At 38.3% G+C, this 144,179-nt stretch overlaps 2 protein-coding genes and 1 non-coding gene across 53 annotated transcripts; all 3 read right to left on the reverse strand.

The window, feature by feature from the left end:
• Positions 1-18,767: 18,767 nt before the first annotated feature.
• Positions 18,768-22,918, reverse strand: LOC126978071 (uncharacterized). The gene is made up of 2 exons (XM_050826782.1): positions 22,488-22,918; positions 18,768-20,430 (listed from the first exon to the last, which is right to left on the reverse strand). Exons 1-2 carry the CDS (start codon positions 22,663-22,665, stop codon positions 19,835-19,837), a joined length of 774 nt encoding a protein of 257 aa, XP_050682739.1. The 5' UTR covers positions 22,666-22,918; the 3' UTR covers positions 18,768-19,834.
• Positions 22,919-24,458: 1,540 nt separating this feature from the next.
• Positions 24,459-78,262, reverse strand: LOC126978072 (uncharacterized). Of its 50 annotated transcripts, XR_007732474.1 has the most exons (17): positions 78,060-78,262; positions 77,777-77,878; positions 68,936-69,009; positions 62,522-62,617; positions 58,948-59,021; positions 52,212-52,313; positions 48,646-48,719; positions 47,059-47,154; positions 43,487-43,560; positions 41,900-41,995; positions 38,327-38,400; positions 36,734-36,835; positions 33,168-33,241; positions 31,584-31,679; positions 28,023-28,096; positions 27,197-27,278; positions 24,459-24,872 (listed from the first exon to the last, which is right to left on the reverse strand). It is a non-coding gene; the product is annotated as an uncharacterized LOC126978072 (transcript). The 50 variants fall into 50 exon arrangements; XR_007732469.1 differs by lacking the exons at positions 68,936-69,009; positions 77,777-77,878; positions 78,060-78,262 and adding an exon at positions 74,150-74,664 and having other exon boundaries at positions 36,740-36,835; XR_007732479.1 differs by lacking the exons at positions 38,327-38,400; positions 41,900-41,995; positions 68,936-69,009; positions 77,777-77,878; positions 78,060-78,262 and adding an exon at positions 74,150-74,664 and having other exon boundaries at positions 36,740-36,835.
• Positions 78,263-125,941: 47,679 nt separating this feature from the next.
• Positions 125,942-130,578, reverse strand: LOC126978231 (uncharacterized). 2 transcript variants are annotated; one of them, XM_050826997.1, is made up of 3 exons: positions 130,065-130,578; positions 129,119-129,825; positions 125,942-126,067 (listed from the first exon to the last, which is right to left on the reverse strand). In XM_050826997.1, exons 1-2 carry the CDS (start codon positions 130,155-130,157, stop codon positions 129,391-129,393), a joined length of 528 nt encoding a protein of 175 aa, XP_050682954.1. In that variant the 5' UTR covers positions 130,158-130,578; the 3' UTR covers positions 125,942-126,067; positions 129,119-129,390. The 2 variants fall into 2 exon arrangements, with proteins under 2 accessions (XP_050682954.1, XP_050682953.1); XM_050826996.1 differs by lacking the exon at positions 130,065-130,578 and having other exon boundaries at positions 129,119-129,847.
• Between the last annotated feature and the right edge of the window lie 13,601 nt (positions 130,579-144,179).

The raw sequence follows: 144,179 nt of genomic DNA on the forward strand, positions 1-144,179 counted from the left end.
ACATTTTCCATCCCTTTTTTTCTGTTCGATTTGATCCTGAACTTACTAGAAATTTCCTTTAACTTTACAAAATACATACACTGGTAGGTGTATCGAACCCGGGTCTACAGCGTCTAAAGTAAACACTTTTCTGCTGAGCTACGAGTATTGCTGAAGGAGCTGTTGAAATTAACAATGTCTCTCGCCATATACTTCGAAGGGTTGCTACGCAACAATATAACCCAGCATGCTATGGTTGTGGGGAGCGAGGACACATTAGAAGCACTTGCCCCAGGCGTGAGAGCATAACGCAAGGTAGGAAGGATGCGACGGTCTCAACATCTTCGGTGGAGCAGCAGGAAAGGGCCGGGACAGTGGGGTGGGCGCTAGCCGGTAGAAGCAAAGCCCCAAGGATCTTCGTTAAGCAGACATGTGACGGAAACACTTTAGTTATAGAAGGAATGATAAATGGAAAATCTTGCCGTTTCACTTTGGATATAGGAGCCTCACGTACAGTTGTTAGCCAAAGAAGACTAGAGAGCATCGGAAAACGACACATGCGAGAAAATGTAAACTTAACACTCACAACAGTTACCGGCCAGCGCATACCAGTCCAGGGAGAGAAGATCGTGGCCATGAAAATCGGGGATACGTTGTACTGGCAAAAAGTGGTAATCGCGGATATCACAGATGACTGCATCATTGGGTTGGATTTTCTTCGAAATCATCAGTGTACCATTGACATGACACATGGTGTATTGAAGCATGGAGGTAAAGAAATTCCAATAAAAGGCGGAACTGTTGGGAAAGTGTTGTGTTTAAGAGACACTACTTTAAATCCGAGATCGCAGACCCTAGTCCCGGTAGTCCTGCCAAGGGATGACAGAGGAAGACCTTGTGAATGCGCTATAATAGAAACACTTTTCTGCTGAGCTACGAGTATTGCTGAAGGAGCTGTTGAAATTAACAATGTCTTGAAGTTTGACAACTCTCGTCATATACTTCGAAGGGTTGCTACGCAACACTGCCCCCTCCAAGACATGATCGTCCCGATCATCGTTGCTTTCGTAGTACTTAGCCAACCAGCTTCGTCGCAACGGTAACTGCTTCTTGATTCGGTAGAGCAAATGCTTTCGGCCACTTCGTGAAATAATCCATGACCACCATTATGTAACGGCTTCCAGCTTTGGTGACTGGAAACGGTCCGGCTATATCCAGAGCTACTCTCTCCCACGGAGCCCCAACATTATACAACTTCATAGCTCCTCTGCTCCGGGTTTGAGGTCATTTGACAGCTGCACAACTCTTGCATTTACGGCACCAGTCTTCCACATCATCACGGCAATGCAACCAGTAAAATCGTTCTTTAATTTTTATGAGAGTTCTTCTTATTCCCAAATGTCCACCTGAAGAACCATCGTGATAAGCTCTCAGGATCTCGTTCACCTTCTCCCTGGGAACGACCAGTTGCAGATGGCAATCCTTTCCTTGCGGGGTTTCCCATTTCCGGCAGAGCAACCCATCATGCATCACCAAACTGTTCCATTGTGCCCAGAGACTCTTGGTAGCCGTACTGTGTCTCGCCACTTCAGACCATTTTGGTTTAAGTGATCCACTTGCTAGCCAATGTAAAAGTGGTTGAAGATCCTTATCATTTTCCTGAGCTCTCCTCATTGCATCGTTGCTCCAGTTCCCATCGATCGAATTTGTTTTGATCAGTCGGATTATTGGATTTTCTTTCTCCTCTCCTGACGAATGCAATGTTTGCATTCCGTCGGACAAGGTCTTCTAGATAAAGCATCTGCGTTTCCATGAGTTTTTCCTCCTCGATGTTCGATTTCAAAGTCATACTCTTGAAGTTGCTCAATCCATCTGGCCACTTGTCCTTCCGGATTCTTGAATTCTAGTAACCACTTCAAGGCGGCATGATCAGTCCTTACGAGGAATTTGCGACCCAACAAGTACTTTTTAAAATGTTGTAATGTCTTCACCACGGCAAGTAACTCCCTACGAGTTACACAGTAGTTTCTCTCCGGCTTCGATAAAGATTTGCTAAAGTATGCAATTACAACTTCTTGATCTCCCCTCTTCTGAGATAACACTCCACCAATTCCAGAATTGCTAGCATCAGTATCTACTATGATTCTTCCCTCCGTGTCAGGATATCCGAGGATAGGTGATTCACATAGTCGTTTCTTCAACTCTAAGAAAGCTTGTTCGCAGTCTTCATCCCAGGAAAAGGCTCTTTTCTCCTCCGTCAGTCGATGTAAGGGCTTAGCAACATCGGAAAACCCTTTCACAAAGCGTCGATAATAAGAGCATAGTCCAAGGAATGCTCTCACATGTGTCTTTTCTGTCGGCGACGGCCAGTCCTTGACAGCACTTATCTTGGCAGGATCCGTCGCACCGCCTTGCTCCGAGATAACGTGCCCCAAGTAATTCACCTGACGTTGAAAGAAGGAACATTTCTTTGGACTCAACTTCAAGTTGGCACCCTGAAGTTTTGCGAAGACTTTTTCGAGCTTCTTAAGATGATCTTCAAAACTTCGTCCCATAATGATTATGTCATCCAAGTAGACAAGGCAGGTTTCTCCCAACATACCTGCCAGCACATACTCCATCAACCTTTCGAAAGTAGCTGGGGAGTTGCATAATCCGAAGGGCATTGTTTTGAACTGCCATAATCCTTTTCCGGTTGAAAAAGCCGTCTTCTCCTTGTCTTTAGGGTCCAGATCAACTTGCCAGTAGCCACTTTTCAAATCCAGAGTAGAGAACCACGTCATGCCACAAAGTGAATCTAAGGTGTCATCGATTCTTGGCAATGGATAACTGTCCTTCTTAGTAACATCATTCAGACGCCGATAGTCCACACAAAATCTAGTTGATCCATCCTTCTTCTTCACCAGAACCACTGGAGAACACCATGGACTCGACGACGGTTCTATCACACCATTTTCTTTCATATCCCGAATCATGTCTTCCACTTCTTGTTCGCGTGCAAACGGAATACATCTTGGTCTTTGCCGTATCGGAACAGTGTCTCCTGTGTCGATCTTGTGTTTCACCAAACCAGTTCTTCCGATGTCCCCGTCGTTCTTTGAGAAAATCCCGGAGTAGCGTAGCAGGAAATTTCTCGCTTTTATTAACTGTAGCTTGGTAAGATTGTCCTTACAGCCATCCAGAAGTTTCTGTATGTTCACATCCTGGTTTGCAGCTTCGGTATTCCTCCCTTCTTCACACTTTCTTAACCAAGCTATCTCCTCACAAGCTCCGATCACTGTTCCCTTCCTAATGATTTGCTTGTCCTCATGAGGATTAAACACGGGAACCATTGCAATCTGGGAGTTACCCACAACAGTCCTGGCTGGGATCCATGTCGTGTCCGATGTCTCTCTTTCTATTATAGCGCATTTACAAGGTCTTCCTCTGTCATCCCTTGGCAGGACTACCGGGACTAGGGTCTGCGATCTCGGATTTAAAGTAGTGTCTCTTAAGCACAACACTTACCAACAGTTCCGCCTTTTATTGGAATTTCTTCACTTCCATACTTCAATACACCATGTTTCATGTCAATGGTACACTGATGATTTCGAAGAAAATCCAACCCAATGATGCAGTCATCTGTGATATCCGCGATTACCACTTTTTGCCAGTACAACGTATCCCCGATTTTCATGGCCACGATCTTCTCTCCCTGGACTGGTATGCGCTGGCCGGTAACTGTTGTGAGTGTTAAGTTTACATTTTCTCGCATGTGTCGTTTTCCGATGCTCTCTAGTCTTCTTTGGCTAACAACTGTACGTGAGGCTCCCGTATCCAAAGTGAAACGGCAAGATTTTCCATTTATCATTCCTTCTGTAACTAAAGTGTTTCCGTCACATGTCTGCTTAACGAAGATCCTTGGGGCTTTGCTTCTACCGGCTAGCGCCCACCCCACTGCCCTGGCCCTTTCCTGCTGCTCCACCGGTGATGTTTAGACCGTCGCATCCTTCCTACCTTGCGTTATGCTCTCACAACTGGGGCAAGTGCTCCTAATGTGTCCTCGCTCCCCACAACCATAGCATACTGGGTTATATGCTTGCCTTCGGCTGGAATCTGCTGGTACAATTTTGCGGAGTCTCAACGCCCGAGAATCTTGGCGAACCGCTTCCACTTCCAACGCATGTGCCACCGCTTTCTTCAAGCTGGTATGATGACTCAATCGTACGGCTGCTCTAACTTCGGCGTCCCGTATTCCATCGAGAAAACTTGGAGCAACATTTCTTCTATTGCAGCTGGCGACGACTGATATGCTTTACGCACTAGTTTCTCGGCTTCCACGGACCACTGCTGTAGAGTTTCGCTGGCCCTTTGACTGCGGTCCTTAAGTTGCGCCCGGTACACATGTTCGAGGTGTTTATCACCATAGCGTGCCTCCAACGCGTCAATAAGGTCTGTGTAGGTCACTTCCTCCTTCCCAGCGCCGAGTGCTTCCAATACGGAGAGTGCTTCGTCACGGAGCGCTAGTGTGAGGGCAGAGTGCGCTTCTTGGTCACTCCAACCGCAGGCTCTTCTGGCCGTCTCCAATTGTAGCTTAAAGGCAGCCCAGGAAGACTTGCCGTCGTAGGGAGGTACTTTTAAATTTCTGCTCGATGTGGTTCCGCAGGAAACTCCTGTGTTGGCTGAAGGACACACGACCCTCCCACTGAGCTGATTAATGGTAACTTCCATCTCTCTCATCTTCCGTTGAAAGTTCTCTTCAACTTTGTCCATCTTCTTTTCCACACTATCAATCCGGGCGATCTCTTTTTCCACAGCGTCAATACAAGTCGAGTTTTTCTGCACAACGGATAAAATGTCTTTGGAGAGGCCTTCATGCAGGCCTCGCAGCTTGCAGTCCTGTTGGCGTGCTTGTTCCTCCTATTGGCGCGCTTGCTCCTCTTTCAAGCCCCGCAACTGCTCCTCTTGTCGGCGCGCTTGCTCCTCCTGTCGGCGCGCTTGTTCCTCTTGCAAGCCCCGCAGCTGCTCCTCCTGTCGGCGCGCTTGCTCTTGCATCATGGCGGCCATCTGCTGCATGAGCGCGCTGATGTCAACGGCAGGAGCCTGCGGTGCTGACACGGTCGCACTGAGTCCAGAGCCGGATGTTTCTGACTCGTCCTCTGCCGCTGCAGCTGCTCCCGCTCGCGTGGTCACTCCTTTCTCGTTCCTGGGCACAAATGGCATCTTTCCAATCCCAATTCTGACACCAATTGACACGGGAGTGGGCCAGGGATTGGAAATAATACTCCGCTTATAGGAACGAGTCTTTATTTGCGTTCTCTTTTTCTGAACTTGCACTTCGCCGGTCTGCCGCTGTTCCTCTTGTGGGCGGCGGTACCTTCAACGCGTCACACTGCACCGAACACTTCTTCTCTTCTGTCTTCTTCTTCTTAGAACACTTCCACTTTTCACTACTTCTTCTTTTCTTCTTCTTCTTCTTTACACTTTCGAGTCAGAACTAGAACTGCCGTAGGCCACGCTTAGTACGGCTTATATACCCCCGGATCCGTTCTATTTTCAAAATGATTCTCCCATTCCATCTTTAAATTTAAATTGTACTAGAAAATTCTTTTAACTATTTTTATCCTGCTTACACATTTTCCATCCCTTTTTTTCTGTTCGATTTGATCCTGAACTTACTAGAAATTTCCATTAACTTTACAAAACCCAAATAATCCATACACTGGTAGGTGTATCGAACCCGGGTCTACAGCGTCTAAAGTAAACACTTTTCCGCTGAGCTACGAGTATTGCTGACGGAGCTGTTGAAATTAACAATGTCTCTCGTCATATACTTCGAAGGGTTGCTACGCAACAATATAACCCAGCATGCTATGGTTGTGGGGAGCGAGGACACATTAGAAGCACTTGCCCCAGTCGTGAGAGCATAACGCAAGGTAGGAAGGATGCGACGGTCTAAACATCACCGGTGGAGCAGCAGGAAAGGGCCAGGGCAGTGGGGTGGGCGCTAGCCGGTAGAAGCAAAGCCCCAAGGATCTTCGTTAAGCAGACATGTGACGGAAACACTTTAGTTATAGAAGGAATGATAAATGGAAAATCTTGCCGTTTCACTTTGGATACGGGAGCCTCACGTACAGTCGTTAGCCAAAGAAGACTAGAGAGCATCGGAAGACGACACATGCGAGAAAATGTAAACTTAACACTCACAACAGTTACCGGCCAGCGCATACCAGTCCAGGGAGAGAAGATCGTGGCCATGAAAATCGGGGATACGTTGTACTGGCAAAAAGTGGTAATCGCGGATATCACAGATGACTGCATCATTGGGTTGGATTTTCTTCGAAATCATCAGTGTACCATTGACATGAAACATGGTGTATTGACGCATGGAGGTGAAGAAATTCCAATAAAAGGCGGAACTGTTGGGAAAGTGCTGTGTTTAAGAGACACTACTTTAAATCCGAGATCGCAGACCCTAGTCCCGGTAGTCCTGCCAAGGGATGACAGAGGAAGACCTTGTAAATGCGCTATAATAGAAAGGGAGACATCGGACACGACATGGATCCCAGCCAGGACTGTTGTGGGTAACTCCCAGATTGCGATGGTTCCCGTGTTTAATCCTCATGAGGACAAGCAAATCATTAGGAAGGGAACAGTGATCGGAGCTTGTGAGGAGATAGCTTGGTTAAGAAAGTGTGAAGAAGGGAGGAAGACCGTAGCTGCAAACCAGGATGTGAACATACAGAAACTTCTGGATAGCTGTAAGGACAATCTTACCAAGCTACAGTTAATAAAAGCGAGAAATTTCCTGCTACGCTACTCCGGGATTTTCTCAAAGAACGACGGGGACATCGGAAGAACTGGTTTGGTGAAACACAAGATCGACACAGGAGACACTGTTCCGATACGGCAAAGACCAAGACGTATTCCGTTTGCACGCGAACAAGAAGTGGAAGACATGATTCGGGATATGAAATAAAATGGTGTGATAGAACCGTCGTCGAGTCCATGGTGTTCTCCAGTGGTTCTGGTGAAGAAGAAGGATGGATCAACTAGATTTTGTGTGGACTATCGGCATCTGAATGATGTTACTAAGAAGGACAGTTATCCATTGCCAAGAATCGATGACATCTTAGATTCACTTTGTGGCATGACGTGGTTCTCTACTCTGGATTTGAAAAGTGGCTACTGGCAAGTTGATCTGGACCCTAAAGACAAGGAGAAGACGGCTTTTTCAACCGGAAAAGGATTATGGCAGTTCAATACAATGCCCTTCGGATTATGCAACGCCCCAGCTACTTTCGAATACCTGCCTTGTCTACTTGGATGACATAATCATTATGGGACGAAGTTTTGAAGATCATCTCAAGAAGCTCGAAAAAGTCTTCGCGAAACTGCAGGGTGCCAACTTGAAGTTGAGTCCAAAGAAATGTTCCTTCTTTCAACGTCAGGTGAATTACTTGGGGCACGTTATCTCGGAGCAAGGCGTTGCGACGGATTCTGCCAAGATAAGTGCTGTCAAGGACTGGCCGACGCCGACAGAAAAGACACATGTGAGAGCATTCCTTGGACTATGCTCTTATTATCGACGCTTTGTGAAAGGGTTTTCCGATGTTGCTAAGCCCTTACATCGACTGACGGAGGAGAAAAGAGCCTTTTCCTGGGATGAAGACTGCGAACAAGCTATCTTAGAGTTGAAGAAACGACTATGTGAATCACCTATCCTCGGATATCCTGACACGGAGGGAAGAATCATAGTAGATACTGATGCTAGCAATTCTGGAATTGGTGGAGTGTTATCTCAGAAGAGGGGAGATCAAGAAGTTGTAATTGCATACTTTAGCAAATCTTTATCGAAGCCGGAGAGAAACTACTGTGTAACTCGTAGGGAGTTACTTGCCGTGGTGAAGACATTACAACATTTTAAAAAGTACTTGTTGGGTCGCAAATTCCTCATAAGGACTGATCATGCCGCCTTGAAGTGGTTACTAGAATTCAAGAATCCGGAAGGACAAGTGGCCAGATGGATTGAGCAACTTCAAGAGTATGACTTTGAAATCGAACATCGAGGAGGAAAAACTCATGGAAACGCAGATGCTTTATCTAGAAGACCTTGTCCGACGGAATGCAAACATTGCATTCGTCAGGAGGAGAAAGAAAATCCAATAATCCGACTGATCAGAACAGATTCGATCGATGGGAACTGGAGCAACGATGCAATGAGGAGAGCTCAGGAAAATGATAAGGATCTTCAACCACTTTTACATTGGCTAGCAAGTGGATCACTTAAACCAAAATGGTCTGAAGTGGCTAGACACAGTACGGCTACCAAGAGTCTCTGGGCACAAAGGAACAGTTTGGTGATGCATGATGGGTTGCTCTGCCGTAAATGGAAGATATATGGAAGATATGATTTATTAAAAAAAAAAAAATCAAATTCAAAATCTATATTTGGTATTAAAATATATATACAAAATTACTTAAATCTACTTATTAAAGCAATTTACAATTAAGCCTTATATATGTAGGTATCAGAAAACTTATTTCTACAACCCTATCTACGTATTAAGGGATAAAACTTTATTATGCTTAAGAAACTAATACATGAGGATTGTGGGGGGGGGGGGGGGGAATCCAGGAGACTGGGAAAACCTGGCTATTTGCTATTGATATAACGTAATATTAATCGTAATCTATCACTTAACCTAACTTAAGACTAATGACTAGAACTTAAAACTAACTTAAAAACTAAGGTAAATAAATACATAGATATGTATACATACATATATAATCACACGGGAGTGGGTCAGGGATTGGAAATAATACTCCGCTTATAGGAACGAGTCTTTATTTGCGTTCACTTTTTCTGAACTTGCACTTCGCCGGTCTGCCGCTGTTCCTCTTGTGGGCGGCGGTACCTTCAACGCGTCACACTGCACCGAACACTACTTCTCTTCTGTCTTCTTCTTCTTAGAACACTTCCACTTTTCACTACTTCTTATTTTCTTCTTCTTCTTCTTTACACTTTCGAGTCAGAACTAGAACTGCCGTAGTCCACGCAAAAAAATCCATACACTGGTAGGTGTATCGAACCCGGGTCTACAGCGTCTTAAGTAAACACTTTTCTGCTGAGCTACGAGTATTGCTGAAGGAGCTGTTGAAATTAACAATGTCTTGAAGTTTGACAACTCTCGTCATATACTTCGAAGGGTTGCTACGCAACACTGCCCCCTCCCAAGACATGATCGTCCCGATCATCGTTGTTTCCGTAGTACTTAGCCACCCGATCGACATGTACGATTTTCGGGGGACTTCGAGGGGTACGCTGGATCCTGAGAGTCACATCATTTATCCTTCTGATTACTTTGTATGGTCCCTCCCAACTTGGTTGGAGCTTCGGAGACTTCCCCTTTCGCCTTACAGGATTGTGTAACCAAATCAGGGTTCCCTCTTCAAAACTAGGAATATTAGCTCTTCGATCGTAGCGGGTCTTCATCCGTTCACTTGCCTTAAGCCCAGTTGTTCTAATTTCCTCGTAGATGTCAACCATCTTTTTGCGTAACTCATCCACATATTCTGTTATACTTTTCGGAGTATCCGGTGGACAGCCTGAGAGTAAATCAGCTGGCAATTAAAATTCCCTTCCAAAATTGGCGTACGCAGGAGTCACCGTTGTCGTCTCGTGTATTGCGCTTCTATACGACATAAGAAACAGTGGAATGTCCTCATCCCAGTTATCCTGATGACTGTCCACTACTTTTGCCAGATGTCGCTCCAATGTTTGGTTAAACCTCTCCACCATCCCGTCCGACTGTGGATGATATGGCGTAGTTCTGGTCTTATGGATTCCCAAAATCTTGCAAGCTTCTTGAAATACTTGTGACTCGAAGTTCCGCCCTTGGTCACTGTGCAACTCCAAAGGCACACCAAATCTGCAGAAAACTTCATTCACCAGCATCGTCGCAACAGTAACTGCTTCTAGATTCGGTAGGGCAAATGCTTCCGGCCACTTCGTGAAATAATCCATCACCACCATTATGTAACGGCTTCCAGCTTTGGTGACTGGAAACGGTCCGGCTATATCCAGAGCTACTCTTTCCCACGGAGCCCCAACATTGTACAACTTCATAACTCCTCTGCTCCGGGTCTGAGGTCCTTTGACAGCAGCACAACTCTTGCATTTCCGGCACCAGTCTTCAACATCATCACGGCAATGCAACCAGTAAAATCGTTCTTAAATTTTTGTGAGAGTTCTTCTTATTCCCAAATGTCCACCTGAAGAACCATCGTGATAAGCTCTCAGGATCTCGTTCACCTTCTCCCTGGGAACGACCAGTTGCAGATGGCAATCCTTTCCTTGCGGGAGTAATCCTTCACCCACGGTATGGGTGTTTCATACAGTTTAATAACGTCGGTCGGTTGTTTTTTAGCGCGGATGCTATTCGCGTTACCGAAGAGTACCGCTGCACTCTTGGTGGGGTTCACTTCAATCCGCCATTTTCTGAACCAGTTGCCTAGTTCATCGACGGCGGCTTGAAGCACTTTAATGTTAGTGTAATGAGCCAAAGTAGAGTGCCGTGTCGTCAGCGTACTGAGCGAGCTGGACACTCGGAAACTTGGGAATGTCGCTCGTGAAGAGCGAGAAAAGAGTGGGAGAGAGGACCGAACCCTGTGGCACGCCAGACCTGATGGGTCTGGGTGAGGATAGGGTGCCCTCTACTCGATATCGGAAGGAGCGATCAGTAAGGTAGGCTCGAATGATGCGCACGAACCTGTCTGGCACTCCCAGTTGATGAAGCTCGAATACTAAGCCGTTGTGCCATACCTTGTCGAAGGCCTTCGCGACATCGAAAAACACGGCTGCCATGGTAGCGTGAAATTGACGCCGTATGAGAATGTACTCGGTGAGTCGGTGAGCCTGCTGGGGACATGAGTGAGCGGTTCTGAATCCGAACTGTATGTCGGGTATCAGGTTAAGCTCCGCGATGTAATGATTAAGACGCGCGAGAATTAATCTTTCGTAAAGTTTCGCTGAGCGGCGGGCGCAAGCTAACCACGGACCTACAAACCGGCTGCAGTCCGCAGATCGCTCGCGACACTACGCGGGCTTGATCGCACTGTAGCAAGATACCACCGCACATGACACCACGGACCAACCGGTCCCACCCAGTGCCCCGTCTGTAGTTGCAGGCGGCGTTTATACTACTGAAAGGGGCCATCGCCCCGAACAGTTACCCCGAGGCCCGTAAGGACCTACGCGGAAGACCCACCAGCCAGTATAAATCATATCTTCCACATATTCCTCACAGTCAAGCAGTTGTTTTATTTAATCGCCAAACGCTCAGTCTCTAAACTGCTCTCTCTCTCTTGTGCATTTGCTATCTCGCTGTAGTCGATCGTGGGTGATGAGGTTATTGTTTCTATTCGACTTAATGCGTCGGCAATAATATTGTTTTTTCCACTGATGTGTCGAATATCGGTTGTGAATTCACTGATGAATAATAATTGGCGCGTTCGGCGAGGCGTTTCGTTTGCAGTATGTGTTTTATTCATAGCGAATGTGAGGGGTTTGTGGTCTGTGAATATAATTAATTCACGTCCTTCAAACATCTTACGGAAATGTTTCACTGACTTATAGACGGCTGAGAGTTCTCTGTCATACGCTGAGTATTTCTTCTCCGCCTCTGAAAATTTCTTTGAGAAGTAACCGAGTGGTTGCCAATTATTTTCGATGTATTGTTGTAGGACTGCACCTACTGCGTTGTCAGACGCATCGCAGAATATTGCGATAGGGGCATCATGTGATGGGTGAGCGAGTAAGGTAGCTTTGGATATACTATTCTTGCACTCTTCGAATGATTGTGATGCTTCGTCGGTCCATTCAATTATTGTTTTATCACGTTTCATGACATGGTGTAGGTAAGCGTTTAGCGGAGCTTGTATTGATGCAGCATTCGGTATGTGGTCACGATAGAAATTTAACATGCCTAGAAATCGTCTTAAACCTTCTATAGTTTTCGATTATGAAAATTCGGTAATGGCTTTAATCTTCTCTTCTGTCGGCTGTATACCGTTTTTCGATACGATGTATCCAAGAAATTTGACTTCCGTTTGGCCTAAGTTACACTTCGCGGGGTTGATAGTGATACAGTTTTCTTCCAATCTTCTAAGAACTGTTCTTAGGTGATCGCGATGCTCAGTCAAACGAGACTGAGGCTATGAGCAAATCGTCGATGAATGGGAAAACGTAGTCTAATCCACGGAGCACTTCGTGAATAAATCTCTGAAATGTTTGTCCCGCATTCTTCAGACCAGGACACATGCGAGGAAATTCGAATAAACTCATTGGTGTGATGATAACTGTTTTCTCTATGTCCTGTTCCCTGGTCTTCAATTGTTGGTAAACGCGGTTGAGGTCGATTGTGGAGAATATTGTTTTGCCAGACAGATGATGGGTGAAGTCCTTGACTCTCGGCACTGGATAACGATCGGGTTTGGTTATGCTGTTCAATCGTCTATAATCACCACATACCCGTATATCTCCATTCTTCTTAGGTACTATATGGATTCCGCACCTACGCTATTGCTCATTGATTAAAATTGCATGAATAGCGATCGACCCCCGACGCTTCGAAGTTCGATTCAGGCAGGCAACGCGAGCACACGTGCCGCGTTATCTGTCCTCCTTCGAATATTTTTATTACCTGCGTTATCGCACTATCTGCTCAGGCCACCTGGGCTAGCTATTGTTATCGCGCGCTATTGTTCGGGACTCTTTGAGTCTCGCACCTGTTACGTTCCTTCGCGGAACGTAGCTTAGTTATTATAAGTGTTAATTACCCGGTTTTACGATCGTGTTAGTTAGCACCTGTTCTGTGTTTCGCGATTCTGCACGCTAATCGTGTGTGTTGTGAGTGTTGCAGATCGTGCCGTGTGTGTCTTCTCCGTGGGGGCCTGCACAGCGTACATCGGGGTTCCGGCCCAGCCAGTCTACATCCAGCAAAGCTAAGTCTTAGGCTTAATTATTATTATTAATTTCTTTTAATTTTGCATACTTTATTATTATTAATAGTATTTTATTAATGTGCAAGTGTACAACTAAACTATAGTTGTCCACTTTATTATTATATTCCCCCTCTGCCTGACTCGGGCAGCGGGGGTTGCCACCCGCTTAACCTAATTAATAACAACCATGGCTTCACCAATGGTTGCCGACAAGGGCCTTCTACGTGCCCTGCTAGATGAGTAATTTACGGAGAAGATCGCTCCGTTAATTAAGGAGTCTATAGATGAGACAGTGGATGCCGCTATTAAAGCGAAATCCAAAAAATATAGATCGTCATCTGACGTTTCGAGTTCCGACAGGGAATCCGAAATGGAGATAGGTAATGCATCCGACGCAAGTTCCGTGGCCTCGGTCAAACCGAGGAAAGTGATCACCCGATCAGCCCGTCCGCCTGTCCTTCAGGCGTACTTTGACGCGCAGGCGACCCCTAAGGTCGCCGCGGTCAGTCCTGACCGCAGGGAAGCCCCTCAGGCTTCCAGTGCTTCACCGGCCCAGCCGGAAACCGCTCTACCGTCGAGAGCGGAGAGTGTCGCGTCGGATGCTGACGGCTTCATCACCGTCAGTCGCAAGAAGAAGCGCGGTCGCGAATCGCCTTCTCTTGAAGGCACACCCGCGAAGAAAGCCGCGGCCACGACTGGCTCCGCTCCCGCGTCCGCGCCCGCTAAAGCCCGCGTACCGCCTCCGACCAAGCGCCCGCCTCCTATTTTTATAGAGGACCGAGGCCGATGGTTAGTCATCAAAAATAGGATCCCGAAGACGCTCTCCTTCCAGGCGAGGGCGTACCAATTTCTCATCAAATTAGAGACCAGAGAGGTAGCGGACCACCGCGCCCTGACATCTCTTCTTAGAGAGCTGAGTGTGGGTTTCCACACGTACGCCCTGCCTGAGGAGAAGCGTCTGAGGGTCGTTCTTAGGAACGTCCCCAAAGAGTTAGACGAGGCCGACATTCTGTCGGACCTCAAAGAGCAGGGTTACCCTGCACACGAGGTGCACCGTATGCGCGGAACCAACAACAAACAACCATTTAACATGGTTCTCGTAGTCCTCGACCTCACGCAAGAGGGAAAGGAAATTTTCAACATTAAATCGGTTTGTTCCCTTCAGGGCATCCGTACCGAAGCTCCTCGCAACCGCGGGGGGCCCGGTCAGTGTCACAGATGCCAATTATACGGGCACTCTGCACGCAATTGCGAACACACCCCGAGGTGTGTGAAGTGCCTCGGGAAACACGGCACTCCAGAGTGCCCTCGACCAGCGCAATGCGCGGAGCCCCCGGCCTGCGTCTTGTGCGGGGAGAAGGGGCACCCCGCGAGCTATCGCGGGTGTCCCAAGGCACCCAAACACAAGCGTCACCCAGGGCGCCGCCAGCCGCAAGGCAGAGCAGAGAAGGTGGAGTTCACTCCAACCTTCAAACCTGCGCCGCCTCCGAAGGTAAACGCCTGGGCGAGGTCTCCTCCGGCTGCCAACGCTGCCACAGAGGCCACTCTCGCGGCCCCCGCGCCCCTCCGGCCTCCGCTAGCGTCCCGCCCGGCGGCGTCGGTCCCGCGACCGAGGCCACCGGCGCCCGCGTCCGCGGCAACAAGTAACAAAGGCGGCAGCACCTTTGCGTTCATGTTCGAACTGTCAGAGATGTTCGACATTGATGAAATAACAGCCCTGGCCAGCAGGCTCGATGCTGTCTGGGAAGACCCGCCGTCGCTCCTGCAAGTTATGGCAGACAACGGCAAAATATTCCGTGCCCTCACCGATATAGGGCTAAAGTATAAAAACAACATTCGCGATGCCTAATTACGTAAGCGGACGACACAAACCACATACGCTCCGTATAGCGTATTTTAACGCCCAAGGCCTTAAGCCTCACAACTAGACTTGGTGAAGGAGTTCGCTCACGAACATCAATTAGACCTATTCTTAGTGCAAGAGACATTTCTAAAACCACGCATACGCAATCCGCGTATCGCTAATTATAACTTAGTTAGGAATGATCGCACCACCCGTATGGGCGGCACCCTCATTTATTTTAAAAGGTCTCTACACTGTATACCTATAGATCCTCCGGTCCTCACTTACATCGAGGCCTCTGCCATCCGGGTCAGTATGGCGAATCACCAGCCGATCACTGTTATTTCAGCTTATCTTCCGCCGAACAAACAAATATTAGACACAGATATAGAAGCATTACTCGGCCACGGGGCCGCAGTCATAGTGGGCGGCGATCTTAACGCCAAACACTCCACCTGGAACAGTAGAGCCACAAATAGAAACGGAATTTTATTAGACTCTCTCACAGACACGCGGAACTTTTCAGTAATAGCACCCGACGAACCAACACGTTATCCGGATAACGTCGCGCACCGACCCGACATTCTAGACGTTGCGTTACTTAAAAACGTAACGCTCAATGTAAATTCAATCGAGGTTTTTCACGAATTAGAGTCAGACCACCGGCCCGTCGTCCTAAATCTAGGCCCACCGGTTAACTTTCAACCACCGACGAAAACAGTGATCGACTGGCAACGGCTGGAAAAGGATCTCGAGTCTATCAAGTCCGACGACCTTGACCGTATACCGGACGTCATCGACTCGGTCGACACGGCTCACAGTGCTATCTCTCATGTGACGTCACATATACAGAGTAGGATCAAGGCCTGCTCCAGGCAGGTTCCGACGATGCAACCGCATCGCCTAAACCTGCCTCCAGAGGTCAGGAACTTACTCACACAGAAGCACAGAGCCACTAGACTTTACGACAGGTATCCGTCGGTCGAGAATAGGCGCCACCTCCGCTACCTACAGCGGGTGGTACGGGAACGTATCGCGGAACTCCGCGGCGAACGTTGGGACCGCTTGCTCGGTAACCTTAAGCCATCACATGTGGCTTTCTGGAAGCTGCCTCGCGCGTTCAAACAGGAGCCGCCCACTGTCATGCCTCCTTTGGACAGACCGGGACTGCAGCCGGCGCTCGATGACGATGAGAAGGCTGAATGCCTCGCCGATAGTCTCGAGAGTCAGTGCTCTCCAAATGCAGCAGCCGACCCGACACACGTTGACGAAGTTGATCGTGAAGTTGAACGTCGCTCCGCTCTGAACCCTTCAGGCGATGTAATAAAACCCACCTCTTACGAAGAGGTGAAGCTAATCATTAAGGAGCTTCACTCCAAGAAGGCCCCGGGGCCCGACACTATAAGCAATAGGGTTCTTAAAATCCTACCCTCGACTCTTATTACTTTATTGGTTACCATTTTTAATATTCTATTGTCAAATAGCGCGTTCCCCGAACAATGGAAGGATTCCATTGTTATCGGTATCCCAAAACCCAATAAACCTAAAGCTAATCCGAGTAGCTATAGGCCTATTAGCTTAATTAACTCGATCGGGAAACTTTACGTAAGATTAATTCTCGCGCGTCTTAATCATTACATCGCGGAGCTTAACCTGATACCCGACATACAGTTCGGATTCAGAACCACTCACTCGTGTCCCCAGCAGGCTCACCGACTCACCGAGTACATTCTCATACGGCGTCAATTTCACGCTACCACGGCAGCCGTGTTTTTCGATGTCGCGAAGGCCTTCGACAAGGTATGGCACAACGGCTTAGTATTCAAGCTGTATCAACTGGGAGTGCCAGACAGGCTCGTGCGCATCATTCGAGCATACCTTACCGATCGCTCCTTCCGATATCGAGTAGAGGGCACCCTATCCTCGCACAAACCCATCAGGTCTGGCGTGCCACAGGGTTCGGTCCTCTCTCCCACTCTTTTCTCGCTCTTCACGAGCGACATTCCCAAGTTTCCGAGTGTCCAGCTCGCTCAGTACGCTGACGACACGGCACTCTACTTTGGCTCCAACCGCTCAACCTCGAGCAAGAACATTAAAGTGCTTCAAGCCGCCGTCGGGCGGATTGAAGTGAACCCCGCCAAGAGTGCAGCGGTACTCCTCGGTAACGCGAATAGCATCCGCGCTAAAAAACAACCGACCGACGTTATTAAACTGTATGAAACACCCATACCGTGGGTGAAGGATTACAAATACTTAGGAGTCACGTTCAACAGGAATATGAACTTCAAGAAACATATTGATACGGTATGCAATAGAGCCCGATTTGTCCTCAGTCGCTTTTATCCACTTATGTGTGGGCGAAGCAAACTTCCGCTCAAACACAAAGTGACGCTGTACAAAACCATCGTACGGCCCATACTGTCATACGCAAGCGTCGTTTTCTCGCACACCCGACCGAGCTACTTACGTCGTTTGCAAGTAGTTCAAAATAAAATCACGCGCATGGCAACCGGAGCCCCGTGGTTCATCCGAAACGTTGACCTTCACCGCGACCTAGAGCTTCCGACAATAGCTCAATACTTTAAAGAGATCTCGCGACGCTTCTTTGACAAGGCGCCTAACCATCCCAACATCTTGGTTAGGAAGGCATGCGGGTACACCCCCCTTCACCATAGTCTCAACCCAATAAGACGTCCCAGACATGTAACGGTAGACCCGGATGACGACATCACCATCGCGAACGCGACACCCACACAAACACCGACACAGACACGCACACACCGCCTTCGCAGGCGTAGGCGCGGTCAACCACCGCAAACCACTGGCACTCGTCACTCTGACCATGGCCAGCGGCCCGCACCCTAGACACACCACACATTGTTTTGATACCCGACGAGACGTTAGTCCTCGTCCTGTAATCGCTTCACTACACTCACTCACACACGGACTGACTGACGGACTGACATACACCACTTACACAATCACAAACACACTCCACAAACAGACAGAAACACAAACATACATGCATACAAACATTTACCCTACGTACATACATATAAACACACATACATGCAATCATAAACACATACATACATTACACAAAACATCACCACACTCGCCGGCGAGTGTGCTCTTATCACCTTTTCATCTTTCATCTTCATTTCATCTTCATGTTCATTCTCTCTCCTTCCCACAAGCACACAGCCGGTCTGAGGTTCGAGTCTCCTTAGGAGACGCCCCACGACTGTTGTTGCGTAGTCTTTGCGGCCTCCACGGCCCACGTCCTACTTCGCTGTGAAAGCCAGGGCTGCTAACAGCACAGAGGAGGTTTTAGTCGGTATGGGGTGTCCGCTTACGCGGACACTCGAGTCCGACATATTACGCCCCGTTCCGGGGCGTAAATACGAAACAGTATTTCCTCCTCTCAAAAAAAAAAAAAAAAACCCCGACGCTTCACTCGTCAGTCGAGTCCGCTCGGCCTTGCTGTGCGGTTGTATAAGGGCATAAACTGCGTTAAGCGTGTGCACGCACGTGAGCACGTCGCGGGCCACGCTTCTGGTGCACGCACGTGAGCACGTTCGCGTGCTTATGCGCGGGCATCGGCGCGTGCATCCGCGTACGCAGTTTTCTCAGTACAATTTTGACGTTGGAGGTGTACAGTCGAATAAGTAATAATGGATAAATTAATGTTGTATTATTTATCAAGACGACGGCGACGACGAATTGCCAAAAAAAGACGCCAGCCAGTAAGCCCGTTCGTTGAATCTAGGTTACTGTGCGGGGAATTCGTGGTGAAGTTTGGTATATTAAGAAAAAATGAAAGGTTTTTTTTCAAATATTTTAAAGTTTCATTACAAGTCTATGATGAATTATATTCAAAACTGGAGCCCTATTTGAAGACTAACAATCTACGATTGAAATCTACGTCAATCGTATCACCAATGGAACGATTTGCAATGACATTGCGGTAAGTAAAGACATTTCGATATTAATAATCATCTTTATTCATGTAAAAAAACAGTCATTATTTAACAAAAGTTTAGAACACTCATATTTTTTGCCAATTTATGTAAGTCACATTACTGTTTAGCCACATCAAGCAAGAAAGAAGAAGAAGTTCTTATTGTTTCGGCAGTGACACCTGAATATGGCTTAAAATGTTTTTCTTGATGTGGTTCACGGACCGAAACACATAACCGCACACTTATTAATCATCATATTAATCACAGTTTCTTATATTTATTAATTATATTTTGTTATTTCTAAATTACACAGTTTTATCTTTTTCGTTTTTTTTTATCTATACCTACTTATTCACTTATTTTTTTATATACTTAATCACAACAGTCATCACAGTGTCTTGCATAAACGCTACGTTACAATTAGTCATTGATTATTCATTTGAAATACACTAATAAAATCACAGGTTCAAGTTTAAAATAAAAAAACACAATAACAGTTAAAACAGTACAATAAGTCTAAATGTCTTAATTATAATAATATACCTACCTTACAAAGTATTAATTATAATGACGCATATTGATTGCAAGTTTTTACATATGAATATTTCCCTTATTAATTATTCCCTTCTATTACTAGATCGGGTACTAATATTATTTTAAATTCTTATTTATCATCACAATCATAATCACAGTTTACTACATAAAAGATTAAATTTAAGAAGAGGACATATGAAGGAGCAATGTTATGAGTAGGTTCAAAAAAAAGGTCCATTAAGTAAAAAAGGGGTCTATTGATACACTTTTTTATTTGACCCCAAAATAGGGTTTAAGATAAAAGTGTCCGAATCGACCCCGTTTCTTTCCTTATGAACATGACACCTCAAGGCTTGTAAACTTTTGGCGAATGCCCTTGTATATCATAATAATTGCACATGAGACCAGAAAAATATAAATATAAAATTGCGCTTTTTACTAACTTAAATAGTTCTTCATGTTCTTCTCTTTCTTTTGTTCTTAATAATTAAACAGTCTTAATCAAATCTTCAAAGTCTTTCTTGTTACCTATTTATTCATTGTTCGTATCTGATCTTACATTTAAGGATTCTAAATCATTCGTTACCGTATTTTGCGTTAATGAAAGGTCATCAATGGTAATAATCATTTCTTTTTCAATATCAATTAAAGCTTGTAATACTTTCGTACGAAATAATAATTTTTTAAAGCAACTCAATTTTTTTACAGTTGGTAATAATGACTTAAAAAAATTCAAGTCTTCGTCCATATTATCTGCAGTGTTATTCTTCACGTAATTTAACAACTCTAATTCGAAATCAGTTGGCGATTCGCACTTACGTTTCTTGGAAGATCGTGTTTCTTTGGTAACGCTGGAGCTGGTGCTAGGTACATTAATCAAATCTTCTTCAATAATCGTATTATTTTGTGAAGTTCTCGGTGACGCGTTTTGCTCTACTGACTGATTAAAATTGTCTGCCGATTCTTCTCCTTGAGTATTCGAGTTTGAATCTAAAAATGACAGCATGTTATAGTAAACGTATGTTTTATTTGCCCTGGAACCGGAGCCTGATTTAAGTTTTTTTTTAGTAGACCTCACTCTTATATAAGTGTCTCTTGCAGTTTTCCATCTTTGCTGCAGCTTTTTCACTGAAACAATAACACAGGTATTTTATTTTATTACAGATATTTAGTTAGTGGACATACCTTCGTCGATATTCATCTGGCGTATCAGACAGGACTAACCACGGTCAGAAAAATAGTAACAGAAGTTTGTCAAATTATAATTGAAAGGTTAAAGGAAGAATGTATACCAAAATTTTCCCGTGCGCTATGGGTAGAGACTGAAAAAGGTTTTTTAACGCAAGCCCAGTTTCCTAACTGCATAGGTGCAATAGACGGAAAACATATACGCATTATAAGACCTCCACATAGTGGTTCCCTCTATTACAACTATAAGCATTACTATTCTATTGTACTGCTTGCAATGTGTAACGCCAACTATGAGTTTACCTATATAAACGTGGGAGTGCAGGGTAAAGAATCTGACTCCGCAATTTTCACACAAAGCCGATTGTACGAACAAATCCACAATGACTTAATAGATATTCCTCCTGCCAAAGCATTGCCCGTAATACACAATGATAAACCAACCAACATTGCTGCAACCGCAGCTTTGCCCTATATTATTGTAGGAGATGAAGCATTTGGGTTATCTAGCCATGTCATGCGGCCATATGCTCGAGCTCTCGATTTAAACTACAAAAAAAAAATATTCAATTATAGGTTAACGAGAGCGCGACGTTATATTGAGTGTACATTTGGTATCATGGCTAATAAATTTCGCATACTCCATCGTCCATTGAACGTTGGAAAAGACAAAGCAATTTGTTTTCTTAAAACAATTTGTATTTTGCATAATTTTATAAGATCAAGAAGTCAAATTAATGACTTTCATGATATTGTCATTATACCAGACCATATACGTTCAGTTCGGGGGTTAATTGGAAATACCCACAGAGATTCGTATACATTACGCGATAGCTTCGCAGATTATTTCGTTGCAGACGGACAGCTGTCATGGCAAGATCGCAGTATTTATTGAAGGCTTTTTTATAATTTATGTACATTCAATAATTGAATTTTCACGGTTTTTTACCACACATTTTTTATTAACATAGCAGGCATATTTTGACAGCAGCATAGCAGACATTTTATACCTAATGATTTTATTTGTTAAATTAATCGGATGTAACCAGTTGCGCCGCCATGACAGTCGAAAATTATAAGAAATTCAGTATTCTTACATTAAATAGGTAAAATGTTATGTAATTACGCATAAAATGAAACTTTTTTTCTTTCATTACACATCCAGTGATGTGTAGTTTGTACAGTGTCTAAAAACACAAGTAGGCATCTTTTTTACTAAAATATTATTGGTACTCAAACACATGTAGACGCGACACCGATTGGAGCGTGACTAACTGCATGGTAGGCAATTACCTTCCATTGCTCTTGCCTTTGAAAGCGGGCGTATAACTAATCTAGTTATATAAAATCATAGGATGTAACCAAATAACTTAGATTGTTGTAAACTAAAGTTGAGAGATGTCAAAGAAAAACCTACAAAACTACAAAACGCACGCTTATTTTACAAAGTTACTAGCCCAATTCTAAAACCAATATAATAAATATTTTAGTTGATAATTGTTTTATTTATTTACCTACCGATCCACTGTTTCTGCCCTAAAATGATTTTGAACCCTAAATACACCGATAGTGTGAAGTAGTGTGAAGCTCGCAGTCGTGAACATACTGGTTGTCTCGTGACGCGCAAAATGGCGGCGACCGCGTGGCCGAAAGAAAGAACTTTGGAATTTATCGAGCAATAATTATATAAAACCATACCAATATTATGGGACATTGTTCACACGAATTTCACAATGTTCAGAAATACGCAGTATCTCTGCACTAGTTTTGAATATAAGCATGATTTTATATTTACATAGGTAAATTATTGTAAATATTCCGAGTTTTAATTTTATAGTTGGATTAATTGTTGAAAACATTTAATTGACACAAATACAATTGAAATAACTAATTATATATAACTAATTGCATAGATTATTAAAAATAAAAATTAGGCGCAAAGAATAGTTTACCTAACCTACGTTATTATAAAATAAAAAAAGAGTGTAGGTACTTACCTTGTATGTTTTTTTCTGCTTCACTCCAGTCATCAAAATTTTCAAACAGTACTTTACAAATGTCTAGCCATGCTTTTGATTTAGCGTCCCGGTCTTTAAATATTTCGCTTGATTGGTCCCATATGGCAGGACGACACTGAACTTCAACAATTACCCTTTCTGTATCAAAATTTGTCATTTTTTGTTATGGGCCGGGCACGCGCGTGCGGTCGGTTCGAGATAGCGCTGTCAACTGAACAAGCACGCGCGTGCACCCGCTAGCGGGCTTCGCGCGTGGACCCGTCCAACGTGATGCGTGATCACGTCGCGTGCATGCGTGCCCCATTGCACGGAAGTATCACGCGACGGGCTCACGAGCGTGTGCACGCGCATGGGCACGCGCGGGTCGTTTTTGTATGGACACGCGAGAGGCACGCTTAACGCAGTTTATACCCTAACGCGGAGCATATGACTGATCACGTGAGTATATCTGCGATCGTCGAGAGAAAGTACGATGCTTGAAACTTCACTGCGATGACTACTGGTGATGTGTATGATTCTATGAGTTGATGTACAGCATTATGAAATGGTTCTTATCAGAGCTAATATTACGTTATATAAAATAAAATGTTCTTGTCAGAACGAATCTTTCGGCATACGCTTATTACAGTTATTATGCACGATTACTATTTCTACGATCTATAATGCTACGTTACAAGTTAGGTATTAGACATTTGTATTAATTGATATTATTGGTTGTAGGTACAGCTACAAATATTTTGTAATATATGTGTGTGTGTGACATTGCTTTAAATTTCTGAAGTAAATGACATATGTATTTTTATTACGAAGGTTTGGAACAAATTTTATGCCTTTTGTATCATCAATACTTACATTTTATACTCTCGGGGCATAAGGATAGGTCAGAATGTAAATCATGCAGTTCAATTGGATATTCTAGATCTACTTCCAAAATAAAACCAAATTCAAAATCATCCAGCACCAAAAGAAAGAATTATTTGAATGAAAATGATAAATGAAATTGAAAAATAATTTGAAAGATTATTGGAACTATAAAGATAGTTGGATGTTCTAAATTTTACAAATGATTTAAGTTTTCTTTAGTGTTATTTTGTTGTTCTTTGTTCTAAATTTTCTTAATGAATATTGTTATACTCATTTGTATGCTATTGTAACTGTTGTACTTCATCCTGACTTGCACTAAATAACTAATAAGGTTTTACAGTGAATAAAGATTTTTTTACTTGACTTGATATAGATAGTGAAAATAAGCCAGGATCTCTGGGTTACAATACACATTGATGAGCAGGGTATGGGACAATACTTCGATTCATATGATCGTCCAGCTAAGGGATTCCAGCTGAGGTTTTTACATAGCAATTGCGTAATATATATCTACAATACTTTAAGAGTAGAGAAATTATTTGACGCAGTATATTTAGCGAGTACTGTTTAATGTATCTATACTTTAAATTTAATAAGAGGAGTTTGAATGATTTCATCAAATATTTTGAATATGATACAATCTGCAACGATGATTTATTATATACTTTATTTACATCATCTTTTAACATAAATAAGAAACACAGCACAAAATTGACGTTTTAATCGTAGTAACGAATGTGAGAGGGAACTAATTGCATCTATCACATTCATAGAATTAACATTGAGTCGCCTCCCAATCATTAGGTTAATTATTACCACTGATTAGTAATGAGTATGGATCTGTTTAACTTAAAAAGCTAACTTTGAAACTATAAGAGATATCGAAAAACGGATCAGCGCAATCGCTCGGAAATACATCGAAACCCCCAGTTTGACACCAAATTTTTTTTTTAGTAGGCATCACGAACAAGTGAGCCAGAACCGGCGAATCCCTACTACTGTGAGCCAGAAACGGCGAATCCCTACTACTGTAATGTTGTGTGGTCCGATCTATATAGATATGCTTTAAAAAATAAAACAAACGAGAAAGGACAAACAAAATCATTTTATTATTATTTCCACAAATGGTCTTTCTTTTTCTCAAGCAAGTGGCCTCGCGTGCCAGGTCGCCAGATCCCACGGGTGTGCGAAACCTGATTCGTCGGCTCGCGAAGTCATGGCAACTGTGAGGCGCGTAATAAAGGCGTCTAGGCTCTCAACTCCCAAATTCCTCTCGATCGTGGTGTTCCTCACGTAACATGGGGCGTGTCGCGACACGGCGGAACAGCTTATTTTGTTCGATTTGCAATTTCTTTTTGTAGCAGTCGGTCACGAGCCCATACCATGCTGGTGCTGCGTACGTGAGGCAGGATCTGATGTAGGTCTTGTACACCCCCACCTTGTTCTACAAATGGAGGCTGGAGGAGAGCACCCGACGATGGAGCGCTGCGGTGATGTTGGCTTTGAATGAAGGAAAAGTAAGGTTTATAATTGATATACAGAAACATACTATAGACTATGGAAATATTGGCTACTAATAAGTGGTAAGGATTTTAGATAATATATTTCGTGGAGCACCTCCCTGCTTCAAGAAGAAACATTCAGTGTTAAGAATGTGAGTATGAAATTAGTTATTAAATTATTAAATCTTTCGTAAGTCAATATTAAATTATTTATTAATAGAGCTTTATTCACGTTTCATCGATGTCGGTACCGACTACCGACTAGTTTCAGACCATTCGGAGGTCCTTCATCAGGGTGAGTGTGGTAGGTTCGCGATAACGTCCCACCTCTTAGATGGAGTGGCAATGGGTTCACCCATAGCACCAGTCGTGGCCAACATATTTATAGAACAACAACCAGGTTCCTGGTGGAGATATGTAGACGATGTGCTTGCTATAGTTCCCAGAAAAGAATACTACTGGACCATCTGAACAAAATACATCCGAAGATAGGTTTTACTATAGAGGAAGAAAAAGATGGAACCCTCCCATTTTTGGATGTACTGGTGAAACGCGAATCCAGTGGTAGCCTGGTGCATACGGTTTTTAGAAAACCCATACATACCGATCAGTACCTAAAAGCAGATTTCCATCACCATCCGTCGCACTTGTCGGACCACGCACTCTCATTAATCGCGTCCTTCGTTTGTGCGATTCGCAATTTATTGAGACAGAATTGACACACGTGCGGCAAGTGTTGGAAGGCAATGGCTACAACTGGCGACAGTTTTATCGACTGGCACACACGACCATCAAGCAGCGGCCTCAACATGTGGAGCGGGTCCCGGCATATCTACCATACATGAGAGGGGTAACGGATCAAATTGGACACCTATTTCGCCGTAGATATAGCATTAGGACAATTTTCCGCCCCCTGACGCAGATTTGTAGTCTTCTGCAATGTCCAAAGGATCGGGACCCTCTGGAGAGCCTTGGCGTCTACAAAATTCCATGCTAGTGCGGCAAAAGTTACGTTGGTGGAACGGGACGAAACATAAAAACCAAACTCACCGAGCACATCCGCAGTGTACGTAAGTTAGACAGCAACACCTCGGCAGTGGCAGAGCACGCGGTAAACTGCGACACGTCACATTATTATAGGTTCGATAGGGTGGAAGTATTGGCGCGCAATAAAAACTTTGTGGCTCGCAAGCTGCTGGAAGCCATAGATATTGACCGTCGACCCAATTTTAATAGAGACTAGCTGAGCCGACAGACGTTTTCTTTATATAATAAATAAAGTTTTTATATGAATTCGTCAATAACATATCATAACATCAAAAATTACTACGTAAAATATGCACCCTGCTGTCGTAATGAAATTGTTTCACAGCAGAACTGTCAAACCGTACGTCAATAAATTCTCTCATAGAAATTATATAGGGACACATCAAAGGAAAAACAAATTTGTGGTTTTTATTTAATTTAGCAGCATTTTCCTTTTAAACCTTGCCTGGACTTCACAAATAATTCAACACCAAAATAAGCCAAATCGGTCCAGCCGTTCTCGAGTTTTAGCGAGACAAACGAAATGCAATTCATTTTTATATATAGATAAGGGTTGGGCTCTGTCACAAACTTGGAAACCTGTGTTACAAAACATGTTTCGCAATAAGACCCATAGTGCCGATGATCATGTAGTGGACACTGTCAGTACATTTTGTGCACCCGTGGACACCAAGCGCACCCCTCCGCCTCCTGCCCTGTCCAGCCGCGCACTACGAGCCCAAGTCCGCAGTAAGAGGTGGAACGTTATCGCGAACCTACCACGCTCATCCTGATGAGTCCGAATGGTCCGGAACTAGTCGGTACCGACACCGATGAAACGTGAGTAAAGTTTGATTGATGTGGGGGTTGGTCTGAAGGGCGTCGTAGCTAGTGAAATTACTGGGCAAATGAGGCTTAACATCTTATGTCTCAATGTGACGAGCGCAATTGTAGTGCCGCTCAGAATTTTTGGGTTTTTCAAGAATCCTGAACGGCACTGCATTGTAATGGGCAGGGCGTATCAATTACCATCAGCTAAATGTCCTGCTCGTCTCGTCCCTTATTTTCATAAAAAAATAAAAATGGAAACATTAACCTATAAAATCATTATCTAAAAATATTCTATAGTTAATTAGGAATAAGAAGCTTTAGAACATAAGGATATAGTTAATAAAAACATCATAATATAAGATATTAATTATTTATCTACAATTTATTAAGCATTCTAAGATTATAAAATGAAGATATTTATAACTTATATAGATAAGGTTTATGTTTTTAGGATATAAAATTTACAAATCTATGTTCCTCCTAAAGGACTCTGGCGTTGACAATGACTCCTCTGAAGTGATGTCGGGCACAGCGATGTCTTCTGTTTCTGAAATCATAGTGGTTATAAATATTTTCACTACTAAAAAAAAATTGTATTGTGGTTATAAATTTGAACGCAACAGCTGCCTTTGTTTGCGCTATAACAGTTAGCAGAGCGGTACGTATTATCAGTTTGTGTTGGCACTCTAAAATTTGTTGATCCAATACAACATGTACGTGACTTATTGGCACTGTGTTGGATAATCAATTAATCAGTTCCATAATATTATATAAATACCTATATATCACATTAATGTGCAATATTAATTGTGCAAAATACTAGTAATTCACTTGTTTTAGAACACAATTTAGTAGATAGAACACATAAAACTACTTTGCGATTATTCTTAATTGAAGAGGAAAATTAAGAGGTCAGTGAAGGTTGTCCTTTGTTGATGAATTATCTTATTTCTTTATTATTAATAATTGTATTTTTGTTGATTTTAAGAACATAAGGCAAATATCAATTGCGCTAATATACTCATTCTGATCTGTGCGTCTAGGAACACCAGAATTGAATCAAGTAGGTACATATGTCTAACAACATTTCACAACAACCCTACAATTGCCGATAAATGACTTGTCGAGTTTTCTTAGCCAATAAGTGGGTATTGGGCATTACTATTATGTTTTTTATGCATCTTTTGAAAATTATTTACATTCTTATGAAAATATACTCAATTTACATATATACGTTGGTTAAAATCCGAGACTATTATTAATAAAAAGTAAATAGGTAAGTAAAACTCACTAAAAGACTTGTAACATGGCGGATCCGATGGCGTGCTGGCTGCAGCGGTTGCTGCGCCGGAACTGTGCTGCAAGCTGCGATCAGAACAACACAATTAATTAAAGATTATCACGGGGAGTGCTCAGAGTTGTTCAGGTAAATACAGCAGCCGAAATCAACCACCGGGCATAACATAACACACCCATGCCAAGATGTTTACGTCTGCCATTCTAAAATCGCGCGTTGTGCGAGAAAGTTCTTGTCTCGCAGAGACATTTGTGCAATCAAATTGCGGCTGCAGTTTGCTCGAACCGATACGATTAAGGGACCTTAAAGGCAGGCGACGCATCTCTTGACCTCTGGTGTTACTAATGTCTATAGGCGACCTGCCTCACCACTTCACATCACGAGAGCCTCTTGCCCTTCGCACAAAGCAGTTTTATTAATTTACCTTGCGGACAATTATGGCGGCGCGACTACGATAGAGTAAGAACGAGAAAACTTGAGGACAAATTATCAATTAGGTATATCTACTACCTTCTCTTTTTAATGGGGGATTTCTTATTAGATCTCAATTTAATTTTTGTTAATACTAAATATTCTGTTATGAATCAATCTTCTTGGCTCGTGTTAACCACCGCTGTTCCAACTATTATCAGGATTATAATGTAAGTAGTGTAAGAAAGTGTTGTTGACTTAAAAAGGTACTAGAAATAATAAAGGTAAGCCATGACACAAACACATCAGTCTCCAACTCTACTCTCGCGTAAATAAATAAAAAAACACAAGAGTTATAGCGAACGGTAGATACAAAAAATATACTGTCAAAAAAAAGGTGTGTAGAAATAGAACGTAATATTCGTAGAAACTAAACGTAATATTCGTAGAAATAGAACGTAATATTCGTAGAAACTAAACGTAATATTCGTAGAAATTAAAACGTAAGGAAATAGGAAGACGTCGGCTCGTGATTATTTTTCAGAAGTGTAAAATTGCTTGATCCAAATACGGTGCCAGCCAAGTTGCGCTTTGAAAAATGCACTAACAGGCCCAGTCAACAGTCACAGTCGCCGCGAACGGTGGGGTCCGTCCCAGTACAGTCAGTTGGTCGTTGCTGCCGCGGTGAAGTCTGGGCGGGCAGAAGCGAGTGCAAAACACCACTTTACATGGTGTAATAAAGCAGTGACAGGATTTCAGGCCAAAGATTTTCATCGCAGAGTAATAAGCCGCAGCGAGTCTTCTATCTTCTTTCTTTTCTTCCTTTACTGTAGCCCGACTCGAAACCAAAGCCTACACAGCCGCTTTATCCTACACGTACCAGTCTAAACTAAACACAGTTGCATAATATTACCGATATATTACATTAATGTGCAATAAAACTGTTAGTAGGTACTCGTAATTCATTTCTTTTAGATCACAATATAGTGGGTAGAACACATAAAAATACTTTGCGGTTATTCTTAATTGAAATTATTAAAGTTTGCAAGTCAAGTCATTCTTGTTGATTCTAATATAGTAAAAGGAGAGTTAGTACCTTGAGTGTAGTGCAAACATGCAACATGCAGGCAGCAGGAACCATGCAGCAACTTTTTCAGCCATGGTAGGTGAATGCAGTGTGCCACGATGCAGAATACCCAGGCACTATGTTTGTGAACACGTCGAATGAAGTGTTGCAATTTACCACGTCGGGGTCACCAATTTGGTGACATGAAATGGCTTATTGCGTAAATGAAATTCTTATTACTTTGGACTTGCTGTACATTTCTGATCACATTACTAATGCAAAAATTACATAACAATATCTAACTTCAAATAAATACCTATGTAAAATATTAATTATTATAAGCTATGCTTGCCGGTTCAATGCTAGATTGAAATAGGGCAGAGAACCCTGCTCTTTCTTTTTACCCAGCGACGCTAGTTTTCTGGCCTGGCATTCAATCATATTGTCTTAGAAAATCGCTACAACACCATTCGAAAAAATACTTAAGAATTGATCATGTTTCCGGATCCGGTAAATTAAAGAGGCAATTTTATAGTTGGTATTGGCATTCGAAACGAGTCTTATAATATACTGGTACATCATAATTAATTCTACAGTACATAAATTTTATTTTTCACTTAAAAGAATACACATACCTTACATGTCACAAAACCCCACCGCTCCCCTCAACCATTTTTAAGGAAGGTTTACTCTCATTAAGATTATACATAGTTTTATTAATATAATAAATATTCTATTTTTTTGTGCAGATGATTGCTGAACGGCTGTTACCTAGGTATATCAATAACTATGAAGTAACTTGAAGACCCACCACCAAGACATTTAAAAAAACTTTATATTGAGGAGACCGTAAAATTCTTAAATAAATTTAAATATATCCCATTTACTACTGCTCTTCTAATATTGCACACAATGCTCTGTAACTCCATCTGAAGTGATTTGATAATTCAATAATTATCATCCTCACCTATTCATGCAGCTGTTGACACTGTTCGTGACAGTGCATTCTTTTTTAAGACAACAAGCAGTTTTTATTCCCAAAGTAGAATCTAAGTAAGCAAACTGAACTTCCAGGAAGAATATAAACTAAATTTGTACTGTTGAACTTAGCATATTTACAAGTGCAAATACTTTACTCTAGCCACTCCACAACATTAAGTTATTGACTCTGAACATTAGACAAATAAATGTTTAACATAGTTAAATGTTGACATTTTGTTCTATTATATTTTGATATTTGATTTCACATTCTAACACACTATCAAGCCCCAGTCTAGGCATAGCCACAACTACACATTAGTACTTGAATCACATAGTAACACAAAGTATTATATAAGATACAGGAATATGTTTACATAGGATATTAATATTTTAGTCAACAAGCAAAATTAAATTGCACTGGTGTCTTTGATCAGCGCTTTGTGGTGATCACAAATATATTTCTATAAGTTCATTTTAAATCTGTGTAAACAGCACTGTCTTCAAATTGGTTGCAGAGTAATATTCCAACATTTTGTTATAGCATATCAGAAACTCCCTTTAAATATAGTGTTAAAAAATGGCCATGTTTTTAGTTGCAATAAGCATGTCCGGGATCTTTGAGGCTCATTTTGCTGCACATATTGCCAAACTTTTTACTCAGATAAGACTGTGTTTAATAGTTTATGGACACCACACCAGGCATCCCATATTATGCATTATACCAACATGTATCATATTTAAACAAAGGTTCTGATTAAGAAAAGGTGTCACATGAGCCCTCCACGGTATGTCGTAACAAACCATATGTTGTATCCATAGTTAATTCAACCAGGTGTGCATCGCACTGTTTCTCAGGCAGCAATGTATAATTAATTACTATTATATCAGCCACGAAGACATTGTAATATTCAACATACAAATGTAGGCATCTACCAACACATGGTACAAAATGGGCTTGAATATAAGATGTGTACACCCTTTCAACATTTCTGTGATTCCTCAGGTGTTAACATCATGTGTCCCATTCACTCATTTGACCTCCTATTCCATTCAGAAAAATGTGTAACAATACAAATCTAATAACTTTTCACCTTTACCTTGCAGAAAAGCACTTTTAGCTCAGCTGAGATGATGGTTCATTTCCCAATGCATTCGCTTCACTCATTGCTTACCTCAAGACAAACTAAATGGACCTGTGGACAAATATACAACATAAGAACTTAACACATTGTTCAATTAATGTCAACTCACAAACAATTTATTTTCTGAAAATTTCTTCAATATATATCAATATCAACCGTTTTGGCGTTGTATTTCATGCACTGATAATAGAAAACCAAATTTAATTTTACTTAACCACCCAATAAGACTTACACGGATCATATAAAACTACTAATTCGTGATGTTACACTGTCCGCGACACTTATTATTTATAAATTAGTGTTATTAATTAATCGGTTAGGAACTATCACAATAATAGTTTCGTCACGTCACTACGATCACAGGTTATTAAATTACATTTTGTATTGTGATTCTTTCGCGTTTTACTGAAAACAACAGATGGATAATAAATACATGTACGTACACTACGAGAACTGCACTACCGATACGCTCCAATGAAACGTACACGGCAAGCGTTTCTACTTTCTATGGTCCTATGCTACCTACCGTCTCCCCGTGGACACGGCAAGACCGCTGTCAAAAAACTGTCAACATATAGGTACGTATCCCTAGACAAAAACACCAGATTTTTCTTTTACCCGGTGTATTATTAATTGCTCTTGGTTCTAAGAGCCACAAAACAAAGGCGCAACGCTTTTGAAGACAAAATACATTAGTATTTCTTTGGCCTTAGCTTTCGGCGGCCATTTTTGTTTAGCATACAACGGGAACATTACTTTGTGAAATTATTATTTTAAAATAAACAATTTTTGTTTGAAAGAAATCATAAGATCATATTATAACGTGTCCACTATAGTAAAAATAATACAAAGACTTCAATTTAAATATTTTCATTTAGACGCGTTGAGCCATAATTTTACTGTTGACATAACATTGTTGTAGTTACATAATTTAGTCATAATTTCTCGTACAACTCTGAAAGAGCGCCGATATCACAGCACGAAACTTTCATAAATCACGTTTAATAATCAAGCTTGTTTATCTAGTAACCCGTAACATAAACCGAATAAAAATACCGCGACTATTGTAAGCACAAGTGGATATAGCGTCAGCTGAGCAGGTGGCATCTCATATCTCATACGAGAGGTTAAGTTTAGGGAGAAACTGTCTAAATAACATTGCAAGTGTAAACCATTTTTAAGGAAGTAACCATTTAAGTAATAATAAATTTGTTAACACCGAAAGCACAGTGCACACAACACACCGAACGCCACATTTGAACAATAAGAATTGAGAAAGACCGAATAGTCAACAACTAATAAAAAAATTTCACCACAACATGTGGTGATAGAACATCTACAATAACCCTACATTTGCTGATAAATGACTTGTCGAGTTTTCTTAGCCTATAAGTGGGTATTGGGCATTACTATTATGTTTTTTATGCATCTTTTGAAAATTATTTACATTCTTATGAAAATATACTAAATTTACATATATACGTTGGTTAAAATACGAGACTATTATTAATAAAAAGTAAATAGGTAAGTAAAACTCACTAAAAGACTTGTAACATGGCGGATCCGATGGCGTGATGGCTGCAGCGGTTGCTGCGCCGGAACTGTGCTGCAAGCTGCGATCAGAACAACACAATTAATTAAAGATTATCATGGGGAGTGCTCAGAGTTGTTCAGGTAAATACAGCAGCCGAAATCAACCACCGGGCATAACATCACAATGCGAAATTCCACCCATGCCAAGATTTGTTTACGTCTGCCATTCTAAAATCGCGCGTTGTGCGAGAAAGTTCTTGTCTCGCAGAGACATTTGTGCAATCAAATTGCGGCTGCAGTTTGCTCGAACCGATACGATTAAGGGACCTTAAAGGCAGGCGACGCATCTCTTGACCTCTGGTGTTACTAATGTCTATAGGCGACCTGCCTCACCACTTCACATCACGAGAGCCTCTTGCCCTTCGCACAAAGCAGTTTTATTAATTTACCTTGCGGACAATTATGGCGGCGCGACTACGATAGAGTAAGAACGAGAAAACTTGAGGACAAATTATCAATTAGGTATATCTACTACCTTCTCTTTTTAATGGGGGATTTCTTATTAGATCTCAATTTAATTTTTGTTAACACTTAATATTCTGTTATGAATCAATCTTCTTGGCTCGTGTTAACCACCGCTGTTCCAACTATTATCAGGATTATAATGTAAGTAGTGTAAGAAAGTGTTGTTGACTTAAAAAGGTACTAGAAATAATAAAGGTAAGCCATGACACAAACACAACAGTCTCCAACTCTACTCTTGCGTAAATAAATAAAAAAACACAAAAGTTATAGCGAACGGTAGATACATAAAATATACTGTCAAAAAAAAGGTGTGTAGAAATAGAACGTAATATTCGTAGAAACTAAACGTAATATTCGTAGAAATAGAACGTAATATTCGTAGAAACTAAACGTAATATTCGTAGAAATAGAACGTAATATTCGTAGAAATTAAAACGTAATGAAATAGGAAGACGTCGGCTCGTGATTATTTTTCAGAAGTGTAAAATTGCTTGATCCAAATACGGTGCCAGCCAAGTTGCGCTTTGAAACAGTCACAGTCGCCGCGAACGGTGGGGTCCGTCCCAGTACAGTCAGTTGGTCGTGGCTGCCGCGCTGAAGTGTGGGCGGGCAGAAGCGAGTGCAAAACACCACTTTACAAGGTGTAATAAAGCAGTGACAGGATTTCAGGCCAAAGATTTTCATCGCAGAGTAATAAGCCGCAGCGAGTCTTCTATCTTCTTTCTTTTCTTCCTTTACTGTAGCCCGACTCGAAACCAAAGCCTACACAGCCGCTTTATCCTACACGTACCAGTCTAAACTAAACACAGTTGCATAATATTACCGATATATTACATTTATGTGCAATAAAACTGTTAGTAGGTACTCGTAATTCATTTCTTTTAGATCACAATATAGTGGGTAGAACACATAAAAATACTTTGCGGTTATTCTTAATTGAAATTATTAAAGTTTGCAAGTCAAGTCATTCTTGTTGATTCTAATATAGTAAAAGGAGAGTTAGTACCTTGAGTGTAGTGCAAACATGCAACATGCAGGCAGCAGGAACCATGCAGCAACTTTTTCAGCCATGGTAGGTGAATGCAGTGTGCCACGATGCAGAATACCCAGGCACTATGTTTGTGAACACGTCGAATGAAGTGTTGCAATTTACCACGTCGGGGTCACCAATTTGGTGGCATGAAATGGCTTATTGCGTAAATGAAATTCTTATTACTTTGGACTTGCTGTACATTTCTGATCACATTACTAATGCAAAAATTACATAACAATATCTAACTTCAAATAAATACCTATGTAAAATATTAATTATTATAAGCTATGCTTGCCGGTTCAATGCTAGATTGAAATAGGGCAGAGAACCCTGCTCTTTCTTTTTACCCAGCGACGCTAGTTTTCTGGCCTGGCATTCAATCATATTGTCTTAGAAAATCGCTACAAACCATTCGAAAAAATACTTAAGAATTGATCATGTTTCTGGATCCGGTAAATTAAAGAGGCAATTTTTTAGTTGGTATTGGCATTCGAAACGAGTCTTATAATATACTGGTACATCATAATTAATTCTACAGTACATAAATTTTATTTTTCACTTAAAAGAATACACATACCTTACATGTCACAAAACCCCACCGCTCCCCTCAACCATTTTTAAGGAAGGTTTACTCTCATTAAGATTATACATAGTTTTATTAATATAATAAATATTATATTTTTTTGTGCAGATGATTGCTGAACGGCTGTTACCTAGGTATATCAATAACTATGAAGTAACTTGAAGACCCACCACCAAGACATTTAAAAAAACTTTATATTGAGGAGACCGTAAAATTCTTAAATAAATTTAAATATATCCCATTTACTACTGCTCTTCTAATATTGCACACAATGCTCTGTAACTCCATCTGAAGTGATTTGATAATTCAATAATTATCATCCTCACCTATTCATGCAGCTGTTGACACTGTTCGTGACAGTGCATTCTTTTTTAAGACAACAAGCAGTTTTTATTCCCAAAGTAGAATCTAAGTAAGCAAACTGAACTTCCAGGAAGAATATAAACTAAATTTGTACTGTTGAACTTAGCATATTTACAAGTGCAAATACTTTACTCTAGCCACTCCACAACATTAAGTTATTGACTCTGAACATTAGACAAATAAATGTTTAACATAGTTAAATGTTGACATTTTGTTCTATTATATTTTGATATTTGATTTCACATTCTAACACACTATCAAGCCCCAGTCTAGGCATAGCCACAACTACACATTAGTACTTGAATCACATAGTAACACAAAGTATTATATAAGATACAGGAATATGTTTACATAGGATATTAATATTTTAGTCAACAAGCAAAATTAAATTGCACTGGTGTCTTCGATCAGCGCTTTGTGGTGATCACAAATATATTTCTATAAGTTCATTTTAAATCTGTGTAAACAGCACTGTCTTCAAATTGGTTGCAGAGTAATATTCCAACATTTTGTTATAGCATATCAGAAACTCCCTTTAAATATAGTGTTAAAAAATGGCCATGTTTTTAGTTGCAATAAGCATGTCCGGGATCTTTGAGGCTCATTTTGCTGCACATATTGCCAAACTTTTTACTCAGATAAGACTGTGTTTAATAGTTTATGGACACCACACCAGGCATCCCATATTATGCATTATACCAACATGTATCATATTTAAACAAAGGTTCTGATTAAGAAAAGGTGTCACATGAGCCCTCCACGGTATGTCGTAACAAACCATATGTTGTATCCATAGTTAATTCAACCAGGTGTGCATCGCACTGTTTCTCAGGCAGCAATGTATAATTAATTACTATTATATCAGCCACGAAGACATTGTAATATTCAACATACAAATGTAGGCATCTACCAACACATGGTACAAAATGGGCTTGAATATAAGATGTGTACACCCTTTCAACATTTCTGTGATTCCTCAGGTGTTAACATCATGTGTCCCATTCACTCATTTGACCTCCTATTCCATTCAGAAAAATGTGTAACAATACAAATCTAATAACTTTTCACCTTTACCTTGCAGAAAAGCACTTTTAGCTCAGCTGAGATGATGGTTCATTTCCCAATGCATTCGCTTCACTCATTGCTTACCTCAAGACAAACTAAATGGACCTGTGGACAAATATACAACATAAGAACTTAACACATTGTTCAATTAATGTCAACTCACAAACAATTTATTTTCTGAAAATTTCTTCAATATATATCAATATCAACCGTTTTGGCGTTGTATTTCATGCACTGATAATAGAAAACCAAATTTAATTTTACTTAACCACCCAATAAGACTTACACGGATCTTATAAAACTACTAATTCGTGATGTTACACTGTCCGCGACACTTATTATTTATAAATTAGTGTTATTAATTAATCGGTTAGGAACTATCACAATAATAGTTTCGTCACGTCACTACGATCACAGGTTGTTAAATTACATTTTGTATTGTGATTCTTTCGCGTTTTACTGAAAACAACAGGTGGATAATAAATACATGTACGTACACTACGAGAACTGCACTACCGATACGCTCCAGTGTAAAAACGTACACGGCAAGCGTTTCTACTTTCTATGGTCCTATGCTACCTACCGTCTCCCCGTGGACACGGCAAGACCGCTGTCAAAAAACTGTCAACATATAGGTACGTATCCCTAGACAAAAACACCAGATTTTTCTTTTACCCGGTGTATTATTAATTGCTCTTGGTTCTAAGAGCCACAAAACAAAACGCAACGCTTTTGAAGACAAAATACATTAGTATTTCTTTGGCCTTAGCTTTCGGCGGCCATTTTTGTTTAGCATACAACGGGAACATTACTTTGTGAAATTATTATTTTAAAATAAACAATTTTTGTTTGAAAGAAATCATAAGATCATATTATAACGTGTCCACTATAGTAAAAATAATACAAAGACTTCAATTTAAATATTTTCATTTAGACGCGTTGAGCCATAATTTTACTGTTGACATAACATTGTTGTAGTTACATAATTTAGTCATAATTTCTCGTACAACTCTGAAAGAGCGCCGATATCACAGCACGAAACTTTCATAAATCACGTTTAATAATCAAGCTTGTTTATCTAGTAACCCGTAACATAAACCGAATAATGATACCGCGACTATTGTAAGCACAAGTGGATATAGCGTCAGCTGAGCAGGTGGCCATCTCATATCTCATACGAGAGGTTAAGTTTAGGGAGAAACTGTCTAAATAACATTGCAAGTGTAAACCATTTTTAAGGAAGTAACCATTTAAGTAATAATAAATTAGTTAACACCGAAAGCACAGTGCACACAACACACCGAACGCCACATTTGAACAATAAGAATTGAGAAAGACCGAATAGTCAACAACTAATAAAAAAATTTCACCACAACATGTGGTGATAGAACATCTACAATAACCCTACATTTGCTGATAAATGACTTGTCGAGTTTTCTTAGCCTATAAGTGGGTATTGGGCATTACTATTATGTTTTTTATGCATCTTTTGAAAATTATTTACATTCTTATGAAAATATACTAAATTTACATATATACGTTGGTTAAAATACGAGACTATTATTAATAAAAAGTAAATAGGTAAGTAAAACTCACTAAAAGACTTGTAACATGGCGGATCCGATGGCGTGCTGGCTGCAGCGGTTGCTGCGCCGGAACTGTGCTGCAAGCTGCGATCAGAACAACACAATTAATTAAAGATTATCATGGGGAGTGCTCAGAGTTGTTCAGGTAAATACAGCAGCCGAAATCAACCACCGGGCATAACATCACAATGCGAAATTCCACCCATGCCAAGATTTGTTTACGTTTGCCATTCTAAAATCGCGCGTTGTGCGAGAAAGTTCTTGTCTCGCAGAGACATTTGTGCAATCAAATTGCGGCTGCAGTTTGCTCGAACCGATACGATTAAGGGACCTTAAAGGCAGGCGACGCATCTCTTGACCTCTGGTGTTACTAATGTCTATAGGCGACCTGCCTCACCACTTCACATCACGAGAGCCTCTTGCCCTTCGCACAAAGCAGTTTTATTAATTTACCTTGCGGACAATTATGGCGGCGCGACTACGATAGAGTAAGAACGAGAAAACTTGAGGACAAATTATCAATTAGGTATATCTACTACCTTCTCTTTTTAATGGGGGATTTCTTATAAGATCTCAATTTAATTTTTGTAAACACTTAATATTCTGTTATGAATCAATCTTCTTGGCTCGTGTTAACCACCGCTGTTCCAACTATTATCAGGATTATAATGTAAGTAGTGTAAGAAAGTGTTGTTGACTTAAAAAGGTACTAGAAATAATAAAGGTAAGCCATGACACAAACACAACAGTCTCCAACTCTACTCTTGCGTAAATAAATAAAAAAACACAAAAGTTATAGCGAACGGTAGATACATAAAATATACTGTCAAAAAAAAGGTGTGTAGAAATAGAACGTAATATTCGTAGAAACTAAACGTAATATTCGTAGAAATAGAACGTAATATTCGTAGAAATAGAACGTAATATTCGTAGAAATTAAAACGTAATGAAATAGGAAGACGTCGGCTCGTGATTATTTTTCAGAAGTGTAAAATTGCTTGATCCAAATACGGTGCCAGCCAAGTTGCGCTTTGAAAACTGCACTAACAGGCCCAGTCAACAGTCACAGTCGCCGCGAACGGTGGGGTCTGTCCCAGTACAGTCAGTTGGTCGTGGCTGCCGCGCTGAAGTGTGGGCGGGCAGAAGCGAGTGCAAAACACCACTTTACAAGGTGTAATAAAGCAGTGACAGGATTTCAGGCCAAAGATTTTCATCGCAGAGTAATAAGCCGCAGCGAGTCTTCTATCTTCTTTCTTTTCTTCCTTTACTGTAGCCCGACTCGAAACCAAAGCCTACACAGCCGCTTTATCCTACACGTACCAGTCTAAACTAAACACAGTTGCATAATATTACCGATATCTTACATTAATGTGCAATAAAACTGTTAGTAGGTACTCGTAATTCATTTCTTTTAGATCACAATATAGTGGGTAGAACACATAAAAATACTTTGCGGTTATTCTTAATTGAAATTATTAAAGTTTGCAAGTCAAGTCATTCTTGTTGATTCTAATATAGTAAAAGGAGAGTTAGTACCTTGAGTGTAGTGCAAACATGCAACATGCAGGCAGCAGGAACCATGCAGCAACTTTTTCAGCCATGGTAGGTGAATGCAGTGTGCCACGATGCAGAATACCCAGGCACTATGTTTGTGAACACGTCGAATGAAGTGTTGCAATTTACCACGTCGGGGTCACCAATTTGGTGGCATGAAATGGCTTATTGCGTAAATGAAATTCTTATTACTTTGGACTTGCTGTACATTTCTGATCACATTACTAATGCAAAAATTACATAACAATATCTAACTTCAAATAAATACCTATGTAAAATATTAATTATTATAAGCTATGCTTGCCGGTTCAATGCTAGATTGAAATAGGGCAGAGAACCCTGCTCTTTCTTTTTACCCAGCGACGCTAGTTTTCTGGCCTGGCATTCAATCATATTGTCTTAGAAAATCGCTACAAACCATTCGAAAAAATACTTAAGAATTGATCATGTTTCTGGATCCGGTAAATTAAAGAGGCAATTTTTTAGTTGGTATTGGCATTCGAAACGAGTCTTATAATATACTGGTACATCATAATTAATTCTACAGTACATAAATTTTATTTTTCACTTAAAAGAATACACATACCTTACATGTCACAAAACCCCACCGCTCCCCTCAACCATTTTTAAGGAAGGTTTACTCTCATTAAGATTATACATAGTTTTATTAATATAATAAATATTATATTTTTTTGTGCAGATGATTGCTGAACGGCTGTTACCTAGGTATATCAATAACTATGAAGTAACTTGAAGACCCACCACCAAGACATTTAAAAAAACTTTATATTGAGGAGACCGTAAAATTCTTAAATAAATTTAAATATATCCCATTTACTACTGCTCTTCTAATATTGCACACAATGCTCTGTAACTCCATCTGAAGTGATTTGATAATTCAATAATTATCATCCTCACCTATTCATGCAGCTGTTGACACTGTTCGTGACAGTGCATTCTTTTTTAAGACAACAAGCAGTTTTTATTCCCAAAGTAGAATCTAAGTAAGCAAACTGAACTTCCAGGAAGAATATAAACTAAATTTGTACTGTTGAACTTAGCATATTTACAAGTGCAAATACTTTACTCTAGCCACTCCACAACATTAAGTTATTGACTCTGAACATTAGACAAATAAATGTTTAACATAGTTAAATGTTGACATTTTGTTCTATTATATTTTGATATTTGATTTCACATTCTAACACACTATCAAGCCCCAGTCTAGGCATAGCCACAACTACACATTAGTACTTGAATCACATAGTAACACAAAGTATTATATAAGATACAGGAATATGTTTACATAGGATATTAATATTTTAGTCAACAAGCAAAATTAAATTGCACTGGTGTCTTTGATCAGCGCTTTGTGGTGATCACAAATATATTTCTATAAGTTCATTTTAAATCTGTGTAAACAGCACTGTCTTCAAATTGGTTGCAGAGTAATATTCCAACATTTTGTTATAGCATATCAGAAACTCCCTTTAAATATAGTGTTAAAAAATGGCCATGTTTTTAGTTGCAATAAGCATGTCCGGGATCTTTGAGGCTCATTTTGCTGCACATATTGCCAAACTTTTTACTCAGATAAGACTGTGTTTAATAGTTTATGGACACCACACCAGGCATCCCATATTATGCATTATACCAACATGTATCATATTTAAACAAAGGTTCTGATTAAGAAAAGGTGTCACATGAGCCCTCCACGGTATGTCGTAACAAACCATATGTTGTATCCATAGTTAATTCAACCAGGTGTGCATCGCACTGTTTCTCAGGCAGCAATGTATAATTAATTACTATTATATCAGCCACGAAGACATTGTAATATTCAACATACAAATGTAGGCATCTACCAACACATGGTACAAAATGGGCTTGAATATAAGATGTGTACACCCTTTCAACATTTCTGTGATTCCTCAGGTGTTAACATCATGTGTCCCATTCACTCATTTGACCTCCTATTCCATTCAAAAAAATGTGTAACAATACAAATCTAATAACTTTTCATCTTTACCTTGCAGAAAAGCACTTTTAGCTCAGCTGAGATGATGGTTCATTTCCCAATGCATTCGCTTCACTCATTGCTTACCTCAAGACAAACTAAATGGACCTGTGGACAAATATACAACATAAGAACTTAACACATTGTTCAATTAATGTCAACTCACAAACAATTCATTTTCTGAAAATTTCTTCATTATATATCAATATCAACCGTTTTGGCGTTGTATGTCATGCACTGATAATAGAAAACCAAATTTAATTTTACTTAACCACCCAATAAGACTTACACGGATCATATAAAACTACTAATTCGTGATGTTACACTGTCCGCGACACTTATTATTTATAAATTAGTGTTATTAATTAATCGGTTAGGAACTATCACAATAATAGTTTCGTCACGTCACTACGATCACAGGTTGTTAAATTACATTTTGTATTGTGATTCTTTCGCGTTTTACTGAAAACAACAGGTGGATAATAAATACATGTACGTACACTACGAGAACTGCACTACCGATACGCTCCAGTGTAAAAACGTACACGGCAAGCGTTTCTACTTTCTATGGTCCTATGCTACCTACCGTCTCCCCGTGGATACGGCAAGACCGCTGTCAAAAAACTGTCAACATATAGGTACGTATCCCTAGACAAAAACACCAGATTTTTCTTTTACCCGGTGTATTATTAATTGCTCTTGGTTCTAAGAGCCACAAAACAAAGGCGCAACGCTTTTGAAGACAAAATACATTAGTATTTCTTTGGCCTTAGCTTTCGGCGGCCATTTTTGTTTAGCATACAACGGGAACATTACTTTGTGAAATTATTATTTTAAAATAAACAATTTTTGTTTGAAAGAAATCATAAGATCATATTATAACGTGTCCACTATAGTAAAAATAATACAAAGACTTCAATTTAAATATTTTCATTTAGACGCGTTGAGCCATAATTTTACTGTTGACATAACATTGTTGTAGTTACATAATTTAGTCATAATTTCTCGTACAACTCTGAAAGAGCGCCGATATCACAGCACGAAACTTTCATAAATCACGTTTAATAATCAAGCTTGTTTATCTAGTAACCCGTAACATAAACCGAATAAAAATACCGCGACTATTGTAAGCACAAGTGGATATAGCGTCAGCTGAGCAGGTGGCATCTCATATCTCATACGAGAGGTTAAGTTTAGGGAGAAACTGTCTAAATAACATTGCAAGTGTAAACCATTTTTAAGGAAGTAACCATTTAAGTAATAATAAATTTGTTAACACCGAAAGCACAGTGCACACAACACACCGAACGCCACATTTGAACAATAAGAATTGAGAAAGACCGAATAGTCAACAACTAATAAAAAAATTTCACCACAACATGTGGTGATAGAACATCTACAATAACCCTACATTTGCTGATAAATGACTTGTCGAGTTTTCTTAGCCTATAAGTGGGTATTGGGCATTACTATTATGTTTTTTATGCATCTTTTGAAAATTATTTACATTCTTATGAAAATATACTAAATTTACATATATACGTTGGTTAAAATACGAGACTATTATTAATAAAAAGTAAATAGGTAAGTAAAACTCACTAAAAGACTTGTAACATGGCGGATCCGATGGCGTGATGGCTGCAGCGGTTGCTGCGCCGGAACTGTGCTGCAAGCTGCGATCAGAACAACACAATTAATTAAAGATTATCATGGGGAGTGCTCAGAGTTGTTCAGGTAAATACAGCAGCCGAAATCAACCACCGGGCATAACATCACAATGCGAAATTCCACCCATGCCAAGATTTGTTTACGTCTGCCATTCTAAAATCGCGCGTTGTGCGAGAAAGTTCTTGTCTCGCAGAGACATTTGTGCAATCAAATTGCGGCTGCAGTTTGCTCGAACCGATACGATTAAGGGACCTTAAAGGCAGGCGACGCATCTCTTGACCTCTGGTGTTACTAATGTCTATAGGCGACCTGCCTCACCACTTCACATCACGAGAGCCTCTTGCCCTTCGCACAAAGCAGTTTTATTAATTTACCTTGCGGACAATTATGGCGGCGCGACTACGATAGAGTAAGAACGAGAAAACTTGAGGACAAATTATCAATTAGGTATATCTACTACCTTCTCTTTTTAATGGGGGATTTCTTATTAGATCTCAATTTAATTTTTGTTAACACTTAATATTCTGTTATGAATCAATCTTCTTGGCTCGTGTTAACCACCGCTGTTCCAACTATTATCAGGATTATAATGTAAGTAGTGTAAGAAAGTGTTGTTGACTTAAAAAGGTACTAGAAATAATAAAGGTAAGCCATGACACAAACACAACAGTCTCCAACTCTACTCTTGCGTAAATAAATAAAAAAACACAAAAGTTATAGCGAACGGTAGATACATAAAATATACTGTCAAAAAAAAGGTGTGTAGAAATAGAACGTAATATTCGTAGAAACTAAACGTAATATTCGTAGAAATAGAACGTAATATTCGTAGAAACTAAACGTAATATTCGTAGAAATAGAACGTAATATTCGTAGAAATTAAAACGTAATGAAATAGGAAGACGTCGGCTCGTGATTATTTTTCAGAAGTGTAAAATTGCTTGATCCAAATACGGTGCCAGCCAAGTTGCGCTTTGAAACAGTCACAGTCGCCGCGAACGGTGGGGTCCGTCCCAGTACAGTCAGTTGGTCGTGGCTGCCGCGCTGAAGTGTGGGCGGGCAGAAGCGAGTGCAAAACACCACTTTACAAGGTGTAATAAAGCAGTGACAGGATTTCAGGCCAAAGATTTTCATCGCAGAGTAATAAGCCGCAGCGAGTCTTCTATCTTCTTTCTTTTCTTCCTTTACTGTAGCCCGACTCGAAACCAAAGCCTACACAGCCGCTTTATCCTACACGTACCAGTCTAAACTAAACACAGTTGCATAATATTACCGATATATTACATTTATGTGCAATAAAACTGTTAGTAGGTACTCGTAATTCATTTCTTTTAGATCACAATATAGTGGGTAGAACACATAAAAATACTTTGCGGTTATTCTTAATTGAAATTATTAAAGTTTGCAAGTCAAGTCATTCTTGTTGATTCTAATATAGTAAAAGGAGAGTTAGTACCTTGAGTGTAGTGCAAACATGCAACATGCAGGCAGCAGGAACCATGCAGCAACTTTTTCAGCCATGGTAGGTGAATGCAGTGTGCCACGATGCAGAATACCCAGGCACTATGTTTGTGAACACGTCGAATGAAGTGTTGCAATTTACCACGTCGGGGTCACCAATTTGGTGGCATGAAATGGCTTATTGCGTAAATGAAATTCTTATTACTTTGGACTTGCTGTACATTTCTGATCACATTACTAATGCAAAAATTACATAACAATATCTAACTTCAAATAAATACCTATGTAAAATATTAATTATTATAAGCTATGCTTGCCGGTTCAATGCTAGATTGAAATAGGGCAGAGAACCCTGCTCTTTCTTTTTACCCAGCGACGCTAGTTTTCTGGCCTGGCATTCAATCATATTGTCTTAGAAAATCGCTACAAACCATTCGAAAAAATACTTAAGAATTGATCATGTTTCTGGATCCGGTAAATTAAAGAGGCAATTTTTTAGTTGGTATTGGCATTCGAAACGAGTCTTATAATATACTGGTACATCATAATTAATTCTACAGTACATAAATTTTATTTTTCACTTAAAAGAATACACATACCTTACATGTCACAAAACCCCACCGCTCCCCTCAACCATTTTTAAGGAAGGTTTACTCTCATTAAGATTATACATAGTTTTATTAATATAATAAATATTATATTTTTTTGTGCAGATGATTGCTGAACGGCTGTTACCTAGGTATATCAATAACTATGAAGTAACTTGAAGACCCACCACCAAGACATTTAAAAAAACTTTATATTGAGGAGACCGTAAAATTCTTAAATAAATTTAAATATATCCCATTTACTACTGCTCTTCTAATATTGCACACAATGCTCTGTAACTCCATCTGAAGTGATTTGATAATTCAATAATTATCATCCTCACCTATTCATGCAGCTGTTGACACTGTTCGTGACAGTGCATTCTTTTTTAAGACAACAAGCAGTTTTTATTCCCAAAGTAGAATCTAAGTAAGCAAACTGAACTTCCAGGAAGAATATAAACTAAATTTGTACTGTTGAACTTAGCATATTTACAAGTGCAAATACTTTACTCTAGCCACTCCACAACATTAAGTTATTGACTCTGAACATTAGACAAATAAATGTTTAACATAGTTAAATGTTGACATTTTGTTCTATTATATTTTGATATTTGATTTCACATTCTAACACACTATCAAGCCCCAGTCTAGGCATAGCCACAACTACACATTAGTACTTGAATCACATAGTAACACAAAGTATTATATAAGATACAGGAATATGTTTACATAGGATATTAATATTTTAGTCAACAAGCAAAATTAAATTGCACTGGTGTCTTTGATCAGCGCTTTGTGGTGATCACAAATATATTTCTATAAGTTCATTTTAAATCTGTGTAAACAGCACTGTCTTCAAATTGGTTGCAGAGTAATATTCCAACATTTTGTTATAGCATATCAGAAACTCCCTTTAAATATAGTGTTAAAAAATGGCCATGTTTTTAGTTGCAATAAGCATGTCCGGGATCTTTGAGGCTCATTTTGCTGCACATATTGCCAAACTTTTTACTCAGATAAGACTGTGTTTAATAGTTTATGGACACCACACCAGGCATCCCATATTATGCATTATACCAACATGTATCATATTTAAACAAAGGTTCTGATTAAGAAAAGGTGTCACATGAGCCCTCCACGGTATGTCGTAACAAACCATATGTTGTATCCATAGTTAATTCAACCAGGTGTGCATCGCACTGTTTCTCAGGCAGCAATGTATAATTAATTACTATTATATCAGCCACGAAGACATTGTAATATTCAACATACAAATGTAGGCATCTACCAACACATGGTACAAAATGGGCTTGAATATAAGATGTGTACACCCTTTCAACATTTCTGTGATTCCTCAGGTGTTAACATCATGTGTCCCATTCACTCATTTGACCTCCTATTCCATTCAAAAAAATGTGTAACAATACAAATCTAATAACTTTTCATCTTTACCTTGCAGAAAAGCACTTTTAGCTCAGCTGAGATGATGGTTCATTTCCCAATGCATTCGCTTCACTCATTGCTTACCTCAAGACAAACTAAATGGACCTGTGGACAAATATACAACATAAGAACTTAACACATTGTTCAATTAATGTCAACTCACAAACAATTCATTTTCTGAAAATTTCTTCATTATATATCAATATCAACCGTTTTGGCGTTGTATGTCATGCACTGATAATAGAAAACCAAATTTAATTTTACTTAACCACCCAATAAGACTTACACGGATCATATAAAACTACTAATTCGTGATGTTACACTGTCCGCGACACTTATTATTTATAAATTAGTGTTATTAATTAATCGGTTAGGAACTATCACAATAATAGTTTCGTCACGTCACTACGATCACAGGTTGTTAAATTACATTTTGTATTGTGATTCTTTCGCGTTTTACTGAAAACAACAGGTGGATAATAAATACATGTACGTACACTACGAGAACTGCACTACCGATACGCTCCAGTGTAAAAACGTACACGGCAAGCGTTTCTACTTTCTATGGTCCTATGCTACCTACCGTCTCCCCGTGGATACGGCAAGACCGCTGTCAAAAAACTGTCAACATATAGGTACGTATCCCTAGACAAAAACACCAGATTTTTCTTTTACCCGGTGTATTATTAATTGCTCTTGGTTCTAAGAGCCACAAAACAAAGGCGCAACGCTTTTGAAGACAAAATACATTAGTATTTCTTTGGCCTTAGCTTTCGGCGGCCATTTTTGTTTAGCATACAACGGGAACATTACTTTGTGAAATTATTATTTTAAAATAAACAATTTTTGTTTGAAAGAAATCATAAGATCATATTATAACGTGTCCACTATAGTAAAAATAATACAAAGACTTCAATTTAAATATTTTCATTTAGACGCGTTGAGCCATAATTTTACTGTTGACATAACATTGTTGTAGTTACATAATTTAGTCATAATTTCTCGTACAACTCTGAAAGAGCGCCGATATCACAGCACGAAACTTTCATAAATCACGTTTAATAATCAAGCTTGTTTATCTAGTAACCCGTAACATAAACCGAATAAAAATACCGCGACTATTGTAAGCACAAGTGGATATAGCGTCAGCTGAGCAGGTGGCATCTCATATCTCATACGAGAGGTTAAGTTTAGGGAGAAACTGTCTAAATAACATTGCAAGTGTAAACCATTTTTAAGGAAGTAACCATTTAAGTAATAATAAATTTGTTAACACCGAAAGCACAGTGCACACAACACACCGAACGCCACATTTGAACAATAAGAATTGAGAAAGACCGAATAGTCAACAACTAATAAAAAAATTTCACCACAACATGTGGTGATAGAACATCTACAATAACCCTACATTTGCTGATAAATGACTTGTCGAGTTTTCTTAGCCTATAAGTGGGTATTGGGCATTACTATTATGTTTTTTATGCATCTTTTGAAAATTATTTACATTCTTATGAAAATATACTAAATTTACATATATACGTTGGTTAAAATACGAGACTATTATTAATAAAAAGTAAATAGGTAAGTAAAACTCACTAAAAGACTTGTAACATGGCGGATCCGATGGCGTGATGGCTGCAGCGGTTGCTGCGCCGGAACTGTGCTGCAAGCTGCGATCAGAACAACACAATTAATTAAAGATTATCATGGGGAGTGCTCAGAGTTGTTCAGGTAAATACAGCAGCCGAAATCAACCACCGGGCATAACATCACAATGCGAAATTCCACCCATGCCAAGATTTGTTTACGTCTGCCATTCTAAAATCGCGCGTTGTGCGAGAAAGTTCTTGTCTCGCAGAGACATTTGTGCAATCAAATTGCGGCTGCAGTTTGCTCGAACCGATACGATTAAGGGACCTTAAAGGCAGGCGACGCATCTCTTGACCTCTGGTGTTACTAATGTCTATAGGCGACCTGCCTCACCACTTCACATCACGAGAGCCTCTTGCCCTTCGCACAAAGCAGTTTTATTAATTTACCTTGCGGACAATTATGGCGGCGCGACTACGATAGAGTAAGAACGAGAAAACTTGAGGACAAATTATCAATTAGGTATATCTACTACCTTCTCTTTTTAATGGGGGATTTCTTATTAGATCTCAATTTAATTTTTGTTAACACTTAATATTCTGTTATGAATCAATCTTCTTGGCTCGTGTTAACCACCGCTGTTCCAACTATTATCAGGATTATAATGTAAGTAGTGTAAGAAAGTGTTGTTGACTTAAAAAGGTACTAGAAATAATAAAGGTAAGCCATGACACAAACACAACAGTCTCCAACTCTACTCTTGCGTAAATAAATAAAAAAACACAAAAGTTATAGCGAACGGTAGATACATAAAATATACTGTCAAAAAAAAGGTGTGTAGAAATAGAACGTAATATTCGTAGAAACTAAACGTAATATTCGTAGAAATAGAACGTAATATTCGTAGAAACTAAACGTAATATTCGTAGAAATAGAACGTAATATTCGTAGAAATTAAAACGTAATGAAATAGGAAGACGTCGGCTCGTGATTATTTTTCAGAAGTGTAAAATTGCTTGATCCAAATACGGTGCCAGCCAAGTTGCGCTTTGAAACAGTCACAGTCGCCGCGAACGGTGGGGTCCGTCCCAGTACAGTCAGTTGGTCGTGGCTGCCGCGCTGAAGTGTGGGCGGGCAGAAGCGAGTGCAAAACACCACTTTACAAGGTGTAATAAAGCAGTGACAGGATTTCAGGCCAAAGATTTTCATCGCAGAGTAATAAGCCGCAGCGAGTCTTCTATCTTCTTTCTTTTCTTCCTTTACTGTAGCCCGACTCGAAACCAAAGCCTACACAGCCGCTTTATCCTACACGTACCAGTCTAAACTAAACACAGTTGCATAATATTACCGATATATTACATTTATGTGCAATAAAACTGTTAGTAGGTACTCGTAATTCATTTCTTTTAGATCACAATATAGTGGGTAGAACACATAAAAATACTTTGCGGTTATTCTTAATTGAAATTATTAAAGTTTGCAAGTCAAGTCATTCTTGTTGATTCTAATATAGTAAAAGGAGAGTTAGTACCTTGAGTGTAGTGCAAACATGCAACATGCAGGCAGCAGGAACCATGCAGCAACTTTTTCAGCCATGGTAGGTGAATGCAGTGTGCCACGATGCAGAATACCCAGGCACTATGTTTGTGAACACGTCGAATGAAGTGTTGCAATTTACCACGTCGGGGTCACCAATTTGGTGGCATGAAATGGCTTATTGCGTAAATGAAATTCTTATTACTTTGGACTTGCTGTACATTTCTGATCACATTACTAATGCAAAAATTACATAACAATATCTAACTTCAAATAAATACCTATGTAAAATATTAATTATTATAAGCTATGCTTGCCGGTTCAATGCTAGATTGAAATAGGGCAGAGAACCCTGCTCTTTCTTTTTACCCAGCGACGCTAGTTTTCTGGCCTGGCATTCAATCATATTGTCTTAGAAAATCGCTACAAACCATTCGAAAAAATACTTAAGAATTGATCATGTTTCTGGATCCGGTAAATTAAAGAGGCAATTTTTTAGTTGGTATTGGCATTCGAAACGAGTCTTATAATATACTGGTACATCATAATTAATTCTACAGTACATAAATTTTATTTTTCACTTAAAAGAATACACATACCTTACATGTCACAAAACCCCACCGCTCCCCTCAACCATTTTTAAGGAAGGTTTACTCTCATTAAGATTATACATAGTTTTATTAATATAATAAATATTATATTTTTTTGTGCAGATGATTGCTGAACGGCTGTTACCTAGGTATATCAATAACTATGAAGTAACTTGAAGACCCACCACCAAGACATTTAAAAAAACTTTATATTGAGGAGACCGTAAAATTCTTAAATAAATTTAAATATATCCCATTTACTACTGCTCTTCTAATATTGCACACAATGCTCTGTAACTCCATCTGAAGTGATTTGATAATTCAATAATTATCATCCTCACCTATTCATGCAGCTGTTGACACTGTTCGTGACAGTGCATTCTTTTTTAAGACAACAAGCAGTTTTTATTCCCAAAGTAGAATCTAAGTAAGCAAACTGAACTTCCAGGAAGAATATAAACTAAATTTGTACTGTTGAACTTAGCATATTTACAAGTGCAAATACTTTACTCTAGCCACTCCACAACATTAAGTTATTGACTCTGAACATTAGACAAATAAATGTTTAACATAGTTAAATGTTGACATTTTGTTCTATTATATTTTGATATTTGATTTCACATTCTAACACACTATCAAGCCCCAGTCTAGGCATAGCCACAACTACACATTAGTACTTGAATCACATAGTAACACAAAGTATTATATAAGATACAGGAATATGTTTACATAGGATATTAATATTTTAGTCAACAAGCAAAATTAAATTGCACTGGTGTCTTTGATCAGCGCTTTGTGGTGATCACAAATATATTTCTATAAGTTCATTTTAAATCTGTGTAAACAGCACTGTCTTCAAATTGGTTGCAGAGTAATATTCCAACATTTTGTTATAGCATATCAGAAACTCCCTTTAAATATAGTGTTAAAAAATGGCCATGTTTTTAGTTGCAATAAGCATGTCCGGGATCTTTGAGGCTCATTTTGCTGCACATATTGCCAAACTTTTTACTCAGATAAGACTGTGTTTAATAGTTTATGGACACCACACCAGGCATCCCATATTATGCATTATACCAACATGTATCATATTTAAACAAAGGTTCTGATTAAGAAAAGGTGTCACATGAGCCCTCCACGGTATGTCGTAACAAACCATATGTTGTATCCATAGTTAATTCAACCAGGTGTGCATCGCACTGTTTCTCAGGCAGCAATGTATAATTAATTACTATTATATCAGCCACGAAGACATTGTAATATTCAACATACAAATGTAGGCATCTACCAACACATGGTACAAAATGGGCTTGAATATAAGATGTGTACACCCTTTCAACATTTCTGTGATTCCTCAGGTGTTAACATCATGTGTCCCATTCACTCATTTGACCTCCTATTCCATTCAGAAAAATGTGTAACAATACAAATCTAATAACTTTTCACCTTTACCTTGCAGAAAAGCACTTTTAGCTCAGCTGAGATGATGGTTCATTTCCCAATGCATTCGCTTCACTCATTGCTTACCTCAAGACAAACTAAATGGACCTGTGGACAAATATACAACATAAGAACTTAACACATTGTTCAATTAATGTCAACTCACAAACAATTTATTTTCTGAAAATTTCTTCAATATATATCAATATCAACCGTTTTGGCGTTGTATTTCATGCACTGATAATAGAAAACCAAATTTAATTTTACTTAACCACCCAATAAGACTTACACGGATCATATAAAACTACTAATTCGTGATGTTACACTGTCCGCGACACTTATTATTTATAAATTAGTGTTATTAATTAATCGGTTAGGAACTATCACAATAATAGTTTCGTCACGTCACTACGATCACAGGTTATTAAATTACATTTTGTATTGTGATTCTTTCGCGTTTTACTGAAAACAACAGATGGATAATAAATACATGTACGTACACTACGAGAACTGCACTACCGATACGCTCCAATGAAACGTACACGGCAAGCGTTTCTACTTTCTATGGTCCTATGCTACCTACCGTCTCCCCGTGGACACGGCAAGACCGCTGTCAAAAAACTGTCAACATATAGGTACGTATCCCTAGACAAAAACACCAGATTTTTCTTTTACCCGGTGTATTATTAATTGCTCTTGGTTCTAAGAGCCACAAAACAAAGGCGCAACGCTTTTGAAGACAAAATACATTAGTATTTCTTTGGCCTTAGCTTTCGGCGGCCATTTTTGTTTAGCATACAACGGGAACATTACTTTGTGAAATTATTATTTTAAAATAAACAATTTTTGTTTGAAAGAAATCATAAGATCATATTATAACGTGTCCACTATAGTAAAAATAATACAAAGACTTCAATTTAAATATTTTCATTTAGACGCGTTGAGCCATAATTTTACTGTTGACATAACATTGTTGTAGTTACATAATTTAGTCATAATTTCTCGTACAACTCTGAAAGAGCGCCGATATCACAGCACGAAACTTTCATAAATCACGTTTAATAATCAAGCTTGTTTATCTAGTAACCCGTAACATAAACCGAATAATGATACCGCGACTATTGTAAGCACAAGTGGATATAGCGTCAGCTGAGCAGGTGGCATCTCATATCTCATACGAGAGGTTAAGTTTAGGGAGAAACTGTCTAAATAACATTGCAAGTGTAAACCATTTTTAAGGAAGTAACCATTTAAGTAATAATAAATTAGTTAACACCGAAAGCACAGTGCACACAACACACCGAACGCCACATTTGAACAATAAGAATTGAGAAAGACCGAATAGTCAACAACTAATAAAAACATTTCACCACAACATGTGGTGATAGAAAATCTACAATAACCCTACATTTGCTGATAAATGACTTGTCGAGTTTTCTTAGCCTATAAGTGGGTATTGGGCATTACTATTATGTCTTTTATGCATCTTTTGAAAATTATTTACATTCTTATGAAAATATACTAAATTTACATATATACGTTGGTGAAAATCCGAGACTTTTATTAATAAAAAGTAAATAGGTTAGTAAAACTCACTTAAAGACTTGTAACATGGCGGATCCGATGGCGTGCTGGCTGCAGCGGTTGCTGCGCCGGAACTGTGCTGTAAGCTACGATCAGAACAACACAATTAATTAAAGATTATCACGGGGAGTGCTCAGAGTTGTTCAGGTAAATACAGCAGCCGAAATCAACCACCGGGCATAACATAACACACCCATGCCAAGATGTTTACGTCTGCCATTCTAAAATCGCGCGTTGTGCGAGAAAGTTCTTGTCTCGCAGAGACATTTGTGGAATCAAATTGCGGCTGCAGTTTGCTCGAACCGATACGATTAAGGGACCTTAAAGGCAGGCGACGCATCTCTTGACCTCTGGTGTTACTAATGTCTATAGGCGACCTGCCTCACCACTTCACATCACGAGAGCCTCTTGCCCTTCGCACAAAGCAGTTTTATTAATTTACCTTGCGGACAATTATGGCGGCGCGACTACGATAGAGTAAGAACGAGAAAACTTGAGGACAAATTATCAATTAGGTATATCTACTACCTTCTCTTTTTAATGGGGGATTTCTTATTAGATCTCAATTTAAAATAATTTAATTCCAACGATTATCAGGATTATAATGTAAGTAGTGTAAGAAAGTGTTGTTGACTTAAAAAGGTACTAGAAATAATAAAGGTAAGCCATGACACAAACACATCAGTCTCCAACTCTACTCTCGCGTAAATAAATAAAAAAACACAAGAGTTATAGCGAACGGTAGATACAAAAAATATACTGTCAAAAAAAAGGTGTGTAGAAATAGAACGTAATATTCGTAGAAACTAAACGTAATATTCGTAGAAATAGAACGTAATATTCGTAGAAACTAAACGTAATATTCGTAGAAATAGAACGTAATATTCGTAGAAACTAAACGTAATATTCGTAGAAATTAAAACGTAAGGAAATAGGAAGACGTCGGCTCGTGATTATTTTTCAGAAGTGTAAAATTGCTTGATCCAAATACGGTGCCAGCCAAGTTGCGCTTTGAAAAATGCACTAACAGGCCCAGTCAACAGTCACAGTCGCCGCGAACGGTAGGGTCCGTCCCAGTACAGTCAGTTGGTCGTGGCTGCCGCGCTGAAGTGTGGGCGGGCAGAAGCGAGTGCAAAACACCACTTTACAAGGTGTAATAAAGCAGTGACAGGATTTCAGGCCAAAGATTTTCATCGCAGAGTAATAAGCCGCAGCGAGTCTTCTATCTTCTTTCTTTTCTTCCTTTACTGTAGCCCGACTCGAAACCAAAGCCTACACGGCCGCTTTATCCTACACGTACCAGTCTAAACTAAATACAGTTGCATAATATTATAATATTACCGATATATTACATTAATGTGCAATAAAACTGTTAGTAGGTACTCGTAATTCATTTCTTTTAGATCACAATATAGTGGGTAGAACACATAAAAATACTTTGCGGTTATTCTTAATTGAAATTATTAAAGTTTGCAAGTCAAGTCATTCTTGTTGATTCTAATATAGTAAAAGGAGAGTTAGTACCTTGAGTGTAGTGCAAACATGCAACATGCAGGCAGCAGGAACCATGCAGCAACTTTTTCAGCCATGGTAGGTGAATGCAGTGTGCCACGATGCAGAATACCCAGGCACTATGTTTGTGAACACGTCGAATGAAGTGTTGCAATTTACCACGTCGGGGTCATCAATTTGGTGGCATGAAATGGCTTATTGCGTAAATGAAATTCTTATTACTTTGGACTTGCTGTACATTTGTGATCACATTACCAATGCAAAAATTACATAACAATATCAAACTTCAAATAAATACATATGTAAAATATTAATTATTATAAGCTATGTTTGCCGGTTCAATGCTAGATTTCAAATAGGGCAGAGAACCCTGCTCTTTCTTTTTACCCAGCGACGCTAGTTTTCTGGCCTGGCATTCAATCATATTGTCTTAGAAAATCGCTACAACACCATTCGAAAAAATACTTAAGAATTGATCATGTTTCTGGATCCGGTAAATTAAAGAGGCAATTTTTTAGTTGGTATTGGCATTCGAAACGAGTCTTATAATATACTGGTACATCATAATTAATTCTACAGTACATAAATTTTATTTTTCACTTAAAAGAATACACATACCTTACATGTCACAAAACCCCACCGCTCCCCTCAACCATTTTTAAGGAAGGTTACTCTCATTAAGATTATACATAGTTTTATTAATATAATAAATATTCTATTTTTTTGTGCAGATGATTGCTGAACGGCTGTTACCTAGGTATATCAATAACTATGAAGTAACTTGAAGACCCGCCACCAAGACATTTAAAAAAACTTTATATTGAGGAGACCGTAAAATTCTTAAATAAATTTAAATATATTCCATTTACTACTGCTCTTCTAATATTGCACACAATGCTCTGTAACTCCATCTGAAGTGATTTGATAATTCAATAATTATCATCCTCACCTATTCATGCAGCTGTTGACACTGTTCGTGACAGTGCATTCTTTTTTAAGACAACAAGCAGTTTTTATTCCCAAAGTAGAATCTAAGTAAGCAAACTGAACTTCCAGGAAGAATATAAACTAAATTTGTACTGTTGAACTTAGCATATTTACAAGTGCAAATACTTTACTCTAGCCACTCCACAACATTAAGTTATTGACTCTGAACATTAGACAAATAAATGTTTAACATAGTTAAATGTTGACATTTTGTTCTATTATATTTTGATATTTGATTTCACATTCTAACACACTATCAAGCCCCAGTCTAGGCATAGCTACAACTACACATTAGACTTGAATCACATAGTAACAGAAAGTATTATATAAGATACAGGAATATGTTTACATAGGATATTAATCTTTTAGTCAACAAGCAAAATTAAATTGCACTGGTGTCTTTGATCAGCGCTTTGTGGTGATCACAAATATATTTCTATAAGTTCATTTTAAATCTGTGTAAACAGCACTGTCTTCAAATTGGTTGCAGAGTAATATTCCAACATTTTGTTATAGCATATCAGAAACTCCCTTTAAATATAGTGTTAAAAAATGGCCATGTTTTTAGTTGCAATAAGCATGTCCGGGATCTTTGAGGCTCATTTTGCTGCACATATTGCCAAACTTTTTACTCAGATAAGACTGTGTTTAATAGTTTATGGACACCACACCAGGCATCCCATATTATGCATTATACCAACATGTATCATATTTAAACAAAGGTTCTGATTAAGAAAAGGTGTCACATGAGCCCTCCACGGTATGTCGTAACAAACCATATGTCGTATCCATAGTTAATTCAACCAGGTGTGTATTGCACTGTTTCTCAGGCAGCAATGTATAATTAACTACTATTATATCAGCCACGAAGACATTGTAATATTCAACATACAAATGTAGGCATCTACCAACACATGGTACAAAATGGGCTTGAATATAAGATGTGTACACCCTTTCAACATTTCTGTGATTCCTCAGGTGTTAACATCATGTGTCCCATTCACTCATTTGACCTCCTATTCCATTCAAAAAAATGTGTAACAATACAAATCTAATAACTTTTCATCTTTACCTTGCAGAAAAGCACTTTTAGCTCAGCTGAGATGATGGTTCATTTCCCAATGCATTCGCTTCACTCATTGCTTACCTCAAGACAAACTAAATAGACCTGTGGACAAATATACAACATAAGAACTTAACACATTGTTCAATTAATGTCAACTCACAAACAATTCATTTTCTGAAAATTTCTTCATTATATATCAATATCAACCGTTTTGGCGTTGTATGTCATGCACTGATAATAGAAAACCAAATTTAATTTTACTTAACCACCCAATAAGACTTACACGGATCATATAAAACTACTAATTCGTGATGTTACACTGTCCGCGACACTTATTATTTATAAATTAGTGTTATTAATTAATCGGTTAGGAACTATCACAATAATAGTTTCGTCACGTCACTACGATCACAGGTTGTTAAATTACATTTTGTAATGTGATTCTTTCGCGTTTTACTGAAAACAACAGGTGGATAATAAATACATGTACGTACACTACGAGAACTGCACTACCGATACGCTCCAGTGTAAAAACGTACACGGCAAGCGTTTCTACTTTCTATGGTCCTATGCTACCTACCGTCTCCCCGTGGACACGGCAAGACCGCTGTCAAAAAACTGTCAACATATAGGTACGTATCCCTAGACAAAAACACCAGATTTTTCTTTTACCCGGTGTATTATTAATTGCTCTTGGTTCTAAGAGCCACAAAACAAAGGCGCAACGCTTTTGAAGACAAAATACATTAGTATTTCTTTGGCCTTAGCTTTCGGCGGCCATTTTTGTTTAGCATACAACGGGAACATTACTTTGTGAAATTATTATTTTAAAATAAACAATTTTTGTTTGAAAGAAATCATAAGATCATATTATAACGTGTCCACTATAGTAAAAATAATACAAAGACTTCAATTTAAATATTTTCATTAAGACGCGTTGAGCCATAATTTTACTGTTGACATAACATTGTTGTAGTTACATAATTTAGTCATAATTTCTCGTACAACTCTGAAAGAGCGCCGATATCACAGCACGAAACTTTCATAAATCACGTTTAATAATCAAGCTTGTTTATCTAGTAACCCGTAACATAAACCGAATAAAAATACCGCGACTATTGTAAGCACAAGTGGATATAGCGTCAGCTGAGCAGGTGGCATCTCATATCTCATACGAGAGGTTAAGTTTAGGGAGAAACTGTCTAAATAACATTGCAAGTGTAAACCATTTTTAAGGAAGTAACCATTTAAGTAATAATAAATTTGTTAACACCGAAAGCACAGTGCACACAACACACCGAACGCCACATTTGAACAATAAGAATTGAGAAAGACCGAATAGTCAACAACTAATAAAAAAATTTCACCACAACATGTGGTGATAGAACATCTACAATAACCCTACATTTGCTGATAAATGACTTGTCGAGTTTTCTTAGCCTATAAGTGGGTATTGGGCATTACTATTATGTTTTTTATGCATCTTTTGAAAATTATTTACATTCTTATGAAAATATACTAAATTTACATATATACGTTGGTTAAAATACGAGACTATTATTAATAAAAAGTAAATAGGTAAGTAAAACTCACTAAAAGACTTGTAACATGGCGGATCCGATGGCGTGCTGGCTGCAGCGGTTGCTGCGCCGGAACTGTGCTGCAAGCTGCGATCAGAACAACACAATTAATTAAAGATTATCATGGGGAGTGCTCAGAGTTGTTCAGGTAAATACAGCAGCCGAAATCAACCACCGGGCATAACATCACAATGCGAAATTCCACCCATGCCAAGATTTGTTTACGTCTGCCATTCTAAAATCGCGCGTTGTGCGAGAAAGTTCTTGTCTCGCAGAGACATTTGTGCAATCAAATTGCGGCTGCAGTTTGCTCGAACCGATACGATTAAGGGACCTTAAAGGCAGGCGACGCATCTCTTTACCTCTGGTGTTACTAATGTCTATAGGCGACCTGCCTCACCACTTCACATCACGAGAGCCTCTTGCCCTTCGCACAAAGCAGTTTTATTAATTTACCTTGCGGACAATTATGGCGGCGCGACTACGATAGAGTAAGAACGAGAAAACTTGAGGACAAATTATCAATTAGGTATATCTACTACCTTCTCTTTTTAATGGGGGATTTCTTATAAGATCTCAATTTAATTTTTGTAAACACTTAATATTCTGTTATGAATCAATCTTCTTGGCTCGTGTTAACCACCGCTGTTCCAACTATTATCAGGATTATAATGTAAGTAGTGTAAGAAAGTGTTGTTGACTTAAAAAGGTACTAGAAATAATAAAGGTAAGCCATGACACAAACACAACAGTCTCCAACTCTACTCTTGCGTAAATAAATAAAAAAACACAAAAGTTATAGCGAACGGTAGATACATAAAATATACTGTCAAAAAAAAGGTGTGTAGAAATAGAACGTAATATTCGTAGAAACTAAACGTAATATTCGTAGAAATAGAACGTAATATTCGTAGAAATAGAACGTAATATTCGTAGAAATTAAAACGTAATGAAATAGGAAGACGTCGGCTCGTGATTATTTTTCAGAAGTGTAAAATTGCTTGATCCAAATACGGTGCCAGCCAAGTTGCGCTTTGAAAAATGCACTAACAGGCCCAGTCAACAGTCACAGTCGCCGCGAACGGTGGGGTCTGTCCCAGTACAGTCAGTTGGTCGTGGCTGCCGCGCTGAAGTGTGGGCGGGCAGAAGCGAGTGCAAAACACCACTTTACAAGGTGTAATAAAGCAGTGACAGGATTTCAGGCCAAAGATTTTCATCGCAGAGTAATAAGCCGCAGCGAGTCTTCTATCTTCTTTCTTTTCTTCCTTTACTGTAGCCCGACTCGAAACCAAAGCCTACACAGCCGCTTTATCCTACACGTACCAGTCTAAACTAAACACAGTTGCATAATATTACCGATATCTTACATTAATGTGCAATAAAACTGTTAGTAGGTACTCGTAATTCATTTCTTTTAGATCACAATATAGTGGGTAGAACACATAAAAATACTTTGCGGTTATTCTTAATTGAAATTATTAAAGTTTGCAAGTCAAGTCATTCTTGTTGATTCTAATATAGTAAAAGGAGAGTTAGTACCTTGAGTGTAGTGCAAACATGCAACATGCAGGCAGCAGGAACCATGCAGCAACTTTTTCAGCCATGGTAGGTGAATGCAGTGTGCCAAGATGCAGACTACCCAGGCACTATGTTTGTGAACACGTCGAATGAAGTGTTGCAATTTACCACGTCGGGGTCACCAATTTGGTGGCATGAAATGGCTTATTGCGTAAATGAAATTCTTATTACTTTGGACTTGCTGTACATTTCTGATCACATTACTAATGCAAAAATTACATAACAATATCTAACTTCAAATAAATACCTATGTAAAATATTAATTATTATAAGCTATGCTTGCCGGTTCAATGCTAGATTGAAATAGGGCAGAGAACCCTGCTCTTTCTTTTTACCCAGCGACGCTAGTTTTCTGGCCTGGCATTCAATCATATTGTCTTAGAAAATCGCTACAACACCATTCGAAAAAATACTTAAGAATTGATCATGTTTCTGGATCCGGTAAATTAAAGAGGCAATTTTTTAGTTGGTATTGGCATTCGAAACGAGTCTTATAATATACTGGTACATCATAATTAATTCTACAGTACATAAATTTTATTTTTCACTTAAAAGAATACACATACCTTACATGTCACAAAACCCCACCGCTCCCCTCAACCATTTTTAAGGAAGGTTTACTCTCATTAAGATTATACATAGTTTTATTAATATAATAAATATTATATTTTTTTGTGCAGATGATTGCTGAACGGCTGTTACCTAGGTATATCAATAACTATGAAGTAACTTGAAGACCCACCACCAAGACATTTAAAAAAACTTTATATTGAGGAGACCGTAAAATTCTTAAATAAATTTAAATATATCCCATTTACTACTGCTCTTCTAATATTGCACACAATGCTCTGTAACTCCATCTGAAGTGATTTGATAATTCAATAATTATCATCCTCACCTATTCATGCAGCTGTTGACACTGTTCGTGACAGTGCATTCTTTTTTAAGACAACAAGCAGTTTTTATTCCCAAAGTAGAATCTAAGTAAGCAAACTGAACTTCCAGGAAGAATATAAACTAAATTTGTACTGTTGAACTTAGCATATTTACAAGTGCAAATACTTTACTCTAGCCACTCCACAACATTAAGTTATTGACTCTGAACATTAGACAAATAAATGTTTAACATAGTTAAATGTTGACATTTTGTTCTATTATATTTTGATATTTGATTTCACATTCTAACACACTATCAAGCCCCAGTCTAGGCATAGCCACAACTACACATTAGTACTTGAATCACATAGTAACACAAAGTATTATATAAGATACAGGAATATGTTTACATAGGATATTAATATTTTAGTCAACAAGCAAAATTAAATTGCACTGGTGTCTTTGATCAGCGCTTTGTGGTGATCACAAATATATTTCTATAAGTTCATTTTAAATCTGTGTAAACAGCACTGTCTTCAAATTGGTTGCAGAGTAATATTCCAACATTTTGTTATAGCATATCAGAAACTCCCTTTAAATATAGTGTTAAAAAATGGCCATGTTTTTAGTTGCAATAAGCATGTCCGGGATCTTTGAGGCTCATTTTGCTGCACATATTGCCAAACTTTTTACTCAGATAAGACTGTGTTTAATAGTTTATGGACACCACACCAGGCATCCCATATTATGCATTATACCAACATGTATCATATTTAAACAAAGGTTCTGATTAAGAAAAGGTGTCACATGAGCCCTCCACGGTATGTCGTAACAAACCATATGTTGTATCCATAGTTAATTCAACCAGGTGTGCATCGCACTGTTTCTCAGGCAGCAATGTATAATTAATTACTATTATATCAGCCACGAAGACATTGTAATATTCAACATACAAATGTAGGCATCTACCAACACATGGTACAAAATGGGCTTGAATATAAGATGTGTACACCCTTTCAACATTTCTGTGATTCCTCAGGTGTTAACATCATGTGTCCCATTCACTCATTTGACCTCCTATTCCATTCAGAAAAATGTGTAACAATACAAATCTAATAACTTTTCACCTTTACCTTGCAGAAAAGCACTTTTAGCTCAGCTGAGATGATGGTTCATTTCCCAATGCATTCGCTTCACTCATTGCTTACCTCAAGACAAACTAAATGGACCTGTGGACAAATATACAACATAAGAACTTAACACATTGTTCAATTAATGTCAACTCACAAACAATGTATTTTCTGAAAATTTCTTCAATATATATCAATATCAACCGTTTTGGCGTTGTATTTCATGCACTGATAATAGAAAACCAAATTTAATTTTACTTAACCACCCAATAAGACTTACACGGATCTTATAAAACTACTAATTCGTGATGTTACACTGTCCGCGACACTTATTATTTATAAATTAGTGTTATTAATTAATCGGTTAGGAACTATCACAATATATAATTAAATTACATTTTGTATTGTGATTCTTTCGCGTTTTACTGAAAACAACAGGTGGATAATAAATACATGTACGTACACTACGAGAACTGCACTACCGATACGCTCCAGTGTAAAAACGTACACGGCAAGCGTTTCTACTTTCTATGGTCCTATGCTACCTACCGTCTCCCCGTGGACACGGCAAGACCGCTGTCAAAAAACTATCAACATATAGGTACGTATCCCTAGACAAAAACACCAGATTTTTCTTTTACCCGGTGTATTATTAATTGCTCTTGGTTCTAAGAGCCACAAAACAAAGGCGCAACGCTTTTGAAGACAAAATACATTAGTATTTCTTTGGCCTTAGCTTTCGGCGGCCATTTTTGTTTAGCATACAACGGGAACATTACTTTGTGAAATTATTATTTTAAAATAAACAATTTTTGTTTGAAAGAAATCATAAGATCATATTATAACGTGTCCACTATAGTAAAAATAATACAAAGACTTCAATTTAAATATTTTCATTTAGACGCGTTTAGCCATAATTTTACTGTTGACATAACATTGTTGTAGTTACATAATTTAGTCATAATTTCTCGTACAACTCTGAAAGAGCGCCGATATCACAGCACGAAACTTTCATAAATCACGTTTAATAATCAAGCTTGTTTATCTAGTAACCCGTAACATAAACCGAATAAAAATACCGCGACTATTGTAAGCACAAGTGGATATAGCGTCAGCTGAGCAGGTGGCATCTCATATCTCATACGAGAGGTTAAGTTTAGGGAGAAACTGTCTAAATAACATTGCAAGTGTAAACCATTTTTAAGGAAGTAACCATTTAGTAATAATAAATTAGTTAACACCGAAAGCACAGTGCACACAACACACCGAACGCCACATTTGAACAATAAGAATTGAGAAAGACCGAATAGTCAACAACTAATAAAAAAATTTCACCACAACATGTGGTGATAGAACATCTACAATAACCCTACATTTGCTGATAAATGACTTGTCGAGTTTTCTTAGCCTATAAGTGGGTATTGGGCATTACTATTATGTTTTTTATGCATCTTTTGAAAATTATTTACATTCTTATGAAAATATACTAAATTTACATATATACGTTGGTTAAAATACGAGACTATTATTAATAAAAAGTAAATAGGTAAGTAAAACTCACTAAAAGACTTGTAACATGGCGGATCCGATGGCGTGATGGCTGCAGCGGTTGCTGCGCCGGAACTGTGCTGCAAGCTGCGATCAGAACAACACAATTAATTAAAGATTATCATGGGGAGTGCTCAGAGTTGTTCAGGTAAATACAGCAGCCGAAATCAACCACCGGGCATAACATCACAATGCGAAATTCCACCCATGCCAAGATTTGTTTACGTCTGCCATTCTAAAATCGCGCGTTGTGCGAGAAAGTTCTTGTCTCGCAGAGACATTTGTGCAATCAAATTGCGGCTGCAGTTTGCTCGAACCGATACGATTAAGGGACCTTAAAGGCAGGCGACGCATCTCTTGACCTCTGGTGTTACTAATGTCTATAGGCGACCTGCCTCACCACTTCACATCACGAGAGCCTCTTGCCCTTCGCACAAAGCAGTTTTATTAATTTACCTTGCGGACAATTATGGCGGCGCGACTACGATAGAGTAAGAACGAGAAAACTTGAGGACAAATTATCAATTAGGTATATCTACTACCTTCTCTTTTTAATGGGGGATTTCTTATTAGATCTCAATTTAATTTTTGTTAACACTTAATATTCTGTTATGAATCAATCTTCTTGGCTCGTGTTAACCACCGCTGTTCCAACTATTATCAGGATTATAATGTAAGTAGTGTAAGAAAGTGTTGTTGACTTAAAAAGGTACTAGAAATAATAAAGGTAAGCCATGACACAAACACAACAGTCTCCAACTCTACTCTTGCGTAAATAAATAAAAAAACACAAAAGTTATAGCGAACGGTAGATACATAAAATATACTGTCAAAAAAAAGGTGTGTAGAAATAGAACGTAATATTCGTAGAAACTAAACGTAATATTCGTAGAAATAGAACGTAATATTCGTAGAAACTAAACGTAATATTCGTAGAAATAGAACGTAATATTCGTAGAAATTAAAACGTAATGAAATAGGAAGACGTCGGCTCGTGATTATTTTTCAGAAGTGTAAAATTGCTTGATCCAAATACGGTGCCAGCCAAGTTGCGCTTTGAAACAGTCACAGTCGCCGCGAACGGTGGGGTCCGTCCCAGTACAGTCAGTTGGTAGTGGCTGCCGCGCTGAAGTGTGGGCGGGCAGAAGCGAGTGCAAAACACCACTTTACAAGGTGTAATAAAGCAGTGACAGGATTTCAGGCCAAAGATTTTCATCGCAGAGTAATAAGCCGCAGCGAGTCTTCTATCTTCTTTCTTTTCTTCCTTTACTGTAGCCCGACTCGAAACCAAAGCCTACACAGCCGCTTTATCCTACACGTACCAGTCTAAACTAAACACAGTTGCATAATATTACCGATATATTACATTTATGTGCAATAAAACTGTTAGTAGGTACTCGTAATTCATTTCTTTTAGATCACAATATAGTGGGTAGAACACATAAAAATACTTTGCGGTTATTCTTAATTGAAATTATTAAAGTTTGCAAGTCAAGTCATTCTTGTTGATTCTAATATAGTAAAAGGAGAGTTAGTACCTTGAGTGTAGTGCAAACATGCAACATGCAGGCAGCAGGAACCATGCAGCAACTTTTTCAGCCATGGTAGGTGAATGCAGTGTGCCACGATGCAGACTACCCAGGCACTATGTTTGTGAACACGTCGAATGAAGTGTTGCAATTTACCACGTCGGGGTCACCAATTTGGTGACATGAAATGGCTTATTGCGTATATGAAATTCTTATTACTTTGGACATGCTGTACATTTGTGATCACATTACTAATGCAAAAATTACATAACAATATCTAACTTCAAATAAATACCTATGTAAAATATTAATTATTATAAGCTATGTTTGCCGCCGCTCCCCTCAACCATTTTTAAGGAAGGTTACTCTCATTAAGATTATACATAGTTTTATTAATATAATAAATATTCTATTTTTTTGTGCAGATGATTGCTGAACGGCTGTTACCTAGGTATATCAATAACTATGAAGTAACTTGAAGACCCACCACCAAGACATTTAAAAAAACTTTATATTGAGGAGACCGTAAAATTCTTAAATAAATTTAAATATATTCCATTTACTACTGCTCTTCTAATATTGCACACAATGCTCTGTAACTCCATCTGAAGTGATTTGATAATTCAATAATTATCATCCTCACCTATTCATGCAGCTGTTGACACTGTTCTTGACAGTGCATTCTTTTTTAAGACAACAAGCAGTTTTTATTCCCAAAGTAGAATCTAAGTAAGCAAACTGAACTTCCAGGAAGAATATAACCTAAATTTGTACTGTTGAACTTAGCATATTTACAAGTGCAAATACTTAACTCTAGCCACTCCACAACATTAAGTTATTGACTCTGAACATTAGACAAATAAATGTTTAACATAGTTAAATGTTGACATTTTGTTCTATTATATTTTGATATTTGATTTCACATTCTAACACACTATCAAGCCCCAGTCTAGGCATAGCTACAACTACACATTAGACTTGAATCACATAGTAACAGAAAGTATTATATAAGATACAGGAATATGTTTACATAGGATATTAATATTTTAGTCAACAAGCAAAATTAAATTGCACTGGTGTCTTTGATCAGCGCTTTGTGGTGATCACAAATATATTTCTATAAGTTCATTTTAAATCTGTGTAAACAGCACTGTCTTCAAATTGGTTGCAGAGTAATATTCCAACATTTTGTTATAGCATATCAGAAACTCCCTTTAAATATAGTGTTAAAAAATGGCCATGTTTTTAGTTGCAATAAGCATGTCCGGGATCTTTGAGGCTCATTTTGCTGCACATATTGCCAAACTTTTTACTCAGATAAGACTGTGTTTAATAGTTTATGGACACCACACCAGGCATCCCATATTATGCATTATACCAACATGTATCATATTTAAACAAAGGTTCTGATTAAGAAAAGGTGTCACATGAGCCCTCCACGGTATGTCGTAACAAACCATATGTTGTATCCATAGTTAATTCAACCAGGTGTGCATCGCACTGTTTCTCAGGCAGCAATGTATAATTAATTACTATTATATCAGCCACGAAGACATTGTAATATTCAACATACAAATGTAGGCATCTACCAACACATGGTACAAAATGGGCTTGAATATAAGATGTGTACACCCTTTCAACATTTCTGTGATTCCTCAGGTGTTAACATCATGTGTCCCATTCACTCATTTGACCTCCTATTCCATTCAGAAAAATGTGTAACAATACAAATCTAATAACTTTTCACCTTTACCTTGCAGAAAAGCACTTTTAGCTCAGCTGAGATGATGGTACATTTCCCAATGCATTCGCTTCACTCATTGCTTACCTCAAGACAAACTAAATGGACCTGTGGACAAATATACAACATAAGAACTTAACACATTGTTCAATTAATGTCAACTCACAAACAATTTATTTTCTGAAAATTTCTTCAATATATATCAATATCAACCGTTTTGGCGTTGTATTTCATGCACTGATAATAGAAAACCAAATTTAATTTTACTTAACCACCCAATAAGACTTACACGGATCATATAAAACTACTAATTCGTGATGTTACACTGTCCGCGACACTTATTATTTATAAATTAGTGTTATTAATTAATCGGTTAGGAACTATCACAATAATAGTTTCGTCACGTCACTACGATCACAGGTTGTTAAATTACATTTTGTATTGTGATTCTTTCGCGTTTTACTGAAAACAACAGATGGATAATAAATACATGTACGTACACTACGAGAACTGCACTACCGATACGCTCCAGTGTAAAAACGTACACGGCAAGCGTTTCTACTTTCTATGGTCCTATGCTACCTACCGTCTCCCCGTGGACACGGCAAGACAGCTGTCAAAAAACTGTCAACATATAGGTACGTATCCCTAGACAAAAACACCAGATTTTTCTTTTACCCGGTGTATTATTAATTGCTCTTGGTTCTAAGAGCCACAAAACAAAGGCGCAACGCTTTTGAAGACAAAATACATTAGTATTTCTTTGGCCTTAGCTTTCGGCGGCCATTTTTGTTTAGCATACAACGGGAACATTACTTTGTGAAATTATTATTTTAAAATAAACAATTTTTTTTTGAAAGAAATCATAAGATCATATTATAACGTGTCCACTATAGTAAAAATAATACAAAGACTTCAATTTAAATATTTTCATTTAGACGCGTTGAGCCATAATTTTACTGTTGACATAACATTGTTGTAGTTACATAATTTAGTCATAATTTCTCGTACAACTCTGAAAGAGCGCCGATATCACAGCACGAAACTTTCATAAATCACGTTTAATAATCAAGCTTGTTTATCTAGTAACCCGTAACATAAACCGAATAATGATACCGCGACTATTGTAAGCACAAGTGGATATAGCGTCAGCTGAGCAGGTGGCATCTCATATCTCATACGAGAGGTTAAGTTTAGGGAGAAACTGTCTAAATAACATTGCAAGTGTAAACCATTTTTAAGGAAGTAACCATTTAAGTAATAATAAATTAGTTAACACCGAAAGCACAGTGCACACAACACACCGAACGCCACATTTGAACAATAAGAATTGAGAAAGACCGAATAGTCAACAACTAATAAAAAAATTTCACCACAACATGTGGTGATAGAACATCTACAATAACCCTACATTTGCTGATAAATGACTTGTCGAGTTTTCTTAGCCTATAAGTGGGTATTGGGCATTACTATTATGTTTTTTATGCATCTTTTGAAAATTATTTACATTCTTATGAAAATATACTAAATTTACATATATACGTTGGTTAAAATACGAGACTATTATTAATAAAAAGTAAATAGGTAAGTAAAACTCACTAAAAGACTTGTAACATGGCGGATCCGATGGCGTGCTGGCTGCAGCGGTTGCTGCGCCGGAACTGTGCTGCAAGCTGCGATCAGAACAACACAATTAATTAAAGATTATCATGGGGAGTGCTCAGAGTTGTTCAGGTAAATACAGCAGCCGAAATCAACCACCGGGCATAACATCACAATGCGAAATTCCACCCATGCCAAGATTTGTTTACGTCTGCCATTCTAAAATCGCGCGTTGTGCGAGAAAGTTCTTGTCTCGCAGAGACATTTGTGCAATCAAATTGCGGCTGCAGTTTGCTCGAACCGATACGATTAAGGGACCTTAAAGGCAGGCGACGCATCTCTTGACCTCTGGTGTTACTAATGTCTATAGGCGACCTGCCTCACCACTTCACATCACGAGAGCCTCTTGCCCTTCGCACAAAGCAGTTTTATTAATTTACCTTGCGGACAATTATGGCGGCGCGACTACGATAGAGTAAGAACGAGAAAACTTGAGGACAAATTATCAATTAGGTATATCTACTACCTTCTCTTTTTAATGGGGGATTTCTTATTAGATCTCAATTTAATTTTTGTAAACACTTAATATTCTGTAATGAATCAATCTTCTTGGCTCGTGTTAACCACCGCTGTTCCAACTATTATCAGGATTATAATGTAAGTAGTGTAAGAAAGTGTTGTTGACTTAAAAAGGTACTAGAAATAATAAAGGTAAGCCATGACACAAACACAACAGTCTCCAACTCTACTCTTGCGTAAATAAATAAAAAAACACAAAAGTTATAGCGAACGGTAGATACATAAAATATACTGTCAAAAAAAAGGTGTGTAGAAATAGAACGTAATATTCGTAGAAACTAAACGTAATATTCGTAGAAATAGAACGTAATATTCGTAGAAACTAAACGTAATATTCGTAGAAATAGAACGTAATATTCGTAGAAATTAAAACGTAATGAAATAGGAAGACGTCGGCTCGTGATTATTTTTCAGAAGTGTAAAATTGCTTGATCCAAATACGGTGCCAGCCAAGTTGCGCTTTGAAAAATGCACTAACAGGCCCAGTCAACAGTCACAGTCGCCGCGAACGGTGGGGTCCGTCCCAGTACAGTCAGTTGGTCGTGGCTGCCGCGCTGAAGTGTGGGCGGGCAGAAGCGAGTGCAAAACACCACTTTACAAGGTGTAATAAAGCAGTGACAGGATTTCAGGCCAAAGATTTTCATCGCAGAGTAATAAGCCGCAGCGAGTCTTCTATCTTCTTTCTTTTCTTCCTTTACTGTAGCCCGACTCGAAACCAAAGCCTACACAGCCGCTTTATCCTACACGTACCAGTCTAAACTAAACACAGTTGCATAATATTACCGATATATTACATTAATGTGCAATAAAACTGTTAGTAGGTACTCGTAATTCATTTCTTTTAGATCACAATATAGTGGGTAGAACACATAAAAATACTTTGCGGTTATTCTTAATTGAAATTATTAAAGTTTGCAAGTCAAGTCATTCTTGTTGATTCTAATATAGTAAAAGGAGAGTTAGTACCTTGAGTGTAGTGCAAACATGCAAAATGCAGGCAGCAGGAACCATGCAGCAACTTTTTCAGCCATGGTAGGTGAATGCAGTGTGCCACGATGCAGACTACCCAGGCACTATGTTTGTGAACACGTCGAATGAAGTGTTGCAATTTACCACGTCGGGGTCATCAATTTGGTGGCATGAAATGGCTTATTGCGTAAATGAAATTCTTATTACTTTGGACTTGCTGTACATTTGTGATCACATTACCAATGCAAAAATTACATAACAATATCAAACTTCAAATAAATACATATGTAAAATATTAATTATTATAAGCTATGTTTGCCGGTTCAATGCTAGATTTCAAATAGGGCAGAGAACCCTGCTCTTTCTTTTTACCCAGCGACGCTAGTTTTCTGGCCTGGCATTCAATCATATTGTCTTAGAAAATCGCTACAACACCATTCGAAAAAATACTTAAGAATTGATCATGTTTCTGGATCCGGTAAATTAAAGAGGCAGTTTTTTAGTTGGTATTGGCTTTCGAAACGAGTCTTATAATATACTGGTACATCATAATTAATTCTACAGTACATAAATTTTATTTTTCACTTAAAAGAATACACATACCTTACATGTCACAAAACCCCACCGCTCCCCTCAACCATTTTTAAGGAAGGTTACTCTCATTAAGATTATACATAGTTTTATTAATATAATAAATATTCTATTTTTTTGTGCAGATGATTGCTGAACGGCTGTTACCTAGGTATATCAATAACTATGAAGTAACTTGAAGACCCACCACCAAGACATTTAAAAAAACTTTATATTGAGGAGACCATAAAATTCTTAAATAAATTTAAATATATTCCATTTACTACTGCTCTTCTAATATTGCACACAATGCTCTGTAACTCCATCTGAAGTGATTTGATAATTCAATAATTATCATCCTCACCTATTCATGCAGCTGTTGACACTGTTCTTGACAGTGCATTCTTTTTTAAGACAACAAGCAGTTTTTATTCCCAAAGTAGAATCTAAGTAAGCAAACTGAACTTCCAGGAAGAATATAACCTAAATTTGTACTGTTGAACTTAGCATATTTACAAGTGCAAATACTTAACTCTAGCCACTCCACAACATTAAGTTATTGACTCTGAACATTAGACAAATAAATGTTTAACATAGTTAAATGTTGACATTTTGTTCTATTATATTTTGATATTTGATTTCACATTCTAACACACTATCAAGCCCCAGTCTAGGCATAGCTACAACTACACATTAGACTTGAATCACATAGTAACAGAAAGTATTATATAAGATACAGGAATATGTTTACATAGGATATTAATCTTTTAGTCAACAAGCAAAATTAAATTGCACTGGTGTCTTTGATCAGCGCTTTGTGGTGATCACAAATATATTTCTATAAGTTCATTTTAAATCTGTGTAAACAGCACTGTCTTCAAATTGGTTGCAGAGTAATATTCCAACATTTTGTTATAGCATATCAGAAACTCCCTTTAAATATAGTGTTAAAAAATGGCCATGTTTTTAGTTGCAATAAGCATGTCCGGGATCTTTGAGGCTCATTTTGCTGCACATATTGCCAAACTTTTTACTCAGATAAGACTGTGTTTAATAGTTTATGGACACCACACCAGGCATCCCATATTATGCATTATACCAACATGTATCATATTTAAACAAAGGTTCTGATTAAGAAAAGGTGTCACATGAGCCCTCCACGGTATGTCGTAACAAACCATATGTTGTATCCATAGTTAATTCAACCAGGTGTGCATCGCACTGTTTCTCAGGCAGCAATGTATAATTAATTACTATTATATCAGCCACGAAGACATTGTAATATTCAACATACAAATGTAGGCATCTACCAACACATGGTACAAAATGGGCTTGAATATAAGATGTGTACACCCTTTCAACATTTCTGTGATTCCTCAGGTGTTAACATCATGTGTCCCATTCACTCATTTGACCTCCTATTCCATTCAGAAAAATGTTTAACAATACAAATCTAATAACTTTTCACCTTTATCTTGCAGAAAAGCACTTTTAGCTCAGCTGAGATGATGGTTCATTTCCCAATGCATTCGCTTCACTCATTGCTTACCTCAAGACAAACTAAATGGACCTGTGGACAAATATACAACATAAGAACTTAACACATTGTTCAATTAATGTCAACTCACAAACAATTTATTTTCTGAAAATTTCTTCATTATATATCAATATCAACCGTTTTGGCGTTGTATGTCATGCACTGATAATAGAAAACCAAATTTAATTTTACTTAACCACCCAATAAGACTTACACGGATCATATAAAACTACTAATTCGTGATGTTACACTGTCCGCGACACTTATTATTTATAAATTAGTGTTATTAATTAACCGGTTAGGAACTATCACAATAATAGTTTCGTCACGTCACTACGATCACAGGTTGTTAAATTACATTTTGTATTGTGATTCTTTCGCGTTTTACTGAAAACAACAGATGGATAATAAATACATGTACGTACACTACGAGAACTGCACTACCGATACGCTCCAGTGTAAAAACGTACACGGCAAGCGTTTCTACTTTCTATGGTCCTATGCTACCTACCGTCTCCCCGTGGACACGGCAAGACCGCTGTCAAAAAACTGTCAACATATAGGTACGTATCCCTAGACAAAAACACCAGATTTTTCTTTTACCCGGTGTATTATTAATTGCTCTTGGTTCTAAGAGCCACAAAACAAAGGCGCAACGCTTTTGAAGACAAAATACATTAGTATTTCTTTGGCCTTAGCTTTCGGCGGCCATTTTTGTTTAGCATACAACGGGAACATTACTTTGTGAAATTATTATTTTAAAATAAACAATTTTTTTTTGAAAGAAATCATAAGATCATATTATAACGTGTCCACTATAGTAAAAATAATACAAAGACTTCAATTTAAATATTTTCATTTAGACGCGTTGAGCCATAATTTTACTGTTGACATAACATTGTTGTAGTTACATAATTTAGTCATAATTTCTCGTACAACTCTGAAAGAGCGCCGATATCACAGCACGAAACTTTCATAAATCACGTTTAATAATCAAGCTTGTTTATCTAGTAACCCGTAACATAAACCGAATAATGATACCGCGACTATTGTAATCACAAGTGGATATAGCGTCTCAAGTGGCCGCGCCGGGTTTGGCGCCAAAACAGCTGAGCAGGTGGCATGTCATATCTCATACGAGAGGTTAAGTTTAGGGAGAAACTGTCTAAATAACATTGCAAGTGTAAACCATTTTAAAGGAAGTAACCATTTAAGTAATAATAAATTAGTTAACACCGAAAGCACAGTGCACACAACACACCGAACGTCACATTTGAACAATAAGAATTGAGAAAGACCGAATAGTCAACAACTAATAAAAAAATTTCACCACAACATGTGGTGATAGAACATCTACAATAACCCTACATTTGCTGATAAATAACTTGTCGAGTTTTCTTAGCCTATAAGTGGGTATTGGGCATTACTATTATGTTTTTTATGCATCTTTTGAAAATTATTTACATTCTTATGAAAATATACTAAATTTACATATATACGTTGGTTAAAATCCGAGACTATTATTAATAAAAAGTAAATAGGTAAGTAAAACTCACTAAAAGACTTGTAACATGGCGGATCCGATGGCGTGCTGGCTGCAGCGGTTGCTGCGCCGGAACTGTGCTGCAAGCTGCGATCAGAACAACACAATTAATTAAAGATTATCATGGGGAGTGCTCAGAGTTGTTCAGGTAAATACAGCAGCCGAAATCAACCACCGGGCATAACATCATAATGCGAAATTCCACCCATGCCAAGATTTGTTTACGTCTGCCATTCTAAAATCGCGCGTTGTGCGAGAAAGTTCTTGTCTCGCAGAGACATTTGTGCAATCAAATTGCGGCTGCAGTTTGCTCGAACCGATACGATTAAGGGACCTTAAAGGCAGGCGACGCATCTCTTGACCTCTGGTGTTACTAATGTCTATAGGCGACCTGCCTCACCACTTCACATCACGAGAGCCTCTTGCCCTTCGCACAAAGCAGTTTTATTAATTTACCTTGCGGACAATTATGGCGGCGCGACTACGATAGAGTAAGAACGAGAAAACTTGAGGACAAATTATCAATTAGGTATATCAACTACCTTCTCTTTTTAATGGGGGATTTCTTATTAGATCTCAATTTAATTTTTGTAAACACTTAATATTCTGTTATGAATCAATCTTCTTGGCTCGTGTTAACCACCGCTGTTCCAACTATTATCAGGATTATAATGTAAGTAGTGTAAGAAAGTGTTGTTGACTTAAAAAGGTACTAGAAATAATAAAGGTAAGCCATGACACAAACACAACAGTCTCCAACTCTACTCTTGCGTAAATAAATAAAAAAACACAAAAGTTATAGCGAACGGTAGATACATAAAATATACTGTCAAAAAAAAGGTGTGTAGAAATAGAACGTAATATTCGTAGAAACTAAACGTAATATTCGTAGAAATAGAACGTAATATTCGTAGAAACTAAACGTAATATTCGTAGAAATAGAACGTAATATTCGTAGAAACTAAACGTAATATTCGTAGAAATTAAAACGTAATGAAATAGGAAGACGTCGGCTCGTAATTATTTTTCAGAAGTGTAAAATTGCTTGATCCAAATACGGTGCCAGCCAAGTTGCGCTTTGAAAAATGCACTAACAGGCCCAGTCAACAGTCACAGTCGCCGCGAACGGTGGGGTCCGTCCCAGTACAGTCAGTTGGTCGTGGCTGCCGCGCTGAAGTGTGGGCGGGCAGAAGCGAGTGCAAAACACCACTTTACAAGGTGTAATAAAGCAGTGACAGGATTTCAGGCCAAAGATTTTCATCGCAGAGTAATAAGCCGCAGCGAGTCTTCTATCTTCTTTCTTTTCTTCCTTTACTGTAGCCCGACTCGAAACCAAAGCCTACGCAGCCGCTTTATCCTACACATACCAGTCTAAACTAAACACAGTTGCATAATATTATAATATTACCGATATATTACATTAATGTGCAATAAAACTGTTAGTAGGTACTCGTAATTCATTTCTTTTAGATCACAATATAGTGGGTAGAACACATAAAAATACTTTGCGGTTATTCTTAATTGAAATTATTAAAGTTTGCAAGTCAAGTCATTCTTGTTGATTCTAATATAGTAAAAGGAGAGTTAGTACCTTGAGTGTAGTGCAAACATGCAACATGCAGGCAGCAGGAACCATGCAGCAACTTTTTCAGCCATGGTAGGTGAATGCAGTGTGCCACGATGCAGAATACCCAGGCACTTGGCACACATGTTTGTGAACATGTCGAATGAAGTGTTGCAATTTACCACGTCAGGGTCACCAATTTGGTGACATGAAATGGCTTATTGCGTATATGAAATTCTTATTACTTTGGACATGCTGTACATTTGTGATCACATTACTAATGCAAAAATTACATAACAATATCTAACTTCAAATAAATACCTATGTAAAATATTAATTATTAAAAGCTATGTTTGCTGGTTCAATGCTAGATTGAAATAGGGCAGAGAACCCTGCTCTTTCTTTTTACCCAGCGACGCTAGTTTTCTGGCCTGGCATTCAATCATATTGTCTTAGAAAATCGCTACAACACCATTCGAAAAAATACTTAAGAATTGATCATGTTTCTGGATCCGGTAAATTAAAGAGGCAGTTTTTTAGTTGGTATTGGCTTTCGAAACGAGTCTTATAATATACTGGTACATCATAATTAATTCTACAGTACATAAATTTTATTTTTCACTTAAAAGAATACACATACCTTACATGTCACAAAATCCCACCGCTCCCCTCAACCATTTTTAAGAAAGGTTTACTCTCATTAAGATTATACATAGTTTTATTAATATAATAAATATTATATTTTTTTGTGCAGATGATTGCTGAACGGCTGTTACCTAGGTATATCAATAACTAGGAAGTAACTTGAAGACCCACCACCAAGACATTTAAAAAAACTTTATATTGAGGAGACCGTAAAATTCTTAAATAAATTTAAATATATCCCATTTACTACTGCTCTTCTAATATTGCACACAATGCTCTGTAACTCCATCTGAAGTGATTTGATAATTCAATAATTATCATCCTCACCTATTCATGCAGCTGTTGACACTGTTCGTGACAGTGCATTCTTTTTTAAGACAACAAGCAGTTTTTATTCCCAAAGTAGAATCTAAGTAAGCAAACTGAACTTCCAGGAAGAATATAAACTAAATTTGTACTGTTGAACTTAGCATATTTACAAGTGCAAATACTTTACTCTAGCAACTCCACAACATTAAGTTATTGACTCTGAACATTAGACAAATAAATGTTTAACATAGTTAAATGTTGACATTTTGTTCTATTATATTTTGATATTTGATTTCACATTCTAACACACTATCAAGCCCCAGTCTAGGCATAGCTACAACTACACATTAGACTTGAATCACATAGTAACAGAAAGTATTATATAAGATACAGGAATATGTTTACATAGGATATTAATCTTTTAGTCAACAAGCAAAATTAAATTGCACTGGTGTCTTTGATCAGCGCTTTGTAGTGATCACAAATATATTTCTATAAGTTCATTTTAAATCTGTGTAAACAGCACTGTCTTCAAATTGGTTGCAGAGTAATATTCCAACATTTTGTTATAGCATATCAGAAACTCCCTTTAAATATAGTGTTAAAAAATGGCCATGTTTTTAGTTGCAATAAGCATGTCCGGGATCTTTGAGGCTCATTTTGCTGCACATATTGCCAAACTTTTTACTCAGATAAGACTGTGTTTAATAGTTTATGGACACCACACCAGGCATCCCATATTATGCATTATACCAACATGTATCATATTTAAACAAAGGTTCTGATTAAGAAAAGGTGTCACATGAGCCCTCCACGGTATGTCGTAACAAACCATATGTTGTATCCATAGTTAATTCAACCAGGTGTGCATCACACTGTTTCTCAGGCAGCAATGTATAATTAATTACTATTATATCAGCCACGAAGACATTGTAATATTCAACATACAAATGTAGGCATCTACCAACACATGGTACAAAATGGGCTTGAATATAAGATGTGTACACCCTTTCAACATTTCTGTGATTCCTCAGGTGTTAACATCATGTGTCCCATTCACTCATTTGACCTCCTATTCCATTCAGAAAAATGTGTAACAATACAAATCTAATAACTTTTCACCTTTACCTTGCAGAAAAGCACTTTTAGCTCAGCTGAGATGATGGTTCATTTCCCAATGCATTCGCTTCACTCATTGCTTACCTCAAGACAAACTAAATGGACCTGTGGACAAATATACAACATAAGAACTTAACACATTGTTCAATTAATGTCAACTCACAAACAATTTATTTTCTGAAAATTTCTTCAATATATATCAATATCAACCGTTTTGGCGTTGTATTTCATGCACTGATAATAGAAAACCAAATTTAATTTTACTTAACCACCCAATAAGACTTACACGGATCATATAAAACTACTAATTCGTGATGTTACACTGTCCGCGACACTTATTATTTATAAATTAGTGTTATTAATTAATCGGTTAGGAACTATCACAATAATAGTTTCGTCACGTCACTACGATCACAGGTTGTTAAATTACATTTTGTATTGTGATTCTTTCGCGTTTTACTGAAAACAACAGGTGGATAATAAATACATGTACGTACACTACGAGAACTGCACTACCGATACGCTCCAGTGTAAAAACGTACACGGCAAGCGTTTCTACTTTCTATGGTCCTATGCTACCTACCGTCTCCCCGTGGACACGGCAAGGGTAGTTCGATTCAAGTGTAGTTCGATTCAGGCAGGCGACGCGAGCACACGTGCCGCGTTATCTGTCCTCCTTCGAATATTTTATTTCCTGCGTTATCGCACTATCTGCTCAGGCCACCTGGGCTAGCTATTGTTATCGCGCGCCATTGTTCGGGACTCTTTGAGTCTGGCACCTGTTACGTTCCTTCGCGGAACGTAGCTAAGTTATAATAAGTGTTAATTACCCGGTATTACGATCGTGTTAGTTAGCACCTGTGCTGTGTTTAGCGATTCTGCACGCTAATCGTGTGTGTTGTGAGTGTTGCAGATCGTGCCGTGTGTGTCTTCTCCGTGGGGGCCTGCACAGCGTACATCGGGGTTCCGGCCCAGCCAGTCTACATCCAGCAAAGCTAAGTCTTAGGCTTAATTATTATTATTAATTTCTTTTAATTTTTGTATATTTCATTATTATTAATAGTATTTTATTAATGTGCAAGTGTACAACAAAAGTATAGTTGTCCACTTTATCATTATATTCCCCCTCTGCCTGACTCGGGCAGCGGGGGTTGTCACCCGCTTAACTTATTAACAACAACCATGGCTTCACCAATGGTTGCCGACGAGGGCCTTCTAAGCGCCCTGCTAGACAAGTTATTTACGGAGAAGATCGCTCCGTTAATAAAGGAAACGATAGATATGCAGACAGCGAAATCCAAATCTAAAAACTATAAATCGTCATCTGACGTTTCGAGTTCCGACGGGGAATCCGAAATGGAGATAGGCAATGCGTCCGACGCAAGCTCCGTGGCCTCGGTCAAACCGAGGAAAGTGATCACCCGATGAGCCCGTCCGCCTGTCCTTCAGGCGTACTTTGACGCGCAGGCGACCCCTAAGGTCCCCGCGGTCAGTCCTGACCGCACGGTAGCCCCTCAGGCTTCCAGTGCTTCACCGGCCCGGCCGGAAACCGCTCTACCGTCGAGAGCGGAGAGTGTCGCGTCGGATGCTGACGGCTTCATCACCGTCAGTCGCAAGAAGAAGCGCGGTCGTGAATCGCCTTCTCTGGATAGCACACCCGCGAAGAAAGCCGCGGCCACGACTGGCTCCGCTCCCGCGTCCGCGCCCGCGCCCGCTAAAGCCCGCGTACCGCCTCCGACCAAGCGCCCGCCTCCTATTTTTATAGGGGACCGAGGCCGATGGTTAACCGTCAAAAACAGGATCCCGAAGACGCTCTCCTTCCAGGCGAGGGCGTACCAATCTCTAATCAAACTAGAGACCAGAGAGGTAGCGGACCACCGCGCCCTGACATCTCTTCTTAGAGAGCTGAGTGTGGGTTTCCACACGTACGCCCTGCCTGAGGAGAAGCGTCTGAGGGTCGTTATTAGAAACGTCCCCAAAGAGCTAGACGAGGCCGACATTCTGTCGGACCTCAAAGAACAGGGTTACCCTGCACACGAGGTGCACCGTATGCGCGGAACCAACAATAAACAACCATTTAACATGGTTCTCGTAGTCCTCGACCTCACGCAAGAGGGAAAGGAAATCTTCAATATAAAATCGGTTTGTTCCCTTCAGGGCATCCGTACCGAAGCTCCTCGCAACCGCGGGGGGCCCGGTCAGTGCCACAGATGCCAACTATACGGGCACTCGGCACGAAATTGCGAACACACCCCGACGTGTGTGAAGTGCCTCGGGAAACACGGCACGCCAGAGTGCCCTCGACCAGCGCAATGCGCGGAGCCCCCGGCCTGCGTCTTGTGCGGGGAGAAGGGGCACCCCGCGAGCTATCGCGGGTGTCCCAAGGCACCCAAACACAAGCGTCACCCAGGGCGCCGCCAGCCGCAAGGCAGAGCAGAGAAGGTGGAGTTCACTCCAACCTTCAAACCTGCGCCGCCTCCGAAGGTAAACGCCTGGGCGAGGTCTCCTCCGGCTGCCAACGCTGCCACAGAGGCCGCTCTCGCGGCCTCCGCTAGCGTCCCGCCCGGCGGCGTCGGTCCCGCGACCGAGGCCACCGGCGCCCGCGTCCGCGGCAACAGGTAGCAAAGGCGGCAGCACCTTTGCGTTCATGTTCGAACTGTCAGAGATGTTCGACATTGACGAAATAACAGCCCTGGCCAGCAGGCTCGATGCTGTCCGGGAAGACCCGCCGTCGCTCCTGCAAGTTATGGCAGACAACGGCAAAATATTCCGTGCCCTCACCGATATAGGGCTTAAGTATAAAAACAACATTCGCGATGCCTAATTACGTAAGCGGACGGGTAAAACCACATACGCTCCGTATAGCGTATTTTAACGCCCAAGGCCTTAAGCCTCAACTAGACTTGGTGAAGGAGTTCGCTCACGAACATCAATTAGACCTATTCTTAGTGCAAGAGACATTTTTAAAACCACGTATACGCGATCCGCGTATCGCTAATTATAACTTAGTTAGGAATGATCGCACCACCCGTATGGGCGGCACCCTCATTTATTTTAAAAGGTCTCTACACTGTATACCTATAGATCCTCCGGTCCTCACTAACATCGAGGCCTCTGCCATCCGGGTCAGTATGGCGAATCACCAGCCGATCACTGTTATTTCAGCTTATCTTCCGCCGAACAAACAAATATTAGACACAGATATAGAAGCATTACTCGGCCACGGGGCCGCAGTCATAGTGGGCGGCGATCTTAACGCCAAACACTCTAGCTGGAACAGTAGAGCCACAAATAGAAACGGAATTTTATTAGACTCTCTCACAGACACGCGGAACTTTTCAGTAATAGCACCCGACGAACCAACACGTTATCCGGATAACGTCGCGCACCGACCCGACATTCTAGACGTTGCGTTACTTAAAAACGTAACGCTCAATGTAAATTCAATCGAGGTTCTTCACGAATTAGAGTCAGACCACCGGCCCATCGTCCTAAATCTAGGCCCACCGGTTAATTTTCAACCACCGACGAAAACAGTGATCGACTGGCAACGGCTGGAAAAGGATCTCGAGTCTATCAAGTCCGACGACCTTGACCGTATACCGGACGTCATCGACTCGGTCGACACGGCTCACAGTGCTATCTCTCATGTGACGTCACACATACAGAGTAGGATCAAGGCCTGCTCCAGGCAGGTTCCGACGATGCAACCGCATCGCCTAAACCTGCCTCCAGAGGTCAGGAACTTACTCACACAGAAGCACAGAGCCACTAGACTCTACGACAGGTATCCGTCGGTCGAGAATAGGCGCCACCTCCGCTACCTACAGCGGGTGGTACGGGAACGTATCGCGGAACTCCGCGGCGAACGTTGGGACCGCTTGCTCGGCAACCTTAAGCCATCACATGTGGCTTTCTGGAAGCTGCCTCGCGCGTTCAAACAGGAGCCGCCCACTGTCATGCCTCCTTTGGACAGACCGGGACTGCAGCCGGCGCTCGATGACGATGAGAAGGCTGAATGCCTCGCCGATAGTCTCGAGAGTCAGTGCTCTCCAAATGCAGCAGCCGACCCGACACACGTTGACGAAGTTGATCGTGAAGTTGAACGTCGCTCCGCTCTGAGCCCTTCAGGCGACGTAATAAAACCCACCTCTTACGAAGAGGTGAAACTAATCATTAAGGAGCTTCACTCCAAGAAGGCCCCGGGGCCCGACACTATAAACAATAGGGTTCTTAAAATCATACCCTCGACCCTTATTACTTTATTGGTTACCATTTTTAATATTCTATTGTCTAATAGCGCGTTCCCCGAACAATGGAAGGATTCCATTGTTATCGGTATCCCAAAACCCAATAAACCTAAAGCTAATCCGAGTAGCTATAGGCCTATTAGTTTAATTAACTCGATCGGGAAACTTTACGAAAGATTAATTCTCGCGCGTCTTAATCATTACATCGCGGAGCTTAACCTGATACCCGACATACAGTTCGGATTCAGAACCGCTCACTCGTGTCCCCAGCAGGCTCACCGACTCACCGAGTACATTCTCATACGGCGTCAATTTCACGCTACCACGGCAGCCGTGTTTTTCGATGTCGCGAAGGCCTTCGACAAGGTATGGCACAACGGCTTAGTATTCAAGCTGTATCAACTGGGAGTGCCAGACAGGCTCGTGCGCATCATTCGAGCCTACCTTACCGATCGCTCCTTCCGATATCGAGTAGAGGGCACCCTATCCTCACCCAGACCCATCAGGTCTGGCGTGCCACAGGGTTCGGTCCTCTCTCCCACTCTTTTCTCGCTCTTCACGAGCGACATTCCCAAGTTTCCGAGTGTCCAGCTCGCTCAGTACGCTGACGACACGGCACTCTACTTCGGCTCCAACCGCTCAACCTTGAGCAAGAACATTAAAGTGCTTCAAGCCGCCGTCGATGAACTAGGCAACTGGTTCAGAAAATGGTGGATTGAAGTGAACCCCACCAAGAGTGCAGCGGTACTCTTCGGTAACGCGAATAGCATCCGCGCTAAAAAACAACCGACTGACGTTATTAAACTGTATGAAACACCCATACCGTGGGTGAAGGATTACAAATACTTAGGAGTAACGTTCAACAGCAATATGAACTTCAAGAAACATATTGATACGGTATGCAATAGAGCCAGATTTGTCCTCAGTCGCCTCTATCCACTTGTGTGTGGGCGAAGCAAACTTCCGCTCAAACACAAAGTGACGCTGTACAAAACCATCGTACGGCCCATACTGTCATACGCAAGCGTCGTTTTCGCGCACACCCGACCGAGCTACTTACGTCGTTTACAAGTAGTTCAAAATAAATTCACGCGCATGGCAACTGGAGCCCCGTGGTTCATCCGAAACGTTGACCTTCACCGCGACCTAGAGCTTCCGACAATAGCTCAACACTTTAAAGAGATTTCGCGACGCTTCTTTGACAAGGCGCCTAACCATCCCAACATCTTGGTTAGGAAGGCATGCGGGTACACCCCCCTTCACCATAGTCTCAACCCAATAAGACGTCCCAGACATGTAACGGTAGACCCGGATGACGACATCACCATCGCGAACGCGACACCCACACAAACACCGACACAGACACGTACACACCGCCTTCGCAGGCGTAGGCGCGGTCAACCGCCGCAAACCACTGGCACTCGTCACTCTGACGATGGCCAGCGGCCCGCACCCTAGATACACCACACATTGTTTTGATACCCGACGAGACGTTAGTCCTCGTCCTGTAATCGCTTCACTACACTCACTCACACACGGACTGACTGACGGACTGACATACACCACTTACACAATCACAAACACACTCCACAAACAGACACAAACACAAACATACATGCACACAAACATTTACACTACGTACATACATACAAACACACATACATGCAATCATAAACACATACATACAAACTTACATACATTACACAAAACATCACCACACTCGCCGGCGAGTGTGCTCTTATCACCTTTTCATCTTTCATCTTCATTTCATCTTCATTTTCATTCTCTCTCCTTCCCACAAGCACACAGCCGGTCTGAGGTTCGAGTCTCCTTAGGAGACGCCCCGCGACTGTTGTTGCGTAGTCTTTGCGGCCTCCACGGCCCACGTCCTACTTCGCTGTGAAAGCCAGGGCTGCTAACAGCACAGAGGAGGTTTTAGTCGGTATGGGGTGTCCGCTTACGCGGACACTCGAGTCCGACATATTACGTATGCTGTTACGTATTTCCTCCTCTCAAAAAAAAAAAAACACGGCAAGACCGCTGTCAAAAAACTGTCAACATATAGGTACGTATCCCTACACAAAAACACCAGATTTTTCTTTTACCGGGTGTATTATTAATTGCTCTTGGTTCTAAGAGCCACAATACAAAGCGCAACGCTTTTGAAGACAAAATACATTAGTATTTCTTTGGCCTTAGCTTTCGGCGGCCATTTTGTTTAGCATACAACGGGAACATTACTTTGTGAAATTATTATTTTAAAATAAACAATTTTTGTTTGAAAGAAATCATAGGACCATATTATAACGTGTCCACTATAGTAAAAATAATACAAAGACTTCAATTTAAATATTTTCATTTAGACGCGTTTAGCCATAATTTTACTGTTGACATAACATTGTTGTAGTTACATAATTTAGTCATAATTTCTCGTACAACTCTGAAAGAGGGCCGATATCACAGCACGAAACTTTCATAAATCACGTTTAATAATCAAGCTTGTTTATCTAGTAACCCGTAACATTAACCGAATAATGATACCGCGACTATTGTAAGCACAAGTGGATATAGCGTCTCAAGTGGCCGCGCCGGGTTTGGCGCCAAAACAGCTGAGCAGGTGGCATCTCATATCTCATACGAGAGGTTAAATTTAGGGAGAAACTGTCTAAATAACATTGCAAGTGTAAACCATTTTTAAGGAAGTAACCATATAAGTAATAATAAATTAGTTAACACCGAAAGCACAGTGCACACAATACACCGAACGCCACATTTGAACAATAATAATTGAGAAAGACCGAATAGTCAACAACTAATAAAAACATTTCACCACAACATGTGGTGATAGAACATCTACAATAACCCTACATTTGCTGATAAATGACTTGTCGAGTTTTCTTAGCCTATAAGTGGGTATTGGGCTTTACTGTTATGTCTTTTATGCATCTTTTGAAAATTATTTATATTCTTATGAAAATATACTAAATTTACATATATACGTTGGTTAAAATCCGAGACTTTTATTAATAAAAAGTAAATAGGTAAGTAAAACTCACTAAAAGACTTGTAACATGGCGGATCGGTTGCTGCGCCGGAACTGTGCTGCAAGCTGCGATCAGAACAACACAATTAATTAAAGATTATCATGGGGAGTGCTCAGAGTTGTTCAGGTAAATACAGCAGCCGAAATCAACCACCGGGCATAACATCACAATGCGAAATTCCACCCATGCCAAGATTTGTTTACGTCTGCCATTCTAAAATCGCGCGTTGTGCGAGAAAGTTCTTGTCTCGCAGAGACATTTGTGGAATCAAATTGCGGCTGCAGTTTGCTCGAACCGATACGATTAAGGGACCTTAAAGGCAGGCGACGCATCTCTTGACCTCTGGTGTTACTAATGTCTATAGGCGACCTGCCTCACCACTTCACATCACGAGAGCCTCTTGCCCTTCGCACAAAGCAGTTTTATTAATTTACCTTGCGGACAATTATGGCAGCGCGACTACGATAGAGTAAGAACGAGAAAACTTGAGGACAAATTATCAATTAGGTATATCTACTACCTTCTCTTTTTAATGGGGGATTTCTTATTAGATCTCAATTTAATTTTTGTTAACACTTAATATTCTGTTATGAATCAATCTTCTTGGCTCGTGTTAACCACCGCTGTTCCAACTATTATCAGGATTATAATGTAAGTAGTGTATGTAAGTAATGTAAGTAGTGTCAGTCTCGCGTGAACACTCGCTAAGCTTACATATACCGCCTGTTACCGTCCTTCCAACATACCGGCGGAATAACATATATTTTCAACCTTTGGTTCAAAATTTTGCAACTGCAATATGTCTGAGTGTGCAATTTGCAATGAAAAGTTTAATGATGGGGTACGGTGTTCTCTTTGCCATAACCTACTATGCTTTGGGTGTGCTAACATATCGGAAACCACATGGAGGCGCTATGGATCAGAAAAAAGATCGCAATGGAAATGTGCAACGTGTCGCGGGCTATCATCCACCACGCCGGTGCCCACCGAACCTGCTTCTCTTGAAACTATCATGAAGGAGCTCCGTGATATGAAGCGCCACCTGTCCAGCGTGCTTGCGTTGAGAGAAGATATACGAACCATCAAAAAGGAACTGTCCGATCTTAATGACACGTGTTTGTACACGAGCCAAAAAGTAGACGACCTGAGTGGTCGAATAACGAGCGTTGAATCCAGAGTCAGTAGTGTTGAAAAATTACAGGATACGGTAATATGCCTTCAGAGTGAGTTGTCTAAGACGAAGCTCGCACTATCTATGATGGAACAAAGATCGCGTCTTAATAATGTGGAAATCAAGGGTATCCCTATCAAAAAAGATGAAAATTTATTCACAATCCTAGACAAAGTCAGCACGAAGATCAATCATGTTGTGCCAAGGGCTCAAATCAACTATATATCTAGGGTTCCTATGCACAATTCAAAGGAAAAGCTGATAATCGTCAGCTTTTTAAACAGATATGTTAAAGAAGACTTCATCGCAGCGGCTAGGGCGGAAAAGGTGACGACCACGGATATTGGCTTCACAGGATCAATAAAGAAAATATATATTAATGACCACCTCAGTATGGACCTTAAGAAGCTTTTAGCATCTGCCAAAAACGTTGCTCATGAATTATAGAGAATTATAAATTTGTGTGGGTTAAACATAGTAAAATTCATGTGCGCCGTGATGAGACATCGAGAGTGTTTGTTATACGCTAAGAAAATGATTTAAACAAGATTGTTTAAAATGTGGACATCCCCATTACCTAAGTGTAACCTTTATCATTAATAATTTATCGTTTGTGTATAATATTTCAGTATTGATAAGTTATAAATTGTTTTGCACCCCTGACTTGCTTATAACCGGTCACTTTTACAACTTTGTTACATTGTTCATTTCGATAACTAAAACATACAATATGTTTGTCTCGCTTACCCTTATGAGTTTTGCCTATAATTGTCATCTTGATCGTATGCCTCACTGTTCTTACTTAGACACAGTATTTAGAATCTACCCGCAATTTCTTAAAATTACGTATTTATCTAATAAATGCACGAGTCAAACAACACCGCATACCTTTAAAATTATTATTAAAATGATTCGTATTATGTTTTTAAGTAATAGTATTGATAATGTCTTATAATATCTATAATTTAAGTATTTATTATCAGAACGTCCGTGGTCTAAGAACAAAAAGTAATGAAGTTTATCGTAAAGTCTGTATGAATTCTTATGACGTAATTATATTTACTGAGACGTGGTTAGAAGACAGCATATCTGACTCCGAGTTCCTGGATGATCGGTACCTAGTTTGGTGACGTGACGGTGATTATAGTTTAACGGGTCAAACAAAGGGCGGTGGTGTTTTAATAGCTACACGTAAACATTTGCAAGTTAAATTGCTGCCGCAATTTAACTCAACAGCAGAAGACCTTTGGATAAGTGTACGCATCAAACAAGCAAATACACGTAAGTGGATTGATTTGTATCTCCATGTTATTTATTTGTGCGAGCAGAATAACGGCTTGTCATTTAGTAATCAATTGGCAAACTTCCTCACAAAATTAAATTATGCGACATCAGTCAACCCTTCCGATGCTTTTTTGGTTATTGGTGATTTTAATTTAAGCGGTATTGTTTGGCAACCTACAGATACTAGTAGTTTTAATAGTACTTGCATGAGTTCTTCGCATGAGTACTCGCCAACGGACGAAATGAGCGCATTATGCCTGCATCAGTTTAACTGCATACTTAACAAACAGAACAGACTATTAGATCTAGTTTTTTCGAACCAATTAATCTATGTATCCGAGTGCACCGATTCTACTTACTCTTACACCCATTGATACTTACCTTGCTTTGTTGATAGATGCAAAATCATTTGAAACCACGTTATTAGATCACGCGCCGCGGCTCCGCTATATTTATGATAAAGGTGATTTTCAAAATATTAACAATAGAATCAGAGGTATTGACTGGGAAGGCGAGCTTTTATCTCGCCCTATTGACGAGTGTGTTAGCTTATTAAATGAACCGGTATATGCCCTTCTAAATCAGTATATACCAATAAAACGTGCACGGAACTATTCGTATCCGGTTTGGTATAACTCAGCTCTGATAAAAGCGATTAAGGAGAAAAGTAAATACCATAAAAAATTAAGAACTACGGTAACAAATCGGATTATTTTACATATAATTTATTACGTAATAAAGTTAACCAATTAGAATCTATCTGCTATGAACAGTATATGAAATTAACTGAGGATTCAATTATAAAAAATCCAAAACATTTTTGGAAATTTGTGAAAAGTAGGTCACAATCTCATTGTATGTCTAATGACATACAATAATAACAGCTTAACAAGTGGAGAAACTATCTCTAATGCGTTCTCAACATACTTTCAAACAACATTTCTTAACCCCACGACACATAACAATAGAAGCATATCCTCTTATTCTTCAGATAACGGTGACTTAACTCTTAGTTCTGATTTAAATATTAATTCTGATATTCAAAATATTGATATTAATGTGCATGAAATAAAATTATTACTTGATAGGCTAGATATAACTAAATCTCCAGGCCCTGATAACATTTCATCATTTTTTCTTAGAAAATGCTCTTCCACTATTGTTCTTCCTATCTCCATGCTTTTCAGTAAATCACTTTCTACTGGCTTTGTCCCTAAGTTATGGAAATCGGCATTTATAACACCAGTACATAAGAAAGGGTCTCGATCTGAAATTAGGAATTATAGACCAATTTCAAAACTTTGCATTATTGCTAAAGTCTTTGAGAGGGTCATATATAAGCAATTGTATGCTAACTAAAAATCACCTTTAGTCCCTTCCAACATGGATTTCTGAAAGGTAGATCTACTGTTTCTAATCTTTTACCTCTCAACAATTTTATTACTGACGCTATGGATAATGGTATGCAAGTCGATGTTATCTACACGACTATATTAAGGCGTTTGATAAAATCGACCACAATACATTAATATGTAAGCTATCTCAGTCGGGAATACGGGGTGACTTGTTACGGTGGTTCTCGTCATACATAGATAATCGTTCACAAGCTGTTGTACTAAATAACTACTTTTCTAGTTGGGTTCCAGTTCCTAGTGGTGTTTCCCAGGGATCACTACTTGGTCCACTTCTTTTTATTATCTATGTAGGTGAAATAGATTCCTGTTTTAAGTCTTCCAATTTACTTTCCTTCGCGGATGATATGAACATATTCTCTTCAATAACATCAATCCTTGACATGATTGCCCTTCAAGAGGATCTCAACCGCCTAGAGGAGTATTGTCTTACTAATAAACTAGAACTTAATACATCAAAATGTTCAGTAGTCACATATACCCGTAAGATTAACATCCTACAAACAAATTACACATTAAGAGGTCAGGTGCTCTCTAGATGCAATGGTACGAGGGATCTCGGCGTTTACCATGACTCTAAGTTGCTATTCAATGACCACATTGATAAGATAGTTAACAAGGCTTCAAAGGCATTAGGTTTTATTAAGCGAATTTCAAAGAATTTTAATAATATTAAGACTATTAAGATACTTTATTGTACTTTTGTTAGAAGTAATCTGGAATATGCTTCACAAATTTGGAATTCTACATATAGTACGTATGTTGACCGTCTAGAAAGTGTTCAGAGGCGATTTTTAAGATATCTTTGTTTTAGATATAAGGTACCTACCTTACGATTCTAATAGCTATGTTGATTTGTGTAAAAAGTTTCACTTCTTACCACTGAAAGAACGGCGAAATATAACTGACTTTTTATTTATGTTAAAAATTATAAGCAATCATGTCGATTGCCCAGATCTGCTGCATAAAGTTAATTTTAATGTACCTCAAAAAACTCTTAGATATAGCCCTCCACTTTGTGTTCCTGCTGTTAGTAGTAACTATAGGCAAAACTCATGTATGGTGCGAGCGTGTAAAACAGTGAATGATGTTAGTAGATTATTAGATATTGACATATTTGCTACAAGCATTTCCAAGGAAAAAGCAGTGCATAACCCTCAACTTTTTTAATTAAGTATTGTTTTTTGTTATCTGTTTAAAAGTATCTTTATTGTCATGAATTTGAGCCGAAAAATAGTGTTCACGTACATATTTTATATTACTTCTATTAGTGAAAACCTGTAATCTGTTACTATTCAAGTTTCTAAAGAAATTGTATTAGCTGTTGGTTTTCCTTAAATAAATAAATAAGTGTTGTTGACTTAAAAAGGTACTAGAAATAATAAAGGTAAGCCATGACATAAACACAACAGTCTCCAACTCTACTCTCGCGTAAATAAATAAAAAAACACAAGAGTTATAGCGAACGGTAGATACATAAAATATACAGTCAAAAAAAAGGTGTGTAGAAATAGAACGTAATATTCGTAGAAATTAAAACGTAAGGAAATAGGAAGACGTCGGCTCGTGATTACTTTTTAGAAGTGTAAAATTGCTTGATCCAAATACGGTGCCAGCCAAGTTGCGCTTTGAAAAATGCACTAACAGGCCCAGTCAACAGTCACAGTCGCCGCGAACGGTGGGGTCCGTCCCAGTACAGTCAGTTGGTCGTGGCTGCCGCGCTGAAGTGTGGGCGGGCAGAAGCGAGTGCAAAACACCACTTTACAAGGTGTAATAAAGCAGTGACAGGATTTCAGGCCAAAGATTTTCATCGCAGAGTAATAAGCCGCAGTGAGTCTTCTATCTTCTTTCTTTATTATTTTTTTTTTGTTTTTATTATGAAAAATAGAATTACAATTTATTTATATAACAGGCCAAAAACCACAGAGGTTTGTCCGGCATGTTAGAAGAAATACTATAAATATTAATATTAACTTATAAAATATAACTACACAATTTAATAATATAGGTACAATACAAACAAAAAAATTAATGTAGGTACAACAACAACAACAGTACTTATTGTAGCACGGGTGAGTCGCATGGCCTAATGGCCACCGCAATGTATTGAATTTTTTCTTCCTTTACTGTAGCCCGACTCGAAACCAAAGCCTACACAGCCGCTTTATCCTACACGTACCAGTCTAAACTAAACACAGTTGCATAATATTATAATATTACCGATATATTACATTAATGTGCAATAAAACTGTTAGTAGGTACTCGTAATTCATTTCTTTTAGATCACAATATAGTGGGTAGAACACATAAATAATAAATAAATTTCGTTTATTTCAAAGATTACATATACATTTTTTAGTGGTTGAGACTTCCCAGTAAGTTGTCTTAGGACACTTGTATTGGGAATATCTCGCAACTTCCTTAGCAGATAACTTTTTATTTAGTAAACAATATAGAAATAAACAGAAATGATTAAAAACCAAATTTTACAATTTACAATTAATTGTGTGTGTGTGTATGTGTGTGTGTGCGTGTGTGTGTGTGTGAGTGAGTGTGTGGATGTGAGTTTGAATTGGACCTTTGATTGGGTCCATCTATGCAATGCGTGTGTTTATCATGTCAGTCTGATCAGAAGATTTTCCACTTCATCATAAGCAAGACAAGTTAGCCAATTATTTAAAGCTTTTCTGCATAGATGTAATGTCATAGGATATATATTTAGGACACGATTCATTTTATTATATAAGAACACTGATTGACAGCTAAACTGTCGTTCAGCAAAAGTAGTGCGAACAGTAATGGTATCTGCTACTTTATCATTTCTTCTACTGATCAATTTGGCGTGATCTAGCGGAAGTGACTTGTGGACGGCTGAAATGATGTTAAGAACATAAAGTTTCCTAATTGTCAAAAGATTACAAGTCAAATAGAGTGAATCAGTTGGAAATCTTAAAGGTTTGAAGTACATGACCTTGAGAAGTGATCTTTGAGCTCTTTCCAATTCTAAGAGGCTTATCTTAGTTGCACCGCCCCATACCGGGATGCAGTAGGTGATCACTGATTGAGCCAAAGCGATGTATATTTTATTAAGGACTGTGCTATTCATAACGTGCCGCAGAGTTTTAAAAATCCACATAAGTTTTCTCACCCTGGTTATGACCAGTTCGATTTGGGAATGCCAACTTAACCTTTGGTCAATCAGGATGCCGAGATATTTGGTACAATTCACCTTTTCTATGGAGGGACAGTTACAATTCAAATCGTGTGGGTTGGAGCATGAATGGATTCTGATATAGAAGTCTTGAACGGGCTGGTATCTGTCATGTGGAGAGAAACATATATAGTTTGTTTTTGATATATTGAGTGACAATAGATTTTGGTTTAGCCAATTTGAGACTCTTTCAAGGCCCATCTCAGCCTTCCTCTGTACGGCTTCCCACGAGATACCAGAGAAAACAATGGCTGTGTCGTCAGCATAAGTGAATATACTCGCCCCGTCGATCTGGAGGTTACATAGGTCGTTAATATAGATTAAAAAGAGTGTCGGGCCAAGGACACTGCCTTGCGGTGCGCCAAATTTCACATTTTCCATTGTGCTGTGGTATAGGTCAACCTTAACTTCCTGTATTCGGTCATTTAGGTAGCTGTCTAGGTGAGAGAGGGCTTTGTCACGAATGCCCAGGCCCTCCAATCTGCGCACAAGAATGGGAATAGAAACTGTGTCAAAGGCCTTTTTTAAATCTAGGAAAACTGCGAGACATTTATTGCCCTTGTCCACTTCTCTTACTTTAGTTTTTGTTAATCCTAAAATTGCGTCTTGTGTGGAAACACCTTTTCTAAAGCCATATTGACAATTAGAAATAATATTATATTTATTGAAGTATTTAAGAAATCTTTTGTTAATTGATTTTTCTATTATTTTTGAAATAGCAGACAATACAGAGATAGGTCTATAATTGTTTATATCAGTTTTAGTCCCACTCTTGTACACAGGAGTAACAATGGAACGCTTTAGAGAGGAAGGAAAAATACCTGATTTAAAGCAGAGATTAGCCAATCTTGTTATAAGTGGGATCAAGTAATCTTTAGAGAGCTTTAGAAATTTCGTAGAAATTCCGTCCCAGCCAGGAGCGCTTCTAGAGTCAGGACTCATAAGTATGCTGTTGATCTCTTCAGTATCAGTATCAAGTAGTACAAAAGAAGATGAATGAAAATGATGTATAGAGGGACTTTGGTAGGAGCCAGTTTGCTCAATAATTGTTTTAGCCAGCTTTTGTCCATTTTCAACAAAGATTCTATTAATCAGATTTACTGAGTTTTGTGGGTCAGGAGTAATATTAGGTAGCTCGATGTTTTTAGTTTTAGGAGGCTTATAATGAGTTATTTCATTTATAGTACTCCAGAGAGTTCTAGGGTGTCTTAGGGACTTATTTATTTGATCTTTGTTGTATTTTATTTTAAGCTTCTTTATGAGGTTAGTGCAATAATTTCGGAAACGTTTGTAGGTTAATTTTAGAATAAGACTCTATGGGTTTAATCTCAGTTTAATTTGCATATTGTTTCGAAGTTTGATGCAACGCAAAACTCCAGGCGTTATCCATGGCTTCAATATTCTTTTAGTGTGCGATATCACTGAGAGTTTAGTGTTTACTTGGATAGCAGATTTGATCATTTCTATTAAATAATTAGAAAATAAATTAGGGCCATTAAATATATTTAATTTAGTAACGTCAGTGGATATAAGGGTGCGATATGCTTTGTTAAAATCAGTTGTAGTTTTAATCTTGCGTTTTGACTTTTTTTCATATTTGCTCGATATAGTCAACACCACCATGTTGTGGTCTGTTACTGTAGTATTTAGTACAGCTACATAAGCTTTATTTTCGTTCTTTTCTAGTTTGAGAATAACATGATCGATGCAGCTATTCTCTCTCGTAGATGTAGTATGGCCCGGTAAGAGACCATGAAAAGATAGTACGTTTAAATATTCAAGCCTATTCCTACGTTCATGGGCTTTTTCAGTCTGAGTAGGTATAAGGTCAATATTTATGTCACCTAGAATAAATATATTTTTGTGATGCGTGATAGATTCAAGACATGAATTGAGGGAAGAAATAAAGTTATCAGCTTTGTTGTAGGATGGGGATCGATAAATTCCAAGTAAAGTATAATTAGAGGTCACAATCTGAAGTCCAGTTGCTTCACAAAGAGCTAATTCTAGTATTTGGACCTGCAAGTTACTTTTTACATAAACCACCACTCCATCATTTTGATTAAGTAGTCTAACTGTATGATAGGAAGTATAATTTGTCAAAAGAGGGATTGGATTAGCTAAATTTAGTCTGCATTCAGTTAGGATTACAATATCAACTTCAAAGCTAAGTTGTGATAACGTTATCTGGATATCATCAATGTTCTTGTATATACTTCTAATGTTTTGAGTAATAATATATAAGTTATTGTGGGAACCACTTACATTTTTAGATAGATCTTGAATATCACATTTAATTGAGGTTGCAGTTTGTATCTCATCTAATTCGTGCAGATTATTTAAACTATCCATAGTGAGTTAATTGTGAATGGTAGTCATAAGACACTGATGTTCTATGTGTGGCCATTTTAGTATATAATATAAACATGCATATGAGAGTGCTTTTGTTTTTCTGCACTTGCATGCAAATAGGCTCATTTCAAAAACAATAAACTAATAGTGGCAGTGGGCATTACTGGGCAGTAATAGCCTAAGACACATAAAAATACTTTGCGGTTATTCTTAATTGAAATTATTAAAGTTTGCAAGTCAAGTCATTCTTGTTGATTCTAATATAGTAAAAGGACAGTCAGTACCTTGAGTGTAGTGCAAACATGCAACATGCAGGCAGCAGGAACCATGCAGCAACTTTTTCAGCCATGGTAGGTGAATGCAGTGTGCCACGATGCAGAATACCCAGGCACTATGTTTGTGAACACGTCGAATGAAGTGTTGCAATTTACCACGTCGGGGTCATCAATTTGGTGGCATGAAATGGCTTATTGTGTAAATGAAATTCTTATTACTTTGGACTTGCTGTACATTTGTGATCACATTACCAATGCAAAAATTACATAACAATATCTAACTTCAAATAAATACATATGTAAAATATTAATTATTATAAGCTATGTTTGCCGGTTCAATGCTAGATTTCAAATAGGGCAGAGAACCCTGCTCTTTCTTTTTACCCAGCGACGCTAGTTTTCTGGCCTGGCATTCAATCATATTGTCTTAGAAAATCGCTACAACACCATTCGAAAAAATACTTAAGAATTGATCATGTTTCTGGATCCGATAAATTAAAGAGGCAGTTTTTTAGTTGGTATTGGCTTTCGAAACGAGTCTTATAATATACCGGTCTTATAATATAATGAGTCATGAATTGGAAAGATTCATTAATGTGGACAAAGCTGATAACAAAACGTTAAGGTTAGCATCAGAAAACTGTCTTGCACAAATCGACGGACGAGGTCCAGCAAAACTTTACACCAATAAAATACCAAATCTGAAACTAACTGAAGCCTTGTACGTACCATCGCTGACTACAAATCTAATGTCAGTTGGAAAAATAACAGACAAAGATGGAACTGTTTTATTTAAACAAAAAAATGCTAGTTACCGTGATGCGAAACAATAAAATTCTGTTAAAAGCAGAGAGACATTCGGACAGTTTGTACTACGTTAAAGAAAACATAGAAGAGAAAGCTAATTACTGCGAAGCAAGCAAAATGCAGCAATGGCATAGAAAGTTAGCACATCTAAATGAAGGACAAATGAGAATACCAGTTGATAAGAAAATTATGGAAGGCTTAGATTTCAATAAAAGTGACACTCTTAAAGACTGTGAAGTCTGTGCTAAAGGCAAAGCAACAAAACTACCGTTTAATGCACCTAAAAATGAGCAACGTACAAATGAAAGATTAGAAATTGTGCATACTGATGTATGTGGTCCCATGAGGCAGCCATCGAAAGGGGGTCCCAAATACTTCAACACATTTACACATGATTATTTAAGATATACAAGAGTATATACAATGAAAACTAAGGATGAAACTCTATCAAAATTTAAGGAATTCAAGAATGAGGCTGAAAGATTTACTAAAAAGACAAACAAACTTACAAATTACTTGGTTACAAAGTGACAATGGGACAGAATATATTAACAATAATTTTGACAAATATTTGAAAGAGAATGGCATCAAAAGGAGACTTTCCGCACCATACACGCCAGAACAGAATGGCTTAGCAGAAAGAAAAAATAGGACATTGCTTGATAAAGCTAGATGTATGTTGATAGACGCCAATCAAATCGAACATGGCGAACGGCCGCGGGTGGAACTCAGTTATGACAGGGAACGCCCCGTCACCGTCAGGCCTTCAGCCACAGGGCCTTCAGCCACCCACAACGCGGTCCACTGCCGGACCGCCGCCCCTCACGGGCACCCAGTCCGGAAGACAAATCTTCCCAGGCCTTAGGCCCACTGGCCCTATGCCAGGTGGCTTTAAAAGAGTCGAGACAGACTCAGCCGCCTTTAAAACAACCGAAGAGCCAGACTCGGAGGAAATGTCAACACATGAAATTATAAAATTAATTAAAATCGCAGGTCAGCTGAAGCCTCTGCTCCGCCGTAGCATGAGCTACGAGGAGCAAATCATCACAGTATTCGAGTTCCTGAGCATCCATGGATGAAGAGACGGCGACCCCTCCCCCGACTGGCACTGCTCGTCCTCTACGAGTAGCGTCGCTTAACATAAACGGTATTGTGAGTAGGAAAAGAGAACTCATACATTTCCTAGGTACACAAAACATCGACATTACACTCATACAAGAAACACACCTCGTTCCCGCACGACGTTTTTCAATTCCCGGTTACACCTGCTACAGACGTGACGGACAGACAGACAACCGCGCCCGAGGTGGCGTCGCAATTTTTGTCAAGTCAAATATATCGCATCATTCACTCCCACCGGTGGAGCATGATATATGCGATATAATTGCAATTAGATTAGAGTCTCACCGCGGACAAACACCCATCACAATAGTTAACTTTTATTGCCCTAAGCAAGACAGTAGAATCACGACAGCCATCGCAAAAGCTCTCTCTCTCGGCAACACCGTCATCTGTTCCGGAGATTTTAACGCCCGCCATAGACACTGGGATTGCAATCGAGCAAATTCCAACGGATCGCGTCTTTTTAATCACTTTGCAGGTCACGAATATAATATTTTAATTCCGGACAAAGCGACCCACCTCCCCTCCAACCCTAGGCACTCTGCCGCTAAATTACAACTCACCCTTGCCAAAAATATCACAAACGTTACAGACCCACTGACTTACGACGTTATCTCGGACCATTGTCCCATTATTTTCGAAATTAATAGCCTTATCCCGCGCATCTCGCGACCTATTTTTAAATACGGTAATGCTAAATGGGACACTTATAAAAAACAGATTAACGAAGCCCTCCCCTCCCCCGGCTCCTTAAAATTACACCGACCCGAATTAGTGGACAACGCCATACAAACACTGACTGACGCTATTATCAAAGCCCGTAACGCGAACATCCCGACGTTCACACCGAAACAAACAAACAAACTTCCACACGACATAACAAGACTTATCAAACTAAAAAACCAATACCGACATCACGCACAGAGACTCCATACGCGTCGGTTTAACACGATTATTAATTCACTTCAAAACCAAATATCTTTTAAAATAAAATCTCTCACTTCCAACGAATGAAACAAAAAGCTCGAATCGCTTGACACCCGCGACAATTCCCTCTGGCAGTTCGCGAGACGCCTCAAAAACGTACACACCCCTCTACCCTGCTTCAGCACCCCCTCGGGCCCCGCCCGGTCGGACGCTGAAAAGGCCGAGGCCCTAGTAGCCCAGTCATATTAGGGCTTTCACCTCGGAATGAAAGATAATAAGCTGCAAATTGGTATGAACCTTTGTTTTGTCATTCTAAATGTTGTCTCAAAAGTCACAATCGTTATCGTGTCCGCGTCTCAAGATATTCAAGGTCAAAGGTCACAAAAATCGGTTTTTCGCGAATATCTGGCTTCCTATCGGTTAAATGAGATTTGCATTTATTATAAAAGTTGTAGGCTATAAAATTCCCTACAACTTTTGTTTAAACTTTTTTTTCATACGACCAACCGTTTTGAAGGTAGAGCGCGAAGTGCACATCGTAAAGTCATATACGGCCTAATGCAAGGTCAAGCGTGAGTTATGGTTGTCAGTACGTTATAAAGTCAATTATTTACTTGGAAATTATAATTATTAAACAATGCCTATTATTTATGTACTAACTATTAATTATTTATATTTAATTAAAGTAAGTAACTTGATTATTTATATATAATTATTCATATTTAACTATTTAAGTATAAAATATTATTAATTCTGGATTATATATTTTAGTTTTATTTTAAGTTAAAATGATAGTAAGAGTATATATTTTACACATATTTTTATTTATTATTAAATACGGCATAATATACATTTATCAAAATGTGAGTTCAAATATCAAAAGTATCTTTGTTGATTTTAATTGTAATGAAATTGGAAATGGAAGCTAATTATCTTCTTCTTCTTCGTCTTCTTCTTCTTCTTGTCGCTCAAAAATGTTCGATTCATTGTCATCATCCTCATTATCTGTCATGTTCATCTCCAAACCTTCCAGAATATCGGGATCATATGTATTTTCTTCATCGGGATTACTTGGATACAGTGAAGCGTTGAGGCAAGCTTGTCCGTTGCACTGGCCGCAAGCTAAAGAACATTGTAGCCCTGATTTTCTGCATCCACAGCGGGAACCACAACCATTTTTGCAATTGCAAAATATTACGTTTAGTAGTTCGGCTGGTGCTGGAGGTAATAACGTTCGTATGGGCTCCAGGATTTCATTTTCAAGCATCCAGCCCCATTCTTGAGGTTCTAAGTCCTTCCCTAACCACGTTTGAATCTGGTAGTAGACACGTTTTATGTGTTGATGAGCTGCTACACTTGTTGGTGGAAGTGTTGACAGTTGTACAGGTTTATTTAATTTTGTAAATTTGATGAATTGCGTGTAGCTGTTTTAAAGAAAAGATATATAATGTCGTGTTAACTTAAAATAAAACTAAAATATATAATCCAGAATTAATAATATTTTATACTTAAATAGTTAAATATGAATAATTATTTATAAATAATCAAGTTACTTACTTTAATTAAATATAAATAATTAATAGTTAGTACATAAATAATAGGCATTGTTTAATAATTATAATTTCCAAGTAAATAATTGACTTTATAACGTACTGATAACCATAACTCACGCTTGACCTTGCATTAGGCCGTATATGACTGTACGATGTGCACTTCGCGCTCTACCTTCAAAACGGTTGGTCGTATGAAAAAAAAGTTTAAACAAAAGTTGTAGGGAATTGTATAGCCTACAACTTTTATAATAAATGCAAATCTCATTTAACCGATAGGAAGCCAGATATTCGCGAAAAAACGATTTTTGTGACCTTTGACCTTGAATATCTTGAGACGCGGACACGATAACGATTGTGACTTTTGAGACAACATTTAGAATGACAAAACAAAGGTTCATACCAATTTGCAGCTTATTATCTTTCATTCCGAGGTTGACCCCTTTTTTTACCTAATATGACTGGGCTATAGGTACACACTTCGAGCGACAGCATAGACTCACCGTGGATCTGAGCGACCCCGACACCGAACGCGAGGTGTCGCGGTCTCTAGACCACCTTTACAAAATAAACGGACCGACCGCACCTACGCCAGTTGTACCTCGCGAAGTAAAATTAATTTTAAAAACCTGTAAACCGCGAAAAGCCCCCGGGCACGACGACATACAGAACATACTTCTAAAACACCTCCCTTCAAAAGCAATAGACACCTTAGTTAATATATTTAATGCGTGCCTTCGTCTTACCTATTTTCCCTCGTCCTGGAAAATAGCAGTAATCACCGCGATTCACAAACCGGGAAAAGATCCCACCTCCCCCGCGAACTACAGACCAATTAGTTTACTTTGCACACAAAGTAAAATATTAGAAATTTTAATTAATAATAGAATAAACTCACTTATAGAATCAAACCTACCTGACGAACAATTCGGTTTCCGAAGGTCACACGCGACTACTCACCAACTGGCGCGCGTAGTCGAACATATAACACACCAATTTAACTTGAGACACCAGACTGGTATGGTTCTACTCGACCTTGAGAAAGCCTTCGATACCGTCTGGCATGATGCCTTAGTTCACAAATTATTCGAAGCACAAGTCCCCTTTGAATACTGTAGAATAATAAAATCATTCCTTACGAATAGATTTCTTAGAGTTAGAGTCAAAAATAGTTTATCCTCCCCACATCCAGTAGTAGCAGGTGTTCCACAGGGCTCCATCATCTCACCGAGGGCATTTTTACTCTATATGAGAGACATCCCAAAACCTCCGAACACGTTCCTCGCCCTGTACGCTGATGACACAGCTTATCTGTGCAGCAGTAAGAACATCAAATCTATAGTCTCACACCTTAATACAGCCCTACATTGTGTAAGCAACTACTTCTCTAAGTGGAAGCTTAAAATCAATGACACAAAGACCGAGGCGGTTCTTTTCTCATACAAAACTTCCCGTAAACTCAATATCTCTTTAAAGCCACATATTAATAACCACCCGGTCGAATGGCAGTCACAGGCTAAATACCTAGGACTTATCCTCGACCGGAAACTTTCCTTCACGCCTCATATTAATTACGCCCGCTCTAAGGCACTTACTGCCTTGAGCCTGTTGAGACCCATTTTCTATAGGAATTCCACTCTCTCAACTAGTAACAAGCGTCTACTATACCAGTCGTACATACGCCCGGTCATGACATACGCAAGTCCGGTATGGATTAACACAAATCAAAACAATTATCGTAAACTACAAACTGTGCAAAATAGATCCCTTAAAACCATCTACCGGACCCACCCGCGTACAAATCTTAAACGACTTCATGTAAAGAAAAACATCCCAACACTAGAACAACACATACAAGAGATATCTCATAACTTCTACAGAGGGCTACGCCGACTGAAGGACGGAATAAACCCCGCCCTCCGGTCGACTTGTAGTCGTAAGTCACTCACAGAGTACTGCCTCAGCATAAAACGTTATAAACATGCATTACCACATCACAACTGGTTAGAGCTCACAGAACACTAGCGTATAGACAAACACACACTCACGCACACAGAGTTCTAGCTAGGTCTGAATAAATGTAAAACCAATATATTGTAAATTGGTTTAGTTATAAGAATTAAATAACGGCGAAAACTGGCCTCCTATTCCCTCTCCCTCCTTCCCTTTCCCAAGATCCCCCCCCCCTCCCCCCTCTTATATTTATGTTATATATGTATGTATACATATCTATGTATTTATTTACCTAGTTTTTAAGTTAGTTTTAAGTTCTAGTCATTAGTCTTAAGTTAGGTTAAGTGATAGGTTACGATTAATATTACGTTATATCAATAGCAAATAGCCAGGTTTTCCCAGTTTCCTGGATTCCCCCCCCCACAAACCTCATGTATTAGTTTTTAAGCATAATAAAGTTTTATCCCTCAATACGTAGATAGGGTTGTAGAAATAAGTTTTCTGATACCTACATATATAAGGCTTAATTGTAAATTGCTTTAATAAGTAGATTTAAGTAATTTTGTAAAATGTATTTAATACCAAATATAGAAATCTTGAATTTGAAATTTTTTTTTTTTGATAGACGCCAATATGAAAGAAGTTTTTTGGGCTGAAGCTATTAATACTGCTAACTACTTGGCAAACCGTAGTCCTTGCACAAGTATTGATAACGCGACTCCATTTGCAAAATGGGTAAAGAGAGTTCCGTCTGTAAGACATTTTCACATATTCGGAACTAAGGCTTTGTAGTTAAAAAAGGAAAGAAAAATGGAATATTTGAAGCCAGAGCAACACCTGGAATTTTTGTAGGATATTCGGAAAATCACAAGGCATACCGGATTTTCAACCCAAAAACAGACCAGGTAATGATTAGCAAAGATGTCAAAATACTGGACAAAATGTTTTATGAAAACGAGATCAAAGTAGAACAAAAACAAGATGTAGTTAATAAAAAAGAAATAGAAATTATATTTTCTCCTGAAAAAGAAAATGTAGAAGATAATAAAGATTTGAAAGAACATGAAATTGATGAAACTGAACAGGAATTGAATAATGATGTAATATTTGTTGACGCAAATACAGAAACAGATGAAATAGATCCGACTAGTTCTACTGATAAAAGACAGAGAAAACCACCAGCATGGCATCAAGATTATGAGATGGATGCTGAACAATCATTCCTCTGTGAAATAGACGAGAACATGGAGGAATGGGAAGATGCAATAATAAGAGAGATTGAATCTCATCTTAAAAATAATACTATGAAAATTGTACACAGGAACGAAAGCAAAAATTTTATTGATAGTAAAATGATTTTAAAATATAAATATAATGCAATGGGAGAAATAGATAGACGAGAAGCACGAATGTGGCGCGTGGCTTTAATCAGAAAGAAGGAATTACACTGAAACATTTGCACCTGTTGCAAAAATGAGTACTCTTAGAATACTTATTGCACATGCAATTGAAAATAAATTTAAGTTATCCCAACTAGACGTGTGTACTGCATTCTTAAGCGGCGATATAAATGAACAAATTTATATGAAGAAGCCGAAAAATATGGTTAAATATTTAAAATACATAATTACACATGGAAAAGACAAAGAGTTGATTAAAAAAGCAAAAGAAATGCTTTTAGATATAAATAGATATAAAAATAATGGGATATGTCAACTAAATAAAGCCATATATGGTTAAACAAGCACGAAGACAATGATTCTTAAAGTTACATGAGAAATTGTTGGAAATCGGATTGAAGAATTTCTCAGCGGATCCTTGCTTGTATATATTAGAAAAAGGAGGAGAAATGCTGTTTGCACACATTTATGTGGATGACTTAATACTAGCGTATAAATCAGAAATGTTGTTACGAGAAGTCAAAACAAAACTGCAAAAAGTTTTTGAGTTACGAGATATGGGTTCACTCCATCATTGCCTGGGCATACAATTCACCCATGTAGGGGGAGAAATAACATTGTCACAGGAGAATTATATTGAAAATTTAATAAATAAGTTCAACATGGCTGAATGTAAGCCAGTGTCGACGCCCATGGAGACTGGTCTGAAACTGGAGAAGGGTAATGGACTCACAGAGATGGAGAATATACCATACCAAATGTTAATTGGATCTCTAATGTACCTCGCTGTAGCCACAAGACTAGATATAATGTTTGCTGTTAGTTATTTGAGCCAATATAATACATGTTTTGATAATACACATTGGCAAGCTGCAAAAAGGGTGATTCGTTATTTAAAAGGAACGAAGAATGTAACCATCGGATCAGGAATGGCACTAACAGGCATGGCTGACGCTGACTGGGCGGCATGTACCGTTGACCGTCGTTCATATACCGGTTATATTTTTAAGTATGGTGGTGGCCTTATCAGTTATGCAACAAAGAAACAAAGAACAGTGGCTTTGTCAACTGCAGAAGCCGAATATATGGCGATGACAGAAGCAACGAAGGAAGCTTTACACTTGAAATATCTTTTGGAAGATATTGGAGTTTTTCAACTAACTGTTACGATTTATAATGATAATTTGGCTGCACAGATGTTAGCAAACAATCAAATGACTGGTAAGAGATTGAAACATATCAGTATAAAGGAACATTTTATACGGGATTGTGTCCAGAAGAAACTAGTGACCATCCGTTACAAGGACACAGAACATATGGAGGCAGACCTTTTTACAAAGGCATTACCACAACCAAGATTGTTAAAGCTTCTAAAGATGATAGGCGTCACTCAGACCTGAAGGTCTTCGTGAGGGGGAGTATCATAGAGGTCTTACTCATAGATTAAGCATAGTGACTTTTGGTTACTATGACTACAAAGTAGTTATTAGAGTTATTACGTTGTCATGAGAATAAAAAGTTGTAATTAATTTATAAAATTGTTTTCTTATATTTAATAATGGTGAATGCACTGATTTACTCATAGTCTACTGCTGATACTCTGCTCTATCTCATACAACACTATCACTATAATATTTTCGTCACGTCACTACGATCACAGGTTGTTAAATTACATTTTGTATTGTGATTTTTTCGCGTTTTACTGAAAACAACAGGTGGATAATATATACACGTACGTACACTCAAAGAGAATTTAAACACTACGTTCAAGAGATGGGATTGCCATACAAAACAATGATTTTTTTTTTGAGAGGAGCAAATACAGTTACGTTAGCTTATTGCCAACATTAAAACACTCAATGTTCTAATAACCATTACATCATCCAAACGAGTGTTGTAATGTTGTACTGAATTTCATAACAACACTGCTATTTTTTTTTTCAATCCCTTCATGCTCAAAGAGTTTAAACAGACAGCCACATTCTTATTGCTCGATGCGTGGTATCTGTATGAATTAAAAAAAAAAGAACATTTTCGTTAACGCGCGTTCCACACTACCCGAACGTCGCGCGCCGTAAAAAGAAGTAGGTTATTCAAATCCCCGCCATTTTTCGTCGATATTTTTATTGTTTTGTTTACAAAAATTGAGCGATTTATTTTAAACGCTGCAAAAGAACATAATATTCAAGTGAATTTTAATTATTGCTCTATGCAAAATGTAAATTACTACTTAAATAAATAATTCTTTCATTAATACTTAGTCTATTTGCATATAATCAGTAATGGATGATATTTGGTTACTACTAGGAGTTGCTGTTTTAATGTTAGTAAGCTAACAGTTTCAGAATCTTTTAGAGGATTCAAATTTTGGGTGTAGATAAAGTCTTGTATACAACTGCTGATAATTAGGTATTAAAACACTCATGTGATACTATTATCACACTCGGCTCTACCTCGTGAGATAAATGTGACTAAATGATAAAAAGACCCATTCGTGTTATATTATTAATATATTATGTAACTGTTGTGTAATAAGGGGTCATTGTTTTTTTGTGTCTGTTTGTGGAGTGTGTTTGTGATTGTGTTACTGGTGTATGTCAGTCCGTCAGTCCGTGTGTAAGTAAGTGAAACTATTACAGGGACGACGAGGACTAATACTCACTTACGAGGACTAACGTCTCGTCGGGTATCAAAAGAATGTGTGGTGTATCTAGGTTGTGGGCCGCTGGTCATCGTCAAAGTCACGAGTGCCAGTGGTTTGCGGCGGTTGACCGCGCCTACGCCTGCGAAGGCGGTGTGTGCGTGTCTGTGTTGGTGTTTGTGTGGGTGTCGCGTTCGCGATGGTGATGTCGTCATCAGGGTCTACCGTGACGTGCCTGGGACGTCTTATTGGGTTGAGACTATGGTGAAGCGGGGTGTACCCACATGCCTTCCTAACCAAGATGTTGGGATGGTTAGGCGCCTTGTCAAAGAAGCGTCGCGAGATCTCTTTAAAGTGTTGAGCTATCGTTGGAAACTCTAGATCGCGGTGAAGGTCTACGTTTCGGATGAACCACGGGGCTCCGGTTGCCATGCGTGTGAATTTATTTTGAACTACTTGCAAACGACGTAAGTACCTCGGTCGGGTGTGCGCGAATACGACGCTTGCTTATGACAGTATGGGCCGTACGATGGTTTTGTACAGCGTCACTTTGCGTTTGAACGGAAGTTTGCTTCGCCGTCACACAAGTGGATAAAGGCGACTGAGGACAAATCAGGCCCTATTGCATACCGTATCGATATGTTTTTTTGAAGTTCATATTGCTGTTGAACGTGACTCTGATATTTGTAATCCTTCACCCACGCTATGGGTGTTTCATACAATTTAATAACGTCGGTCGGTTGTTTTTTAGCGCGGATGCTATTCGCGTTACCGAAGAGTACCGCTGCACTCTTGGTGGGGTTCACTTCAATCCGCCATTTTCTGAACCAATTGCCTAGTTCATCGACGGCGGCTTGAAGCACTTTAATGTTCTTGCTCAAGGTTGAGCGGTTGGAGCCAAAGTAGAGTGCCGTATCGTCAGCGTACTGAGCGAGCTGGACACTTGGAAACTTGGGAATGTCGCTCTTGAAGAGCGAGAAAAGAGTGGGAGAGAGGACTGAACCCTGTGGCACGCCAGACCTGATGGGTCTGGATGAAGATAGGGTTCCCTCTACTCGATATCGGAAGGAGCGAACAGTAAGGTAGGCTCGTATGATGCGCACGAGCCTGTCTGGCACTCCTAGTTGATACAGCTTGAATACTAAGCCGTTGTGCCATACACTGTCGAAGGCCTTCGCGTCATCGAAAAACACGGCTGCAGTGGTAGCGTGAAATCGACGCCGTGTGAGAATGTACTCGGTGAGTCGGTGAGCCTGCTGGGGACACGAGTGAGCGGTTCTGAATCCGAACTGTATGTCGGGTATCAGGTTAAGCTCCGCGATGTAATGATTAAGACGCGCGAGAATTAATCTTTCGTAAAGTTTCCCGATTGAATTAATTAAGCTAATAGGCCTATTATTAATTAATTAAGCTAAAGGTGTATTAGCTTTAGGTTTATTGGATTTTGGGATACCGATAACAATGGAATCCTTCCGGAGGACAAACGAGCGTACGGGTCACCTGGTGTTAAGTGATCACCGCCGCCCACATTCTCTTGCAATACCAGAGGAATCACAAGAGCGTTGCCGGCCTTTAAGGAAGGTGTACGCGCTTTTTGTGAAGGTAACCATGTCGTATCGTCCCAGAAACACCGCACAAGGGAGCTCATTCCACAGCTTTACAAGTACGAGGAAGAAAGCTCCTTGAAAACCGCACTGTGGAGGACCGCCATACATCCAGATGGTGGGGATGATATCCTAACTTGTCGCGTGTCGTGCTAAGGTGGAATTCGGCGGCAGGAATCAGGTTAAGCAGCTCTTTGGAACACTCCCCATGATAAATGCGGTAGAAGACACACAATGAAGCAACGTCTCTGCGCAACGCCAAGTGATCCAGCCGTGCGCAGAGCACTGTGTCCCCGAGAATTCGAGCTGCTCTACGTTGCACGCCGTCAAATGGGTCGAGCTGATACTGGGGTGCGCCAGACCAGAGATGACAGCAATACTCCATGTGTGGCCGGACCTGCGCTTTGTAGAGCGCTAGAATGTGGGCCGGCTTGAAGTATTGCCGTGCTCTATTAATGACGGCCAGCTTCTTCGAAGCCATCTTGGCTTTGCCCTCCAGATGGCCAAGGAATTGGCAATCACTCGAGATTTCGAGACCCAGTATTCCGATACTAGGCGAGGCTTTAAGGGAAGTGTTGTCGAAGAGCGGTGATACGGCAAATGGGGTTTTTTTAGTGGTAAACGCGCAAACTTGAGTCTTCGGGGGGTTAAATTGGATAAGGTTTAACTTACCCCATTCCGCGACATTCTCGAGAGAGGACTCGATAGAAGACAAGTTTCTCCCGGCACTGGTCGACGATTTCCCGAAAAAGACCTGCATGGCCTGTGTATACGGCATCACCGGTGCTATCGTCTGCATAGCAATGTATGTTGGAGGTGTCCAACATATCATTGATATGCAGAATAAACAGCGTGGGAGATAGCACACAGCCTTGGGGCACACCAGCGTTCACGGGCTTGGGATTCGAGCAATAACCGTCGACAAAGACCTGTATGCTGCGTACAGTGAGGAAGCTGGAGGTCCACTGGAAGCCCAAATGATGGAAGTTTAGCGAGGAGCGCCTTGTGCCATACACGATCAAAGGCCTTCGCTATATCTAGGCTACCTGCCAGGCCTTCCCCTTGGCCTCTATGTGTTAGGTATACCAGAAGATCGCCAGTCGACCGACCATGGCGAAAGCCATACTGTCGGTCGTTGATCAACTGGTGACCCTCAAGGTATACCAAGAGCTGGCGGTTAATTATGCTCTCCACGATTTTGGAGAGTAGGGAGGTAATAGCAATAGGCCTATAGTTTTCCGGATCCCAACTGTCTCCTTTTTTGGATCGGATGGACAAGGGCTGACTTCCATGAGTCAGGGACTACGCCGCGTTTGGCACTACAAGTCAGCACTTAGGCACTACACTCCTGACCAGGCAATGGTCGGACATTCTGAGAGGGGCGTCGACAGAGACCTGTTAACTATCGGGATGTGTAGTCAGCAGAAGATCTAATAAGGACGGTATGTGGCTATCCACATCCGGGAGCCACGTTGGCGACTCAACCAATTGGAACAGACCATAAGCCAATGCAAAATTATGCACAGATCGCCCTGCGTAGTCTGTAGTATGTGATCCAAGCCATTCAGCATTGTGCCCGTTGAAATCACCCAAGACTACGATTTCAGCGGAGGGGATCTGTGCAAGCACGTCATCAAATGCCGCTTGAATGCAGCCCATGAGGTGATCCGTTGTGATGTGATGGCTACTCTCTTAGAAGTAAACTTGGACAAAGCGACAGGCTTTCAATCCTACACCCCACCACAAGCGTGGCGCTCTTAGAAGTAAACTTGGACAAAGCGACAGGCTTTCAATCCTACACGACACCACAAGCTTGGCGCTCTTAGAAGTAAACTTAGACAAAGCGACAGGCTTTCAATCCTACACGCCACCACAAGCGTGGTGCTCTTAGAAGTAAACTTGGACAAAGCGACAGGATTTCAATCCTACACACCACCACAAGCGTGGCGCTCTTAGAAGTAAACTTGGACAAAGCGACAGGCTTTCAATCCTACACGACACCACAAGCTTGGCGCTCTTAGAAGTAAACTTAGACAAAGCGACAGGCTTTCTATCCTACACGCCACCACAAGCATGGCGCTCTTAGAAGTAAACTTGGACAAAGCGACAGGCTTTCAATTCTTCACCCCACCATAAGCGTGGCGCTCATAGAAGTAAACTGGGACAAAGCGTAGAAGCTTTCAATCCTAATATGACAAAGCGTAGAAGCTTTCAATTGCGATGTTGGAGGTTCGGGTATTGAAATGATTATAGTCTGACTGCGATAATAATCCCCTTTGTTATGGAATACAACTACTTATATATTAGTTGGAGCGATGAGTGTGTGTCTAGGTGTATAAAGGTGATACACACACTACACAATCCTAATATTACAAAGCGTAGAAGATTTCAATCTCCAATGCTACAAAATTATCAATAAAGAAAACCATATTTCCTATTGATGCGAGGATAACTTTGTACTAAAACTAAGTTGCCTTCCGTAAAGGATGAATTAAGGCCTTATCGGCATCGTATCGTACTTTATCTCTTTTTACTAGCTCGTCCATCATATGTTTCGCTTCTCGTCTTATTTCTATTAAATCCTATAGCTCTACCATGAGTTAGCAATCGAATCGTGCGTTCACTTACTGCAGTCGATAACAAGTAAACGTGAATCAAATAGTTTTAGGTGAAATTTAACCTTGTTAGGTACAAACACTTGCTAGCGTGAACTCGTTAACAGGTGCAGTTCTTGTCGTCATGTTGGTATTAATTAATAGCTTCACGACCTTCACGTTTAAAGTAGACGTTTTATTCTAACCTTGAAACCTTCCTTGCTCACGCTTTTCGTCTTCATTTGATTCCACCGTTAACATATTCCAAGCTAAATAACTTCTGCCCGATATTATTTTGAAACAGTATTTCTCGAGAGCATCTTTCAAATATGTTACTCATGGTACCAATTTTCTATAAAAACCGCTGCAGAACATTATTCGCTTGAAATGAGATTTCGATAGGTCTTTTACGTTATGACTCATACTACCAAAATGAAATTCCCCAGGTGACCATAGAGGCACCGTATAATTTTAGATACAATTCTTTACGAAGTTGCTAGTGAGTAGGATCACTGTAAGCTCATGTTGGTTATACAGACTATCGCAAATAGTTTTATCTAGGTGGACTCCCATTACAGCCAATTAGCAACTGGATCGGTCTCTGACCAGTACTTGTAGACATTTTGCAATATAAGGCAAGTTGAACCTCAACTAGAACAGATTATAAGTTAAAACCGGCATTATCCGTTCTGACGGGCAGGTCCGGTACCCCGACAGGCTCCACAAGCTATTTCATGGAATTCAGTGGACCACTCCGTACAAACACCTTGGAACTCTTGACCCGTGAAAGAAGTTCCTTGGTCAGAGATAATGTGCTTGTGTGTATCGAATATGTAAACGAAATTTCGCAATGCTTAGTTAGCGGATCGCGTAGTTAAGTCCTTAACAGCTGTTAAATAGCAGAATTCTGTGAAAGTATCAATTACGTATTTATTAGGAACCCTACCTGGGAAGAGCATACGTCAACTACGGAATGCTTCTCATCTGAGCACGAACTTATCCTGACCGTATAATCAATTATCAACCTTCCTTTATTGTAGTTAGCTAGCACAAATCAGCAGTAAGAGACGGGGCGTTATCGCGAGCCCACTATACTCTCTGATGAAGGACCTGCGAATAGTTCGAAACTAGTCGGTGCCCATACCGATAAAACGTGAGTAAAACCGTGCTGATAAATAAGGTTATCTCTGTCTCACGAAAGTGCTAATAATTTAATTACCTCTTTGAGATTGAAATAACGAATCTTTACTAAGACCAATACTCAAAACAACAGACAGATGCCCTGGCACAATATAGGCATGTCTATTTTTACCTTTTAATTTTTTAAATTTACTAAACTTTACAAGTTCTTACCAAAATTCATGATTCAATGCGGCACTTAAACTTGCGCCTCCCGGGCCCCGCCCGAGCCGCACCCCATCTGAGCCAACCGTCCAAGCGACGCATCGACCGACATTTTAATATGTCTTGTTCAACTTGTTTAATCCCAGAAGAAAGGGATATCATTTAAAAATAACAAACTGTGAACTTAAATTTAAAATCACTTGCCATGGAAATATCAGCTCACGGCGACGCACCACACTTTTCCGTAACTGTTGCACGTAACGCCTGGTAAAGCTAAAAATGCAGGTGCCAGTTAGTGGCACCACTAGCCAGTGACACACAGTTATCCAGGATCTTCAAAATCATGCAGCATGGTTGTAAATGCGATCACGGTCCTGAAATATCCCTGGTATCGGGTAGCAGACGTCCCAGAAAACAAATAGGATGTAAGCGAAGGCGATCCCACCGCTGCTCTCGGAGATTTATTTGAATTTAAAATCGGGCGTCACGGTGTTGGTATCCTCCATGTTGTTTCAAGTCGATCAGTGCGCACAACCGGCGCGGGCGCTAGCTTGAAGACGAATGCGACTTCTCAATGAGCGCTCTACTGATGGACAATAATAACTAACTTCAAACACGTCACCGACAGTGACGTACACAGTGACAACTTCAAACACACTTTGAAAGATGACATTCGCAATCAGTTCAGCCATATTACTTTTATATTCTAATTCTCCGACATATATATATATATATATATATATATATATAAATTAACATAAATAATGTCTAATTTAAAGGTCTAACTAGTTTAAAATAAGGGATACGTTTTAGTTATCTCAAAGAAAAAAACAATGAATATAATTAATATTTTATTAATAGTTTTTTTTTGCGTTGTAGTTACGGTTTAGACAATCTTTGGTATTCGTTTTTCAGATGTTGCAGTAAAGTTACGACTTTATTGCAACATCTGAAAAACGAGGCGAGGGTCCTGAATCTGAAATTATAACAGAATACATATTAGCAGAAATTAGTTAACCCAAAGTTAAGCAAAAATGCTTTAAATATTTAAAAATATTTTTGCACATCATAACCATAATATAATATACTAAAAAGGATTTCAAAGGTATTAAACTTATTAATCAAAAATATAGATACCGTAAAAATGAAATAAATAAAAATAAATTTAATAATAATTTAAAATAAAATATTGCCAATCGATAAAAAAGTGTCAAACACTACAGATATATTATAATATTATAATTTTTATTCTAGATGAATTAAATCAATACTTTATCACTTTTAATCACTTTAAGCATTCTTTATTAGCTTATTATTTGTTCATAAGTGCTTACCTTTCTTTATCCAAAAATAATTTAACCATGAAAATTCTCTTACTTCTCTTACTACTTTATTCTCCCATCTGACCAGCCAGATTTTAAACCACATATTTTACATTTTTTTTTACATGGTCTTAGAAAGTCTTACGCTTTTATTATATAAATAATTAAGCACATTACCCTGAATAATGCACTGATAAAACGAAAATTCATAACAAAAATTGTTAACAGTCACTTTTATTTTGAATGACATGTCACATGGCACTCAAACCAAAACAAACAAAAGAGTCGAATATATGATAGAGCGAGACAGCGTTTGCCGCCATTATTTTTAGCGCAATGCCATACATATTCGAGTTTAGGTCGGTCGAGGATCGCAGCGAGGGCTGTCATTCCGCTACCAGCCATCTACCGGACCCACCCGCGTACAAATCTTAAACGACTTCATGTAAAGAAAAACATCCCAACACTAGAACAACACATACAAGAGGTATCTGATAGCTTCTACAGAGGGCTACGCCGACTGAAGGACGGAATAAACTCCGCCCTCCGGTCGACTTGTAGTCGTAAGTCACTCACAGAGTACTGCCTCAGCATAAAACGTTATAAACATGCTTTACCACATCACAACTGGTTAGAGCTCACAGAACACTAGCGTATACACACACACACACTCACGCACACAGAGTTCTAGCTAGGTCTGAATAAATGTAAAACCAATATATTGTAAATTGGTTTAGTTATAAGAATTAAATAACGGCGAAAAATGAGCTTCCTTGTGCGGTGTTTCCGAGACGATACGACAAGGGTACCTTCAAAAAAAGCGCGTACACCTTCCTTAAAAGCCGACAACGCAAGAGCCAGAGGAATCACAAGAGTGATTCCTCTGGTGTTGCGAGAGAATGTGGGCGGCGGTGATCACTTAACACCAGATGACCCGTACGCTCGTTTGTCCTCCTATTCCATAAAAAAAAACTGGCCTCCTATTTCCTCTCCCTCCTTTCCTTTCCCAAGATCCCCCCCCCCCACCCACACCCCTCTTATATTTATATATTATATATGTATGTATACATATCTATGTATTTATTTACCTTAGTTTTTAAGTTAGTTTTAAGTTCTAGTCATTAGTCTTAAGTTAGGTTAAGTGATAGGTTACGATTAATATTACGTTATATCAATAGCAAATAGCCAGGTTTTCCCAGTTACCTGGATTTCCCCCCCCCCCCCCCCCCCCCACAAACCTCATGTATTAGTTTTTAAGCATAATAAAGTTTTATCCCTCAATACGTAGATAGGGTTGTAGAAATAAGTTTTCTGATACCTACATATATAAGGCTTAATTGTAAATTGCTTTAATAAGTAGATTTAAGTAATTTTGTATATATATTTTAATATCAAATATAGAAATTTGGTTTTTTTTAATATTCGAGTTTATTAAAGAGATCGTGACTCTCTCGGCCCCCGCGCCGAGCAGTCACTGTAGAGTGAGCACAGTCGCTTGTAGAAGCGCCTGTGCTCACTCTGCTATGCCGCCAAGCCACGCCCTGTGCTACGCTACGCAGCTTCGCTACGTGTGGTACGAAGTATACTGCGTCAAGTTCGACTGGTAACGTCGAATCTCCATCAGCAGATCCTCTCAACGCTTTGCTAGTTCATATTGTGGCTTTGCTTAAAGCCGCAAATGTCACATTCGACGAGTCTCAACTCCTCGAAGGCCTCACTTCCGCGGTCATCACCCCAAGTCAGCCCCTCGCTGACTCCCCCGCGTCCCCCGACGAGCCCTAATGCCTTAGTCCCTGCAGACATGGAGTTCTCAGAATCCGCCTCCTGCGGCCGCAAGCGTCAATTCCTCCTCGGAGGACTCAGATAACGGAACACTCACTGGTTCCGTACTCGATACCTCTCTCCGTCCCTATCGTCCCTCTGACGATTCATTCCAACTGGTTCAGTCCAGGAAGAAGCGCCAGTCAAAGCGCATCGCGTCTGAGAAGATTTCAACCTCCTGTTCCGCCCCAGTACTATTAATGTCCCTCGACATTAGTTTACCCCCGGACTCTGTCCCCTCCTCTTACCAACCGGCGACACGCTCACCTGTCCACCCTAATAACAAGCCTCCACCGCCAATTTTTCTCCGAGATAAGGCAAAGTGGACATACGTAGCCCAACTTTGCACCGATCACAAGGTGCCTCAAACACAGGTGAGGCAATATGCATAGTCGTACCGACCACGGACGACGTTCGCAACCTCACTCTCCTCCTCTCGCGTAACAACGTGCCGTATCACACTAATGCGCTCCCGGAAGAGCGCAAGGTCAAGGCTGTCCTCCGTGGCCTCCAGTACGAGCTCTCTAATGAGCTCATACAGGAGGACTTTGTCAAAAAGGCTTTCCGCTTGAGGCTGTCCATAAAATGTACAGCTGTACCGGGAAGAAGTACCCGTTAGCATTAGTCATTCTAACTAACGTCTCTGAAGCCAGGGAACTTTTCAAAGGAGAGTTCACCGTATGTGGGCTCTCCAACATACGTGTGGAAGCCCCACACAAGCGGGGGTTCCCCGGTCAATGCCACCGCTGCCAGATGTATGGTCACGCAGCAGCTAACTGCTCTGCCCCTCCCAGGTGCGTAAAGTGCCTTGAACCCCACAGCACCAAAGAGTGCAAACGCACTCGCGACGAGGTAACACCCCCCGCATGCGTGCTCTGCGGGCAGGAGGGCCATACCGCGAATCATCGCGGATGCCCTTGTGCCCCTAGCTCCGCCCCGAAGGCTGCTAATAAACAGACTTCCAGGCCACCAAAACAAAGGCCACCTCCGGCCTCTAACTCCATCCCAACCAATTTTCCTCATATGAGGAATAAAACTTCCGGGCCCCAACTCTCCAACTCTTGGAGACAATCAGCCTCTCCCTCTCAGGCATTCAATGCCCTTCAGTGGCCCCAGGCGGGAAGTACCTCCCCAGGCTCAATCACAGGTGCAAAGCCCCGTGAAAGACCGGGAAGAGATCTACGCCTCACTAGGCGAAGTCCACACCCACGAAATCTCCGTTCTGGCACGGAAACTCCGGATGGCTAAGTCCTCCAAGGAGCGCCTCTTTGCGCTGGCGGAGCAACACCATTTGGTGGCCTCCATGTAATACCTAAAGCACTTAACGCTTACCACATAGTGCGGTACGAGTAAAGCCTAGGGGCGTATCACTCGATCTAACCAATCACTATTTTTTCTCCTCTTTCAATCTTTCGTCTGACCTGGATTGACAGGTACCAGATACATGTAGCCTTACCTCCCATTTGTGATCAGCCTTCTGATGTCGCCAAGTCCCAATTAGATAGCACCTTCTGTGCGTTCCCAGCGAACACTCCCTAGGGAGTGCCGCTTGCGCCGCTCTTCCCCGAGAGATGGTCGCCTTCGATGAAGGCTTAGAGGGCACACTGCCCAAAGCCAACCTCAGGTGGTGTTTAGTGGGTAGGCACTTAGGTTCTTACGTGAGTCCCACATAACCAACGCAGCCTTAGGCTGCGTTGATATGCATGAGCATTCACCACCTCCCTCCCGTCGTTATCCCGGAGGGTAGCCCTTTCCCATTATCTGGGCGCAAAAAGAAAAAAAATAAGAGTTGCGCCAGGCTACCTACACTACGCTACTAAAACACCAGATTTTTTTTTCCGGGTGTACTATTAATTGCTCTTGGTTCTAAGAGCCATAAAACAAAGCACAACGCTTTTGAAGACAAAATGTATAAGTATTTCTTTGGCTTTCGGCGCCCATTTTTGTATAGCATACAACGGGAACATTATTTTGTGAAATTATTATTTTAGAAAAAACAATTTTTGGTTGAAAGAAATCATATTATAAGGTGTCCACTATTGTAAAAATAATACAAAGAATTCAATTGCAATATCTTTATTTTGACGCGTTTAGCAAAATATTCATAATTTCTCGTACAACTCTGAAAGACAGCGATATCATAGCACGAATCTTTCATAAATCACGTTTCATAAACAAGCTTGTTTATCTAGCATCCCGTAACATAAACCGAATAATGATACCGCGACTTACAATAGTAAGCACAAGTGGATATAGCGTCTCTAGTTGCCGCGCCGGGTTTTGCGCCAAAACAGCTGCGCAGGTGGTATCTCATACGAGAGGTTAAGTTTAGGGAGAAACATGCTAACTGACATTGCAAGTCTAAACCATTTTAAAGGAAGTAACCATTTAAGTAACAATAAATTAGTTAACACCGAAAGCACAGTGCACACAGTACACCGAACGCCGGAACGCCACATTTGAACAAAGAGAATTGAGAAAGGGCGAATAGTCAACAACTAATAAAAACTACGGCAAATATCAATTGCATGTTTAACAGCATTTCACCACAACATGTGGTGATAGAACATCTACTACATATAATTGCCAATAAATGACTTGTCGAGTTATCTTAGCCTATAAGTGGATATTGGGCATTACTATTATGTCTTTCAAACATGTTTTGAAAATTATTTACATTTTTATGAAAATATACAAAATTTTCATATGTACATTGGTAAAAATCCGAGACTATTATTAATAAAAAGTAAATAGGTAAGTAAACCGTAAAAATCACTAAAAGACTTGTAACATGGCGGATCCGATGGCGTGCTGGCTGCAGCAGTTGCTGCTCCGGAACTGTGCTGCAAGCTGCGATCAGAACAACTAATTAATTAAAAGTTATCACGGGGAGTGCTCAGAGTTGTTCAGGTTGATACATCACAATGCGAAATTCCACCCATGCCAAGATTTGTTTACGTCTGCCATTCTACAATCGCGCGTTGTGCGAGAAAGTTCTTGTCTCGCACAGACATTTGTGGAATCAAATTGCGGCTGCAGTTTGCTCGATCCGATACGATTATGGTACCTTAAAGGCAGGCGACGCATCTCTTGACCACTGGTGTTACTAATGTCTATATGCCTCACCACTTCACATCACGAGAGCCTCTTGCCCTTCGCACAAAGCAGTTTTATTAATTTACCTTTCGGACGAGATAGCTTGAGGACACATTATCAATTAAGTATACTTTCTCCTTTTAATGGGGGATTTCTTATTAGATCTCAATTTAATTTTTGTTAACACTAAATATTCTGTTATGAATCAATCTTCTTGGCTCGTGTTAACCACGGTCCGTCACTGTTCAAACGGTTATCAGGATTATAATGTTTAAATTACAATTACAATTTTGATTGTAATTACAATTGCGTAAATTAATTAAAAAAACCGTCAAGTCCGAGTCGGACTCGGCCATGAAGGGTTCCAGCAGCAGGTAAGTAAGCTTGTAGTAAGCTATCGTGGACAACACGTAGATCTCTTGTTTCGTTTACCATAGATAGACGTTACTGTTTTAAAATATACGTATCAGGGGAAGGGGTAGGCATAGTAGTATAATGCATGCAGAACTATTTGGACACATTCAGGTCTTATTTGTACACGGTCAAACACTCATTCAGTCTATATAAATCTTCTTGAATGCGTAATGCATTTGTGTTATTATTTGCTGTACCTAAAATTTTCATATCAACTGCAAACAAAAAAAACAAACAATAGGTAATCTGAATTTTTAATTGATAGTCTGATCTGTAGTTCGTTTCATTCTCATTTGCATTATAAGTCAGTGAAGTTGGAGCAATTGTATTCATATAATGCATTGACGAAGAACACATACTGACATATTTTAGTGTTTCGTATTTACGCTCACTGTTTTCTGATTTCAACGATTTTAGTTCCATGTGGCTTGGCGTGGAACCTTGGATGCGATAACCATATTGTTGAAATCATAATTTTGCGCGGCGGCCATTTTGGATTTCAAAAGTGATCCCAAATTAGTTCTCTGCACCCTCAACAACCTAGGATACTATATCCATATTGTTGAAATCATAATGTTGCGTGGCGGCCATCTTGGATTTTAAAAATGATCCCAAATTCGTTCTCTGTAACCTCGAGAACCTCGGATACTATATCCATATTTTTTAAATCATAATTTTGCGTGGCCTTGAGAACCTTGGATACAATAATAGTTGTATAAATAATCGCTGGCAACGGCGCCTCTATCGCCTCACTTTTTCGTTTCACCGAGTTTCAAGTCACAAGTTTAGTATTGCTAAAGAAGTTTCACTTCAATAATTAATTTATTATTTCTTACAAAAAGGATGTAAGCAAACTGAATTTCTCAAATGCACATGACGGTTAGTTTAGGGCCATCGCGCCTAATATTAAAAGTTTTGATAGACTAACATAATAAGTGATATACACGAGCATGCCAAACTGACGAGCAACGCAAAGCGCTGAATGAAGTTGGCCGCTCTTCGACAACACTTCCCTAAAAGCCTCGCCTAGTATCGGAATACTGGGACTCGAAATCTCGAGCGATTGCCAATTCCGTGGCCATCTGGAGGGCAAAGCCAAATTGGCTTCAAAGAAACTGGGCGTCATTAATAGAGCACGGCAATACTTCAAGCCGGCCCACATTCTAGCGCTGTACAAAGCGCAGGTCCGGCCACACATGAAGTTTTGCTGTCATCTCTGGTCTGGCGCACCCCAGTATCAGCTCGATCCATTTGACCGCGTGCAACGCAGAGCAGTGCGAATTGTCGGGGACCCAGTACTCTGTGAACGGCTGGATCACTTGGCGTTGCGTAGAGACGTCGCTTCATTGTGTGTCTTCTACCGCATTTATCACGGGGAGTGTTCCGAAGAGCTGTTCTACCTAATTCCTCCCGCCGAATTCCACCTTCGCACGACACGCCACAAGTTAGGATATCATCCTCACCATCTGGATGTGTGGCGGTCCTCCACAGTGCGGTTTACAAGGAGCTTTCTTCCACGTACTACAAAGCTGTGGAATGAACTTCCTTGTGCGGTGTTTCCGGGACGATACGACATGGGTACCTTCAAAAAAAGCACACCTTCCTTAAAGGCCGGCAACGCTCCTGTGATTCCTCTGGTGTTGCAAGAGAGTATGGGCGGCGGTGATCACTTAACAACAGGTGACCCGTACGCTCGTTTGTCCTCCTATTCCATAAAAAAAAAAAACGTTTTGAGGTCCTAGGAAGCTATTCTGAGTTGTTTCAGCATGACGTCCCGCAGTGTGTGTGTGTGTGCGTTTGTAAAAAAAATTTTTATCGTACGATATCTCAAGAACGAATCAACCGACTGTTGAGTCAATCGATCGAACGGTTTCAAAATATTCAAAAAATAAAACTTTGAAAAGAATAAAATTTTCCTTTTTCTTGAAATACCTTTGAAATTTTGCAACCAATCGATTTCAAACGTACCATATGTTTTTTGTGCATTAAAAATTGCACCGAATGCTGCTAAGCCGATCAAAAACGCATTCAAAAGATATCGCCATTTAAAAATTACGTTTTCTTCGAATAAGTCTCTAGTTAGCTCGAAGAGCTCAAAATTTACAAGTATATTCCGAGGTAAAAGAGTTCGGAAAATAAATCGCAAGAGCTCAAAAGACAGGAAAGATGATCTTTTGAGCTCGAAAAGCCTAATAACTTTGAGGGATATTTTCGAGCGCTTTGAGCTGCGATAGCGATAACAGCGGGAAGTTGAAGGGATGACCTGCAGGGTCAGCGGGTTTCTTGATTTTTGTCATAGAAACGGCAATTCACAACATTTCAATTTTAAATAAATACTAAGGAACCGACAACCATTTAGAGCTTTATGTTTAAGTATTCCATTCTATATTTTTTAGATTTTTTTTATTACTTATTTAACGAAATATTCAAAAAATCCTCTAACAATCCAGAGTAAGGCATTGTCACCGTGTATGCCTTTGCTCCTAATTAATATGATTAAAAAAAAGTGGTCAATGTCAAATATTATGGTCATCTGGCATTGTCAAATATCAGTGTTGTTTGCTGAGGTTATTTTGTTTGAAAACGCCGCATTGTTATTTACTAATAAAAACGCATTATTAATTATTAGAATGAGTATATTCATACGGATATTATTATTTTTTTATTATTAAATTTATTACTAAGGATTTTTTTTACTAAAAAATTTATTCTAAATAAACGTGACTATGATTGTTGTGTATTCTTAGTGGAACGCACCCTATGGAATTATGATGTGATTGGTGGAATGTGTATTGTGATTGGTGAACAAAAGGAGGTAATTATAATTCAAATACTCAATTTTTATTTTAATAATAGATATTGTAAATTATGTTAAAATAAATCAATGAAATAAATTTCAATGGAAAAGGTAAGCTGATAAATCTTTTTTTTCCTTTATAAATTAAAAATAGTTATTATTCTAAAAAAGTTTCATTTGTTTATATTTCTGCCATTCTGTCATAAAGTATTTATAAAAAAAAATCAATTTGAATTTATTTAGCTTGTATAAAATATCTTACAAAATGGGTAATTATTCAATTAATAAAAAATATATATTTATTTCTTAACATAGAATTGTTTTTTAATTTTAATTGTGCAGCATGCACACTTGACTATTGCTGGAATTAACCTCACTGAGTTGAAGACGAAGAGGGTAGGTAGTTTCCACCCGTCGGAGTAGGTTATCGCAGGCTTTCTCGCTGCCGCACAGGTAGGCCGCCGTAGGGGTACGTCACCACAGGGGCTGGGGTTCCTCGAAGTAATAAAACTGCTGAGTACTTCTTGAGAGCTTCCTTTATTCCTTGTTCCTTGTTGTTTCTTGTTCTAATGGTACTGCGGTACTGGATGACTTTTCAAAAAAAAATCAAATTCCAAATTTCTATATTTGATATTAAAATATATATATATATATACAAAATTACTTAAATCTACTTATTAAAGCAATTTACAATTAAGCCTTATATATGTAGGTATCAGAAAACTTATTTCTACAACCCTATCTACGTATTGAGGGATAAAACTTTATTATGCTTAAAAACTAATACATGAGGTTTGTGGGGGGGGGGGAATCCAGGAAACTGGGAAAACCTTAATTGGGTAATATTAATCGTAACCTATCACTTAACCTAACTTAAGACTAATGACTAGAACTTAAAACTAACTTAAAAACTAAGGTAAATAAATACATAGATATGTATAAATACATATATAATTTATAAATATAAGAGGGGTGTGGGGGGGGATCTAGGGAAAGGGAAGGAGGGAGAGGGAATAGGAGGCCAGTTTTCGCCGTTATTTAATTCTTATAACTAAACCAATTTACAATATATTGGTTTTACATTTATTCAGACCTAGCTAGAACTCTGTGTGCGTGAGTGTGTGTGTGTATATACGCTAGTGTTCTGTGAGCTCTTACCAGTTGTGATGTGGTAATGCATGTTTATAACGTTTTATGCTGAGGCAGTACTCTGTGAGTGACTTACGACTACAAGTCGACCGGAGGGCGGGGTTTATTCCGTCCTTCAGTCGGCGTAGCCCTCTGTATAAGCTATCAGATACTTACCTCTTGTATGTGTTGTTCTAGTGTTGGGATATTTTTCTTTACATGAAGTCGTTTAAGATTTGTACGCGGTAGGTAAGGTAGGAAAGGAAAGTTTCCGGTCGAGGATAAGTCCTAGGTATTTAGCCTGTGACTGCCATTCGATCGCCATGTATACCGAGTTCTTCAATTTTACGAATTAAGATAAGATGACAGATTTTATCAAAAGCTTTTGAATAGTCGGTATACACAACATCCACCTGGAAGCCTTGATCCATTGCAGTAGTTACCTGATGAACAAACTCACATAAGTTGGACTCCACAGATTTATTGCTAACGAAACCATGCTGTTGAGGAATAATAATGGGTCGTAGAATAGGAAAAACACAATCGAATATAATTTTTTCAAAAAGTTTAGCAATAGTACATAATTTGGATATGGGTCTGTAATTTTTCACATTGTGCTTGTCACCTGATTTAAAAACTGGTACCACATAACTTTGTTTCCACAGTTGAGGCATAACGCCACTACAAATAGATTTGTGGAATAATAAATAAAGAGGAAGAGATAGAGAGGTACGACACGTCTTCAAAAAAATAGGAGGCAAGCCATCTGGCCCACTTCCCTTATTAATATCCAGTTTACTGAGGTATCTCTTTACTATAATAGGAGAAAGTGAAACTGATCCAATGCTAACAGAGCTATACTTACTCGAAGCACTTACACAATTATTATTGTAGGTTAAGACAGGTGACTCATAAATGGATTCAAAATATTTACTAAAAAGGGAACAAATATCATTTCCATCACTTGCCGTTAATTCGCTTAAATTCATAATATCAGGGATATAACTAGAAGAGTTTTTCGCTCGGACAAATGACCAAAAGAAATTGGCTACAATTTTTTATTTTGTTTTCAGAATTTGAAATATACAAGTCATAATATTTAGTTTGTAACCTTTTTTCGCGATCACGCAACAGACTAAACGTATCATAATCAGAAATTCTGTTATAAATTTTCCATTTCCTATGATACTTTAATTTTTCTTTAATAACTTTTATTAAGCATCTAGGGTACCAGCAGGGAAACTTATGGGTACTTCTTAAAATTTTGACTGGAATAAAATCATTTACAATTTTATGCATTATTTCATAAACTCATTAACTGCATCCAAGATATCACGGCCATCCAATAATTCAAACCAATTAATTTTGGACAGTGCATTATTGATTTCCTCGTAGTTAGCACCGTGAAAAAGTCGAATCAATCTAGCATTTGGCTTAATTAATCGTAAGTTCTGGATAGAAAATAATATTCCCAGAGCTGGGTGATGTGCATCCTCTTTAACAGGCGGTTGAGTGCAACGACTAACGGAACAGTGGCAGTCACTAAAAACAAGATCTAAAAATCTGCCATTGACATTATGAACTGAATTAAATTAAATTAAATTGCCTCAGGTCAGCAATATTCATAAAGTTGGCCAAGGCCAAGTAGGTTGGACCAGACTATTATCGTCGCAAAGGTTACACAGGATCATGACATTGTTATTCCTATCCCACTGCGCAGTCGGAACATTAAAGTCACCCAACACCAAGAAACTATCGTTAGGATAATTTAGCTTCTCATCCGAAACCAATTCAAAGAAATCAATAAGCCTCTCACAATGATGGTTAATATTAGGGAAATAGCAGCAATATATATGAAGTGACCTGGTTATTGCAGTAGACATCAACGATACTGTTACTTTCACTATTTCAGCTGAAAAGTTGCTCAATTGAATGGATGTCGACGAACGAACTGTTATGTTAGACTTTAAGGCGATAAGTACACTGCCGCCCATTTTGTCACCACGTACATCATAATTTCTATCACATCTATGGACAGTGTATCTTGAATCAAAGAGTTCGGAATCAAAAATACCATCATACAACCACGTTTCGCTAAGACAGATTATATCATACTCCCCATGCAACATTGCCCTGAAGAACTTATTAGTTTTGGTACGCAAGCCTCGTACGTTTTGGTACAAAATGTTTAAATTATATCCCATGATTTAAAAAGTTTAAAGCAATTACACGTACAAAAAATTCTGTAAAATAATAATTATAACTCCACTATTCAATATTTGCCTGGTATTAAAAGAAAAATTATAATATATTACATAAGAAATATAAAAAATAACTATAATAACATACATTAAATAGATTCCGCGACTAAAAACCCATTTAAAAGATAACTTATAAACACAAATGCCTTCACAAACGTTAAAAATTAAAATTGAGTAAAATGCATTATAAAGATATAAACAACTACAGCAGGAAAATAAAAAGACTCCATAACATGATGTGCCATAGGTAGATATATAAGTAATCCTTATACAATTTTGTTTAAATCATTCACATTACATATATTTAGTACAGCGCTATTTTCAGAACGTCTTAACATTATACTGCAATTTTTTATCCAAACATATTTATAATTCTTCTCCTTTGCTATTTTTTTTACAGATAGCAGCAAGGTTTAATTTGAACTTGTTAGATGCTCGTTAAAGTAAACATTATTATAATTGTTTGAAAAACCTAAATCATTACCCTTTATCTTTAGTTTTCTTGCTTGTGCAAGGAATTCATCTTTTTTCCATCGACTTAAAAATTTCACAATGATAGGTTTACACTTTTTAGCATTCTTATTTTTGTTTTTGGTGGCAACTCTGGTGATAAAATCAATGTTGGTGCTGGGATCAATTTTAATGGATGTTTTGCTGGCAACATTTTGTAAAATAGAATACAGATTTTCATTTTTATGTTCAGGAATTCCATAGATTTCAATATTCGATCGACGAGCCCATTGCTCACGATTATTGTTTTCTGTAAGGATTGATTGCATTGTAGATTTTACTTCCTCAAACTCAGATAACTTTTCACTATGCTGATTTAATTCTTTTTCACATTTTTCAATACGTAAAATTAAACTATCAAATTTTGAATTAAAGAAGTCCAAAGATTCCTTTATACAATTGAAATCCTGTCGAATCGATATTAATTCATCTTTGAGTGGAACAAGTGCTGATTTAAATTCATCCTTCAAGCTTAAAAATTCCGATGTGCCACCCGTCCTAATCAACTCCAGTAAATTGTTATCATTTTCGGCTTCTTCACATGACGTGTCCACATGAATACGCGAAAATGAACTACCACCTCTTTTAAAATGTATATTTTCATTTGACTTATTAATGACACCACTACTACGCATAGGGGTATTATCGTTGTTTGTTTGCCTGGGTAACATTAAAGAGTACTCCGGGCACATCCAATGCTTCTTCAACTCATTTTTTAATTCCTTTTTATTATCAGTTGCAAAGAGGCACTGAACATGATAATTTTGTCTACATTTAGTGCAAGTGATAATCTCACCACTGCTTCCTGTTGTCAACTTGCAACACGCAAACTTCATATTTTATTTATAATAAGAATATACTAAAATAAATAAAATAATAAAATGTTATTCACGGCCGATATTTGAACCACGGACTTTCAACTGTTTAAGTTTGGACAGTCTTGAATACCGCAACGCCAAACTGTCTTGAGTGCAAATTTTGAAATAAGGCATCCAATATTGCACTACTGGCCACAACATTAACTGAGGTCATTGAACTTATTAGCTGAAGGACACACAATGTCACCTCACAACAATATCAATCACAAGATTTCATGTTTGAATACTTCAAAATAAGCACTAAACTAACTGATTTTATGTTTAATAGCACTAGTAGTTCAGCTTAGATATTAATTAACATAAAGAACACACTGTTTATATACTTCTTTTTGAATAAAATATTACGATGAAACGGAATTACACTTGCTCAGCACGACATCGCACTGTTGACTAATTAATGATTGAATGATGCAAGGTATATAGTTTACTAAATGCTATAGCAGTTTCTACCTCTTGAATAATATATATAATAATATAATAGTTGATATCAAATATAGTTCGAAAGTTATTTAGAATACTGTAAAATTTATTCATTAATAGAATATTGTAACTAATTTTACTTCGCATATCTGATGCTAACCCGTTGCTTTGTGACTTAAGAAGTTCAATATTTGAATTGAGACCTTCTGAAACATTGACAAGTTTAGTAAAAGCTTTTTGCATTAATGATACGCATTGTTCCACTGAATGTTCTTCATTTTTGAATTTGCTTATTTCAAAATTGTAATATTTAGCATCCTGCTCATCTAAATTGCCTGAAATAACTTTAACTAAGGATCCTAAAGGACTAAAAATAGCTCTTTTTACCCTTTTGTATGGTAAAATTTGATTTAATCTATCCTCTGTTAAATGTATTAATTCTAACGTTTACTCGTCTAATCCTAATAAATCATTCTTAAAATACTCTTCTTTATTTAAAACATTGATTAAACTATTAAATTGTTGCTTATATTTATATATTTCCGAAGCTAAATTACCTAAATCTAAGCTTTTAAATATTGTCCAATGATTACTCTTCATCACTGTTGTTCCCACTTTCAATGCTGCTATACCTGGACTGTTGTTCATATCTTGAAGTTCCAGGTTTAGGACTACATGGTTCAGTGCTATCAACACTAACCCTGACCTGTGGAGGACGTTTAATATTTTTAATTGCGACTCTCGTTTTTCTTTTATTTAACTCTACTGGTATAATATTTCTAATGGGTTTGTCTATTACTTTTGCTTTTTCGAATCTAGGCAAAAATTTTGATTTCCTAGTTCTAGTATTTTTCATAAAAATATTATCACCTATTTTAATCTCAGGGGCTTCTTCACCCTGTTTCTTATTTCTAACTTTAATTTTATCCTTTTCTAATTTTCCTGCGACATACTCATTCAATACCCTTAATCTTTTCCTATGATCTTGTAAAAGCTTTTGTATTAAATTCCATTCCCGGTCAATATCAAACACATTTCCTGAATCAGAATGTCCAAAAACTAATTCAAATGGCGCAAAATCGGTTGCCGTATGAATACTATTATTATATGCCATGATGGCATATGTCATGACGGAACAAGCATCTAAATCAGTTTTATCATATTTAGCTAATCTATAAATTTCATTAATTGTTGAATGAAAACGTTCTACGATTGCCATGGAACTTGGATTGTTGGGTGTTCCAATATGCAATTCTATTTTATATAAATTTAGTAACTCTTTTATTAATTCATTATTAAATTCTGTACCGGAGTCACTGTTTATCTTTTTTGGTATGCCATACATGCTAAAATATTTAATTAGTGCCCAGGAATTAATTTGGTCTCTTTCACCTACTAAATTCGCGGCATTACCCGTTAATCTACCGGTAATCACATGATATAAATATTCATTTTGTACCTGGCTTCCTCTATACATATTAAGAATATACTCACAATTTTTTAAGAATAAGGACAATAGCCTTGCATCACCATCGAAAATTGGAATAATGTTAATTATTTCTACTGGTATTCTAACAATATTTTCCATTTTAAACGAAATTATAAGTTATTATTATGCAAAAAAAAATCTATAAAATTATTTTAAAATTATATTGAAGAATTATAATAGAGTTTAATTTTAAAAATTTTGATTTAAAACTAAACAAGCGTTATCAAGGCGTTTTCCAATCCCTAATAACACAAAAAAATACACATAAATAAAGAAAATGGCAGGAAATAGACAGGATTGGTGAAAAGTTTTACTCACAGTACCGTCCTTCCGTCCATGGATCTTGCAGTATTATTGTATGTCTTGCTGATACCCTTGGCTGTACTTAATAAATTTATTTGTTCGGAGGTCCCCGTTTAAACGTTGAAACGTACTTTGTAAAGAAAATTTCGTGCCGAAAGAGTTTGATTTCAACACAAAAAAAGTTTTCACAATTACAGGGATCCTACCGGCTGCGCCAATTAAGTTGTTGAGCCAAGGTTTATTTAAAAAAAAAATATTTATTTCAAAAATTACATTGCAAGTCTATTATACAATAATCTCTCTACTAACTAATTACAATCCATATATACTTATTTTATGCTTACAACTAAATATTCCCCACTCTAATGTTCTACTTAAAGTGCTGAGGTGGAATTGCACCTAAAGCTAATTTGGGTAGGGCTGTCACTCTTAACTCGTGCCAGTTGGTGAGTAGTCGCGTGTGACCTTCGGAAACCGAATTGTTCCTCAGGTAGGTTTGATTCTATAAGTGAGTTTATTCTATTATTAATTAAAATTTCTAATATTTTACTTTGTGTGCAAAGTAAACTAATTGGTCTGTAGTTCCCGGGGGAGGTGGGGTCTTTTCCCGGTTTGTGTATCGCGGTGATTACTGCTATTTTCCAGGACGAGGGAAAATAGGTAAGACGGAAGCACGCATTGAATATATTAACTAAGGTGTCTATTGCTTTTGAAGGGAGGTGTTTTAGAAGTATATTCTGTATGTCGTCGTGCCCGGGGGCTTTTTGCGGTTTACAGGTTTTTAAAATTAATTTGACTTCGCGAGGTACAACTGGCGTAGGTGCGGTCGGTGCGTTTATTTTGTAAAGGTGGTCTAGAGACCGCGACACCTCGTGTTCGGTGTCGGGGTCGCTCAGATCCACGGTGAGTCTATGCTGTCGCTCAAAGTGTGTACCTAGGGCCTCGGCCTTTTCAGCGTCCGACCGGGCGGGGCCCGAGGGGGTACTGAAGCAGGGTAGAGGGGTGGGTACGTTATTAAGGCGTCTCGCGAACTGCCAGAGGGAATTGTCGCGGGTGTCAAGCGATTCGAGCATTTTGTTCCATTCGTTGGAAGTGAGAGATTTTATTTTAAAAGATATTTGGTTTTGAAGTGAATTAATAATCGTGTTAAACCGACGCGTATGAAGTCTCTGTGCGTGATGTCGGTATTGGTTTTTTAGTTTGATAAGTCTTGTTATGTCGTGTGGAAGTTTGTTTGTTTGTTTCGGTGTGAACGTCGGGATGTTCGCGTTACGGGCTTTGATTATAGCGTCAGTCAGTGTTTGTATGGCGTTGTCCACTAATTCGAGTCGGTGTAATTTTAAGGAGCCGGGGGAGGGGAGGGCTTCGTTAATATGTTTTTTATAATAACGTAAATACCGTATTTAAAGATAGAACGCGAGATGCGCGGGATGAGGCTATTAATTTCGAAAATAATGGGACAATGGTCCGAGATAACGTCATAAGTCAGTGGGGTCTGTAACGTTTGTGATATTTTTGGCAAGGGTGAGTTGTAATTTAGCGGCAGAGTGCCTAGGGTTGGAGGGGAGGTGGGTCGCTTTCGGAACTCATCTGTTCCGGAGAGAGTTGTGTTGCCGAGAGAGAGAACTTTTGCGATGGCTGTCGTGATTCTACTGTCTTGCTTAGGGCAATAAAAGTTAACTATTGTGATGGGTGTCTGTCCGCGGTGAGACTCTAATCTAATAGCAATTATATCGCATATATCATGCTCCACCGGTGGAAGTGAATGATGCGATATATTTGACTTGACAAAAATTGCTACGCCACCTCGGGCGCGGTTTTCTGTCTGTCCGTCACGTCTGTAACAGGTGTAACCGGGAATTGAAAAACGTCGTGTGGGAACGAGGTGTGTTTCTTGTATGAGTGTAATGTCGATGTTGTGTGTACCTAGGAAATGTATGAGTTCTCTTTTCCTAATCACAATACCGTTTATGTTAAGCGACGCTACTCGTAGAGGACGAGCAGTGCCAGTCGGGGGATCTCTTCATCCATGGATGCTCAGGAACTCAAACACTGTGATGATTTGCTCCTCGTAGCTCATGCTGCGGTGGAGCAGAGGCTTCAGCTGACCTACGATTTTAATTAGTTTTATAATTTCGTGGGTTGACATTTCCTCAGAGTCTGGCTCTTCGGTTGTTTTAAAGGGGGCTGAGTTCGTCTCGACTCTTTTAAAGCCACCTGGCATAGGGCCAGTGGGCCTAAGGCCTGGCAAGATTTGTCTTCCGGACTGGGTGCCCGTGAGGGGAGGCGGTCCGGCAGTGGACCGCGTTGTGGGTGGCTGAAGGCCCTGTGGCTGAAGGCCCTGTGGCTGAAGGCCTGACGGTGACGGGGCGGTCCCTGTCATTACTGAGTTCCACCCGCGGCCGTTCACCATGTTCGATTTGAACAGGCGGGGCTGCGGTGGTGCGCCTTGGCGGGTCTCGAAGCGCTCCTGGCGCTCCTTGACGGCCGCAAGGTAGATGCGGCGTTGGGGGCACTGGCGGTACGAGGCCGCGTGCTCTCCGCCGCAGTTGCAGCACCGGACTGGAGCCTCCTCCTTCCGGTCGCACTCCGCTGTGAGGTGGGCTCCCGTGCACTTGACGCAGCGGGCGGCCCGGTTGCAGTTCCGTTCTGCATGTCCGAATGTCTGGCACCTGGAACACATGGTGCCGTATTTATTATTTGATTTATACACTGGCCTGCAAAAGTAAGTATCACACTTTTCAAATTAAATTTTTTAAAATTTCTTGAGCATATCTTTGCCCAGTGAGGGTGCCATTTTCTATGGCTATTAGATCTGTACGACCTTCTGAAGATATGCCAGCCCATACATGTACACTGCCTCCACCGTATTGGACTCTTTTTGAGATGCAGGCTTGAAGGTATCGCTCACCAGGGCGCCTGTAAACACTTCGCCTTCCATCAGAAGTGTAAAGGGAGAATCGAGACTCATCTGCAAACTAAATTCTTGACCATTCTTCTTCATCCCACTGCATGTATTCACGGGCGTATCGCAGTCTCGCTACTCGATGCTGTCTCTCGAGTTTTGGGCCACTCGCTGGTCTTCGGGGTTTCAAATTTGTTTCAGCAAGTCTTCTTCTCACTGTACTGTCACTAATGTAGCCCCTCCGGGTCTGAAGTAGCTGTTGCTGGACTTCAACTGCATTTTGGTGGCGATTTCTTAACACAGTGGAGATAATATAACGATCTTCTCGGGCACTGGTACACCTGGGCCTGCCATTACAATGTCTCCTCAGATGGTGTCCAGTCTCTTCGTACCTTCGCTTTACCTTCTGGACCGTTCGTACCGTCACACCCACCATTCTTGCAGTGCGACGCATACTGATGCCTAGTTCCACAAAAGCCATGATCCTAGCACATTCTTCAACTGAAAGAGGCATGATAAATAAATGTTATGTGCTAAAAAGCATTTTAGCATAAATTTTTAAAACAAGACCCATCGATCTTGAAAAAAATTTAAAACAGAAAGAAAAATGTGAAAGGTAAAATTGTAATTCGGAAACGTCCACTTTGAAAAAGGAATGGTTGTTTTTGAAATTTTTTTTCAGCCAATTCTTATTATATTCAAAGAAGGTTACCGACTATAAAGTTTTTATGTACAAAATTAAATTCTCTTTGGAGTCCCTTTTATTTCGAAAGTATATCTTGTGAACTTAAAACGTTATCCCAATTTTAAAAGTGTGATACTTACTTTTGAAGGCCAGTGTATTTATAAATTCGCACCGATTGGTGACAGATATATTTGATTTTCCTGAAGGCACCGATATCAGTGTTCTTCGGGAGCGTCACTTGGTACCAGTGCGTCGCCCTTGAAGGCGACAACTTTGGTGGGTTTGAACCCCAGTCCCAGAAGTGCACTACCTAGCTCCTCTGCGCAGCTATAGTACAGACCTTGGACGACAGAGATGTGGGCTCTGTCGTCCTTGTCAGTGTATGTGTGGAACTGCAAACGTTCCACACCTTTGAGCGCTGCAAGGGCCGATTCTTTATCGGCCTTAGTCTTGCAGGACAGCTGTGCCATATGAGGCTGAATATTAAAATTAAAATTTTTAATGCCCGCGGCGAGAAGCGATGATTGAGAAGATGCTTACATCTTTCAAAATCAAAATTCTCCTTGGAGATAATAATTGGAGTCGGCCTCGTTAATTCAGATGAAGCAGCTGATGAGAATGCCCAAGTCATGGACGAAAATTTATTGAAGGAAGGTGAAAAATTTGATTCTTTTGAAAAGTTAGAGAAGAAAGTAAAAGATTTCGAAAAAAAAGAGTACGCTTTTTTTATGATCGTGATGCTATGACAATTGAACGATGTCGCACAAAAGGAATCAAGAGGCATGTTGAAGCGTCCCTGATATATTATAGCATCAAATACTATTGTATTCATGGAGAGAATAAATTAATATCTACGTCGAAAGGAGCAAGAAAAGCGTTCTCGTTTCAGAAATACTGTCCAGCAGCTTTCAGCGTCGGAGTGGATGATACTGGCCAGTATCTTGTCATTAAATCAATCAACATGAATCACAATCACGATAGAAGTGAAAATCTTTTTCGACACTATCCACGGAGCAGAAGATTAACTAAGGAGCAAAAGGAAAAAATTGCGGAGTTATTAGATCTCGAAGCTAACCGAGTGAAGGTTAAAGATATGATGGAAAGTCAAACTGATAAAATAATATTGCTAAAAGACCTTGATAACTGCAAATAAAAAAAAAATCAAAACTTGTTAAATCCCACCCGCTAAGAAGAATCCCATCAGAAGCTAGAAAATAAATTTAAAGCACAATGGTTATTGTATGAAAAAGTAAATACGTTTGCTGGCCTGTTTTTTGCAACAGAATCCATGAAGTCAGCGATGGATTCATATCCTGAGTTTATGGGAATCGATGCAATCGACCTTCAAACTTTTATATATTCGCGCTCCAGCCTATTTAATGGTGGTTGAGGATCCTAACGGTTGTTCTGAAGTGGCTGGCGTTTGCATTTTGGTCTCTGAAGATAGGGAATCAATTAACTGGATGATGAATTCCTTCAAAACAGCTCACCCTAAATGGAGCCAAATAAAATGTGTAATGACGGATAAAGACATCAATGAAAGAGATGCCATTAGAGAAGCTCTGCCATCAGCAAACCTTCTTATTTGTGCCTTTCACACTCTCAGAATATTCAATCGAAAAATTACAACCGATAAAAGAAATATCACAAGCGATCAAAGAGATGTAGCAAAATCAATTCTTCAGAAAATGGTTTTTTTCTGAAACAGAAGAAGAATATGATTTATTATATGAAGAGTTGAAAGAAATGCCACATCTATCGTTGATTACTTTAATGAGAACTGGCATTCTATTAGAATAATACCTTCATGCATGGAAATTTTCTAAATAATACAAATAACAGACTAGAGACACTTAACAGCAAAATTAGACGGGCATGCAACTATGATAACACATTGGAAGAGTTTGTCGAAAAATTTATTACGTTTTTCTGCTGTCGGAACTCCGAACGGGACCACAAAGCATAAGCTATGCATACCAGAAAAGGGAACTGATAACGTTTGAATAATGTTCCCCATTGAAACAATATCATGACTTTCTAACACCTTATGCATTTAAATTCGTGCAATAAGAATACGATTTAAAGAAATTCGTCAATGTTGATATTGATACGCCAGAATCACAAGAATTAATTATCAGTTATGATGGTCTAAGTCGAATCGAAACATCTGTTGATTCATGTGATTGTACAAAATTTAGAAGCATGACTTTACCTTGCAGGTAACAACTATGCATATTACACTTATACTAATAATATTTATAAATATCGCATCCAAAATGCCATAAAAAAAATAAAATTTTTAGTAAAAAACGTTGACAAAAAGCTCTACAAAAAATTAAATAAAAATAATACTGAAGGATATGAAAATAAACTGTAGAGAGAAGATACACAACAGATTAAGAGGCACAAACAGTGTGAAATTTTCAAAAAATCGCCTTTTTTAAGCTTTCACATTGGTTGTGCCCCTTAATGCAAAATGAGATGGGACAAAAAATTTACACGCCTTTTAAGCATTGGGAATTATTTTTTTACATTTTGAAGCTAAGAATATGTTTTCAAAACGATTGTCAAAAAAAAATACACAAATTCTCATCATTTTATTGGTGTTTTCAGGCATATATTTGCTGTTAGAAAACTGAAAAATATTGATCTTTACGAAGAAAAGATTTGCTTGGAACGTTGGACCAAAAAATATTACTTTAAAACTCAACGAGTTTTTAAAAAAAAAGATGTTCAAGCTGAGATACCAGAATGTATTATTTCATCCCATCAATATCAAAGAAAAAATTTTTCTCAGCACGAAAAGTTTAAGAAGGCTTCACTTTTAATAAAAGATCTTCCAGGCTTAGTTGCCGAAAAAAGTAACAATTTGTACTTACAACGGATGAAAAATTTGAGTGATGTACTCGATGCGTATCGAAATGGTGAAAAGATAATGATTGTTCGAGTTAGTGATAATAATAACTAATTAGTAGACAGTAATGATATCGGAGACGGCATTAACTCCAGCGATGGCGATGACGATGTTAACGAAATTCACTTCCGTGACGACGGTAATAAAAAAATGTATGTCATCGACAATCAAAACTTACATCTATTTCCAAATGTAAGTAATATTAATGAAGATAATATTGATTCTATTAAAAAAAGGAAGAAATCACCATCTCCTGGGCCTTCTACATCATTATCAAATGTATCAAATAGCGTTGATGTTGTTAAAAAAATTAAAATATTGGAGAATATAATTGTCCAACCGGCTATGAGGCAACGAGGACGACCGAAAGGAGCAACGCAAACAGTGATTGGTTTACCAAAGAAGAAAAAATCAATTCAACCGTTTGTCAAGAAAACATTAAATGATAAATTGTCAATCATGCTAAATTGGTTTGTAAACAATGAAACTGTGACTAAAGTATTAAAAACTAATCATGTAATTCAAGAAGATGAACTGGAAACAATTTCTGATAATGTATCATCTGCAGTTTTAGATAAGCAAGTGAAAATTTATTTAATAAAAAAATATTTTACGGCTGATGCTTGGAAAATAGTGGAACAAGTTTACGAGACAAAAAAAAAATAAACGAATGGGAATGTCCACGAATGACATTTTTTACACGAGTAAAGAAAATTTAGATACGACAGTAGATGATGAAGTAAAAGTGAAAACAAGTATAGGATGTGATTATTGTTGTGAATGGTATCATTTGAAATGTACGGGATTAAAGCGTTGTCCACGTAAAACTTATTGAATGTGTAAAAAATGTGAAAAAAATTAGTATGTTCTAGTATGATTAAATTAATTTAAATTTTATAAAAATGTAAAAATAATTAAAAGTTTTATAGAATTAAACTTGACTAAAAATAAGTAAATTAAATTTAAATAAGTGTTCAAATAATTTAATGATTTTATATCATTTAATATAATCAAGAGCAATAACTCTTGAATGAATGAACCGATTTCCACGTGGTTGGCAGCATTCGATGTAGTTTTTTAAACCTTGTTAGAAATATCTAAGTCTAAAATGATCGATCGAGGAATTTCGAAGTAATTCAGAAAAAATACTTTCTTCGGATTTCTTTTGACAACGATTACTCACGAACGAATCAATCGATTTCGAACGGGCTGGTGGCGATCGACGTCATTTTTTGATGTTAAGAGCTTAGTTTCTAAAATCGATCGGTAGAGCCGTTTAAAAGTTTTTAAAAAAAAGCACATAAAAAAAATAATTAAATATAATAAAGCTTCTGAAATAGCCCTATATGTTCTTTTTCAAAAACCTTATTTTATTTAATTGCTAAAGTTATATGAAACGTAATTAGAAAGATAAAATTTTTGAAATACATATTGCTGGTCACACATTTCGGAATGTGCGCAACGTGTAATAAATATGAAAATAAGAAATTTAGAAGTACAGTAAGGACGTGGCGCTGAGAGCGCTTAGAACGCCTGGTATAAATGATAGTGAAAAATATATTTAGATACTTATATATTTAATACCTATAAATTTAATTTATTAAAGAGCATTTAATATATTTAATAATAAAAAATAAATTCAATATTTTACGGTATTAAAATCGGAAAACATTTACCATTTTTTGGTTTAAATTAAAAACAAATAGAAACGGAAATTATTTTTTTAATTTGCACTCTAATTGATAAAATAAAATTATTCGTCCGACTTCTGTATGAATAATTATAAATTGTTCGTACGGTAACCGTATTAATAATTATAAATTGTTCGTACAGTACCCGTACTAATAGACTCAGCCTTGCAGGCAAACAGCAACACACCATTGTACTCTCGAAGATCTCGGCACGTGGAAAAAGTGTTTATTACGGTTCATTATTACTGTATTATTGCAGGTGGGAACGAAGCAAGTAACGAGGGGATCTAATTTACGAACTAGTTTATTCATTTTTGTTGTCAATTAATTCAATTTAATTCCACGTTACGTTACGTCAACGTCATCATAAGACGTCATCACGTCAATCTCCATCTCATTGTTTTTTTGACCCAAGCAAAGGTTATGTATAGATTCAACCTTACAGGCGTTTTTGAACTGTTCGAGATTTCAAAATTATTTTTGACTAACTTAGAATGCAAATATTGTGAAAAGAAAAAATATGGGTCTCCTAGTTTTCTAAGTACTATTTATTAAGCATAAAAAAACATAAGGCAAAAAAATTTAAATGTTGTGAATTTCGGTCATAGTTTGCAATGTTATTTTAGATCGTTTAAATGCTGCAAGTAAGAAGCTTCAAGCATCTCATGCGCATTTATCATCTGTTGTACAAATTTATGGTTCTTTAGCATTATTTCTTCAAAATATGAGGGACAAATAATACTCTAAATATCAAGAAAAAGCAAAAACACTGTCTAGATTTCGAGTTAATTATCGTTATGATACAGGTCGCAAGCAAAGCAGAAAAATTCAGGCAGATGAGTCACGGGTGAATGAAACAATGCCTTCATCTGGTCACGAAAATTTTCGCACCTATGTGTATTAGCGACTTTTAGATACTTTAAGCATACAATTGGCTGGACGTAAAAGTGCTTATCAGAAACTTTTAATTTTTTTGATAATTTATCTGAATATACGATTGAATTGAAAAATCTTGCGAAAAAATTTGTTAATGAGCGTAGGTGCATATGAAGTGAACGAGCATACCTGCTCATATAAGACAAAATATCTGATTCGCCACACGATGAAAATCAACCCAAGGCGTTACGTCGTCGTGGAAAGCTGATGATATAACGCTCAATTACATTCTTTCTTCGATATCATATTCGTGATTCTAATGTTTTGTTAAGTAAATTTTAGAACCCGTGATAATTCACTCGTATTTGCATGTTTCCATTGCTTGTAATGCGAAAGAAGTTTATTTAGTTTGAGACATCGTTTCTCTCAAAATATTTTATTCGGGTTACAGGCTTATAATCTTTTTAATCAATTAGAAAGTGCTTGTTTACACTCATTTATTATCAATCTTTTATCGTGATTTTCACCCAACTGAAAACGTCAGATTGTATTGAAATTATGCAAACTTATCAAGGAACGAATTAGAAATATATTTGTTTTATTATCGATTTATGAATCATGGAAAGACTTTTGGAAAAGCGTTGCTAAAAGTTAATTTTGTTACTTATTTAAATAAAATATTTGTCTCGATTAAATCCTCGGTCGCTTACATTGTGCACCTTGTTACATTGATACTTTCTGTATAAGGAAAGCTTATCTTCTAGTAGGTGATGTAAACTTTATTCTATTTAAGACATATTGTCACTTACATTAAAAAATTCATTTTTAATATGACAATATGTATTAAATAATTGAAATCTATCTGTTAGACATATCTACACAGTGCAATACAACATCAATATATATTCAACATTTTTAAAATATTGTTCAGCAACGACTGTTTCTAAATATTATCATAATTATTCTGTATAGGAATATCATTGTCGACTCACTGTAACAGAAGCCAATATTTGGCCATTGTTATTTCCAAGGAAGCGGTGTTGTAAGATAGCGTAACTCCTCAAAGCAAAATGTATTTATTCCATGGTTAGATTGGCAGCTCAATATAAATATATATATATATACATATAGAGTACATATGTACTATATATATGAAATGAAATGATTTATTTGAATGAATGAAATAACATAGTTATTTACAATTAATTGGTGTACAGCACGATTCGCCAATATATCGGCATACAAATATGTGATTGCCAATATTGGAATTTCTATATTTATACGTCATTAATACACATTACATAGCTTTAATCCAATAATATAATATAAAATAAACATTAGTTTGTAGGTACCTCTCAAAAAATTACATTTAAATACAATTTTTTTTGGCTAAAGAATTCTTTTAAACTATAAAAGCATTTATCTTTTAGCCATAATTTTATTTTTTTATGCATTAATGTTTTAGGCAACTCTCTAATATTCTTTGGAAGTTGGTTAAAGACCCTAATACACATAACATTTGCATTATTTTGATGAAGCGCTGCCTACCGTTTGGCATCAGAAGGCGAATTGGATCTCTTAATCCTAATATGGAATAGTCTTTGCTGGAATAAAAATTTCACCATGTTTTATAATGAACATTTTCTAATATATATAGACCAGGCCTCTTATACCATATTTTTCACATTTATATATTAAGATATGATGATCAACAAAATCAAATGCTTTTGACATATCAAAAAAGGTTGATATTACAGGTACTTTCTTGTAAATACATGTAGTTATTCCTTCTATTAAGTAATATGCAGCCAAAGTAGTTGATTTGTTAGCTTGAAATCCAGTTTGTTCTTTTTCATAATATTATGTTTATTTAGAAAATGCATTATTCTTACATACATTGCTTTTTCCATTATCTTTGAGAAAATAGATATAAGAGTAATTGGGCGATAATAATTGATATCGGTTTTAGTACTCATTTTGAGTAAAGGCTTAATAACAGATAACTTCAAGCTTTCTGGAAAGACACCCTGTGAAAAGGATATATTAATTAAGTGAGTCAATATATGAGAGATATTGTGCTTTCAGTGTTTGAGTATATGTGTAGATATAGAATCATAACCTTGCCTTTGTTTTTTTAAGAGAATTTATTATCTTTATTACTTCGTTTTCGGAACATGGAGAGAGAAATATACTGTTATTGATTGAATTAATTTTGTATTTATATGATAACAATTTTTAGTCAAATCAATAAAGGAATTATTAAATATTTTTGCAATGTCTAATGGATTTGTTATATCAACGTCGTTATAATGAATTAGGTTAATACAATTTTTAGCTATCATTATTGTGACTACCTTTTTTCTTTATTATATCCCATGTAGCTTTAATCTAATTTTTTGAGTTTTGTATATATATATTTATTATTTAGGTGTCTCTTAGAGCAGTCAATACAAGACTGTAATATTTTGCTATATTTTTTTAACTTTATCTTACTTTCACGAGACTGATTTGTAGTGAGTAAATCTCAACTGTCTTTTCTTAATACAAGCTACCTTAATACCTTTTGATATCCATTTATTATTGCCAACATAATTGGACATTTTTTTATTATATATGGGAAAGCAAAGATCGTATAACAGGCATAAGAAATCATAAAAATTTTTGAAGGCTGTATTGGCATTTGACTCATTTATTACATCGATCCAATTTAGAGATTGTAAGTACATATTAAATTTATTTATATTCTCTTGACAATAATCCCTTTTTTTTATAGACCAATTTTTCGGTTTATATATAAATATTTTCGGTAAACTTACTAGTTGGCATGATTCATGATCCGATAAAAAAAGTTTAATTACTTTGCCTTCTGCTGTAGGAATATTTGTAAATATTGCATGCCTATGCTTGTTGTCGAGTTGGTTCCGTTATATTTATATTAATATTGAAATTACTTAATAGATTTTGAAATAATTTTTATATCTGATTTTCTTTTAATATATCAATGTTAGTCTCCGGCTAATATAATATTTTTACTATTATTTATGGTTAATTTATGATTTATCAAAAAATAAAGTAATATTTGAGTTTGGTGTCCTGTATATACAAACAATGTAGCAATTTATCGCTCCTACCTCAACAGCACAACATTCAAATATTTTTTCTGTTGAGTATTCAGTTCACTGATCGAAAATATTATAATCTAGAGATTTCTTCAATAAAATACAACTAACTAACTACCTCCTCGTCTTTCATTCAATCTACAAAACTTCGAAACGACATCATAATTTTGCAGTATGAGTTTAGATTCTTCTCCCCTTTTTATAAAATTTTCAGTAAGACAAATAATACTTATATCTACTTCTATTTCAGACAACGCTAGCTCAATCCATTGTAGCTTATTTAAAACACCAGCAATGTGTGTAAGAGATACTTTTCCTAACATGGCTTATGGTCGAAAAAAATTAGCTTGTGTATTATTTTCTAGATTAATCTAGAGCTTCTAGATTAATAAAGCGACTCAAACAATTAATTGTTTCAGTCGCTTTATTGCAATAGTTTTTAACTGACAATATCGTTTTATCAACTTGTGTAAACATTTCTTTTTGGTTTCTAACGCTTCTATTTTTGTATTTTAGTTTATTTAACCAATCCTTTCATACCAAAATCTCCTTCTTATAATGCTGACATTCTAATTCGTTGCTGATTTTGTTGCAAACTTTATTAATATAATTATTTTTAGCATTATAATATGCAGTATAATTTACATTTGAATTCAAATAATTGCAATTTTTACACACATATTTGTTTTAAATAGTTATTAATAAGAAATTCGCTAAGATGAGGATTTTTCACAATATTCAATATTATAATATCAGTACCTTTTAGGTAGCGTGGGAGGGCAGCAGTCTCAGACATAAATACGAACGGATTTCTATCGTGTTCGCCTAAACTAAGAATGAATTGGTCCGTTTGGCATGTTTTTATTTTGTAACACGATTCAATTATATTTTCTGTACTGGCTGAAGGTTTTGTTTCTGCTAAGATTTCATATTTTGAAGTCAAATTAAATGTGAAGGCAGAGAGTCGAGAAGCCATACCCACACATTGATTACCTCCAAAGATAATTAAACGTATTTTCTTTTTGGGTTTATTTTCATCATGTTGCATGGATGTAGACACCCTTTTTTTAGGCTTGAGATGATTATCATAGATTACAACATCAAAATCAATCCTACGTTTAGCTTTTAAAGTTCTAAGTGATGAGAACTTTTTAAATTTCTTATTAGTGCTATTTTGGTCGGTGTATATATTCAAAGTTGTTATTTTTCTTTCCAATTCACTAATTGTCTTCTTTAAGGAATTGTTTTTAAAAATTAATTCTTGCCTTGTCTAATAAACATTGCAATGTAAGAATTTTTTCTTTGAAATCATCTAATTCGCAATTAATTGTAGACAGGTCCGGTAAGCTTTTTAATATATTTTTTAAATTATAAGACGAATGATTGGCCGAAATATAAACTGTTTTTTTAATAAATGCGCCCGAGGTCATTAAATTTTTCTCGTCCAGTTATTCGCAGCAGCTTGTTAGTTTGTTCACGGGGGTGGGTGATCACTAGTCTCTAGTCCGCCATGTTTATCAGTCGCAGCGCGGAGTCCATTGCAAGAGGGTTCGTGAGTTGAGAGTGTAGTATGTAGTGTGTTTACTCTTTGCTCGACAGTGCGCGATTCGTCGAGGAATAAGAAAATATGAGGTATGTCACTTTAGCTTTTACGTAATAACGTATGTAACATTGTCACAGGTTGTTTGTTCATAATGTGATTTCTTAGTATTCGGTAAAAAATTATTTTATTTTCACATGTCGTAGAGTACCTATATCTTTAATTATTGTTTTGTACAAGGTAGTTGACTGTTAATATACGGTATTAGCAATCGCTCATGTTATTTTATTTATTTATTTATTTTGATTAAAACGTAGAACTGTTTGATAATGTGAGAAATGTACATTATATATCGAGACCAAAATATTGGATTTTATTTCACTAACATTAATTGTAGCTCATTAAAAAATATATGAACAACTTCTCAACGCTTCACTTAAAATAGATTCAATGTTAGTAGATGTAATGACGGATGGCTGTAAAGATAGAATAACATAGTTTTAAGTGTACAATATCAGGCGTGTCTTACTAATTAATAAATAAGTAAAATAAAGAAGAAATAAAAACGTCTACTGCAATATACAATGCATCCACGAATTATAAATAACTTGCGAAGGAAATGAGCATACTATATAATTACATATTTTTTAATAATTCGCTACATGCGAACTTGTCGAGAAAAGTCAATGAGCGTACGAGCATATGAATCACCTAATGTTGATCATTATTACCTGCTAAGACAAAATATCTGATTCGCAACACAATGAAAATTATAGAAAGATAGAAAGCTGGCATAACGCTCAAACACAATCTTTCTTCAATATCATATTATTGATTCTAATGTTTTGTTAAGTAAATTTTAGAACCCGTGATAGTTTACTCGTAAATGTATATTTTCATTGCTTGTAATGCGAAAGAAGTTTATTTTGTTTGAGACCTCGTTTCCAAGTATTTTATTCGGGTTAGAGACTTTTATTTTTTTTTAATTCAATACGTAAAAGCTTGTTTACACGCATTTATTAGCTTGGTGTGTCTGTATCTATCTTTTATCGTGATTTTCATCCAAATGAAAACGTCAGATTGTATTGAAATTTCGCAAACTTATCAAGGAACGAATAAGAAATATACATATTTGTTTTATTAACGATTTATGACTTGGAAATGCTTTTGGAAAAGCGTTGCTAAAAGTTAATTTTGTTACTTATTTAAATATAATATTTGTCTCGATTAAATCCTCGGTTGCTTACATTGTGCACATAGTTACATTGATACTTTCTGTATAAGGAAAGATTATCTTCAAGTAGGTGATGTTAACATATAATATTGTCGCTTCCATAAAAAATTTCAATTAAATAATTGAAATCTATCTGTTAAACGTATCCACACAGTGCAATACAACATCAATATATATTCAACATTTTTAAAATATTTTTCAGCAACGACTGTTTCTAAATATTATCATAATTATTCTGTATAGGAATATCATTGTCGACTCACTATAACAGAAGCCAATATTTGGTCATTGTTATTTCCAAGGAAGCGGTGTTGTAAGATAGCGTAACTCCTCAAAGCAAAATGTATTTATACCATGGTTAGATTGGCAGCTCAATATATTATATATATATAAATCTCAATATATTATAAATCTATCTGTTAGACGTATATACACAGTGCAATACAATATCAATCAACATTTTTAAAATATTGTTAAGCAACAACTGTTTCTAAATGTTATCATAATTATTCTGTATAGGAATATCATTGTCGACTCACTGTAACAGAAGCCAATATTTGGCCATTCTTATTTCCAAGGAAGCGGTGTTGTAAGATAGCGTAACTCCTCAAAGCAAAATGTATTTATACCATGGTTAGATTGGCAGCTCAATATATTATATATATATAAATCTCAATATATTATAAATCTATCTGTTAGACGTATATACACAGTGCAATACAATATCAATCAACATTTTTAAAATATTGTTAAGCAACAACTGTTTCTAAATGTTATCATAATTATTCTGTATAGGAATATCATTGTCGACTCACTGTAACAGAAGCCAATATTTGGCCATTCTTATTTCCAAGGAAGCGGTGTTGTAAGATAGCGTAACTCCTCAAAGCAAAATGTATTTATACCATGGTTAGATTGACAGCTCAATATATTATATATATATAAATCTCAATATATTATAAATCTATCTGTTAGACGTATATACACAGTGCAATACAATATCAATCAACATTTTTAAAATATTGTTAAGCAACAACTGTTTCTAAATGTTATCATAATTATTCTGCATAGGAATATCTTTGTTGACTCACTATAACAGAAACCAATATTTGGCCATAGCCAAGGAAGCGGTGTTAAAATACAGCGTAGCTCCTCAAAGCAAAATGTCTTTATACCATGGTTAGATCTAATGGTTAATAATATATATTATTGTGTTTGTAACTGTCGCATTAGGTAATACCTGTAATGACTGTTGCTGTGTGTGGTAAATAAATAAATATATATATATGCATGTAACATGCAATGTTAATAATCAAAGTATTAAAATAATCGATATTTATGTATTCGATTTTTTTATCAATTACCAGTGGCCTTATAATTTATTGAGTATTTAGTTCTAACAACTGATTTAAAATAGGCATTATTAAGAGCATCTATTACACGTGTTGAGTTGTAAAAGCGGCAGTTGCCATTTTTAGAACAATAGATTGTTTTCGGCTGATCGCTGTCGGCACTTTAGTGATACCGCCAAAGTGATAAATATTTTTATGCAAAACTATAATCTTTCTCATAAACGGTCTATTGTTTTATTGAAACATAAAATATTTTCGTAGGATTACCGAAAGGCACCTGCATGTCGTAAAATTATTATTATTAAAATTATTATTCAACATTGCACTGAAAGAAGTAGGTAGAATGTACCTTATGGTATTTATTTTATTTAATCTAATTTAGTAGGTAATTGGATTTATGTTTGTACCAACACTAATACAAATATGTTTATGTATTGTAATTGTATATGAATTGATACACAAAAGAAAAAAAAACCCAAACCTCGGATACGATATCCATATTGTTGAAATCATAATTTTGTGCCGCAGACGTCATGGATTTCAAATATGATCCCAAATTCATTCTCTGCACTATCGAGAACTTCGGATTGAATATCCATATTGTTGAAATAATAATTAGGCGCAGCAGCTATCTTGGATTTCAAAAATAGTCCCAAATTCGTATATATAGTATATGTGTGTGTAATTAATATATTTTTTAAATTATAAAA

The sequence above is a fragment of the Leptidea sinapis genome, chromosome 47 (assembly GCF_905404315.1).
Source record: "Leptidea sinapis chromosome 47, ilLepSina1.1, whole genome shotgun sequence".
Classification (NCBI taxonomy): Eukaryota; Metazoa; Arthropoda; class Insecta; order Lepidoptera; family Pieridae; genus Leptidea; species Leptidea sinapis.

Coding starts and splice junctions, on each gene's coding strand:
- LOC126978071 (XM_050826782.1), bottom strand. CDS start 22,665: ATGACAAATTTTGATACAGAAAGGGTAATTGTTGAAGTTCAGTGTCGT. Junction 20,431..22,487: donor AGCAGAAAAAAACATACAAG/GTAAGTACCTAC, acceptor TTATTGTTTCAG/TGAAAAAGCTGCAGCAAAGA.
- LOC126978231 (XM_050826996.1), bottom strand. CDS start 129,836: ATGTGTTCCAGGTGCCAGACATTCGGACATGCAGAACGGAACTGCAAC.